This window comes from Hemicordylus capensis, chromosome 2, assembly GCF_027244095.1.
Source record: "Hemicordylus capensis ecotype Gifberg chromosome 2, rHemCap1.1.pri, whole genome shotgun sequence".
In the NCBI taxonomy this organism is placed as follows: domain Eukaryota; kingdom Metazoa; phylum Chordata; class Lepidosauria; order Squamata; family Cordylidae; genus Hemicordylus; species Hemicordylus capensis.
Genome location: NC_069658.1, coordinates 331,981,912 through 332,088,634, shown reverse-complemented (window position 1 = coordinate 332,088,634; position 106,723 = coordinate 331,981,912). Strand labels below are relative to the sequence as shown.

At 43.5% G+C, this 106,723-nt stretch overlaps 7 protein-coding genes across 16 annotated transcripts; 4 read left to right on the top strand and 3 right to left on the bottom strand.

Annotated features, from left to right (window-relative positions):
• Positions 1–859: 859 nt before the first annotated feature.
• Positions 860–13,099, bottom strand: THOC3 (THO complex subunit 3). 2 transcript variants are annotated; one of them, XM_053287812.1, is made up of 6 exons: positions 13,081–13,099; positions 7,260–7,416; positions 6,392–6,596; positions 4,666–4,827; positions 2,100–2,200; positions 860–1,665 (listed from the first exon to the last, which is right to left on the bottom strand). In XM_053287812.1, the coding sequence occupies exons 2-6, from the start codon at positions 7,414–7,416 to the stop codon at positions 1,502–1,504; spliced, it is 789 nt and encodes a 262-aa protein (XP_053143787.1). In that variant the 5' UTR covers positions 13,081–13,099; the 3' UTR covers positions 860–1,501. The 2 variants fall into 2 exon arrangements, with proteins under 2 accessions (XP_053143787.1, XP_053143786.1); XM_053287811.1 differs by lacking the exon at positions 13,081–13,099 and adding an exon at positions 7,615–7,940.
• On the top strand, positions 7,899–11,337 carry LOC128341542 (tigger transposable element-derived protein 1-like). Of its 2 annotated transcripts, none has more exons than XM_053287809.1 (2): positions 7,899–8,044; positions 9,185–11,337. In XM_053287809.1, the coding sequence occupies exon 2, from the start codon at positions 9,230–9,232 to the stop codon at positions 10,376–10,378; it is 1,149 nt and encodes a 382-aa protein (XP_053143784.1). In that variant the 5' UTR covers positions 7,899–8,044; positions 9,185–9,229; the 3' UTR covers positions 10,379–11,337. The 2 variants fall into 2 exon arrangements, with proteins under 2 accessions (XP_053143784.1, XP_053143783.1); XM_053287808.1 differs by having other exon boundaries at positions 7,955–8,376; positions 9,185–11,305.
• Positions 13,100–13,278: 179 nt separating the features above from the next.
• On the top strand, positions 13,279–54,115 carry SIMC1 (SUMO interacting motifs containing 1). Of its 6 annotated transcripts, XM_053287807.1 has the most exons (11): positions 13,340–13,467; positions 15,753–15,877; positions 28,389–29,138; positions 30,697–30,938; positions 36,357–36,426; positions 38,445–38,593; positions 38,856–39,044; positions 40,363–40,491; positions 48,468–48,624; positions 48,876–48,960; positions 53,572–54,115. In XM_053287807.1, the coding sequence occupies exons 3-11, from the start codon at positions 28,482–28,484 to the stop codon at positions 53,805–53,807; spliced, it is 1,914 nt and encodes a 637-aa protein (XP_053143782.1). In that variant the 5' UTR covers positions 13,340–13,467; positions 15,753–15,877; positions 28,389–28,481; the 3' UTR covers positions 53,808–54,115. The 6 variants fall into 6 exon arrangements, with proteins under 6 accessions (XP_053143777.1, XP_053143782.1, XP_053143778.1 ...); XM_053287802.1 differs by lacking the exon at positions 15,753–15,877 and having other exon boundaries at positions 13,279–13,467; XM_053287803.1 differs by lacking the exons at positions 13,340–13,467; positions 15,753–15,877 and adding an exon at positions 16,159–16,412.
• An 88-nt stretch (positions 54,116–54,203) lies between these two features.
• On the bottom strand, positions 54,204–69,708 carry KIAA1191 (KIAA1191 ortholog). 2 transcript variants are annotated; one of them, XM_053287813.1, is made up of 9 exons: positions 69,475–69,708; positions 67,197–67,286; positions 66,866–66,941; positions 65,369–65,559; positions 63,933–64,059; positions 62,253–62,377; positions 61,271–61,377; positions 60,809–60,957; positions 54,204–55,754 (listed from the first exon to the last, which is right to left on the bottom strand). In XM_053287813.1, exons 3-9 carry the CDS (start codon positions 66,891–66,893, stop codon positions 55,546–55,548), a joined length of 936 nt encoding a protein of 311 aa, XP_053143788.1. In that variant the 5' UTR covers positions 66,894–66,941; positions 67,197–67,286; positions 69,475–69,708; the 3' UTR covers positions 54,204–55,545. The 2 variants fall into 2 exon arrangements, with proteins under 2 accessions (XP_053143788.1, XP_053143789.1); XM_053287814.1 differs by lacking the exon at positions 67,197–67,286.
• A 12,807-nt stretch (positions 69,709–82,515) lies between these two features.
• On the top strand, positions 82,516–91,950 carry ARL10 (ADP ribosylation factor like GTPase 10). 2 transcript variants are annotated; one of them, XM_053289845.1, is made up of 4 exons: positions 82,516–83,233; positions 85,537–85,705; positions 89,704–89,807; positions 90,098–91,950. In XM_053289845.1, the coding sequence occupies exons 1-4, from the start codon at positions 83,039–83,041 to the stop codon at positions 90,272–90,274; spliced, it is 645 nt and encodes a 214-aa protein (XP_053145820.1). In that variant the 5' UTR covers positions 82,516–83,038; the 3' UTR covers positions 90,275–91,950. The 2 variants fall into 2 exon arrangements, with proteins under 2 accessions (XP_053145820.1, XP_053145819.1); XM_053289844.1 differs by having other exon boundaries at positions 82,577–83,233; positions 89,632–89,807.
• Positions 91,951–93,020: 1,070 nt separating this feature from the next.
• Positions 93,021–97,853, bottom strand: NOP16 (NOP16 nucleolar protein). The gene is made up of 5 exons (XM_053289848.1): positions 97,621–97,853; positions 96,659–96,773; positions 95,378–95,447; positions 93,836–93,942; positions 93,021–93,427 (listed from the first exon to the last, which is right to left on the bottom strand). Exons 1-5 carry the CDS (start codon positions 97,725–97,727, stop codon positions 93,284–93,286), a joined length of 543 nt encoding a protein of 180 aa, XP_053145823.1. The 5' UTR covers positions 97,728–97,853; the 3' UTR covers positions 93,021–93,283.
• Positions 97,854–97,966: 113 nt separating this feature from the next.
• On the top strand, positions 97,967–101,577 carry HIGD2A (HIG1 hypoxia inducible domain family member 2A). The gene is made up of 2 exons (XM_053289849.1): positions 97,967–98,219; positions 100,423–101,577. Exons 1-2 carry the CDS (start codon positions 98,075–98,077, stop codon positions 100,587–100,589), a joined length of 312 nt encoding a protein of 103 aa, XP_053145824.1. The 5' UTR covers positions 97,967–98,074; the 3' UTR covers positions 100,590–101,577.
• Positions 101,578–106,723: the final 5,146 nt, after the last annotated feature.

Sequence of the window (106,723 nt, the reverse complement as noted above, 5' to 3'; positions counted from 1 at the left end):
CCTGATTCTACCTGAGCGGAATCTAAAATTTACTGAGCAGACATCAAAAAACTTGTGAGTGTGCACACGTGCTCATGCCTTAGAGGGAACACTGGTCATCACGTTCATCATGGCAATGAATCCTGATTGTATTATTCCCAAGGGTGATCTCAGCCAAATAGAATGTATTAACCGGGGGTGGCAGGACATGGAAAGTTAATATTCCATGAAGCAGGACATGGAAAGTTAATACTCACACACTTTTAAAAGCTTTTTAGAAATATTTCTACGAACACCACCCCTCCCTGCTAATATCTGCTTTAGAATAGAAGACTGCTCAGCAGCGTAGTATGCTGGCTCGGGGACAGGGAGATCACCAATGTGATGTGCAGTAGTACAGAGCCACTATGGACCCAGAAGGCAACCCCAAGGCTGCTCTGAATAGACTGTTACCTTGGGAGGAACTGTGACAGTGCTGCTTGTTACAACTATCAGTTCAGAGCAGTTTTGGGGTTGCCCTCCAGGTCCACAACAGCTCCAGGGCAGAGAGCTACAGAGATGCAATACTGTGCATCTTGTAAGCTAATAGTTCTAAATCCCACCTTAATGCTTTCCATAATACAAAGTGTGAAAGGAATCAGACAAGACAGACACCCATTGCCTCCACAAGGGATGTGTCAACTTTCTCCCCAGGGGAATGAGGTCTTTAAATTTGGCTACAGGAAAACCAGCATATCCCTCAGAATCCAATATCATCATCTTACATAGTGGCTAACCAGGTAACTTTTGGGAAACCCATAAGTAAGGCAGACTGATCCCCAAGTGCATGACTTTCTCTGAGCCTTTTACAATTTTATTATGTCATTCCTCAAAGCGAAGATGTGAGAAAGAAGTACACTCTTTATTTTTATAGCAACATTTTATATCTTTTTTCCAGTTCAAGACATAGTCTTTTTCAAGCTACAGTACACAGATGTTTTAGTTGGTTTGTTTTATTGAGTGGAACAAAGTTTTCTACATTACAAAAAGACTGATACAAAAAAATAACCCTATATCCCAACCCAACTCCCTTTATAATACCAAGGTATGAAAGAATTAACACACTCATTCCCTCCGGAATGAATGAGTCAATATTATCCAAGGGAAGAGGGTTGCAAATGCGGCTACAGGAGAGCCATACATCCCTCACAGTGTCGCTATCCTCAAGGGAAGAAAGGAAGGGATGACAACCACATACTCCTCAAGGTCCATAGACACTCAAATGCATTGGCAGCTGTAGTTACTGTCTCTCCTCTTTGCAATACAAAACAGTGTATTGTAGAAATGTAATTGGGATTCGGTGACCCAGCCTCTGGGCCTGCTAGGATAGTTGGTAGTTTACAAGAGCATCAAAGAGGAGGTTTCTTGTGCAGAGAATGCCAAGCTGTGGTACTGCTCCTGTTCTAAAAGGAAGCAAAACAAACATGGCTTGTGAAAAGCTTCCCTGACCCAGGTCACAGGCGTACTTTCCAGCAGACTTTGTTTACGAGTCATTAGGGAGACCAAACAGCTTTACGGTGCCAGCTTCCCTGCTGCTGTCGTATTTGCCGTCTTTATCGTCACAGGCGAAGGCCAGCAAGGGCCGTTTTGGATGCCAAGCCACTGTGAAAGTGGGCGACTCACACTGCACCTCCCACAGCTTCTCCCCTAGAAGTAAAGACAACATTATTAGAGACTCCACTAAAATCAGGACATTCAGTCTTCTGCTTATCTTTACGCCAAAAGCATGCAGTTCCTCTGAAATGAAGTTTAATAGCACATGTTCCTTTTACAGAAAGCTCCAAGAACCAAAAGCCCTTAACCAACACCAGAAAGAAACAACATAGAAGGGATCTTATTTATGCCTTTTGTGATTCCTTTAAGTTAAAAGCACTGTTGCTTAGGGAACCAGAACAACATCATCTACCCTGAAGTCCTTCCTGGAATGTTCTGCCTTTGGCCTTTTTCAGCCATATGCACACAACCTGCCCAAGAATATTTAGGACAAAACCAAGAATCTGATACTCCCAGCAGATGACAATTTTAAAAAATGAAGTGAAACAGGATACTTCATGAAAGGCAGTGAGAAGATAAGCATTTACCTGTTTCTACCTCAGCAATATCAATGAAGTGATCCTCAGATGCTGAAGCCAGCATCTTCCCATCGTGGCTGAAGCTCAGTGTCCTTACAGGCCAATCCAGCCTGCAATACAGAAACAAACATATGGCGGGGAGGGGAAAGAGAGAGAGAGAGCGATCAAGTCACAAGGGCCCTGAAAGAAACCACCTGTTCACTAGTGACCAGTCAGATGCCTCTGGGAAACCCAAAAGCAGTACTAGAAGTTAACAGCCCTCCCCCATTGCTCCTATCATATGATATTTGGAGACAGAAATACTGCCACAGAACACTAAGATTTCAGGTAATTAGCATGGCTAAAATCTAATAGACCTATATCCTCCATGGATTGATCTAGCCTCCTTTTAATGTCATCTAAGCCACTCACCCATTACATCTTGGTGACATATAATACAGCTAGTATAATTATTTGATTAAAAGTGATTGTCCATGTTGTAGTTCTATAGCCTACGTGTATAACCGAATGAAGTATTGATGTTGATAAGGGGAACTGCTCCCACTTCAAGGATTGTTAGCAAACCTAATAGTATTATTTACTTCTGGTTAAACGGATGATAGCCTAACTCTGTGTGTGTGTGTGTGTGTGTGTGTGTGTGTGTGTGTGTGTCTGAAAGAGTGCATGAGTAAGCAAAGAATATACCAGATCCCAAAAATGTTGGGAGAGAAATGCAGATGCCCCAGAAGGACTAAAGAAAACTGGATAAAATGCTGAACACAACAGAAAAGGAGTTGCTCGGAAAACAAGGACTACTTCAAAGGCAGGCAACCCTTTTAAGTCAGGCATCAACAGAGGTTTTCTCCGAGAAGCACAGAAGACCGGGGGCCCCAGCTTCTCCCAACTCCCCATTAAAGACTGATCACCTTTAATTGGGGCTGGTAAGTATGCATGTGTGAGTGAATGAACTATAGTTTAGCTAATACTTAGGATGTTACAATAAACTGATGAACTAAATCCAGCTGGTGTCCGGGATCTGTTTTCTTTTTGGGACTTGTATTAGCCTATCCGAAGCAATACTCCTAATTAAAGGTAACCCCCTTAATAACTGGTCACATTGGGAAAGTAAATTCTGTAAATTACATGGAGTGTAAAGGTACACCCTTATATCTGTCCTGAGTCTACAACCAACGATTTTGTTGGGTTACCCTAAGTTCTAATATTATGAAGAATGTTTTCTCTCTCTATTCTCTCCAGACAATTCGCAACTGTATTAATCACACCACCCCTCTCCCCAATGCCCCTTGCATCTGATGTCAACATGGGGCATGATTGGTGTGCGTGTGCACATGAAACAATAGAAGGGGTAAAAAGGCTGCCGGCAGGAGCTGTCCCCTGGCCAGTGCCAAACTCTCTACGCCCCTGGATGAAACTTTGATTTCAATCTTCTGCAACATTAAATCAAGTTTTTCACTTGGAAAATCATTTATACCTGCACAAACAGGCATATTGTCATGATTGCTTGGGCAATTAAAATGCATTGGCTTACAACTAGTAGAGCCTTTATACAACCTGGGAGCATACTCTCTAATGTTTGCATTTGCAGCCTACAGTCACTACAGACTTGCTTAGGGGCAAGAGCCAGAAGTCTGGTGCTCTCTATGCAAAGATACTAAATAAGATCACTTGCTTGAACGTTCCACAAGCAAGGGCTGGTAGTGGTTAAAATACTATTTGCCAGTGATATGGAAAGTAAATGCCTATGCTCTCTGGCTAGTAGAATCATTACTATTCTTCATGTGAGAGCAGCATACACTGCAGAGCTTTAGTTGGGGGAGATACAAAAGAGGAGTGCAAGATCCCATGTCTGAGCTCTGTAAATAATCCTGGTGTTATACATAGGATATTTGTATACTCCTGCTCCTTCCCAGTTAGTACTTCATTCAAGCTCTGCCTGGGTGCTCCTTTCTCTGCCTTGCTCAGAGTGAGGTAAGCAAGCACCCAGCCTGCATCGAACAAAGCACCAGCTGGTAATTGGACAGGGGGGCATGCCTCACAAGCTCACCAGCTGGGAATGGAAGGGAATGCCCTGGGAGATGGCCGAGGGGGTGCCGTGGGGGCGACCATCCCTAACCCCCGTAACCAGGGATAAACGTCTCCCCTTGTACAATGGTGGCTATGCCTCTGGTTTTATCCACTTTTTGCCACTTCTCCAGGTCAATTTGACCCTACTATCCAGGCAAGGTTTTGAACCAATGATTTGAAATAAGTCTGCCCCAATTTGCCCCATTGTTCTTCGCTGGTAATCCAAGTCACCTTGATCTAAATCAATCCACCCTGCTGCTGTCATTGCATACTGGTTTGACATTTCCATTTCCACTATCAACCACAAATCCAAGGTCTCCTTCCTGGATAACTACAGACAGTTAAAGCCACATCAGTGTATAAGTGAAATTAGGAATTCTGGCCTCAGGATGCATTAGGAGTAAGATTTCATACCCTAGTGTGCATTACTTTCTTATTACTTATTTACATAGATAAGTAAGGTAGACCTATCTACAGCCCCAAGAACGTAGCACTGATGAAGTCAACTTACCTAGAGAAGCATCGGACACACACCAGCTCATCCACATCCCATAGGCTAACCAATGCATCAGCACTGCCTGTTGCAAAATATTTGCCCGTTGGGTCAAATTTGATGCAGATGCAGTTTGATGGATGAGCATTAATTGACTGGATGGGCTTCAGCTCTGGGTAACTGGGGGTGGAAGGCAGAGATGAAGTTAAGAGTGAGGTTGGAAGAAAGTCCCTTTTCTAACTATATAAGCTCTAGAAATACCTTACTTACAAGCCACCAAATGCAAAGTAGAATCCGCTTATATATAATTAGAGGCCTCACAACTTACACAATTTGTTTAATCATCTTTGTAGAAGTTGTCTCCCCAATAATTACAACTTTGATAACAAAGCTCATTCCAATTCCAGCTATGTGGTAAAGAGATCACTGCAGAGAATATGATGTTTAAGGGTATCCAAGTGACAGAACCAGAGGAAAGGGAAAAGCACCTTACAAAAAGCAGGAGAGAGTTGCCCCATTGTTCTTCTATGCAGCAAATAGGAGCAAGTGAAACAGCTTATGCTATACTAATACCAATAAGAGGGGAAAGGCAGTAGGTCTGTAGTCTTGTCTCCAAGCCCTCTGAAGATGTAAGCTAGAGCACAAGGTAAAATCAAGGAGGAACTCATGCTTCTCTTATCAATTGTGTGTTCCTGCAAAGGGATGACTGATTAACATTTTGGAAGTAGGGATGTGCATGGAACCAGAGCAGGGAGGCTCAAAGGCAGCAGGGGGTGTCTAGCTTTAAGAGCGGGGGAGGGTGCACTTACCCCTCCTGCTGCTTTCTCCCCCGCTGGCATCAGTTTTCGTAAAAGCCCATCGGGGCAGCAGCATACATCCCTGCTGCCCCATTTCCCCCATCTTCTGGGTATGACCAGAAGTCTCTGACGCGCCAGCATGGGTGCATGCAGGCGTGTCTGAGACTTCCAGTGATATCCGGAAAACAGGGGCAACGGGGCAGCAGGGAGGTACGCTGCCACCCCGATGGGCTTTTTAAAAACTGATGCCAGTGGCGGGGGGGAAGCAGCAGGAAGAGTAAGTGAACCCTTCCCCACTCTTAAAGCTAGACACCCCCCGCTGAACTGGCAGAACCACCGGTTCTTCGAACCAGTTCAGAAGCCCATAAAGGGCCTCCTAACTAGTTCTATGCACATCCCTATCTATAAGCACAGTCTACCAAGTGCAAGTTTTCTGAGTCAATTAACATGTCAGAGCTTAGTTTTCTCGACAACAATTTACAACTATCACTTCCCAGCACTCTTCCCCGGTTAACTGATATATTGACTTTTTTTTAAAAAAAGGGATACTATCTGATAAAGTTTGGGAGTTTTTAAAGCCTCTGTGACAGAACCTAACAGTTCTCCTCAGGAGTATCTATCCTTAACTGATCTGCAATGTCACTCTGCTTAGAAAATTTTCTGGCAAACATTTCTGAAACAGCAGAAACTCACAGAATAATATTTGTCTTAAATCTGAAAAGCAGAAAATGAAAAAACAAAGATATGGCAGAGGGTCCTGCCAATGCTACCTGGCATACAGGATCAAAAGCAACAGGAGACAAAACAAACAAGAAAATTGAGCTTCAATAATCTGTTGAGGTATGTCAGAGATCTGACAAGTACTTTCCTCCCCGAACCATCTATATCAAAGACAAGGCAGTCAACTCACTTGCTGCCCTTCCTAGTAAAAGCCATGCTGAGGGTACCTGAGGATGTTGATGCATCCGTTGCCATTGGTGAGGAAAAACATGTTGTTGTCATTGTTCCAAGAGATCTCATTCACCTCAAACTTGAATTGTTCCTCAGCTTTGGACCGATGTGTCTTAGCATCGATGAAGGTGACTACGTCATCCTTGTTACCTACAGCAATAGTCTGGCCATCAGGACTCCAGCAGATGTTAATATTCTCCCCTGTAAAGGGAAAGAAGGGAAAACTGAACCAACTGAGCTGCTACCTAGGGCAAAGAGCATTTCAGAGAATATACAGACATCTGCATTTTTAAATCAAGGACTGAAAGTCTGACCAAGTACAGCAAAATAACTGAATAGCAAGTTGTATAGGGTTATGTTAAGCACTTTCTCCTCACACATAAGCCATCAGATCATCTTCACATAGTCATCTGTGATTTTAAAAAACCATATATGGGCCTTTGGAATAGACCAAGATGCATTGTGAAATAAAGTATTACCATAACACACATATACACATCTTAAGAATCCCATTTCACCCCACATTAGGCAGTTTCCTACCATTTGGGTGGTATGAAATTGGCACCTATAACTGATATTCCTAATTAATGCTTTTAAAATACAGCCACATTAAAAGTATATTTTGTTCTCCATTCAGCATATGGGGCAGAGAGAACCTTCAGGCATTTAAAACACAGTAGGTAACAAACAAGAAGGTGCCAGCTAATCACAGCTCTTGCTGCCAATATATTCTATCGCCACATACCCTTTTTGTTCTCAGTTACAGTGCTCCTCTGAGATGGGCAGTTCTAGACCCTATTTGGCTAGCCCCATTTGCAAATGAATTAGAACAGCTTTTCTTCACTGAGTTTCAGCATCACCCACCTTTGGTGTTTACTGTGGCAATGCACTTTGTGGTGCGGACATCCCATATACGGATCGTTTTGTCTCCAGATGCAGTGACAAATAAGTCTGGGTTACTAGGGTGCCAACACAACTGATCCACACTGTCTCCATGACCACGGTAATTGTTTTCTTTCATCTCAGGAAAAAGATACAAGATTAATATGTAAGCACGCTCCCACACCCACCCACCCACAAAATTTTAAGAGTCATCTTCTTCATGCTATGCATCTCAAACACAGTCTAGTCATCACCCAAACACTATTATCCAAAACTAACTGCACAGGAACCCCAGCGAGTAGATGCCTCGCCTCTGCCCTCCTCGCCCGGCAATTACCAGTCGGTCCTTGTCGAGCACGAAGACGCTGGCGGTTTTGTCGAAGGAGCCCGAAGCCAGGCGGCGGCCGCAGCAACTCCAAGCCACCGAGTGCACTTTGGCTCCGTGCGCTGGGAACTCACGGCTGCGCGTGTTGGCTCGGAACAGGTCCTGCATGGCCACCACGTACGGAGAAAGCGCCATGGCAACTGGGCCGGGCTGACGCGAGCCCGCCCCGGCTCGTCGACCGGGTTTTCCCTTCCGGGGGCACTAAGGTTGCATTTCCGTCATGTGGTTTCTATTTGCTCTCTAAGAGATATGGAATACGAGTTCCGCAGAGTACTCACTTCCGGTTCTGATTTGAACGCTCCGCATGCGGGGCAGGAGGGCTAGACATGTTCGCAACCAGTATCGCATAATCTGAACAAATTTAGAGATTCCTCTCATTACGGTGCCTGGAAATAATCCTCCCCTCTGTCCACAAAGTTGTGGGGGGGTTTGCTCACAAGATGAGCCTCCTTAACTGCTTAACTCTGGAGATTTTAAGAGGAAAACTACTTCTAAGTAACATGCATTGCAATTGCTCCGAAAGTGCATGTTTCAGAACGGAAGTGTAGGTTTTATGAAAGGTTTCCGGAGCGATCAAAAGAGAATTTGAATGCTTGTAGCTATTAGGCTTCAACAGGAGAAACTGTTAAGGATACGCCATAGGGGCGTTGGAAAGCTGGAGTAAAGAGAGAGACACGGAGGAGAAAGGGAGAGAGAGGAAGGAGAAATGCGGTGGTGAGATGTGCATAGGGAAACTGTACAATATTGGGGGCTGTACGGTAATGGCTGCTGTGTTTTCACGGCTGCTGGAGGAAGCCTGCATTTCACTGTTTGCTGCTGGGAGGATGTGTTGGGGGGCTGTGTAATGGTTGCTGTGTTTGCACTGTTTGATGCTGGGGGAGCCTAGATGTGCTGGTGATACCAGAGCAGGCTGGTTCTTGTCTGGGTGGTGTAGAAGCCAATTAACACGCAACCAGAGAAAAAGCTTGAACAGTTTATTTCTGCAGAAAATAAGGCTTTCGGGGCCAGACCCAAATCTAGAGCAAAGCCTCTTTGTTACACACAAGTATTTATACACTCAAGATTGCATGGTCATTGCTTGCAATACCTGCGAGATGGCATATGCATCTTGGTCCCTCATTTACATCAGGCAATTAACAAACCTGCATTTTACAATCTTGTTCTGTTCCCCTTTTGTTCTTTTCCTTATCTGCTATCTATGTATTAGCTATGCTACATCTTGCAAGGCAGGGAGGAGCCCCTTGTTTGTTGCTATCTTCAAGGCTAGAAACTTTCCCTTGAAGATGTGTGAAAGGCAACAATTTGCAAGTCAGGACGTTAGAGTGGAAAAGGAAGTTGCAGCGAGAGGCCCAGATGGGGCCCAAGCTGCATTCTGCTTGCTGGAAATTAAGAGTAAAGGTTGCTACAAAAATGGCTTCTCTTTGGTTCATGTTTTAACCATACCAATATCAATATATCAATTGCTACACCAGTATATCACTGGGGGGTCTGTAATGGCTGCTATGTCTTCATTGTGTTTTAGGGCAAGGTGAGGTGAGAGGAGCGGTGGTGAGAGCGAGCTCAGAAAATGGGTCCAAAACGTGCAGGCAAGGGAAAGGAAGATGCTGTGGCCAAGCGGCCAAGGAATGTCATGTCCCTGGAGGACAAATTCAAAGTCCTGGACTGCCTGAAGGAGGGCCAAAGCAACAGTGCAGTTGGAAGATTGTTCAGGGTCAATGAATCGACCATCCGCAGCATCAAGAAGAATGAGGATGCCATCAGAGGCAGTGTTGCCAGTGGGACCCAGTCCTCTCTCAAGGTTTCATTCATGCCACGAGACCCCAACATTGAGAAGATGGAGAAGGCCCTGAACATCTGGATGGAAGATCAGGCACAGAAAAAGGTCCCTCTCAGCACCCGCATGATCTGCGTCAAGGCGCGGAAGATCTACAGGCACCTGGTGGAGAGCTCTGGAGAGGGAGACCCTGAGAAGTTTCAAGCCAGCAAGGGCTGGTTTGAGAACTTCAAGAAGCGCTTCAGCTTGCACAATGTGAAGCTTGTTGGGGAGATTGCCTCTGCAGACCAGGAGGCTGCCACCACTTTTCCTGCCAAGCTGAAGAGGCTGATTGAGGAGGAGGGCTATGTGCCCGACCAGGTCTTCAATGCAGACGAGACTGGACTCTTCTGGAAGAGGATGCCTAACCGCACCTTCATCGCCAAGGAGAAGAGAAGGGCTCCAGGATTCAAGGCTGCAAAGGACAGGCTGATAGTGGCTTCTGCCGGGCGACTTGGCGGCGAGGGCTTTGAAGACATCCAGCCAGCTGAAGTTACTGAGCTTCTGGAGTCACACTCTGAGGAGCTCACAGAGCAAGACCTGGAGGCCCTGATCAAATCCTCCAGTGATCAGGAAGAAGCTGGTGAGGAAGAGGAAGACTGCAGGGCCACAGTCAAGTTGACCCTTGAAAAGATCAACAGGTTCCTCAAACATGCCTCAGAGCTGGCAGATGAGGCAGTGGATATGGACCCCTTTATGCAGCGTAGCCTGACATTCAGGCGGGGACTGAATGAACTGATTCAACCCTACGCAGAGGTCCAAAAGGACCTCGGGAAGAAGATGGCACAGCCAGCCCTCCTGAGATTTTTCAAGAGAGCACAGCCTGGCACTCCAGAGCAACCAGGGCTGTCCCTAACGGGGTGCAGGGCTGGGGATAAATCAGCATGTGCAGGGCCCCCTTAACATTTCAATCTAATATGTATAATATGTAAAACACAGACACAAACATCCATAGTTTAACACAGCTGCATTTCAAAATTGAATTGTCTTACAATAAAAATTTCATTTGAAGGAAGACACTTGGATTCCCAACACTTAACTCAAAGTTGGATGATGGCCACTGAGTGTATGGTTATAATTATATGTTGGATAATTTGTGGAAAATGCAGTCATACTTCCTAATGACCTACAGGTACCAAAATTTGCATGAATAATCCTGCCACTGAAATTAGCTGGATGCACTACTATTTACACCAGAATATGCTGGGGGGGGGGTGAGGTTTAAATATCATTTTGCTTGTATTTTTTTAGAAGAAATCCTCAAGGTAACTATCAGATTTTAAATGTCATTAAACAGATGTTCACCACTCAATAATCATCAGTAATTCCAAAACCACATCATGCCCCAAAGAAGCAGATCTTGCCCCAAAGAAGCAGATTCACATTTACCATATATGGCCATTATTCAATAAAATGAAAAAGATTTGAAGTTGAATCCTACAAATTTCAAACTGTTCTTTTACTTCCCTTTTGCAAGCATGTTAATTTTAAAAAATGAATTACCTATATTTAAATCCTCTATCACTGCAATCTACACAAAATGACTTTGCCCAATCAACAACAGGCCTTGCCTACTAGTTGAATATATTGGACAGAAACCCAGATATGATAGTTGCTCCTGTCTTTAAAATTGATAGTAAAACACTCTGTGAAGCATACAAGTGTATTGCTTTGCTTCTGCCACAAAAGCAGGAATACCGTGAAGAAAAATGGGCACGATTCAGTAAAACTTGTACACTTTATGCACTGAAATTATTTGTGTTTACCATTTTTGTTTGACAGACAAGAATATCAAACTCAGTTATCCCAAAAACTCGATGCAAAAAGTGGACTTTTTTACCTCGGATATAAATTGGTTTGCACTCTAATGCACATTGAAAAAACCAAATTGTGTATGAAGTGCTCCCTGATAGCTTGCAGGGACTTCAGAGTAAATCTGCCCGATTTGTGAACGCACAGCCTCCATTCCAGAGGAGATGTGAGCTAAAGGTAAGGTAAAGTTGTGCCATCGAGACGGTGTCGACTCCTGGCGACAGCAGAGCCTGTGGTTTTCTTTGGTAGAATACAGGAGGGGTTTACTATTGCCATCTCCTGCGCAGTATGAGATGATGCCTTTCAGCATCTTCCTATATTGCGGCTGCCCGATATAGTACCAGTGGGGATTTGAACAGGCAACCTCTTGCTCCCTAGGCAAGTTACTTCCCTGCTGCCTTAAAAGTCCTGTGTGAAGAAATTCCTGGTGGTTTTAAGGGTGATTTTAAAGTGCATTTGAGTGGTTTTGGGGGAGTTCAGAAATTTTCAAGGGGCTCAGTCAGGGGCGTAACAAGGCTGGAGTGGGCCCAGAGACAACATTTTAAAATGGGCCCCTCGCTGATACACACACACACACTTCACAATATATAGTGCACTCACATTCACATATGAATATGGTGGATATTTATATAGTTATAATTATAACTATATCATTATAAATATCAATATAGTTATATAGTTAATTGTATAGAAGAATAGGTCATTAATTCACATGGGGTTATGAAATCTCATGTCTCCTCTCTGTCCCTTACAGATACATTTATACACATGCTACATGGAAGATGCTGAAAGGCATCATCTCATACTGCAGAGACAGAGAGATACTAGACTAGCCAGGTCGAAGGAAAATACGAAGGAAGGATCATAATGAAGGAAGCTCTGTGGGTGTTGGGGAGTCATGTGACTTGCCTCTGGGGGCCCCCTCGAGGCATGGGGGCCCCCTCGAGGCATGGGGGCCCCCAGGCAGCCGCCTCTCCTTGCTTAATAGTAGTTACGCCCCTAGGCTTAGTCTACTCATTCAGCATAGTAACTTGCTGATTCTGTTGATATTTAGGGAGTTTGGGTGATTGAGGGCAGAGTTTGTGCTTGAGCATTTTTTCCTTGATTTTTAGGTGATTTTGTGGTCATGGTTCCCCTAACCCCGTTTTCCATTTATTTCAATGCCACGGATTTGCCAACCGCAGGGTTTTGCAGGAACACAACCCTCGCTGTTGGCGAAGGAGTACGGTTATGTGATTCACACATTCACCATATGTCCTTGTATTGTATCTTGTTTGCTGCATTACATGAATGTTCTTGTGCACTGGGCTGCCTTCAAGAGCTATCTAGCAATCTGTCAACTTGCTGCTAAAAAGCAGTGGGCAAAGTGAGTTCAATCCAGAAGTAGTTCTGGATTGCCAGAAATATGCATGCTCCTACACAAACCTAAATCATTATTTTACATTTATATCCCGCTCTTCCTCCAAGGAGTCCAGAGCGTGTACTACATGCTTAAGTTTCTCCTCACAACAACCCTGTGAAGTAGGTTAGGCTGAGAGAGAAGTGACTGGCCCAGAGTCACCCAGCAAGTCTCATGGCTGAATGGGGATTTGAACGGGGCTCTCCCCAGTCCTAGTCCAGCACTCTAACCACTACACCACGCTGGCTCCACTCATCTGCCATTGACATTTGTCAGGAAAATGGACGTGTGTTTTAAACCTATCCCATAGCAAGATGAGGTAGTAGTAAGTCGCTGTGATCCACGACGGGATATGATGTTATTAAACACATTTTAAAAAAAACAAAAAGAACACCTAGTAATAATTTGGGAAACAGGTACTTAGAGGCTTCTGGGCTCTGATAAGCCCCCTCCTCCGCGTCTAGCCTGACCTGCCAAAGTGGAGTCTTTAGGAATGGATCGTTGACACTGAGCCGAATCTTAAAAATAAGCAAGGAATGAAAACGACTCGCACTCAGCCCTTAAACAGTCAGACTTCCGCGTGGCCACGCCCATTTCATTTGCCCCGCCCACGGTTGGACAGGGCTAGCAAGAAGGCGCTATGGCCGAGGGTGTTGTTGTCCTCATCACGGAATCGAGCTCTGATGGGGAATCCTCAGGAGGAAGTTTTCGGCCTCGCCGGCGGTGCAAGTTCAGGAAGAGAAGGCGATGGCGCCTGCGACGCACTCTTCAAGAGCCCACGGTGAGTTTTCACCGGGTTTGGCATAGTTTGCCAGCAATAAAGATGGAGGGGCTTCCGCTCCTCATCTTGCGCCTAACCGGATCGCGTTGAATGCATCCTCGCCCGTCTCGTTGTTTGGGTCTCTCCACTTGAAGAGCGGGGGTGGTTTATAGCCGGCGGAGGGGAATCTCTATCTATCTTCCGAGCTGCTCTTGCTATCTGTGTGCCCGTCGATGTTGCGAGTACTGAAACCCCTGAAGTGTATTCTGATGACTATGACCCCTTTCGAGTTTTGGCAACGCATCTCGCAAACGGCAAAACTATTGCTGGATTGAAAAGTCCTGAAAAGTGTGTTGTTTGAGAGCTAGATTTATACGACACGGGGAAAGTGTGTGTGTGTATGGAAAGTATATTAAGCTGTCAGTTTCTAACTAGTTCAAAGTGGTATTCCTCAATGATAAGGAAATACATGCTTTGTAGTGAAGCTTTTCCAGTTCTAAATAATTGGAGGCGGGGGACACGTTGGTTCCATGGAAATGGTTCTTTTTACAGCTTGCTTGCTCCCGATCCTACAATGAGTCCCTGTTTCTTTTAACATGGTATAAGATGAGTCTGTCTAGTTTTGGAAAAATTGAAGAGTGTGAGCCTGCTGTGCGCACCCTATCCAGCAACTGTACCCACATTGCTCCCTCTACTTCATATTAACAACAACAGCAAATATTTATATACCGCTTTTCAACAAAAGTTTCCAAAGCCGTTTACGTAGAGAAATAATAAATGAATGAGTAAGATGGCTTCCTGTCCCAAAAGGGCTCCCAATCTAAAAAGAAACATCAGATAGACACACCAGCAACAGTCATTGGAGGTACTATGCTGGGGGTGGATAGGGCCAGTTCCTCTCCCCCTGCTAAATAAAGAGAATCAACATGTTAAAAAGGTGCCTCTTTGCCCAGTTAGCAGGGGTCTTTGTATTCCACAAGGCTTTATACTATCTCAATGCTCTTTATCATCTACATGAAACCACTGGGAGAGATCATCAGGATATTTGGTGCAGGGTGTTATCAATATACCAGGCCTTCAGCCTGGCTTTTAATGATATCTAGTTTTAACCTTAATTTTAATGAGATTTAATCTGGTTTAAATGTTTCTTGATTGTAAGCTCTGTGTGTTTGATTTTAATGTAAACTGCCCTGAGCCACTTCAGGAAGGGGGGGTATATAAATTGAATAAATAAATAAAATAAATAAAACATAAATAATATGCTGGTGACACCCAAATTTTTTTCTCCCTATCAACTTCATCATGTAATGGCATAGTTACCCTAAATGCCTGCCTGGAGATCGATAAGGGATAACAAATTGAAGTTGAGTCCAAATAAGACAGAGGTACTGATTGCGTGGGTAAGGGGGGTCAAGTCAAGATCCGAGAGAGTATTATGATCTGCTTGTTTTGGATGGGGTTACACTCTCCTTGAAAGATCAGGTATGTAGCTTGGGAGTACTCCTGGATCCAAAATTCTCTCTGGTTTCTCAGGTTGAAGCAATGGCCAGGAACACTTGTCATCAGCTTTGGCTGATAGGTCAGCTACACGCATTTCAGAAGGTAAATGATCTTAAAATGGTAGTACATATGCTGGTAACTTCCAGACTTAACTACTGTAATGCACTCTACATAGGGCTGCCTTTGTATGTAGTCCAGACACTAAAACTGGTATAGAATGCAGAGCCAGGTTGTTCTCCAGGACAACCCGAAGGGACCATATAACACAATCTTAAAAGAACTGCACTGGCTGCCAATATGTTTCTGAGCGAAATACAAAGTGCTGGTCATTACCTATAAAGCCTTGAACAGCTTAGGTCTAAGGTCCTTAAGAGAGCACCTTCTTTGTCATGAACCCTGCTGCCTAGCCTATTAAGATCACATGGGGAGGCTTGGTTATAGTTGCCACCGCAGGACCTTCTCTGTGGCTGCCCCAGGGCTTTGGAATACACTCCCTGTCAAAATAAGAGCTTTTCCATCTCTGATTGTTTTTAAAAAGACTCTTAAGACACACCTGTTTTCTCAATATTTTAATTAAAATTAATTTTAAACTGTTTAATTGTTTTACTCTGAATTGTGTTTAATTTTATTATGTGTAACTGTTTTAATGGTTTTTAATATTGTAACTGGATTATGTACACTGCCGAGAGAGAGATCAGGCAGTATATCAATATGACAAATAAATATTGATTTTCCTGTGTGAATTCAATCTGACTTTTCTGATAACTGGCCATGAAGTTGTTGCTGTTCTTTATTCTCTTATGGAGCTGCTTCAGGAAAGCACAAGAAGAGCAGGCAGCAGAAAATGCAAAGGTCAACTGAAAGTAGTAGACACGGAGAAAAACTATAAGATCAAGGCAAAAAAAGGATATTGCACTGTAGAAAGCTAAAAGTAAGGCCACTAAGACTTCCTTATATCCAAGCCCTAAAGGAATAGGGTGGCTGTGGTTGAATGTTTTAGATGTTGGTGCTATGGATCTTAGGTGGGATAAATGTCCAAAGAAAATAGCAGCCCCAGGATGAATAGCAGTTCCTATACCAGCATTTAAAGTGAATGACAGTGAAATGTTCAAAACTGAAATAGAATGAAATTCTTCGGAATGGAATGCTTGTGGAATAACTGCCTATGCAGGTGATGCCACAATAACTGTCCCCCAAATCAGAATTGCACCATTCAGATGGGACTGAAATGATCTTGTATAGAATGATATAGTCATACCAAGAAAAAAAAAACATTCCATATTAGGAATCATTTATTTTACTCTTCTTTTCTATATATTTTTCTGCTTTATCACCACTCTACCCTATCATACTGTCATTTCATTGCCATTCTGGATTTCACAGTTGTAAGCTAGATGGGCAGTGCAATCCTGTGCGTGTGTCTTTGGAAGCGAGTCCCATTTGACCTTAATGAGGGTTACTCTCATGTAAGTATGCATAGTAGGATTTCATCCTTAGACTGCAAACAGACAACAGGGAGTTGAAAGTTGTTTGAGTGAGGTTTTGCTTCCCGTGGTATACACATGGATTAATTTTGTTTTGCTGTTGCTTCTGCTCAGACAATACAACATCCATTGGATTGTTTTGATACAACAATCTATTGAAGACAAAAGGGGGCTGAATATACATACTATGAGCAAGCAGTCTCTTTTTCAAGCCACCTTTGGTAAACTACTATGTGTCTCCAGTTTAGAAATGTTAGTGCTATTAACAGCAGGAAGGCTAGGACTTCAATCACCCTGATGAACAAATAATGGGTGGGCTGTAACTTGCCTAGGGAACAAGAGGTTGCTGGTTCAAATCCCCGCTGGTAGGAAATATCAATATCAGGCAGCAGCAATATAGGAAGATGCTGAAAGGCATCATCTCATTCTGCGCAGGAGATGGCAGTGGTAAACCCTTTCTGAATTCTACCAAAAAGAAAACCACATAGCTCTGTGGTCACCAGGAGTCGACACCGACTCCACGGCACAACTTTCCAAATTTGGTCTGCATAATATTCACACACAGAAGAAGCCTAGCAGGAGGTGTGAAGGTTGGGGGCAGGGGTTTGTGGAAATTCTGTTATCCAGGTGGCACAAGAAATCTGAATAGCTGAAAGGTAACTTCTTGGCAATTTATTTTAAAAAAAAGATTATTTACACTGAACTGTAGAAGCTCTTATGTCTTGCTCAGTAGCTCTCCAGTGGCACAAGCTAGAAGTGTTTTGTTTATAAACACTTCTTGATGGTGGTTATTAACTTCAGTGGAATCTGGCCTCAGCCCAGTTCCTATCCTTTGCATTCTGTTTTCTTTGAAAAAGCTGTTTAGTGATCTAAACCCCAATGTCCTTCCTTAACAGTCTGGTAATGGAGCAGGGCAGAGCAATTGCCACTTTGAGAGTTGCTGTAGCAAATTAGAAAATGCTACAAGACAAGCTGTCAGGCAGATGGAATTTCCAAGCAAGAGTTAGAGTGAGGGGATCTCTCCATGTCACTGTCCCAGAACAGCAAACAGTTTAATTCTGGACACAGATGTTGCACTTTGCCCTTGTACCTTTATTGAGCACACCTCATAAACCTAGGCCTGTACTGTTGACATTGAGCAAATAACAAAATAAATGAGTGTGTTTGAATAGTTGGCAATGGCATAATTACTGGTTTTGTTTTAATCTCATTAGGCTAATGAAATATGCGTATTATACACTGGTAGTTAATAGGAATAAAAAGTTAGGTGTTCTTATCCAGTAAGAAATCTCCCATGAATGCACAGCTGCTTAAGAAATGAGAGGCACTGAAGATTATAAAAGTTGTATATTAAATTGACATGATTCTTTTATGTTTGGCCACAACTTGAGTCTGTACCTCTCAATCAGAATTCTAAGATGTCACATTTTACTTAGTGAACTCTTCTGATAAGCATAGAGCTGATTCTTGACGAAACAATTTGGGAAGTTGGGAGTCAGGGAGTTTGGGGGAATTGTAAAGACTTCTGCAAATTCCAGGTTGCCAACTTGAAATATGAAGTCAGCATTTTAAAATTTCTCTCCAAGGCAAGTTGGTTTGTTTATACTGGTTGGGGGCTAGATGTCAGGTGGGAAATGCTCCTGCTGAAATGGAATTCTGTTTAATTCTGTGGAATCCTTTAATTCTGATGAAGTTTTCAAATATCTAGAGGTTCCAGCAAGGAGAGTTAAAACTGCAAGTAGCTTGAAGGAGTGACAGTTAGGCATTTTCTCTTTGATTTTTCAAGTCAGTATAGGTAGGGATTGCATTTAGGTTAGAGTGCCTTATTCAAAATAGCATCATAGGGATGTTCACAAACCTGTTCGGAGGCCCTTTTACGGGCTTCCGAACAGGTTCGAACACTGGGAGGTTTGAAGGTTCGGAGATGGTGTGGGGTGTTGGACTTTAAGGGCAGGAGAGGGTGCACTCCCCCCCCACCCACCCACCAGCACTTGGTTTTTGTAAAGGTCTTCGGGGCAGCAGCATACCTCCCTGCCATCATGTCCCTTCTTTGGCCGGAAGTGGCCAGCAGTACCTGGTGCACATGTGCGCGTTGGACGGGCTCGCACGCCAGGTACTTCCAGCCAAAGAGGGAATGGGACAGCAGAGAGGTACGCTGCCTCCCCGAAGGACTTTACAAAAACCAAGCACCAGCTGGGGGAAAGCAGAGGGAGGGGTAGGTGCACCCTCCCCCATCCTTAAAGTCTAACACCCCCACCTTCAAACCACCCCCGCCCAGTTCCATGCACATCCCTAATCATAGTCTGATCCTCCTGAGTTGTGGAAAGTGAGTGTGTTACCTTTCACTGTAACCTTACTCGTAAAGTTCAGTTATGCTTATAAATTAGGTGTTGTACATTGTTCACTGTGGAGGATTTACTTTACCATTTTTGTGTGTTTGTGTATAATATCCCTTAGTCTGCAAAATGTTTTATTTTCTGTTGAGGTGTCTCACCTGAGACTTCTGGCTGTGTATCTCCTCTCCAGCTCCATTCAGGAGTCTTTACTATGGAATATGCCATATCAGACTTCAAGATTTGTATTCTGTCTGTGGTTCAGTGCCTACTAACACAAATAAATCCATAGAAAATACCTACATGATAATATAATCAACAGGAGGGACAGTAAGAGACTTGTTTTGTCTTACTGCTGTTGTTTCAGTGACTCTGGTCTAATATCCAAACTGATACCAGTTTTTATATTGTACATACAGTATAATCCTATACATGTTGAAATTAGTAGATCCTAATTTCACTGGGGCTTGCTCCCTAGTACCTGTGTTTAGACTACAGCCTTGGATTTGTAGTATACTCCACTTCCTGCTCATCTGAACGGCAGCTCTACTTGTGTGCCAAGTACTAACCGATGTAGAGGTGCTGTCCAAATGAACAGTGTCCCCATAGAGGGTCGTGCCGGGATGCGTGGACATCCACAGAAGATGCCACAATGGGTGTGCTCTCAGTTTGTCCCCTTTCTCATTTTGTAGGCCAGTAAGCTATTGTACAAACTGACGTGCTCAAGGCCATCCAGCAAGCCCATACCTTGTGTTTAGGAGGGTTTGAAGTTGTCCCCTGTGCTCTAGTTTAATGTATTATTCACAGGAATGAGAGGTATTCTGAGGAGCTAAGGTAAAGACTTAAAATGGCAGAATCTCCTTTAGCTTCAGGAAGCTGTGTACCATTCCTAAAATGTCCAAGCCGCTGCGGGAGAGTATATGAAGCTGCTTCATGCTGAACCAAGCCACTGGTCCGTTTAGCCCAGCCTATGCTGACAGGCAGCAGCTTCCATCTCCTCTTCCCTGCCATAATGCCTGCAATTTATTTATTTATTTAAAGTGGAATCTTCTGCATGCAAAGCAGAAGCCTTGGCTGCTACCCAGATAAATATTTACTGAATGGATTTAACACTCCTGTATAGAAGCCCAGATAGTGAAACCTTGGTATATTTTGTAGGGATGTGCAAATTGATTCAGGTACAAATTGAGTTGTACCCGAATCTAGCTGATTTTGGGCGATTTGAACATAAGAACAGCCCTGCTGGATCAGGCCCAAGGCCCATCTAGTCCAGCATCCTGTTTCTCACAGTGGCCCACCAGATGCCGCTGGAAGCCACAGGCAGGAGTTGAGGCCATGCCCTCTCTCCTGCTGTTACTCCCCTGCAACTGGTAATCAGAGGCATCCTGCCTCTGAGGCTGTAGGTGGCCCACAGCCCTCCGACTAGTAGCCGTTGATAGACCTCTCCTCCATTAAGTAATCCAAACTCCTCTTAAAGCCATCCAGCTTGTTGGCTATCACCACATCTTGTGGCAGAGAATTCCACAAGTTGATTATGTGTTGTGTGAAAAAGTACTTCTGTTTGTTGGTCCTAGATTTCCTGGCAATCAATTTCATGGGATGACCCCTGGTTCTAGTGTTATGGGAGAGGGAGAAGAATTTCTCTTTATCCACTTTCTCCACACCATGCATGATTTTATAGACCTCTATCATGTCTCCCCACAGTAATCTTTTTTTCTAAACTAAAAAGCCCCAGGTGTTGTAGTCTTGCCTAATAAGAAAGGTGCTCTAGGCCCCTGATCATCTTGGTTGCCCTCTTCTGCACCTTTTCCTATTCTACAATGTCCTTTTTTAGATGTGGTGACCAGAATTGTAAGCAGTACTCCAAGTGTGGCTGCACCATAGTTTTGTATAAGGGCATTATAATATTAGCAGTTTTATTTTCAGTCCCCTTCCTAATGATCCCTAGCATGGAATTGGCCTTTTTCACAGCTGCCGCACATTGAGTCGACACTTTCAACGAGCTGTCCATCACAACCCCAAGATCCCTCTCCTGGGCAGTCACCAACAGCTCAAATCCCATCAACCTATACTTGACATTGGGTTTTTTCATCCCAATGTGCATCACCTTACACTTGCCAACATTGAAGTGCATTTGCCACTTTGTCACCCACTCCCCCAGTTTGGAGACATCCTTTTGGAGCTCCTCAAAATCCTTTTTGGATTTCACTACCCGAAAGAGTTTGGTATCATCTGCGAATTTGGCCACTTCGCTGCTTTCTCCTGCTTCTAGATCATTTATGAATACATTAAAAAGCACCGGTCCCAATACAGATCCCTGGGGGACCCCACCTTACTTCCCTCCATTGTGAAAACTCTCCATTTATACCTACCCTCTGTTTCCTGTCTTTCAACCAGTTAGCAATACACACATGTACTTGTCCCCTTATCCCATGACCACTAAGTTTCCTCAGGAATCTTTGATGAAGAACTTTGTCAAAAGCTTTTTGGAAGTCCAGGTATACTATATCAACTGTATCGCTTTTATCCAGTGTAGTTGTTGACACTCTCAAAGAACTCCAAAAGGTTTGTGAGGCAAGATTTACCTCACAAGCAGGTTCACTCCCAGCAGGGCCTGTTCTTCTATGTGCTTTACAATTTTATCCTTGAGGATGCTTTCCATCAATTTGCCTGGAACAGACGTTAAGCTAATCAGCTGGTTATTTCCCAGGTCGGCCCTGGATCCCTTTTGGAAAATTGGTGTTATATTTGCTACTCTTCAGTCCTCTGGTACAGCGTCCAATTTCAGGGATAATTTATATATTTTAGCAAGGCAGTCAGCAATTTCACATTTGAGTTCTTTGAGGACTCTCAAAGTGGAAATTTGGAGAGAAAACAGATCACCCCTGTGGTCCATTGGCTAGATTCAGATCTAAATCGAATTGCACCTGATTCGATTTGAATCTATTCGAGATTTGGATCCATCCTATTAATTTCCCCAGATTCCCAGCTTTCATTTTTAAAAAAAGCTAAGCTCTAGCTCTTGTAGAATTGGAGTTATGGAGCAAAATGTGTGGTCACTATTTTTCAAGTGTTTGGATCCTTTGGTGTATAATTACTTTCCCTCAATGAATCCCTATGAGGATTCATCACACAGCTTCATTTCTTTTATTCATTTTGACTGTCATTTGGACAGTGGAACATAGGAAGCTGCCATATACTGAGTCAGACCCAGGCTTGGACTGACCCACCGGGCAGTAAGGCAAATGCCCGATATGCCCTTTGCGAGACTCTCACTTTGCGCCCTGCTGCCGTGAGGGAAATCTCGGTAGAGCCAGGCAGGCTGCTGCTGCTTTCTGGCTCTGCAAGAGCCAATCGGGGAGGGGATCCTTGTTCACCCTGCTGCTCTGCTCAGTCAGTCTGCTGAGCTTTGTGTAGGATGGTGGGTGGGGTAGGAGGGAGGCCGCCGCTGGTGGAGGCTCCCTTCCCTTTCCCTTCTTTCTACCTGACTACTTCTACCGGATGTGAGTTCTGTTAGTTCAGCTGCAGGGAGAAGAAGCCATCTCCCGCCCTGCTGCTGCTGAACTAACATAGAACTAGAAGTAGACAGTGTGAAATCAGCCGGGGTCTAGTGGACTGTGGATTGAGTGACTGTAGGTCTCACACAGAGCTGGCAGAGGCTTTCTGCTGAGCTCTGTCTGTGCTGGGTGGGGGTGCCGCCGAAGCTCCCATCCCTTTTGGGCTTCCCTTCCTGCACCCTGCCCTGTCTAGTGCACAGACTCGCTCTTCACCTCACATAAGTGGATATCTCAGGTCAGTCAGAGGAGAGAGGACACTGGGAGCAAGAGCACACACACAGTCTCATTTCAAAGAGCAAGCACCATTTTTTAATCATTCAGATTTCAAAAAGTAAGCTAAAATGGAGGGGGTGTATATAGGGGATGTTTTGTGAAATGGGAAGATCATATCAGGCATAATATCACTCTGTGTGACTGTGACTGAGTGGGGAAGAGTGAGGGGGAAAAGAATAATTTATAAAAGTACGCCAAAAAAAAAAGGAAGCACTGCTTTCCTGCCCTTCAAATGTTTCCTTATATTATTAAGTCCTTGTAAGAAATTGGGATGACCTCATATATACCGTTTTGTTGTCTAGTTTGAAATGACATTAGTGGTTGTATATATATTGGCTTGCTAGTTAGTAGGTAACTTCTCCTTCTGTTTGGCATAAAAGGCATTGAATGGGATGCATTTATTGGCCACCTCCAGCCTCAAGGGCAGGGTGCCTCTGAGTACCAGTTGCAGGGGAATAATGGCAGGAGAGAGGGCACGCCCTCAACTCCTGTCTGTGGCTTCCAGAGGCATCTGGTGGGCCACTGTGCGAAACAGGATGCTGGACTAGATGGGCCTTGGGCCTGATCCAGCTGGACTGTTCTTATGAGTCATGGGGCTAAATGTCAGCATAAATATGAATATGTTGTTGTAAGCACATCATGCATATATGTGTTATGACACTTTTATCCTGTCTTTCCTTTAAGAAGCTCAGTGTGCATGATTCTTTCTTCCTACTTTTATTCTTACTACCGTCCTGTGAGGTGGGTTAGGATAAAAACTTTTGATATAAACTGTTGTTGTGGTTGCTTAATTTGTTAAATGACTGCCAATAAACAGTAAACCTGGCCTAATAATTAACAGCCTATAACTTCATAGCTACCTACAGTGTTTCCCAGATGTTGTTGACTACAGCTCCCAGAATCCCCAGCCAAATGCAACTGCAGCTGAAAATGCTGGGAGTTGTAGTGAACAACATCTGGGGAATCCCTATTAGAGGGAGCAGCGCTTGTAGTGTCACTGAGAGGGAAGAAAAGTGAACTCTGAGAATAGTCAGCACTGATGCTGCCCTACTATGAAATGTCAAAGAGCTTCTGGTTTTCTGGAGCATGAACTAAACCTCATCTATAAATATTGCCTTTTTATAGGACATCCATCGTGTTTTAATTTTTTTTGGCGTTGACAGCAAATGTGAAGGCCTTAAGGGATGGCAGTGTATTGAATGCAAAACATCTAGTACCTGTAGAATCCATGGCAAAAATGCAGTACGTTTTAATTCCTTAGTGCAGTATAATATTCAGTTTAATTTTCAGTATGATTATTTTGAGTTAATTGAGTCGAATTTACAGGCATAGGTAGTGACAATTTTTTAAAGGGTGGAAATAAGGAGCAAGGACTACCTGAGTGTTTTGCCTGCTTAATCATGCATGTATGCACAAACAGTACTATAGATATAGTACTATAGTATAGTATAGTATAGATATAAGTATAGTATATTTAGTAGTATATAGTATTAGTATATAAGTATAGTATAGTATAGTATAGTATAGTATAGTATAGTATAGTATAGATATAAGTACTGTAGTACTTATTTAGTCAGCAGGGATAGATTAGAGTAGCTGAGGTACAAATTGTCCAAATCCTGGCCAGTGTAAGATAAAACCCTGGCCAGCATGAGAATTGCCCTGGGGAGAGGCCAATACCAGGCCTTTCTTTCACACATGAAAAAGTTTTCAATTATCAATCAATAAACAAACAAACCAGTATTGAAGTATTTTATGAATTTCCTAACCTAACACATATATCCAAACTAAAACCTTGCGCCCTCCCCACATATATTCCACCGCCCTCCCAGTGCCCCCCGTCCGGCCCTGGTCAGACCATTGGTCTATCTAGCTCAGTATTGTCTTCACAGATTGGCAGTGGCTTCTTCAGGGTTGCAGGCAGGAATCTCTCTTGCATTTAAAAATTTTATTTGCTTTTACAATAGCTTTACAATCCAACTACATTCATTTATTTGATTAAGTAAATATTGACTTCCCGCTTACCTGTCTGCACGGTTCACATTGACTATACATATAAACCATTGCTATAATAATTCAAAACATAGATACTCCACATTGCTACTCGATTTTACCCAAACCAACCTGCTGTTATTACTATATTTCAAACCCTGCTGAAAGGTCCATATTAGAAAAATAGTTCTTTAAGTAAAGTAAAAATGGTTCCTAATCTTCTTTGAAACATTCCAAATTTTCATCCCTTATTAAGTGCTATAAGTTTTGCCATCTCAGCATATTCCAAAATTTTTATCAACCAGTCTTCTTTTGAGGGCATTTTATTGTCTTTCTGTTTCTGTTCATATGCTGTTCTAGCTGCCGTGGTTGCATACATAAAAAATGTTACATTTCTTTTGGAGAAATCTCCTTGAGTTCTTCCCAGCAGGAAGGATTCTGGCCTCTTAGGAAATGTCATTTAGAAATTTTTCTTCAGCTCATTATATATCGTATCCCAAAAAGCCTTTGCCTTCCTGCATGACCACCACATATGAAAAAAAGTTCCTTCACATTTCCAACATTTGTTTGAAACATTTTTATACATTAATCTTAATTTTTTTCGGTGTCAGATACCACCTATACATCATCTTACAATAATTTTCTTTTAAAGTATAACATGCAGTAAACTTTAAATCAGTTTTCCATAATTTTTCCCAAGCAGCCATATCTATATTATGACCCACATCTTGAGCCCACTTTATCATAGTCATTTTAACCACTTCATCTCTTGTCTCCTCCAAAAGCAACAACGTATACATCTTAGAGACTAATCTTTCATAATTTTCACACAACTCCTTCTCGAATCTCAACATTTGATCCTCAAATCCAACTTTAACAGGCAGGAATCTCTCTCAGCCCTATCTTGGAGATGCCAGGGAGGGAACTTGGAACCTTCTGATGCTCTTCCCAGAGCGGCTCCATCTCCAACTGTCAACTGCCATGTGTCACCTACACACCCACCCACCCGCAAGGCAGTGGGGTACTACTTAGTTTATGTTCTAGGATCTTTTTCAAGTGTTTAGGCTCTTTTGTGTCTAATAACCTTTCCTCATAATGAATCCCTATGAGGATTCATTACACACCAAAGAGTAAATACCTCTAAAATTCCTAAAATATAAATGGAGTACCCAGCAGCTTGTGGGTTATGGGGTAGTTGGAACATGGGATGCCACTAATTCCCCACCCCCAGCTGAAAAGCAGTGGGGTCAAAATGAACAGAAGAAATGAAGGTGTGTAATGAAGACACAAAAAAATCAAAACACTTCAAAACAACCCTAAAAAATAAATTGAGTATCCCAGTGTGTTGTGGGGGGGGGGAATAGTTGACACATGGCAGTTGACAGTTGGCAGTGTCCAGTGATAGTCAAAATGAACAGAAGAAATGAAGGCGTATAAGGAATCCTCATAAGGATTCATTATGAGGAAAAGTTATTAGACACCAAAGAATCTAAACATTTCAATATTCCTAAAAATTAAAATGAGTACCCCACTGCCTTGCAGGTAGGGGGGTGGGGTGTAGTTGGCACATGACAGTTGACAGTTGGCAGTGTCCAGTGACAGTCAAAATGAACAGAAGAAATGAAGCTGTGCAATGAATCCTCATAAAGATTCATTATGAGGAAAGTTATTATACAACAAAGAATCTGAACACTTGAAAAATAATAACCGCACATTTTGCTCCATAATTCCACTTCTACAATGGCTAGAGCTTAGCTTTTTTTCCTTTTCTTTTCATGAAAGCTGGAGATCCGTGTTTGGGTTAGGATATGGTGACGTCGAAGCCCCATTATTTCTTATGGCAGAAATGTTTGAAATCAGTAAAAACTAAAATTCATTAAAAATCAACCAAGTGTCCCACTGCCTTGAAATTTGGGTGGTAGGTGGCACCCATGGGGACCTACCCACCACTCAGATTTGGTGCTTCTAGGACCTTGTTAAGTAGTCCAAATCAATCTGGATCTGTATCGAATCAAAGCAAATACAAATCGAATCTGGGGTGATTTGTGGAGGTAGATTTGGACACAAAACAAATCAGGGGTGATTTGTTTGGGGCACAAATAGAATTCAAAAAATCGATTTGTGCACATCCCTAGTATTTTGCAATGATAGAACTATAAAGCATTTTGAAGAAGTAACTTTTCCTTACAACCTGGCACTGCGAAGTGCAACAAACTTCTTTCCTAGCCAAAAGGAGTTTATTGAGGGAACTGCTGGAGGCAGTTTTCATAGCCGATCTCAATGGTTCCCAGCCTTGGGTTCCCATCTGTCATTTGATTACAGCTCCCATAATCCCCAAACACAATGGCCAGAGGCCAACATCTGGGAGCCCTTGGCCTCTCTAGTCTGAGCATAGTGCTCTGGCACCCGCTCAGATTACTAATTGGCCTCTTTGCCTCTGGGATTCTTCCATGAAGATTGCCCCTGGAAATTGTTGGTTCTAGTAGCAGGTGTATGTTCTGTACTTTCTTTTCCTCGGAATGTTACTTTTGCTCTGTATTGCTTGTATTAAAGAGGACTGTATGTGGAATCTCTTCCTTTGGCTGTCCTGGCCTCTCATAGAACAGATTCAAGTGGGTATGTGGCTGTTTTACTTGCTGGCTTAGTGCCGGCAAGGCCCAGCTTCATACAGCAATGGAAATCGTTTTGCACTCATAGTTGTGACTCGCGTACATGATCAGGCTTAGGGCATATTTGCAGTTAGCATAGAGTGTTTCCCTGTTATTCAACTTTTCCAGAAGGGGATACCCATCTCCTTTCTTTCATTCAAGAGATGTGTGCTCATGATCACAGCTGTTTACTGTAGTAGCATTCCTTCTGTTAAACTATTGAATACAAAATGCACAAATATTGTGCATTTGAAGGGTGAGGCACACATTTCAGGCAAATCAGTAAATGCTGAGGGTTTCTGTAGTGGGAGTGATTCTCTAACTGGGCAGCGAAGCACTTTGATCAGCTGAGGTAACCTGGGATGTTTGGGCTATGTGGCAAGTAGATAAATACAAGAAACAAATTCCAGCAGCTGCAAGATGTAAGAACTGTTGAACGGGGTGGGGAGGGGGGCAGGGTGAATCTTGCCTCGCACAGCAGTGAGGGATCAACTCAGCTGTTGGAAGTAATACTGAAAGAAAACAGCTGCACAGCTAGATCTTTATTTCCAATTTATTGTTTTATTGTTAAATTTATACCCCGCTTTTCATTAAGAAAATCCCACAGCGGCTAATCCCAAGAGCCATCCTAACTCTAAAGCTTTTGCAACATTTCCACAAGATGTTGAGGCTCTAGAGAATTTGCAGAGTGTGTGTGTTCAGTAATTGTGTGGAAACTGTTGAGAATACATTTCTCCCTATACTGTCATATGGTGTTAGGAAAATGCTGGTAGGATAGAGAATTATTAATGCATGAGGTTCCAAATCATGCAGAGGTGCACCTAAGTAATTTTAGAGCCTAGACCTTAGACCTAAAGGCCTTTGGAGCGCGCGCCCCCCCCCCACCAAAAATTAAGAATCATCAGGCTCCAATTAAGAATCATCATGCTCCGCTGGGCGACCATACCACCCAGGACAGACTAAAAGGATTTGTGGGGCCCAGGGGCTGTGGAAGCCCTGGACTTTGGCCCAGAAGTCCAGAGGTTAGAGCGCCTCTGAAATCATGTAGAGTGTTTATATGTCCAAGCTAGGCAGATTGGAGATATTTTGTTCAGATACAGTGTTTCTCTCTGGTGAGTTGTGCAGTGACTGTAAATTTTCTTTCTCTCCTTGCAGGAAGTCATTGATCTGACTGGAGATGACCTGGCTGTGATAACAGCAGCAGGCAATGACTTTGACATAATTGATCTGACGGAGGTTGAAGAAACAATGGTTAGCCCTGTTCATGGTAATGGCTATATTGCTCTGGACCTAAAGCATTCTACTCCAGTCAGCATGCAGCCTGCATGCTCTCCTAAAATGTTCAGCACTGTAGACTCTGGAAACAAATTTGATGTGCCAATTAGCCTGTGGAACACAGAATGTGAACAAGCTTTCCCCAAGGAAGATGCTGTGAAGCAGACCTGCTTTCAAAATGGCTTCTCTCTTGTCCCAAACTATGGGGGGGACTCTGAAAGCAACAGCCTTACCTCTTATAACAGTGACATGAGTTCCTTTGGAAGCCCGCTGCTGGGGTCTGATATCTTCTCTTTGTCCTCTCCCAGCAGCAGTGAACATCAAACGGACTGTGTGGAAGAGGCTCCTAGTTGCTGTCCTCCTGAGAGAGGTCCCAACCCTCAACTCTCTCCATCCCATCAGAGATGCTCCCCAAGTCCCATCTCCTGCTATTCTCCTCTGAACATTGCCCCATCTCTTGCAGAAGCTGAACAGCCTCTGCTTGAAGCACATAACCCAACACCAGGAGTTCAGGAACAAACTGAGTGGGGTGACATCAAAGCCTGGGTGAAAACATTGCAGTATTTCCAGGGTGTGCCTGTACATCACCCCTTTCTTCAAAATGCGGTACAGGAAAGAGATGCCAAACAGGTAATTGGTGAGAGAGGCCAGTTTCCCAAGTGCGATTTTGGGCACCTGGGATCTTGAGAAGCAGATGTGTGCTTCTTTCTTATAGGCTGGGGTGGCTAATGCAGCACTGCCTGCCCCATTCAGCCAGTTATTTTTGGAGCTTTTTGCTCTGTTCCATGAATATAAATACAACTAATTGGAAACACATTACAACATACCTTCCCAGTTACAACACCCATTAACAGTACTGATGGTATCCCATTAGCACTGCTTCTTCATCAAATGCGTCTGTGTTTAAATGTTGAATACATCAACACAACATTGTATGCCAATCCGACTGACTGTGACTATTTCAAGAGACTGGGACAGACCAACATAGTTTGGATTGTGGTGCGGAGCTAGCATGCAGCCAAGGAGATAATAAGGCAGGGGTTTCAAACTCTAATCAGTTGGAGGGCCAAATTCCTCAGCAGGTGCCCAGAGCATTTCACATTTTTTCACCAAAAAATGTTGATTCTGCCTCAATTTGGCACCAAACCATCAATTCCAACCCAATTAGATAATTAAAAGTGGGGGGAGGGGTCAGCAGCTCTGGAAGGTTTATCCTAAATAACCTGTAGCATGAATGTTAACAATTTTATGCAGCTATGCATCTGATCTACTGTGGCTTAGGGACCATGCCTCCAAAACCAGCTATGGAAACACAGATGTGAACTCGCTCCCAAACCCCAGAGTTGGCCTGTTCACTGTATTGAACAGGGCATTGGCTTTCTTGCCCTAAACTTGGTTTAATTTGTGGGAAGTAACTGGTTAGTGCTTCACGCCCCTGCTGTAAAGCTTCATGAGAGCTGCTCTCAGCCTTGAGGCCGCTTCTCCCAAATGTAGCCCGCAAAGAGAGAGTTTCTGTTCTCTCCCTTCCATCAGTTCTTGCCATTATTACATTCTGGTTCTTCTGCTCTTTTGTCTCATGTGGCTGGAGCTTAGCTGTTGACTGGCCTCCTCTAGGAGGCACAAGTAGGGAAGACAATTCCTATCTGAGAGAAATAAGACAACCCAGCAAAACAGTGTGACATGGTTAAGATGGCATGAGCCCCTACTGAGCCAGAGTGGTCAGTTCTTCCTCTCTGTGCAGGCTTGCATTGAAACAGGCCTGTTGACTTAGGCCAATGCTTTCCTGGAGAATGAACGGTCCAGTGAAGGGGCTCACTGGAGACTGAAATATGCAGACTGAAGTATTGCCTGCTGCTTGAGCCAAACCAGAAGCTATGTGGAGGCTCAGATGTGCTGAGCAGGGTGGTGGATCTTGCAGTCCACCACAGATTGACAGGCCTGTGAACTGGGTGGGGGCAGACAGGACTCAGGGTTGCTTGTCAAACTGCAGCAAACATTTGTCTTCCTTTCCCATGAAAGCTGCTGACAGGCCTGAGAAAGGCCTCATTTAAGCAGAAAACTCTTGAAGTGACAGAGCTGAATTTCATTCCTTCAGCTTCAGTGCAAACAAGGTAGAGAACCAAAGGAGCAGGCCAGTTGCTGGCAGCCAGTAATTGTATGCCATTTTGACGTCTCACTATGTACACAGAACAAGCCACTGAAACCCCAGCCTATCCCGAACCGGAGACTCCGCATGGTGTCCAGCACTATCGAGGAGAACTTCTTCCAGGGGACCTTGGATTTCCTTACGGGTTATGTGTCCTGTCGGTACTATCCCCCAATGGAGATCACATCCTGTGTGGTCAGGCAGATTCTGCTGGGCCCAGAGCAACAAGAGGGGCAGCAGGAAATACAGAAGGATGCCTACATGCTGCTGATGAAAATCCAGGCGTAAGTATCCCGTATGCTCTGTTTATATTCCATGCTGACTTTTGTAGAACCATGAATCCTTTCTGAAGAGATGTAAATTAAGACCCTGTTTTCGATTTTGTGTGGAAGTGATTGCATAAAGGGTCAGGGAACGAGCAGTACTTTGAGAAAGAGATTCAACTCATGTAATGGTTCAGTCCTTTTTTAAAAAATCCTGTGGGTCAATTGTTCCAAACACAATAGTTGTACAAACAAATGTATTACTGTGGGAACAAATTCTTACTCAAGTTATCCAGACAGTCTGTGAACATGCATATTGGGGTTCAGTAGTAATAAGAACAGCCCTACAGGATCAGGCCCAAGGCCTATCTAGTCCAGCATCCTGTTTCACACAGTGGCCTACCAGATGCCTCTGAGAAGCCCACAGGCAAGAGGTGAGGGTATGCCCTCTCTCTTGCTGTTGCTCCCCTGCAACTGGTGTTGAGAGGCATCTTGTCTCTGAGGCTGACCTATAGCCACCAAATTAGTAGCCATCGATAGACTTGTCTCCATGAATTTGTCCCTTTTAATGCCATCCAAGTTAGTGGCTATCACCACATCCCATGGCAGAAAATTCCATAGATTAATTATGTGCTGTGCGAAAAAGTACTTCCTTCAGTTGGTCCTAAATTTCCCAGCCTTCAAATTCATGGGGTGATCTCTGGTTTTATTGTAGTGAGAGAAAGAGAAAAATTCCTCTCCTCTGCAGAGAGGAGAGCTGGTCTTGTGGTAGCAAGCATGACTTGTCCCCTTAGCTAAGCAGAGTCTGCCCTGGTTGCCTTTGAATGGGAGACTTGATGTGAGAGATTCCTGCCTGCAACCTTGGAGAAGCCACTGCCAGTCTGAAGACAATACTGAGCTAGATAGACCAAGGTCTGACTCAGTATATGGCTGCTTCCTGTGTTCCTTTGTCTACTGTCTCTACTCCATGCATAGTTTTATAGATCATGTCTCCCCTTAATTGCCTCTTTTCCAAAGAGCAGCAGATGCTGTAGCCTAGCCTCATAAGGAAGGTGCTCCAGGCCCCTGATCATCCTGGTTGCCCTCTTCTGAACCTTCCAGTTCTACAATGTCCTTCTTAAGATATGATGACCAGAACTGCATGCAGTACTCCAAATGTGGCCGAATAAGGGCATGATAATATTGTATGTGTATTTGTTTATTTCAGCCCAAGGCCAGCATATGATAATATTAGCAATTTTATTTTTCAGTCCCCTTCCTAATGATCCCAAGCATGGAATTTGCTTTTTTTCACAGCTGCCACACATTGTAGAACTGGAAAAGGTGCAGAAGAGGGCAACCAAGATGATCAGGGGCCTGGAGCACCTTCCTTATGAGGCAAGGCTATAACACCTGGGGCTTTTTAGTTTAGGGGGGGGAAGGCAACTGCGGGGAGACATGATAAAGGTCTATAAAATCATGCATGGTGTGGAGAAAGTGGATCGAGAGAAATTCTTCTCCCTTTCACATAACACTAGAACCAGGGGTCATCCCATGAAATTGATTGCCGGGAAATCTAGGACCAACGAACATAGGTACTTTTTCACACAACACATAATCAACTTGTAGAATTCTCTACCACAAGATGTGGTATCAGCCAACAACCTAGATGTCTTTAAGGGGGTTTGGATAACTTCATGGAGGAAAGGTCTATCAACTGCTACTAGTAGGAGGGCTATGGTCCACCTCCAGCTTCAAAGGCAGGATGCCTCTGAGTACCAGTTGCAGGGGAGTAACAGCAGGAGAGAGGGCATGCCCTCAACTCCTGCCTGTGGCTTCTAGCGCCATCTGGTGGGCCACTGTGTGAAACAGGATGCTGGACTAGATGGGCCTTGGGCCTGATCCAGCAGGGCTCTTCTTATGTTCTTATTGTGTTGACACTTTCGAGCTGTCCACCAAGACCCCAAGATCTCTCTCTTGGTTATTCACTGACAGTTCAGACCCCATCTGTGTATATGTGAAGTTGGGGTTTTCTGCCCCAATATGCATCACTTGATACTTGCCTACGTTGAACCACATCTGCCATTTTGTCACCCACCCACCCAATTTGGAGAGATCCTTTTGGAGCTCCTCACAATCTGTTTTGGATTTCACTTCCCTAAATAGTTTTTAATGTCATCTGCAAACTTGGCCACTTCGCTGGTCACCCCACCTTCTAGATAATTTGTTAACAAGTTAAAGAACACTGGTCCCAGTATGGATCCCTGGGAGATCTGTATGAAAAATCTCTAATCAAATGCAGTAAGTTCACTGCCCAGTTCATATATAACAGAGGGAGGAGCAACCTTGTGCTGGTGGAACAGACAAGCTTCTGTTTGATTTGAACCTTTTAAAAATAAAAAGGCAGAAGGCTCAGAAAATAACAAGGAATCATTGTGAAATATTCTAACCTTGAGAGCCTTTGGGGGTGCTCCATGTAGAATAATACAGTAAACGAATACTCTGTGGTTAACAAAATACTAGCAGCCTCAATGTGACATGAGTGCAAAGGATGGGAATTTGTTGCTCATTGCTAATATACCCTAGACAATATCCCACGACTACCCATGACACTTGCACAATTACAACTCCATAATTAGCGGGGCAGGATCACACTTTCTCAGGTACCTCCAGCCCTGGGAAATTGCAGCCCTCTGAACTATGTGTAGCCAACGAGTCACTGTGCAGCCGATGGGTTAGAGTGTGTGTGCGTGTGCACAGGCGCACCTAGGTAATTTTGGAGCCTGGACGTAAAGGCCTTTTGCCCCCCCCCCCCCCGCTGCAAGATAAGCATCATCCCCCTACTTACACACACACTCTCCATGACACAGTATTTTAACAAGTGGGTTCTTGAGGGCACAAACAGCAACTAAACTCACAAGAATAAGAATATTAAAAAAGTATATTTATGCAAATATTCATTCAGATAAATATTCCAACATGAAACTTTACATATTCCCATCCCACATATTTCTTTCCCCACTTCCTCCTCTGATTCTAAGGAGTCCAATTTTTAACTGATCCAACAGGGTTTTGAATGAAGGGAGAAAACTGTCCAACTTGAAACTCATCCCTTCTGCATCTGCAGAGCTGATCCAGCTATTCTGCTCTGTCAAATACTTTTGCAGTTTTCCAGTAAGGAAAATAAAATTTATCAATGCCAGGTAATTAAATAATACACATTCACTTAATTACTTGCTTGCACCATGCCAATGAATACACACACACACACACAATGCTCAGCTGCTGATGGATTCCTACAGTTAAGCCAAATTCCTGCTTGCATTATCCCAACACATCAAAAGCAACAGGGAATATTAACAACTAGCAGCCATTTTGAGAACTGTTAACAATAACTTGTGGCTCTGTCTGCTAGCTTGCTTTCTTCAATTGACAGAATGGCCAGACTTCTGTCATGGTTGATCTCAGGTAATTCTTTATTAGTGTCAGTTAACTGAAACTTTGTTCACAGGAAGGCACTAATACGGGTAGCATATTGAAAATGTACAAAGCAATGTCAATATAAGAATACATATCTCTCAAATCACATTAGTTAATAATGTTCAGGAGATTTTACTGGGTCTGTTGCCCCTGGGCAAATAAATTTTATGAATGCTTCAAGTTGAGGAGCTCATCACAGAGAATATTTGTGGAGAGGTTGTTTGGATACATTTGAGAAAACATTTTGCACTTTTGCCAAAGCTCTACGTTGCTCATTTTTTCTAAAGTTGCCATTGTTTGCATCAGAAACTTCTTCTCAATAATCTGCTCAGCACAGAAACGACATTCTAGTTCGCTAGCAATATTATCTAACACTCCGTAGAAGTTGTCAACACTGAACCTATTTATTATATATATTTTTATTATTTTATTTATTACATTTATTATTTTTATTTATTACATTTATCCATCCAAAGGCTCTGGGTGGTGCACAACAAATTAAAAAGACAAAAAAACCCCACCTAAAACACACTACTTAAAACAATATAAAAACCATTTTAAAACAATTCAAAACCATTTAAAATACCCAAACACAATTTATCCTCTTCAGACTAAGTCTGCGCTTCCTCATGTGATTTTTCATCCAAAAGAAACCCCTTTTCTTTTTTCTTGTTTCTTCAAAGTTTTCAGTTGCACTCTCAGCCCTTCTAGCTTTTTCTTTTGTGCCTGTCAGTAACTCTTCACATTTTATTGTTCACCTCATTGCTTACACAGTGTCAATTAGCATTTTAATAATATCACATGCAGTTGTTAAAGTGATTTCTTTGGACTGCAGTTTTACATTCACTTTGTCTATTTCTCTCAAAATCTGGTACTAAAGAAAAGAGAGAACAATGAATATTTTTGACATCTGTTTCTTTAGTGAGATGATGCCTCAGCCTTTGACTCACCATTAATTCTAGTGTCATCATTAATTATTTCAGTCAGTGCATTACATATTTCTGGCAGCTGAGTGAAAACAGCTACAATTGTAACACTTGTAACAGCTACAATTCCTGCTGACCACTTTGTTGAGCTATCTTGCTTCACTGAGATGCTCTTTCATGATATCCCAATGATACCCATATGGTCCAAACGGGGTGTGTGTGTGTGGGTGTGGGTGTGTGTGTTTAGCAATGGATTCTGTAGGAGGGATCTTTACACTTTTTCACTGAGCCAATAAAAATAATGATAAATAATAGATTTGGATTTCTTCAACACTAAGTACAGATGGGTATGTAACAGAGTACTCACTGCTGCCCTATTAGCTCTACATGCAATTGCACAATAGAACAAAGAAAGGGATGAGCTCAAGGCTTAGCAGGAGCATTCCCAAATGGTGATTTTATTTTGCTTAACCACAGAAGGGCAAGTGTGCATTCACATACCATCCAGCTTTCAGTTGAAGTCCCTGCGCAAGCTATCGGGGAGCATTCCATACACGATTCGGGTTTTTCATTGCTTATTGGAGCTTAGCCCAATTTATGTCCAGGCTAAAAAAAATCCACTTTTTGCATTGCTTTTGGGGGCAAATTTGAAATATCCGTAACTCACAGTACTTCACCCCTCTTAATCCTGCTGTCTGGGAAAGTTCCAGGAGCCTAAGTTGTGCTGAAGAGGAAAGCAGTTCTGTACCTTCTGGCCCAATCATCACGTGCCCAGACAAAGGTGAAATTCAAAGGTGAAGAGCTTAACTATTGGGAAGTCTGGCCTCATGTGTTAAGAGTTCCAAGGAGAAAGGCATTTTGCTGACCAGAAAGGCTACAGTTGGCAAATAGTTACTAGGCCTGAACCAAGTACTCTGGATATTAATTTTTTCTTTTCAGACATGATAGCCAAGGAATTGGTTGGATATTGTTCACCACATATTTCAAAACAAGCTTGTGAAGGGAAAACCTGCAAGAACTTGATGGTGTAATAGAAATAATTTTAAATTTTCAGGCTTCATCCAGCAAAGACTGACACAGTAGTCTGGGACTGGCAGCTGCTACATGAGGTCATGGAAGAGCAGGTATGTTGATGACACACCACTGTAAGGGGAGAATGGTTTTGAAGGCCATAATTCTGCTGTCTTTTTGCTTTAGAGCTAAGTGTGGGGCTCCTACACCAATCCTTCTGCTAGCAAACCAGTTTAAACCAAGCCACCATCCTGACAGAGACTGATTTAGATTTACAGCAGAAAATGGGTAAAGCAGGCTGACCAGCTGAACTTTCTAATGGGAAGAGCTAGAAGGCTCTTTATTTGTGCTCTCTCTGACTCAGAGTCACCACTTGGTTCTCAATAGATCCAACGTGCTGGGCTTCTGCTCTGCTTGATTTGTAAAATAGTAGGGATGTGCACGAAGATCTTTGGCGCCCGTGGGGGTAGTACTTTAAGGGTGGGGGAGGGTGTACTCACCCCTCCCGCCGCATTTCCCCCGCCAGCACTCTGTTATTTTTAAGCCCCTCGGAACGCTGACGCCCTGTTCCCCCCCATCGGCCGGAAGTGGCCGGAAGTAGCGAGCGCGCATGCAGCTGTTGCGGGGGCACGCTCACGCATGACAGGCAAACGCGCGCTCACTACTTCCAGCCACTTCTGGCCGATGGGGGGAACGGGGCAGCAGGGAGGAACACTGCCACCCCAAGGGGCTTAAAAATAACAGAGCGCCGGCGGGGGAAATGCGGCGGGAGGGGTGAGTACACCCTCCCCCACCCTTAAAGTACTACCGGCGCCGCAACGCTGAAACCACCCCCTACCCCAGCGCTGAAATGTTTCAGAGGCCTTCATAATGGCCTCCAAAACGTTTCGGGCATATGCCTATAAAATTGTGAGAGAAGAATCTCCACCATTCTTGATGCTGGGAGACCAAGCCTGTAGGTATGATTCACATCAGTGTCCTGCTTCCCATACGCTCTGCCAGCACAGGCATATCTAGGAGCTGGGTACTGTGCGGCCTACAAGTTGATAGCCTACCATTGATAGTACCTCTTCCCAGGTGGCAGGTTTTCCGACTGTTTGGATGACTGGCATAGTCACCTCACTGAGAACAGGGCAGCACTGGCATTGGTTGCACAATCTGTGGGCCATGTGGAATCTTGCTTCCTGGTCTTGCTGGGATCTTTGCTGCTGTGAGAGTTGGAGGCGGACAGGGGTCATCTCATGCAGTAGAGCATTTCTATGGGTCTTGCCCTACCACTTGAAAACCTTTTATTTATTTTTGATAGCTTTGTTCTGGCTGCTTGCACAAAACTGCCATGGACTGCAGTCAACTCTTGTTACAGAATGAGACCACTTTCTGGCTGTTTGTGTGTTGATCAAAGATCATTAAGGCCAGCTTGGTCACTGACTCTTTTACGTCTTTGGGCAAATGCCATTATGCCTAATGACTCCCCAATAAATAATCTAGATACAGCAATATATATAGATGGGGCTATTTCAGCATAGCTATGGTCAGGTTTGTTTTGTATTCCACAATTCCATGCAAGTGCAGAATTCAGCATGCTGAATATTTCTGATTTCACTCTAAAGGGAGAAAAAACAAGCTGCTTGTGTTTGTTATTGTCAAGATGGCTTAAAATGTGAAGGCTGTGTCTGGGGGAAATCTCAAAAGCCAATATGGCATCAACTAAGATTTCCATGGTGTCAAATTTGATGGCCAGCATAGCTCCTTCTGCCTGCCCTCTCAATGACAAGCATGGCATATTATGCAAATTTGCATAATATAATATAATAGGTTACAGAATTTGAGTTACTTTGGCTCCAGAATTGGAGAGGGTGAATATTTAAGCACAAAAGAAAAACTGCCATGGCTACCATGTGTAATTGCTGAACTGGTTCCCTATTCATTCTGGGCAAGTGACTCTCACAGGGTAAGGTTTCACTACCTCTCTCACCTTACACACATGTGATTGTCACCTGCAATTTTCATGCTGCCTCGCATCAGTTGGGTTCTGCTTCTGTTGCTTGTATTGGCTGCTCACCAAGTGAAATCCTTTGTACAGAAGGACCACGCACAGTCAGTCATGATTTTTTTTTCTTGGCTCCCTCAGGTAGAAAGGTTTCCTGGACGACTCCTGTTCTTGCAGTATGTGATCCAGACTTTGGAGGACGACTTCCAGAGGACGGTCCGACTAGGCATTTTGCCCAGATCTATTGCCAAGGCTGTGCTTTCCTGTGACCAGTGCTTCAGTAATGTAAAGTAATTAGCACATTATCTCAAATCTTACCTCTGTGGGACAGCCAAGGCCTTGAAACTTAACCTTTTCAAGTGTTCTCTCCCACATGTGCCCAGTTGTATCCCAGGCAACAACACAGCCCTTGATATACTGTGGCATGTGAAGGAGGAGTCAGCTGAAATTATTATAAATACTTTAGTCTCTAAGACTACATATCAAGCTTGAGCATCTGGGGATGGCAAGAGGAGGCACCTCCCCTTACTAATCCTCCTTTTTCTGTCTCAGGGAAGTAACTGAATGGCTAGTAGCTGCCATCACTGCTGGAAAGCTTTCACAGCACAGAAGACCTCTGCAGAAAGCAAGAAGTCCTTTGTTAGAAACCTCCACGGACAAGAGCAGCACCTCTGTACCAAAGCTGCACTTAGACCAAACTGCAGACACAGATGATGCCGCTCTGGGATTGCAGTCTCAAAAGTAAGCAAAAGGAATCCACATGTTTGGCTCTCTGAGGTTTCTGTTGCTGCTTGTCTCCCTCTCCAGGAGACTAGGTTAGTGCACAAGGAAAATGCTGGCTCCCCTCTAAGTTGGGTGCATTTGGTTCTGGGTATGCCTGATGGATATTCTTCAGATTTGACTGTGATGAGTCTGGCAAGCCTCTGCCCTGCTTTGTGAAAGCCAACAGAAAGAAATTGGTATTCGCTGGCAAAGGAATGAGTGCAAGTCCAATGTTCACCCAGTAAAGTGCTGCTGAAATTGCCTACACGGATGGAGCTCCGTTAAGTGCTGTGAATGCATACATCTGCTCCACATCCACCAAATGGATCACTGAGTGCCAGTGTCGAACCTCCTTTGAGGTCAGCAGCATTAGTATATACCATATGATCTGACAGATCTGGGAAGTGGATTTCCACAGCTGTGCAGAGTCCCAACCACATGGAAGCAATCTTGATTGCAGCCTCACAATTAGGCAGCTGTTTGGAACAGGGCTATGTCACATTCATTGACTCTCCATGTGCATATGAGTTCCAGTCAGCTGCAGGTTCAGATTAAAGGTAAAATGTTCCATTGAGTCAGTGTTGACTCCTGGCAACCACGGAGCCCTGTAGTTGTCTTTGGTAGAATACAGGAGGGGTTTACCATTGCCATCTCCTGCGCAGTATGAGATGATGCCTTTCAGCATCTTCCTATATTGCTGCTGCCCAATATAGGTGTTTCCCATAGTCTGGGAAACACCAGCGGGGATTTGAACTGGCAGCTTCTGGCTTGCTAATCAAGTCATTTTCCTGCTGCGCCATAGGTTCAGATTAGCTCAGGCCTATCTTGTGGCAAAAACCCCAGATTTTTTTTCCTATCCCCCAGACAGCCAAATCTGATACCTGGTACCTTGGGCCATAGCCTGTTACTCTGCAGTGGGAGTGGCATGAGCCCCACTGCTTATAAGGCCATCTGGGAAGGTCCACTGGCAGTTGCTGCCAGCTTGTATGGTGGCAACTTAGAATCGGGCCATCTCTGTAGCTGCTCTGAGCTTTGGAATGCACTTCCTGATAGAGTAAGATGTCTAACATCTCTGGTGGCTTTTAGGAAGGCCTTAAAACATACCTGCTTAAATTATTCTTAATGGTTTGATTTTGATGGTTGGTTATTTATTTATAAAATTTGTATGCTGCCCCAAACTTCCATCTCTGGGCAGTTTGTTGTGTTCACTGCCATGAGATTTATATGACTTGGTGATATAGAAATGCAATAAATAAGAGGTAAATGACTCTGTTTCTCGACTCTTGCTCTCTCTAAGGGAGGTGGCACTTCTCCAGAGGATGCTTTTTATAGCAGTAGAAGTGGACAAGTCTCCAAACTGCAGTGCCAGTAAGATGGCAGACATGGTATTTTCTGCTGTGCTGAATATTCCCAAGCGCTGCCAAAGGTAAGAGATGTATAAACACACCTGGAGTTCATTCTGCTGGGAACTGCCCTTTCCTGTGTTGAGCCCACAACTGTCTTCCTTCCTTTAGCAAGAGACTGGCTGCACTTTTACATGTTGAGGTACTTCTGGGCTGTGTCCTAACAAGCTCTTCCGTGGGAGGACCAAATGTACAATATAGAGCTGATAATTCTCCAAGATGGGCCATGCGTGGGGACGTGGTAGAAAGGAGGCGATTGGCTGACAGAGTTTGCAAGCAGAAGCACCTGATTGGGCAGTGGGGATTCCATATGCAGATAGGGAGAAGGAGCCTGTGAGAGCAGAAGCACCATGGTGATTGGGCAGTGGGGATTCCATATGCAGACAGGAAGGAGGAGCCTGTGGCACTGTGGTGATTGGGCAGTGGGGATTCTCTATGCAGATAAGGAGCAGGTGCCTGTGATGGTTAAGGTCAGTTGGAATGCAACTGTTACTGGTCGGAAAATGTTCTTGATTGTAGAGGAGAGGAATCCTATATAATAAAAGGCTAAGTGAGTGGCCGTGGCTTTGGAATGTTGGGGATCTGCGTCCCTGCCTCCCTGGGCTGTTCTGGGCCTGCGCGAAGCGCAGGCCCAGAAGAGCCCAAGGGACACAGGACTGCAGACACCAGTGTCCCACAGCCACGGGCGGCCATTAGCCGGTGTGTGGCGGCGGGGGAAAGTGGCCGAGGCAGCGGCAGAGCCGCCACCTCGGCCATGAGCTGCGGCACGGCGAGAGGAGGCCGAGGCAACCAGAAGCGGCCGCCCTGAAAAAGGCGAGGGCAATGGCGGCGGGGGAAGACCGAGACGGGGGACAGGGAAGCTGGGCGAGGTGGCGGCGAAGCCGCCAACGAGGCCCCCGCCCGCTCACAGCCGTCGCCCCCGCCTGCTCACCCTCCCTCCCAGCTGCCCAAAATCACCTTCCCCGCTCCCCCCCAAAAAAGATTAAGGGCCAAAATGGCCCATGAGAAGGTCGCCGCCCCCGCCTATCGCCCTCCCGCCCACCCAGCTGCCGAAGACCACCTTACCCGCTCCAGCCCGAGGGAAAAGAGAGGAGCTCACGAGCAGAGCTCCTCTCTGTGCTAAGTCACTGCTCAAACTGCCACTATGGACGCAAAGGACGCCTATTGCGTCCATTGCGACAGTATAGGCAGCAGCTTAACACAGAGAATAGCTCTGTTCCCGAGTTCCTCTCTTCTCCTTCGGGCTGGAGCGGGTAAGGTGGGCTCCGGCAGCTGGGTGCGCGGGAGGGCGATAGGCGGGGGCGGCCACCTTCTCATGGGCCATTTTGTCCGTTATTCATCCACACAACCCAAAAAAAGTATAAGCAAAATAAGGAAGAACAAAAACAGAGACAACAACAACAAAAAAAACAAAAAGAGAGAGGGGACAAGGGGGAAAAAAGAGACAGAAAGAGAGAGAGAGAGACAGAAAAGACGGGATAGAAAGCTAGCGCCTGTTATCATAACGGGCTTAAAAATACTAGTATAGATATAAAAGGATAGCAGGCAGGGGTCTGCAAAAAGATGGGTCGTGAGGGAGGAAAGAGCCCCTTCAGGAGAAGGAGGATGCCTGTTGTGTAAATTAAATGAGGAAACAAGATGAACAAGATCTGTTACCTCAGGGAGGGAGGGAGAGAGAGAGAGAAAACATGAAGGGAGGGGGAAGAGCAAGTGGAGGAGAGTGAAAGAGAGAAAAAGGAGGGGAAAGGAAGGGCAAGGGACGGGCCTGAGCCTGTCAGCAGCCTGAAAAGAATGAGCAGCCATGGCAGCACTAGCAGCAGAGGGCCCAGTCAACCACTGCTGCTGTTTGGGGCTACCGAGGCCATTGTCAGAAGGAGGCAGGCAGGCAAGGTATGGGCTTGGGCCTGTCAGCGGCCTGAGGGGGACGAGCGGCCGTCAACCACTGCTGCTGCTTCTGGAGGGAGGAGTAGGAGCAGGGCTCAGGTGAGGTTGAGGAGGTCTCTGCTGATAGGGGTCTGCAGCTTGGCCAATAGGCAGCAGCAATGATGCAGCCACGACCAAGAAGGGTGAGGGGGATGGAGTAAAGGGATGGAGGAGGAGCAGGAGTGCAGCTCAGGTGAGGGTGGGGAGATCTCTGAGGTGAGGGGAGCAATCAAGTACTAACGTGCAGATGCTCTAGAGTAGGCCTGCACAACATGTGGCCCGGGGGCCGGATGCGGCCCGCGAAGCCTTTTTTCCTGGCCCCCGGGGCTATTTCCTCTTCCTCCCCCTGCTGCTTAAAAAACACCCCCCCAAAAAAATTTCCAGCCGCTGCATGGCCGAGGAGATGGCTGCAGGGGTGTGGGTGTTCTTCCTTACCCTCCCCCACGGCAGCAGTGGCGCACAGCAGCAGAAACCAGAGCGACACTCAGGCCTGCCATTTGGCCCAGTGTTGCTTCCCATCTGCGAGGCGCGCCTGCGCAGTTAAGTCTCTTAACTCTCTCTCTCTCTCTCTCTCTCTCTCTCCCACTAAGACTGCTCCATTCTCTCTCTCTCTCACCCACCAAGACTGCTCCATTCTCTCTCTCTCTCACCCACCAAGACTGCTCCATTCTCTCTCTCTCTCACCCACCAAGACTGCTCCATTCTCTCTCTCTCTCTCACCCACCAAGACTGCTCCATTCTCTCTCTCTCTCTCACCCACCAAGACTGCTCCATTCTCTCCCTCTCTCACCCACCAAGACTGCTCCATTCTCTCTCTCTCTCTCCCACCAAGACTGCTCCATTCTCTTTCTCTCTCTCTCTCCCACCAAGACTGCTCCATTCTCTCGCTCTCTCAAGGCAATGTCTCTTAAGTCTCTTAACACACACACACACACACACACACACACACACACACACACTCTCTCTCTCTCTCTCTCTCTCTCTCTCTCTCTCTCTCTCCCCCACCCACTAAGACTGCTCCATTCTCATTCTCTCATTCTCTCTCTCTCTCTCTCTCTCTCTCTCTCTCTCTCTCTCTGGCCAAGCCTCCTGCTGCATCCTTTCCATCTTTCTTTCCCCTTCTCCCTCTTTTCCAAAATTATGAGAAGAGGTTCTCATATTCCCCCCCCCTTAAAAGTGTTCCATGTTTTGTGTGATGATTTGGCAGAGGTGGAAAGGAAGAACAATGCATTTTATTATGTATTTTGTACAGATTGTATAATATTTATATTAGAATGAATTTTAATTCAACTTATTTCATATTAATTTAAATCAGTCTTGGCCTGCCAGAACATCAAAAGTTAAATATTGATTAAATTCATTTTTAATTCATTTCACTTTAATTCAGTTGATTGGTTGATATTAAGTGTTACTCTAATAATCAGCACGCTAGGAATTGACCTCGGCCCCCATGAACCAAGTCACGGTTGGTTTCGGCCCGCCAGGTCATTTGAGTTGTGCAGGCCTGTTCTAGAGCATGCAAGAGTTCCAGCATTGAAGCGGAGAAAAATAATGGTGGCAGTAAGGATGCAGATGTAGAGGGCTGGCAGGCGAAGCCCCTCTGGCCAGAAGAGGTGGGTGGACTGCAGGCAAAGCCCTAGCAGCCGGGAGGAGGAGGTGGGAGGCGGCAGCGGGGTGGCCTGGCTGTGGCCCGCCCAATGGGGAGAGCTGCGGGGGGGGGGCCGAGCCAGCGCGCTGCAGGGGGGGGCCAAGCCAGCGTGCTGCGGGGGGTGCTACAGGCTCAGTGCACAACTGCACAGATGCTCTGTGCGGGGTCAGCTAGTATAGAGCTGAAGCACCAACTGAAAGGCTTTTTTTTTAAAAATGAAGACTATACTTGTCCTGCCTACCCATCCCTAAGCTCATTGGCCATATATTCTCAGTTCCTTATGTTGAAATTAAGCAAAGATTGGGGCAATTTTGTAGCAGGAGCTGCAACTCTTCATGGGCATCTCAACAAACCTACTTGTTGTGGTACCCATGCTGTAAGGTTTTGGAACAGTATGCTGCTGGTATATTCTCTTTGGCATGTGGGTGGGGGGAGGGGAAGAAAGTGGGATTCTGGGTTCTCCAGCTATACTGTGGCTTTAGATATTTAAGCAACAAGCAGTTACAAGAGTGGCATGGTCTGTGCTAGCTTCATTTCATACTGAAGTGAGCCACTGATCCATTTAGCTCAATATTATCTATACTGGGTGGCAGTAGCTCTCCAAACTATGCTTGTGCCCGAAACGTTTCGGAGGCCATTGTAAAGGCCTCCGAAACGTTTCGGAGCTGGGGTGGGATTTGGTGCTTCGGCACCGGCAGGGGTAGCACTTTAAGGGCGGGGGAGGGTGTTCTCACCCCCGGCCGCGAGGCCCAGTCTACCCACCGGGACGAGGCCGGGTAGGCCGGGCCTCCGGGAGATGTGAATCTTGCGCGCGGCGTGCGCAGAAGGCTTGTCAGAGCCTTTTCCATTGAGCAGCAAGAAGGGGCGGCAGGGAGGTATCCTGCCGCCCCAATTTCTACAGTAATTACGAGAGCTGGAGGGGGCAAAGCGGCGGGAGGGGTAAGTAAACCCTCCCCGCCCTTAAAGGAACCCCCTCCACGGTCCGGACCCATCCCTATCAGCCATGGCTGCAAACAGCTGCAGCTAGCAGATTCAGGGAGTGGAGGGAAGATCCCCATAATGCACCACGTACTTGGAGTGGGCCTCGCGGACCCTCAGAGCTGCCAGCAGTAGCTGGTGCTCATCTGGGCGGGCGATCCGCCCACCTAGGAAAGGCGGAATGATCATCTGCAGGGAGGTAAGCTCTTTAGGGCTTCCTCTCCATAAACCTGGTGGCCCTTTCTCACTGCTCATGAGAAAGGGCTCCTAGCCTTTCACCTAATTAAAATTAGGGGATGTTCTTCTAAGTAGTACTACAGAGACTTTAACAAAGCAGTTCCAGCAAGAGCCTGGTTCTTCATTTCAAATGAATGTAGGTGGACACATCTGTCATATAGATAAAACTTAATGCAGAAATTGATTAATGGCCAGACCAGAGCACAACACTTGCCCCAAGTACTTGAGTCTGTTCCACATCAATTCTGCCATAGCGATTTGTTACCTACCAAATATGAGAGCCTAAACTATGGGCTGCAAACCAAGAGCATGACTTCAGGGTCCTGAAATGTAATCTTAATATCAAAATTCTTTTAGTGAATCTTTATAATATAACATGATGCTTATAGGTCTCACAGGGACTAACCTACAGAGTGGCATTTTTACAACCATGAAATAAGGAGTTCTAATCAGCAATAAGGGGAATACCTCAAAGGGGCCATTCACACGGTGGGTAGGAAGGCTGTGCGAAGTTTCTCTCTTCCCCACCCCTCCACCAACGATCCATTAAATGTTGCTGGGAGCACGGACCATTCTCCCAGAAGATCCTGGGTAGCGTGGAGCTCCGGAGGCTGAGATGGAGTCTGGGTATCCCACCATGCACCATGGAGTTTGGGTATCCCACCATGCACCAAGTGCAGTGCATTGGAGGATTCCCCTAGGAGATGGGCACACTAGGCACCCATTTCTGTGTCTCCTCGGGCTGAACTCTTTGGGCTGAACATGATCCTGATCATGAACATGATTAATGGCACATTGGCACCGTTAACCCAAACTAAAAGCTGGGCTAAAAAGCCACTATAGGTGACATTGCCCTCCCAGGATCAGACCCGATCCCAACAGTTTCCGCTGATGAAAAGGTGTGGATGTCACCCATTGTTACTGTGGGACTCTCTTGAGTCTCCCTGAGTAGATCATGGAACCTAGGTCCTGTCTTACTTCTAAGCCATCTCTTAATAGCCTCAAGTTTTAAACTTCTCAATCTTGAAAAGAAACACACACATCCAGTGCTTACTCTGTTCATGCTGACTTCACACCCCACTCCAGAATTGGCATTAAGAGATCAAGTGCTGATTACACCAAGTTGTGGAAGAGCCATACCCTTTTGCTGCTCTTCTGGCAGCTGAGCACAACATAGTAGCCAAGGGCTGCAATTCAGACCAAAGGCATCAACTGTATTTTAACAAAGATAACAGGAGAAGGAACTAGCAGTTGTAGCTAGCATGGCAGCTACAAAGAGGTGCCTGCAACTTCAGTTCTTCCCCCAACCTCAGCTTTCACAAAACAAGGCTGTAGTGATCAGCCTCCCCTCCCTCTAAAGCGTTAACAGGGAATGAACCCTTGTCTAGACTGACAGGCTGGTGAACTCCAGGGCAACTAATCAGTACACCAGGTGGGTGGGACCTGGAGAGCAGTTGCTGGGAATTCTGGGAACAAGAAGAGTGTTCTGTGCTGGAGAAGTGTGTGCGGAAAGGCTTAATGAGGGGCAGGGAGTTTGCTCCCTCATGGCAGGAGCCAGCATGAAGGTTTCTTTCATGAAAGAACTCTGCAGTTCCTCGAGAGACAGGATTACAGGAAGCTTGATTCTCATCAGGTATTGGGTGAGTTTTCAAGGAAAAGGGAATTCAGCATAGGTAACAGTTTAAGTCAGATTTTGCATTAGAAACTTACATTTCTTTGTGTGTGTGCTTTGCATATTCCTGATACTGTTCTATTATTGTTTACCTGCAACGTAATTAAAATAAGCTACACTAGCCTACACTCAATCTACCTAGGGTATTGCAAAAAAAAACCTCTGTAAACCTTCAAGTGCTTAAATGCAACCGGAAACTGAAGCTTAAGACAACCTATTTTTGTAACCTACTAAGTATTTTTAGTGTATTTAAAACCTAAAAGCCTCAGATGGAAGCAGTCTGTAATAATTGAATAAAACTATTTTTTGTTTCTTTTTACAAACCTCTGAGTTGGTTTTTAACTCAGGAAAAATGGGGGAGAAGAAAAGGGGATTTCTCTGGTGCAAAAGCATCCTCAAGCACTCAGCAGCTATCAGTTTTCTCATCACGTGTAGGCCTACACATGGAAGGTTTCTGTATTATCCAATAGCAAAATAAAGAGAGTTTTCCCTGAGATTCCACCCCAAGCCCAGGGAGATTCAAGCTCCGTCGATGAGAGGTGGTGGCGTTAGCATTTTAATTCTACCAGATATGGGTTAGTTTTATGAGAAGCTCAGCCTGCCAGCTCGCCAGGGATGATTCAGCAGTTTCCCCCCTCCCGTGAGCTGCTCTGAGACAGTCTTTAATTCACTACAAAGGCTCTGGGCTGTATTGTTGCAGAACAGTTAAGAAGTGTGGAGTCTCAAAAACCACAGCCTTGTCCTGTTCACCGTTCCATATACTTTGATCCTTCCAGACTCAGCACGATTGTTCCTGTTTAAATTGCTTCCAGGAATTCTACTGGAAGGTGCTTTAAGAGCTAGGAATACTTGAATGCTGTACTAAATGTATGGCTTCGCCCTTTCTTTACCTTGTTCACTAACTTTATATTTGATCACTCAGAAGTCCCACTGAATTCAGCAGATTTCCATCCAAGTAAGCTCCTTTAGAAGTGCAGCCTTCATCTGTCAGGCTGCAACAACTTCACAATTAATATTTGAAGTTTAACTAGCAAAATGTTCTTGTTTGTTGTTCTCTGCATATTTACTTAGAAGTACCACTAAATGAAGAGGACATTGCTTAAAAGTAAACTTCTAGGATGGCATATTTTGTAGCTTGCCAATTTCTGTGTACAGACCTAAGTAAATGCTCTACTAGCTTTTCCAGACTTAGTATTAATCTACTCTGGACAAATATACTTTTATAACTGAGTTTTTCTGTATTTTTTTCTGCCAGTTATCTAGTCCTGTGTCATATTAATCTATGTATGCTTCAACTAGTGAACTGTAAAGGGGCTGTTTCCCAGAGTGAAGTGAAGCAGATAGGTTCAGACACAACCTGTCCTGATCTTGAGCAAATATTATCTAGTTTTTATGCAGTAAACATCTGCATCCCAATAGCATGCTGAGATGAGTAGGCCACCTGCCTGTGTGTGTCATGCCCATGCTGCAGGTAATGGGAACAGCTGTTCTCTTTCCTGGATTCAGAGACCACTTATTTTCCTTTCTCTTCCTTCTCCTAGGGAAGCCTTCCTAAACAGTATGGAATGTCATATCCTACGATGCAAAGTGTTGGAGCTCATTTTCCACCATAGCTGCACAGAACCCACCAACCTACCCTTATCTATGGCGAAGATACTGTATTTTCTTAACAACTTTTCTCTGCTGTTGAAATACCAGGTACTTCAGAGCTCCTTTCCTTCAACCCTCTGACAAAAGAGATGAAAAGCTCTTGTTCTCAAGGCCTGAATAGAAGAAGGGGTAAGCACAAGAGCATACATGCATTGTTCAGGAAAAACAGTACCAGCTCCACCTACTGCAGATCCTTTAAAGGACATGGAACCATCAATGTCATTCAAAGTTGGTTGTTAAGTGTTGTGAGTACAGAGCGGGATATAAATCCAGAAGTAAAATAAACTCTCTGTTCACAGGACAGTGAAGAAACATGGCAGGGATGGGATGAAATGCTTCACCACTTGAATTTACTGTTGCTGAGTTATCGCACGATGGTCCTTGGTAAGGAGCTTGCCTTTGGCTCATTAGCTCATCTTCACAGTACATAGTCTGGTCAAGACATATGATGCTGCAACAGTGTCATCTAGAAAGCTTACTTTGGATCACTGCTACATGTGGTTGGTTATTAAGTATCACCATGGTCTCCATGTAGGAACTAGGCAGTACTTGCATCAATATGCTAGTCCACATATGTTATATGTAACATACAACTTTCTGGTAGGGCTGAGTGTAACAGGCAGCACTCTAGGGTATGTCTCCAGAGTCCACCTAGTCCTACGCAGATTGCCATGACAGTCCCTGTGGCTGAGCTGTGTGAAGCAGGAAGTCTGCAGGTCAAATCTCGGCACCAACACACATTTACTAAGGACCATTATAATCCAAGAGCCCGTGTCAAAATACTTACATCATAAGGTACAAAAGGGTTGTCATCTAGACTTGTTAAACCAGTTGTGGCATTTCCAAAACTGCCAGTCTTTTGAGCAACTGCAGCGGTGTTTAGGGTGGGCAGCACCCGCCCCCGCCCCCCCATCACCACCACCCTTTTGGAGCCATTAGGTAAGTCATAAGGATGAAACAAGCAGTATATGTTGAGAAAGAGTGTACATAATTTCAAGCTGTCCAATCTGACCAACTTTGCAGGAGCAGGTGACAGGGTCCATTAATAATCATAAGGCACACAGCTGAAACCGATACCAGTTGGTAGAGATGACCTTCCTCCATCTTAAAATGTGCAATCTGACTGCTTTACATGGGGCCAGTCTCAAATCATACCATTAATGTGCTCAGGGCCATAATTTCCATTTAACTGAAAATAAGAAATTCACATTTCTGAATTTATGAACTCTTTTGGCAATAATAAAGTCAAATGCCGCTTATATCTGCATATAAAAACCCCATATCTGGGCTTTTAAGTTTAACTTTTAAATTTGGTTTTAACTAGGTTATTCTTTTATTATTTATCTGTTCTAATTTTGTGAGTGTCTCTGAGCAGTATTGCCCTGGAGAGATGGGGTATGTGTGTTTAATAAAGGATTTTTTTGGCTACAGGAATGAAGTTTTGCATCTATTTTTCCTCAGTTATGAAAACAATTAACATAACTCTCAAATCCTCACCACAAGCTGCTTCTTCTACCCTCATACTTCCCCCCCAAAACACTTAGGGGACTTCTAGTTTTCCTCCTCACACTTCCATTATCACTGTGAATGTTTCTGATTCATTATCTTCATGTGATAGCACTGAAGTCTCATGCTCTGCAAACATGAAGATTTAAAGATATGGGGGTGGTTGATCCCCAAAGCACTTCAGTGCGCACTTCTGATTTTCAGTATTCCATCCATGGTCCTGTAGCTTGGAGAACAGACTTCTTTGGTGTAGCTTGGTTCCACAAATAAAGTTTGCTCACAGTATTTTCTGTTGAATATTGGACATGCATGGTGCTTCCCTTTAATCTCATTCATGGAAGAATCACATTTTGATTCGAATAAATCCATGAACTTCTGCAACCTTCCTTCCTTAATTTTTAAGCCCATGTATCTGGCAAATAACTTGATGCTCCATATTGTTGCCTCATTTGTCAACTCAGCATAACCTAAAGAAGGAAATTCAACTTGTGCGTTCTAATTTCTTTCTACAATCTTGAAAGACCAAGTTTCCCCTTTTGAAAAGGCTGCTTTGTGGTCACAACCAGTGATGCAATGAAAGCCAGATAGGATTGGCATGTTGATGATCCCAATGAGGCACCTAGCTTTCCAATATCTATGTAGCTCATAGATTTGCCTACAGGCCTACTTCCATCAATTTGCTTCATTTGTGTAAAATGCTTCCCAGAAGAATGGCCAATACATTTTTATCACTGGGGTGTATGACAACACAATTTGTGGAGGAAAATCAATCTTTCTTTTCATGCATGCATTCCGAGAAGCTCTCTTCATTGCACTGAATTCTCCATACGCAGTTTAGAAAATGTAGCACTTTTTTAGGATTGCATGTTGTACTTTGGAACCAAGAATGTTGAAGTAATCAGATGTCCAAGCCTTCACTAGAAATAGAACCAGAGGCTCTTTGGCATGCACATTTTAAGATATAGGAAGGTCATCTCAATCAAATGGTATCAGTTTCATCCATGTACCTTAGGACATAATAACCCATTATGCCTTTTTGAAGGGGGTCACTCAACACAGATTGGACAGTTTAGAATTATGTACACTCTTCCAACAGTTAACTGCTTGTTTCATCCATGCACCTTGACATAATTAATGGCCCCAAAAGGCATTGGGAGGGAGAGGGCAACCATGCCCTAAATGCCCCAGCAGCCACTTATAAAAGCTGGCAGCAGAACTGGTTTAACAAGTCTAGATAGCCAAACCTTTTGTACCTTATGATGTAAGTATTTTGAGACAGGCTTTTGGACTATTAGGCTTGCCCATCCACCTCCATTGCAATATAGGAATAATACTGCCCGACCTTACATTAGCACTGTATATGAAAGAACATTCAAGTGCTTTAATAAATGCCAATCAGGGGATTCAAATTAGATGTCATTAGGACTACACCTATAGCTAGGAGGTTTCCAGCATGCAGGTTTACCAGTTAAGAATATGTTCTATTGCTAGACATACAGTCTCTGCTCTATAGGGAATGTACTTAACATCTAGTAGTTACTAGATACTAAGAATGCTCCCTACAGTGCAGAGACAGTATGACTAATATTGTCCAAATAGTATGATTGGGACCTAGGGTTCAGCACTGACAGGCTGGTTGCTAAAAGCTGGTCCTTGCGGTGTCAGTGCCTGCCACTACTCATGCCCTCCCTACTCAAAGAGCAGCAGTGTGGTGGGAAAGTGAAGCAAGAGCTAACCAGGAATGGGTGAAACAAGCAATGTTAAGAGTGCCCCAGGACTTTGTACCATGTTAGAATATTTCAGGGTGCCCTCATTTTAGAGTGCAAGCAGCACCAGTCAGGCCAAGAACACCATCTAATAGTCCTGCACTGATGGCCCAGCTAGCTGCTCTGCCTGGGTCATTGCTCCTACAAGGGGCAGGTGAATCCTTGACAGTTAAGTGATTCACAGTAGGCTGCCACCATCCTCTTTATTTTGATGTGGGAAAACCCACTCTCTATATAAGATTTCTGGAGGAGGTGGGTGGGTAAGGTGGTGAAACACTCCCTAGAAGGGCTGGACATTCCTAGGCCTCCAAAGGTATATGACTAAGGCAGACCCAAAATGAAAAGTAGCACACTTCACCAAGGGTTTATTATCAGATTAAAAGAAAACAAGAGTATGCAATAAGTAGGGAAGAGAGCTGGTCTTGTGGTAGAAAGCATGACTTGTCCCCTTAAGCTAAGCAAGATCCACCCTGGTTGCATATGAAAGGGAGACTAGAAGTGTGAGCACTGTAAGATATTCCCCTTAGGGGAGGGAGCCGCTCTGGGAAGAGCATCTAGGCTCCAAGTTCCTTCCCTGGCTTCTCCAAGATAGGGCTGAGAGACACCTGCAACCTTGGAGAAGCTGCTGCCAGTCTGTGTAGACAATACTGAGCGAGATGGACCTATGGTCTGACTCGGTATATGGCAGCTTCCTATGTTCCTGTGTACAGCAGGCTGATTTTACAATGCAAAGCTTGTGACGGACAAAGAACTGAAAGGGAATGATAGCCTCCCTCTCATGTAGCAAAGGGGGTGGGGCTACTGCCAAAAAGCTAGCAGAACTTGGAATGTCCTCGATTGGGCTAACATGTGTGCACAAAACCCAATTTGAGTGAGGTATAGTGCCCACTAAGAACAACAATTACCTTTTCATAGAGCAGATTGTCAGAGAGAGTTTTCATTAACCAGGCAACTCAGATTCAAGCAATACAATAAAGGAAAATGACTTCACTCACATGTCTAATTGAACTGGTCCCTATCTTATTGCTCACAGGCAGGGATCTTCCTGCTGCCTCCAGGCTGTGGCCTTCCCATTTCCCCAGCAGTTTCTCTGCCAGCTGCTTCCCTCAGGGCATTCCTGGGATAGAACAAATTCAAGGAAAAGCTCTCCTTTCTCCAGCTGGTGGCTGTGGGTGTAGTTCCTACCCAACCCTCTGGATTGGTCCTTCTGTTCTAATTTTCCCAGGCTTTTTCCATTTTTAGGGAAGGGCCACCCTCTCAGCCGTTGCTCTAAGTAAGGTCTACCCTCAAATCCTTGCCATCACAACAGCCTGAAATGAGTCTTGAAGTCCTCTGCATTAGAACACACTCCCACTCAATTTGCTGTTTGTCAAGGACAGAGTAGTTGAGTGGCTCAGGAGGATACATTTGCAAGCATATTTGGGAGCAGAGCTCAAGTTGGCTTGCTTGCCTTCTAGCATTCTTCAAAGTGGCTTGGAACCAAAATAGTTGCCAGCTGGGCCAGATCACTAGGTTTTGCCTAAACAGTTCTTTAAAAAGAAACTTTACCGATAAGGAGAACAATTTCAATCTATTTGAAAGGTAATAGGATAGAAATAATTTGATAGGATTTTTCATATAGATTTACTATATTACATACTGCTCTTGAGCCTGACTCTACCATTAAGTACACCCCTCAACTGAAACCACCTTCCTTGACACTTTCATACTTCTTCCTTTATAGGGCACTTAAGAAGCTCAGTGTGTGAACGGATTAATTTAATCAACAAGGCTGCCAAACCCAAACTGCAGCCACATGATTACATTTCCTCCTCGGATGCAGAGTACAACATAAAAAGCTTCCAAGAGAAGCTCTCGGAAACTCTAGGACAGCCACTTCCCTTACCTATCAAGGAAAAGACTGAGCTATTCAAAGTATTGCTTCTTACCTTCATAGATAACAAACCGGAGAACCATTAGGCATTTAAAAGATGTGACTTCTTTCCAGTGGAAACAGCTGAGCAGTGAGATTTCAGATGGAGTTTTAACATGCAATAAGTCTTTTTTGTATTAACCCATGGTTGATAACTTGTTCAAGAAGTTGTATTAATGAATTTTAGACTTCTGTTGTCATATCAGTTTGTTGCTCCCACCTGTGCTTTATATAATTTTTGTAATAAATTATTTTACTAGTTAAAGGGGAGAGGGTTGCATAAGTTTGCACGAAAAATTATGTGGCAGTAATTCTGCCACTGCAATAAAGAACTACTGCAATCATGGCCCCCACACATCTCTATTTGCAAGGTTGGTTTTTTTTTATTTTTTGTGGAATTGTTAGGCACAGTGATACATGAGCATGAAACATCACAAAATAAATTAAACACCAACAAAAAAATTGTTTACTGTGTACAAGCAGTGATGGCAATCACCAACAGAGTAGACAAAGCCAGGATGCTATCAAGCAAACACAGATGTTGCCATTCTAGTGGGGGAATGAGAGATGAAGCTAGGTGAGACATCACTAAGCCACTTTGCTACATCACCACCCACATCTTGTAAAAAGCGTATTTGGATTTAGATAAGATGCAGACCCTCTTTGAGGCATAAGAGAAGTTAGTGAGGAGGTCTCAGTAAAACATGCTATTACACAAAAGTTTAACTGATACACTAAAGTTGCCATCTCACCGCTGTAAAACCAACCAGTGGCTAAGAGTTGACCAAAAAAAGAAAAGATTTGCATCAACTGTTACTAGGAATGTTCACACAAAGTGAGCATCTGAATTCAAAGTTCCCCATGCTATCACAAAATTATCTTCACTTTGGATCCTTCTACCTGCCATGATAGCATAAAAGAGTGGTCAATGTCCCCTTTTCCAAAAACTTTATTCCCATTTTCCATGCTTCTCCCAACTAACGCCACTAGGAATTCCTAAAGCCCCAAGGACAAATTGCCACATTTCCCTTTTTGTTTAGAAAGCAAAGAGATTGTTACTATGCCAGGAATGAAAGGACTTGGTCATGGGGCTATTGCCCAAATATGACAGGCTGTGCTGAATCATCTGAAGTTAAGAATAAAGAATAAAGCACGTACTTCACACCAGACACAGAATAGTCATGTTTCACTATGAAAAATGACCATTTCTTTTTACAATTAAGTATCTCAAAACACTGATCTCTTACAAGTGGAAACAGCCAACCGGTAAGTCCAAGTTTGAAGCAGGCTACTGAATTCATCCAGGAACAACTCTTGATAGAATAGACTTCAGTTAATACTAAATTCCCCTAAAATGTTGAAATTAATTATTTAGACTCAAAGTAATATGCTGTTCCTCAGTAATCTCAGGTGGATAAGCAGATGTCTATGCCATAGCCAACAGCAGCCCAGGTATCAAGCCAAAAAAAATTCCAGATTGATAGTTTCCCTTTGTGTGCGTACACACACAATTTGACTATACAAAGAAGCACAAGGCTTGGATGGCAGAAATTCAGAAGCAGGATGGTTGTGATTTGGTGGTGTATAAAAGACCTCCAAGAAGGAAAAAACCATACGTACAGAAAGTTGCCCAGATCTTGGTTCATCACCATCTACAATGCTGAACTAAGAGCGAGACTTGCCTATATCAATCGTTTATGAAATGAATGGGAAAGACAACCTACGACCATTTAGTCCATTATTAAATATTAACAACATCCTCCTGTCTTTTCAGTTGAGATGTTCCTAGAACCCAGTGGGGGTAAGCACATTCAGGTCCCGTGGTTTGAGGTTATGAGAACGTGGTGATCGTCTTTTTTCTTCCATAACGGGAATGTCCATCTTGGGGGGCTTGAATGCTGTGGAGTCCTCTGCCATCCTGGTGGCCTGGGCACGCATTAGCTCCATGGGGGATGGCTTCTGGGCGCCCTTATAGGCCTGGATGGTAAAGCCCCCTGAAGGAAGAATAGGAAAGAAGAAAGCAAAATCAACAAGCCACCACACAGGTCAACTCTGTATATGTATAGCTGCCTGTTGCACACTCAAGACAAACAACTGGTATTTTACAAGTTCCCAGCCTAACTGCTATCAGTTCTATGCTATGTGACAGCTTTCAACATATTCCTATGACTGCATTCAGATGAACAAGCTACCACTGAAAACTGCAACTGAAGCATCCCTACTGGTATGGTATTTATATTTAATATCTATCTCTCTTACGTATACCTACCCATCGCTAATCCCATGCATGGCAGTTCTCATGAGAGTTCACAAGCAAGCTGCTGGGAGGGGAAGAGGAAAGCGGCGGTGTTGTGCAGGCAGGCAGGCAAAGAGAAAGTGGTGGCAGTGGGCAGGAGGGAGAAAATGCCAGCGGGTGGTTGGGAGGGAGAAGACAGCAGTGGTGGGCGGGCAAAAAGGGAGAAGGCTGCAGGCGGACAAAGAAAACGGCGCTGGCCGGGGGGGGGGCAGCAGTGGCAGGCAGGGAGAACACGGTGATGGTGACAGTCGGGGAGAACTGGAAGTGCAGATGCTCTGCACCCAGCCCAGCTAGTATGCTATGTTTGTGTTATGTAGGATTTAACGATCACCGAAGATTCAGCAGTTCTGGGAAATCAGCATTAAAGGGACAGTGTTTAAGGGAATATTTTTACACACTTCCTGAGCAGAAAAGTGGTTCGAGCACCTTTGTTTATTGCATAAACATTACTGAGCAACAAGGGACATCACAGAACTCAGTAGGTAAGAGCTCAGTAAAATTGTGTTCATTAACTACAGAAATGAGAAAGTTAAGGTAAGGGAGTAGGGAGAAGAATAGTGTGTTTGTCTGTACAAAAGGGACAGGCTGCACTTGAACCAAGATGGAACCAGACTGCTGGCACTTAAAATCAAAAAAGTTGCAGAGCAGCTTTTAAAATGACAACCGGGGAATAGCTGACAGGAGCTGGACAATATCGAGTTCAGCAAATGCCATCCTTTAAAGTGTGTGGGTGCAAAGGATTCAGATAAAAACAGAAGGCAACAGAGCAGAACCACATAAAGAGCAGACAGAACACTGTGACAGCTTGTCTAAGAGTCCAAAGAAAGATAGCATACACCAGGTAAGAGATTCAGCATCTAGGTGCTTATATACCAATGCCAGAAGCCTCCGAGCCAAGATGGGTGAGCTGGAGTGCTTGGTTGCTAATGCAGAAACAGATATAGTGGGCATAACAGAAACATGGTGGAACAGTGAGAACCAGTGGGACACTGTTATCCCTGGATATGAAATCTACAGAAAGAATGGGGAGGGACACCTTGGAGGTGCAGTAGCACTGCATGTTAAAGAAGGGATAGAATCTAACAAGGCAGAAAACTTAGGAGGACCGGAGTCTTCCACATAAACCCTGTGGGTGACAATACAAGGCCTGAAAGGAAATACGATACCAAGGACATGCTATCGCCCTCCAGATCAAAATGCTGAAAGTGACTGGGAATTGCAGGAGGAAATCAGGGAGGCGTCAAGGAGAGGCAGGGCAGTAATAATAGGTGACTTCAATTACCCACACATAGACTGGGTAAATTCAGTCAGGTCATGACAAAGAGGTCAAATTTCTAGATATGCTTAATGACTGTGCCCTAGAACAGTTGGTCTTGGAACCAACCAGAGAGAAGGCGACCTTGGACTTAATCCTGAGTGGCACCCAGGACCTGGTGCATGATGTCAGTGTCATCGACCCTTTAGGGAACATTGACCATAGTGTGTTCAAATTCAGCATACATGCAGGGAGAGAATCACCAAGGACACAGATAATACAGATATTTTGTATTTCAGAAGAAGAAACTTCTCCAAAATGAGGAGTATGATGAAAAGAAAGCTGAAGGAAAAATCAGGAGAGTCACTTCACTCCAGAATGCATAGAGTTTACTCAAAACCACAATATTAGAAGCCTGGTTAGATTGTATACCCAAAAGGAGGGAAGGTACCACTAAGTCCAGGAGGATGCCAGTATGACTAACAGGTAACATCAAGGAAGCCATAAAAGGGAAGAAGACTTCCTTCCAAAATTGGAAGGCCTGTCCAAATAAAGAGAACAGAAAGGAACACAAACTGTGGCAAAATAAATGCAAGGCGACAATAAGGGAGGTGAAAAGAGAGTTTGAGGATCATTTAGCTAAGTATCAAGGGGAATAACAAAAACTTGGGAGGCAGTTGGACCATTAGACAATGAGGGAGTAAAAGGGATTATTAAGGAGGGTATGGAGGTTGCAGAGCTCAATGAGTTCTTTGCGTCTGTCTTCATGGTAGAGGATATTGAACATATACATGTCCCTGAACCAGGCTTTTCGGGGATGGAGGCTAAAGAATCAAGGTAGATAGAAGTGATAAGAGATGATGTCCTAAACTGTCTGGAAAAATGGAAAACTAGCAAATTGCCAGGGCCGGATGGCATCCATCCAAGAGTCCTCAAAGAACTCAAATGTGAAATTGCCGACCTCCTTGCTAAAATATATAACTTATCCCTGCAATCAGGCTCTGTACCGGAGGACTGGAAAGTAGCAAATGTAACACCGATTTTTAAAAAGGGATCCAAGGGCAATCTGGGAAATTACAGGCCAGTTAGCCTAAATTCTGTTCCAGGTAAATTGATGGAAAGCATCCTCAAGGATAAAATCATAAAGAAAATAGAAGAACAGGACCTGCTGTGAGAGAACCAGCATGGCTTCTGCAAAGGGAAATCTTGCCTCACAAACCTTTTGGAGTTCTTTGAGAGTGTCAACAAGTGTGTGGATCAAGGTGATCCAGTTGACATAGTATACCTGGACTTCCAAAAAGCTTTCAACAAAGTTCCTCATCAAAGACTCCTGAGGAAACTTAGCAGTCATAGGATAAGGGGACAAGTACATGTGTGTATTGCTAACTGGTTGAAGGACAAGAAACAGAGGGTAGGTATAAATGGAGAGTTTTCACAATGAAGGGAAGTAAGAAGTGGGGTCCCCCAGGGATCTGTACTGGGACCGGTGCTTTTTAATTTATTCATAAATGATCTAGAAGTAGGTGGCCAATTTTTTTAAAAAAATTATATTTTATATCCCGCTCTTCCTCCAAGGAGCCCAGAGGAGTGTACTATATACTTAGGTTTCTCCTCACAACAACCCTGTGAAGTAGGATACCAAACTCTTTCGGGTAATGAAATCCCAAACGGATTGTGAGGAGCTCCAAAAGGATCTCTCCAAACTGGGTGAGTAGGCAATTAAATGGCAAATTTGGTTCAATGTTGGCAATGATGCACATTGGGACGAAAAAAACCCAGCTTCAAGTATACGCTGATTGGATCTGAGCTGTTGGTGACTGACCAGGAGAGGGATCTTGGGGTCGTGGTAGACAGCTAGTTGAAACTGTCGACCCAATGTGCGGCAGCTGTTAAAAAGACAAATTCCATGCTAGGGATCATTAGGAAAGGCACTGAAAATAAAACTGCTAATATTATAATGCCCTTATACAAAACGATAGTGCGGCCATACCTGGAGTACTGCGTACAATTCTGGTCAGATCTAAAAAAGGACATTGTAGAACTGGAAAAGCTGCAGAAGAGGGCAACCAAGATGATCAGGGGCCTAGAGCACCTTTCTTATAGGTATGTGCATGGACCGGTCCGGAGCCCATTCTAAGGGCCTCCAGACCAGCCCAGACCTGGGACCACTTCAGCAGTTTGACACTGGTGGGGGTGGGTGGGGTGGATCTTTAAGGGTGGGGGAGGGTGTACTCCCCTCCCACCGCTTTTCCCCCTCCAGCTCTCCCCGCTTTGTAAGCATTTGGGTCGGCAGGGTCCGTTCCTGCCGCCCTACCCCCATTCCTCCTCAAAAGGCTTCAAAAGCCTCACTGCGCGTGCACACGCCGCCCGCACACATCACGTCCTGTGTCACGTGCGTTGTCGAGCGTGTGTGCAACATACACATGCACAATGAGGCTTTTGAAGCCTTTTAACAAGGAACACGGGTAGGGGTGGCAGGAAGGTACCCTGCCACCCCAAATGCTTACAAAGCGGGAAGCGCAGGAGGGGTAGGTACACCCTCCCCCGCCCTTAAAGAGCCCCCCTCCCCAGTGCCAGACCAGTTCCATGCACACCACTACTTTCTTATGAGGCAAGGCTACAACACCTGGGGCTATTTAGATTAGAAAAAAGACAACTGCGGGGAGACATGATAGAGGTTATAAAATCATGCATAGTGTGGAGAAAGTGGATAGAGAGACATTCTTCTCCCTCTCACATAACATTAGAACCAGAGGTCATCCCATGAAATTGATTGCCTGGAAATTTAGGACCAGCAAACAGAAGTATTTCTTCACACAATGCATAATCAACTTGTGGAATTCTCTGCCACAAGATGTGGTGACAGCCAACAAGCTGGATGGCTTTAAGAGGGGTTTGGATAACTTCATGAGGAAACGTCTATCAACGGCTACTAGTCGGGAGGGCTATATGCCACCTCCAGCCTCAAAGGCAGGATGCCTCTGATTACCAGTTGCAAGGAAGTAACAGCAGGAGAGAGGGCATGCCCCCAACTCCTGCCTGTAGGCTTCCAGTGGCATCTGGTTGGCCACTGTGTGAAACAGGTTGCTGGACTAGTTGGGCCTTGGGCCTGATCCAGCAGGGCTGGTCTTATGAACTCAATGTTTGATTTTTTGACTGACTTTTGAATGTAGTATTAAAATCTTGTTCCACAAGACTGCAGATAGATGCAAATAGTATCCAGGGAATCTGTATCTAGACTCCCTATTCAAATTTGCTATACATTTTTCCTTCTTACATGTAAGAGTCTTCATAAGCCCAACTCTTCCTTCTTCAAGCCTTTGATCTTTATTGGAATACCACCACAATCCATTCTTAAGCATGCTACTGCAAGCGAATACAAAGCCAAAGCTGTACTCTGGATCTTAATTTCTCTGCTACACTGGTTCTCTGAAGTGCAAGTACATTCAAGCCATCATCTTCTGATGAAGATGGCACTTTCTTAAAAAGTACTATACCTGATTCAGTGGTGGATTTCTGGAGAGCTCTAGGTCCAAACAAGCTCCATTTTTCAGATGGTACTTTATCACTGTCCCCACTGCTGGAATCCATGGAAGGAAAATCTGGACCAGTGATGGAAGTTGAGGTTCCCTGACTAAACCAGCCCCTAAAGTGAAATAATAAATTAAGAATAAGTAACTGGAAGAGCAGTCTTCAGTAGTACTGGACAGCCACAACCAACCAATCCCAAAATAAGAGGTCTCATTCTAGGCAAGTTTATAGCTTCATTAAGGGAAGTCCAAAGGAACTGTATGCAAGGTATTTCACACCAAATCCACCCAGAAGAAAAGGATTGTGGTGCCGTTAGAAACAGATGTGAACAGATGCAAAACCCAAAGGACACAGAGATTCCTAGGCACTACCTGAGACGAGTAAAAACCACCTACTGGGAAGCAAGGTCCCATCTGTGGAAAATATACCTGTATGTGCGCTTGGGAGAGGAATGGGGAGTGCTGCTTGGAGTGGATTGGGCAGAAGAGGCCTGTTTATCTTCTTTTGACATTTCTCCACTTTGCATCTTTAAATTCTGTTAGAAAGGGTAAAGACGTGCAATTGGAAGCATTCTGAATCTAGCAAGTGAACAAAGTTAAACTATTTCTTTCATTAGTTAAGCTTAGTAAAAATTTATTAAAGAGTTTGCATGCAAAGATTAGAGTTTGTTCAGTACAACCTCAAAACCAGTTACCTAGCTTCTCCAAGAGCTTCTAGAGCTAATTGAGAGTTTTCTGCCTTGAGATCATTGGCTACATTCTGAGATTATGCCATCTCTCAAGTCACACTGCTCTCTAATATTGTGGTAAATATTCAACTTAACCTGATGGCCAAACAAGGACAGAATATAGAGGTTTTTAGTTATACATAATTCTGTGCTCCATGGCAGAAAAGTAGGCTATTGTGCAATGAAAACAAATATTTACACAATTAGTTTCATTGCTAATGCCGCATTCGTACTGAATTGAGAATTCACTTCACTGTATTTGGCTTAAACTTGGTTCAAGAGCTCTTAACTGTCTTACATTACAAAGTTACAGAAATGTATTCTTAAACATATGACCCAGACAATCTACTTAAACAGAAAAACAGATAAATCATATTTATATACTGCCCTTCCTAAAGTGGCTCAGGGTAGCTTACATTAAAATTAAACACACAACATAATTTAAAAAAACATTTAAACCAGATTAAAATTAAAAACTATCATTAAAAGCCAGGCTTAAAAAGATGGGTCTTTAAGGCTGTCCGGAAGGCCTCCAAGGAAGATAATCCTCTTATACCCATGGGAGATAACCCTCTTATTATCCAGTGACACCCAAACATCCCATCCCTTGACATCTAGTTCTGTAGAGTAGTAGCTGACTACCTCCACCAGAACTGAAGCACAGATGGACCCAAACACCTTACATGGAGTGACTCAGCCACACGATGGTATTTTGTCTCCTCTGCAGCGAGGCCCTTGTGGGGAGTATATCCGGCATCTCTCAGCCCTGCCTGCTGCTCAAAGCGTTGAATGCTCTCCTGAGTTTGTTCTAGAATGGACAACAGGACACACTCATACAAGCCACAAAACTCTGCTGCCTGCCACAGGTTTCTAAGAGGCAATGTCATACAACCTACATAATTACTAGAAAGGATAAAGTACAGAGGAAGACATTTCTTTAAGCCATCCACCTCAGAGTAACAAAGCTTGTTCTGAAATATTCTGGGGACTTTCATCATTCTAACTAATGAGAACAAGCCGTACTTGTTTATGAGAGACTAAAGAGCAGCAGAGCAAGATAATGTTGAACTATGTCTATTGCCCTGGCTACAACAGATTACATATTTCTTGGCTCCAGAGTCAGATGTGCTAAACTTCTATTGGATCACCTTTTGTCATGTTCTAATGAACTTAACCTGAACAGTCATGTGTACAAAAAACAAATGATTGGCCAAGAGAGAAACAACCAGGTGCAGAGGTGACAAATGACCCTGGAATGCCAAAACATAGTGCTGCTGTCCCCCAAGCTTTCAGGTCAGAAACATTACCCCTAACACTGCTTCACCATTATTTTTAAGCATAGGCCTAATGTACTCCTTAGGTGAATGATGCAGTCAGTATTAACCCCCACCCCACCCCCAGCTACAATACAAGTTTAGAAAAGTCATGTCATTCTTAAGTACTAAAAATATCTCCAGATATTATTTCTTAAATGTAGAGGAAGCACCTTTCACTGCTTTACAGCATGTATGCCAGTGTATTTTAACTAATGTGAGGAAAGCAAACACACCACTCTGCTCAGGATGACAGTGTTTTGAGATTAGCTTGATCTCATGGAATTTGCAGAATTAAGCAGAAGAATAAAACTCCACTGGGCCTCCTACTGTTGCATTTGCTAGACTGCCATCTAACAATGCTCAACCATGCCTGTTCTAGGGATATTTCACACTAGGGGCTTCCAAAGTGGTAAGTAATCACAAACCCAGATAGTGAAAACAATGGTTAGCTGGTAAAGCTTTTGATTATAACCAAGTCATGCTGATTCAACCATATGAGACTATAGCCTACATATGACATCCACCCATTAGCAAGAGAGAGAACATCATGACAAGAGCCTACTGAGTTTCTAGGCTTAACTCATAATTATCTCTAGTAGGGCACGTTTGTGGTTTTCCTCAAAAAACAACAGCTAATACAAGAGTGCCAACAAGCTGCCTTCCACATCTTCAGTTTAGGACCACATTTATTGGATAAATGAAATGAATTTGCAAGCTCACAAGTAAAAGCTGGTAGTACTAGCTCTACCAACCCTGTCACAAAAATCTAGTTAAGTGCTGCAGCACTTGTGGGGAACCAACTTTCAATCCTTTATTCTGTTAGATTGCAACCTCTAGCTTCAGGTACTCAACAGGGTCAAAATCTCAAGGAAAGGAATTTACAATTTGGCCCTTACAGCACTTTGTTTAGAATTTAAAGAACTTGTCCCCTTCCAATAGGACATCTAGTCTCTTGGTAAGGCACTCTAACCACATAACCGGGCAATTGTCTATGTTGCAAAACTCTATGACCAAACTTGCCTACTACAAGGATTCAAGAGCTCTTACTTGTAATGAGAGAATTCATGAGGATGTGGGTGGCCTTGGTCTTCACCACTGGAACCTTGTTCACAGTCTCAGTGGATGATGAGGATATTATGGCAGATGGATACATGTTAGTCTCCCCTTCCTCAACCTGTGCAAAGGAAGCCAGGTAGAGTTTGAGGAGAAAGAGGGAATGTTATCTCAGGAGCACCTCACACTTCTCCTGATCCTCATGGGAATGAGTTTTGGAACTACAACTGCAGTAAGTGAAGCATGCAAACAGACTGAACACAGAGCTCAGAACAAGATTTCTTCACTCACTATTCTTCATTTTCATTTTCTTTAAAGTTATCTCCCCATCTCATTCTCCGGTCCAAGATAACAACTATGACTCTCAAACTACTACCTGGTTCTGAAGAGTCAAAGCACAAATCAGAATGATGATAATTATAATGTTCCGTTACTTCCCCTGCTGCAGCCTTTCAATCCTCATTAAAATGTTCCATATTTTAAAAAGGCACACCATGCTGAAACAGAGTAACTTGCATCAATGGAAGATATTCAAGTTGTTCAAGTTGAACAGATGGTCATATCTGGGGTTCTGAATGGCAGATTCCCAAATTGCCTCATGAGTTACTATTCTTCCTGGATTCCAGGTAATGATGATAAAACATTAACACATCAACTTGAAGAGCTTAAAAATATGCACTCCAAGCTCACACTAAGATGCAGCGGAAGAACCAGTACTGAATCCTTGCTGCAACCTGAACAAAAAATGTATTTATTACTGCCTCGTGGTCAGAATTAGAAAGTAAGTTGTACAGCAAAGCTTTATGTTAACTTTTACAGAATGATTAAATTGGGGATATACTTTTGCCTCTTTTTATTAAAAATATGCAGTACATCTAATCAGTGTTCCCTCTAACAGCGATTCCCAGATATAGTTGACTACAACTTCCATAACCCCAAGCAAAAGTCATTGCAGCTGGGGATACTGGGAGTTGTAGTCAACATCTGGGAATCCTTGTTTGAGGGAACACTGCATCTAATGTTTGCAAACTAGAATATGCAGTCCAAAGCAATACTTTTTTCAGGCTTTCATAGGCAATAATTCACAAAAAATGAAGACTTTACATGTCTTCCTTTAGGGTTACTTTGACCAAGCATCACACTAGCTTTCTGCTGTGGCACATTTTCAGTGAAATTTCACCAAACCTGACCAATTAGGCCAAATAAATTATTTGCAAACAAGTATTTCCTCACAATAATGTTAGCCAAAAGGAAAAAAACACCCTTCAGAGCAACAGATGGACACCAATCTTGATGCCCTCGAACATAATTAATTTTAAGTGGTTAGTTTATACAAGTGGTTGCCCTCTCCTCTCTCAATCCTGGGATAATACAACTGAAATTTATCAGGAACCTCATGCTAGCTTTGCATCACTCTAGAGACAACATACCTTGGAAAGTTCCTCATATTTGCGTTCTGGGATGATTGGCTGTTTCCATAGGATATTGGAGGACATATTTGAAGGAGGAGGAGTCATTGGTGCTGTATCCTCCAGGGCATCATCATAACTAAATGCCCGACGGTAGATTCCAATTGGCTGGGACATCTTTCCCAAAAGCCCTCCAGAGCCATGCTCAATAGCTAAGAACAGAGACAGGAGATTTCACAGTGGATGGCATTTTAGAGCTTTGCACAAAATGTAGTACAGATCACATTAGCTCTCCTCATGATATGAGTATTCCTTTTAGAGGAATTTCCATTTTAAAAACCCTGGGATCACTCCAGTGAGATCTTTCAGTATAATAACTGTCCAAGCAGCAACTATGCAGAAAAACTTTCAGGATCAGCATTACGATCTTTCTAGAAAACATTTTGATGTAGCTCAACAGGGCGTGTCATTCCTCCGAATGAATCAAGAAAAGTTGTGCCACACTAAAATCTAAGTTTGGCCTAATAAAACCCTTTCAACAATTAAGAGAGTTAAGGTTGCCACCAGGGCTGGCAAATTTCTATGCTAAAGTTCCTAGAAAAACTGGTTGACATCCTGACTAAATTTATTCAAGAAAGTACCATTGAAATAAAAATGACACCTGACTAACTTGTCCTTTTAATTTCAATGAGACTTCCTCAAGTAAATTTAGTCAGGATGTCAGCGACTATTTCTTATTCAGTGATACTGCATATTAGCTCAATCACTTATCCAGTCCAGAACTGTTAAAATCCCAAACCCTCAATCTCAAATATCTTGAATGGAGAACCCTCTGACTTCACTGGTATTCTCTTCCACTTAAGACATTTGTGATCAGAGTGAAATAATTAGTTTCCTTTCAAAGATGTGCACATAGTCTAAAACTAAAAATATAATCCAAAAAAATACAAGACTGGAAAAATGTGATTCTGGTACCTATGGAACTGAAGTATTTTCTTGATAAGAGATTATTGTGGCCTGCCCAATTTCCCCAAAATAATGGTAGCCAAAAGTTATTATTCTCATATTCTAAAGCAAACAGCTTAAAAAAATGATTCAAACTTGCCGTTTGACATGAGTTAATTCCATACATGCCAATATCAGAACAATTAAGTATATAACACAATAGCTAGTCTGAAAGTGTCACTCCAGGAACAGAAGATTAGGTCAGAAGAATTCCTCTTATAAGAGCACTGCCACATTTTAGTAGGTTATGCTAGCAGCAACTGATAGCATCACTTAAGAGGGGGAAACTGATAAGATGCTCATTCACCTACACAGTTATATTATTGAAGCAATATACTACTAGCTTCAGAGCAAGAGTCAGACTTTATATGCATTTGTATGCAGCTTGATACAGCTGGACTCTCGAACAACGCTACTAATAAGTTCTTGAGAAATTTCAACCTGAGGCCTCATTTGATGTTTACCACCTTACAGAGTCAAAGAATTCAAATATACTTAGAAAATTAGTTTTACCAGGAACATCAGTTCGTCTTGAAGCCATGACTGCAGCTCCTGGCTATATGGAAATCCAGAACAAGGTTCCCGTTACCTAATAAAAATAGAAGGTATTTTCTATCTGCAAAAGTTACAATAGAACAAAGGACCCTGACCTACTATAAACCGACAGTTTCCTAACTATGCTCTCCATGTGTGTGTGTAAGAATGCAGGAGGACTAACAGACTTATTTAGAAGATTTAAAGCAATTTAAAAGGTATGTATAACCAAACACTAGAAATTCACCTGACTATGAAGAGTCATAATAAAATTCTCTTAAGATTTAAAAAAAAGCTAAACAAATCTTACCACAAGTTATGATGAAACAGATGTCAAAAAAGGATCATTCTGCCGCTGAAGTTGAAACTAGCAAAGCATCTCCACAAGCTTCCATGCAGACTGACAAAAATTCAGAAGCAAGAAATTCTTTACTAAAGTAGTAATAGACACTGTCTACAATTACAGCACAACTGTATATCTTATTTCAACACTATTAGGCATACTAAGGACATTTTAAACTGTTTAAAAATCTTTACACAGTAAATATTTTCATGGAGACAATAATGCACAATCCCAATGAACCTCTATGTGACATATGAAGCTGCCTTAAACTGAGTCCAACCTCTGGTTCATCAAGATTAATACTAGACTGACTGGAAATGGCATTCCAAGGTTTCAGTTCAGAGCCCTATCCAGTGTTTCTTCTAAGTTGTGTGCACGTGTGCGCGCACAAGTTTTTAAGACCACTCAGTGAATTTTAGATCCCACTCAGATTTAATCAGGAAGGTCCCACTCTGAACGCATGTGTGCACACACTGCCTTGATACTGCCGCACAGAACAAAACTCATTCTGCCCACGAATGAATAACATTAGAGAAAACACTGGTCCTACCCAACCTATCAGATTTGGGAATTTTGTAACTTTTGAAGTTACCTTAGTTAGCTACCAGGCCAACTATACCAAAGCAACTTGCACTTGGCTAGGCTGTCAATTACTTGTAAAAACATGGGTTAGCATATTAGTGTTGCAATGACATACAATCTTCATAGGAAGCACACTGCTTCAACACTGAATCTGATACCAATCAGCATCTGTGCAAGAGGAGCTTCATTCACACCTGGTTTCATATTAATCCGAAGAACTTCAACACAAGAAAAAGCATTCAATAATAGTGCTTTGGCCTTGAATTAAACACCACAGACTCAACAAGTAATCTGGTATTTTATACCACACACCAGGATTTAACCTCAAAAAATATGCAACTATAAATCTCATTCTTTTACAACAAGTAGGTTATTTCCATCAGAAAAATTCAGCCTTTTTACAGACAAATTCCCACAATAGTAAAACTAACAGAGAGGGTGTGAGACCCACCGCAAGTGGTGCCCAAGGTTGCGCATTTTACATAAGAACACTTTCCCTTCAAAGATCCCTCTAACTACCTGACTGCAAAGAGGAGTACATCCCCTCATAGCAACATATTTGCAGCCTTGCACACAACTGAAGAAGCTAAGTAGTACTGTAAATGTAGTTACAGGGGAGACTGCAGGTATGGTAGCAATAAAAAGCCACTGAAGTAGTCTTGTTCACCTTCTACACACAGAGCACAGGAATTTGTGAGCCAGCATGGTGTAGTGGTTAAAGTGCTAGACTAGGACCAGGGAGACTCGAGTTCCAATCCCCATTCAGCCATGATACTTGCTGGGCCAGTCACTTCTCTCTCAGCCTAACCTACTTCACAGGGTTGTTGTGAGGAGAAACTTAAGTATGTAGTACACCACTCTGGGCTCCTTGGAAGAAGAGCAGGAAAAATAAAATAAAATAAATTCCAGCACCATGACCAAAGCAAGTCAATTAAATTAAAATGGATGTTTCCTACCAAAATCCTAAGTGAGAGAGGAAGAAGGAAAAGAAAGCTAAGTGTAGATTGTTAACTTGTGGGCAAGACCTTTTCTTTTTTATTGTTACTGTAGAGCACCTAGCTGTTGATGTGCTTTATACATTATTACTACCATTATTACTATTGTTATTAAGCACTATCAGCTTATAACTCCGTTCAGCAAGTACCAGCCTCAAGAAAAAGCATGCTGGAATTTGGCTAGACAGCCTAGCTGGCTCAATCCACCAACACCAACCATTCCTTTTAACAAAGGAGAGAGAAACTGTAAACAAAGACAGGTAAGAGTAGGCAACAGGGGCATGCCTTAGCTATAAAGTACAGAGAGGGAGAGTTTTTTTCGTGCACAAACATGCACCGCGATTCAGATATTGCCCCTTGAATATCATCACAAAAAGCTTCTTCTGTCCAAGACTCAAGCGGTGGGTTTTGTTTTGAATGAGAAGACAAGTGTCACTCCTCCAAGCAAAGAGGGAAAGAAAAACCCCGGGAGAGCCGGACCCTACCAACCTCCAGCCTCGGCCACACCCCCACCACTCAGTGTCCTAACGTCGAAATACTCCGGGGAAAGGAGCAGGCCTTCAGTCCTCGGCCATTCGGCGAACAGCCAACCCCGCCCTCTGCTTGCCGGCCACAGCAAGGCCCCGCGGCGGCATCCCCCACTTGGCTGCCCGGCCTTCTTCCAGTACCTGGCTCGGGCCGCCCGCAGCCCCGGACTGGATCCACCCCAGTACTAACAAGCCCGCTGGGGCCGCGAGTCGGACGAGAGAAGAAGGTGAAGCAGTCCGCCCGCAAGCAGACGCACTAGGTCAGCGAGGCTGGAAGGCGCCATGGCGCAGCCCGAGCCTGGGAAAATAGCGCAGACCGGCCCAATCTGGCTCCGCAATGCCACGGCGGATAACAACAGCGTCAACTAAGAAGCCGCCCGCGGAGGGGGCTCTATAAGTAAACTTGGGATCTCGCGAGAGTTCAACTCAGTAGCCGTTGGTTCTTTCTCTCTCTCTTCCCAGCCCCGCCTTCCCCCCCCCCCCCCCCCGCGCTCTAGTCTGTGCTCCATCTCCTCTCGAGCTCTGTAACTTCGGGTTTTAGAGCCGGGTTAGGGTACTAGTAAATGCTAGGCGCTGTCGTTCTGTGGCTTGGTTTGCGTAACGGGGCTGAATGGTGGGTTGCCGGGCCATTGTCCTTCCTAGATCAGCAGTCTGGAGACTTAGTATGAAATTGGGATCTCGGAAAAATTTGTGTATATGGCAAATGAGCTAGCCATCTTTACACCTGCCTGTGTTATGCCTTAACATGTAGCCCGAATTACAACGCATTTATAACCTGTGTACAGAGTGCACTTGTACAGATTTTCACGTTTTGTTCAACACATATACAGGTTAGGAGTACACCTCCTATCTCCTGTGTTTGAGGGAGACTGTATCCAGGTTCATCTTTAAATGAACACATGTGCAGCTATTCAAGTACACAAATGTACTTGTGTACAGACCCCTGTATGCATATACAATGTCATATATGAATAGAGCCCTTATGTCAAAACCCGACAAGAATCTCTTTTCTTACTGAAGCAGCTGTAAGCTTCTCTGTGTTGAAGTGCCTTCCTTGATTCATATAACCACTGAGAAAAATAACCATCTAAACTTGTGTTGACTTGCCTTGGGCAGGCCAGCTATGTAGACTATAAAAAGGCTGACTAAAAATCAAATGGAGGAGCAGGTGGAGACCTGAAGAAAGAGTTATCACTTTGACAGTTGTTGTCTTGATGCTCAATTAGAAATAAATCAGACGCCATCAAGTAGCCTGATCTGTTGCATATGTGGCCAGAATTTCATACTCAAGGCCAATTGCCAGAATTAAAGGATGAAGTTGTGTTTTCTGTGAATGCACAAAGGCTGCCTTAGTTTCACTCATTTCAAATGCAGTGTACACTATGAATGCAAGTATATGTGCAATATGCTCCCATTTGAAGGTTCATCCAATGAGGCATACAAAGTGACACTACTTTGCAGGATGTATTTGGTAAGACAGCCCATATGTCTGTTCATCTCCCAGGTACTGTACGAACGAGCCAGGCCAGAGCAAAGCCTCTCTTATTCAGTCAAATTACTATTTACCCATCTTGTCTCAGACTGCTTTGCAGCCAATGAAACACCTATCTCCATCCTAAACAGGATACCAGATTCTATACTATGCTTAGAGACTCCCCAGAGAGGAGAGAGCTTTCCCACCATGAAAGAAATCTACCTTGCTCATGCCCAGGATGCATCTTGCCTTTAGGTCCTTTTTTTAAAACTCTCTTTATGAGTTGGATTGCAATCTAAGGAACTAAATGTATTCTCCCTTGGGAATATAATTGTCTACATTGGTTGTTAAATACTTTCCAGACCATTCAATCTCAGTCTTTACATTTCTAAATAAATGCATTTTAATAACAATAGAGAAAGATTCCAATATCTCCTCTGCTTGATGTCAGGAAAACTTTATACAGTAGGAATGGCTAGCCAAACAAACAGGTGTTAAGAGCTTCCATGCACAATAAAATGGCTCCTTTGGGTCACTCTCACAAAATTGATAAGCCTCATGGAGGAAGCATAGGTAATTCTTCAATAATGACTGGTGAAGTTTTAACACAGAGAAAAATTTATCAGAGTTCATAACCAACTTCACAACCATAAATTTTAATAGAGCTAGACTGAAATAAATTGATGGTATATTTCTACCTTCACTTTTCAGCCAGGAAAACAAACAAATGGATCATAGAACAAATCAGTCTAGAATTTTCACTTGAGGCACAAATGACCAGGCTCAAACTATCATACCTCGGACATATTATACGAAGATCCAGCTCCCTTGAGAAGCCCATAACGCTCGGAAAAGTTGAAGGAAAGAGGAGGACAACCAGCAGCAAGGTGGATGGACTCAATTACAACAGCAATGAATGCACCACTGAGAGACCTTACAGGCCAAATTGAAGACAGATCATCCTGGAGACAATCTATCAGGTTGTTTCTCCTCAGATGATTGGCAGGCTATTGGAAGGAAGTAATTCCAGCACTACCAGACAAGTAGCTAAATTTTGTAGTGTGCCCTCCGTTTGCATAAAAGCTTAATAACAGGAAAATAGGTGATGAATTTAAGGCCAGAGCAATTTTTGCAGCTACAGTGTGGCTAACTGCAGGTGGGCACGCAGGTATTGGGATCATTTGTATATCATCAGTAAAGCTAACAACAAAATTTTTCTGAGCTCCTGAATTGTTTAACCCCTCTCAGATTCAGGAGTCAGGAAGGCAACTGTTTAAATTTTGATCTGTATATAATAATCTCATAAGTATGAAATACTGCTGTCTCCTTTTATTCTTAGTTATGTATTTTTAGTAGTACTGGTGGGCCCACTTTTAGTACCTTGATCTATCTTCAGGAGGACTTTTTAAAATTTAATTGGTTTTATTGTTTGTAGTAGAAGTTTGATTGTTTTCTTTTCTACATTTGTTTTAATCTCATGCTGGTCGCTGACTGAAATAAAGAGATTTGATTTGATTTGAATCTATGTGACAGCACTTAATCTATCAATCGAACAATTGATCACTTTGTAACTAAACTTTAGCAACCACAGCCTCAGTGAAAATCTTGAAAATATGTTTAAAATTCATACTATCTATCTATCTTTCTATCTATCTATCTATTTATTTATTTATATTGTTAAATTTATATACCGCCTTTCGTTAAAAACAACCCAAGGTGGTTTACAGCAAAAATTTAAACAAAAGATGGTTAAAAAGACACAATTAAAATATTAAGTGAATAATATTAAACAAATCTGATTAAAAATTTAAAACAAAAGCATAAAAGCAATACAGAGTATAAAGAGCAGCAGCAGCAGGACTTCTGGTTCAGACGCTGACTGAGCAAGATGCTTCTCTTTGAGTCTCCAAGTCTCTGAGAGAAGACCTGCATAAAGTAATGGGGGGGCTCAATAACTACCCCCACCCCACTGGATTAACGTGGGAGGTGTAAAAGACTCGCCAGCCCGGAGAAGTCAGCTCCTGTTGCGAAGGGGCGCGGGGAAGCCGCAGACTCTTCGCACGAGTGGAACGACAGGGCTAGAGTCAAGGAGAGTTCTGCAGTGTGGAGTTCAGGCTGCCTGAAAACCAAGCTCGGAAGTGTTGCAATTTCTACTAAATGCCAATGGGGTAACAAAGGGATTTATTAAGAATCTCATCTAAAAGAACAAGGAAAATAATAACTTGCAAGAGAGCTTTACCCAACAATGTTTTCTAGCTGCCTTTGGATGCCAAGGTACAGTTGGGATACTATAGCTCTATATAGAGAGTGATTAAGACTTTAAAAGTATATCTACAGAGAAGAAGAGCTATATCTTTACAGTATTTTCTGAAGAGGGGGAGGTTTAACGCCCACTCTAACCTTTATGTCTTCAAACGGCTACCATTTCTGCTGAAGTAACTTATAGTGAACTAAATCTTCACAAAACTAGTCAAAGTAGTCTAAGATACCAAATTGTCAGTCTACAATCTCATTTTAAGTGTAAAGATTCGACATTGGACAACATGGAGGTGACTACAGTGAACTCCTGGGCATCTTGTGATGTTTTGAAGAGTGTGAAGTATAGCTTCTACCCTCTTTTTGGTATAGTTGATTCTGGGTGTGAGTCTACAAATACGAACTTGAGGAAACCTGTGTCTATATAACAGAGTGAACAAACGGACACACTTTGAGTAAAGAAGAACTCAAAAGAGTTAAAGGGTGAACTGGATTCAAAGTGGAAACTATACCTCCCCCTTTGAAGTTACAGGAGGGGTATACTGGCTAAAGAGTTAATCTTGTTGTAAATATCCAATTTGTTACTGCAGCCTTATATATCAGAATGTCAAAGAATAATAATACTCCAACTGGAACCCAAACTCATATGGCTAGAAGACTATCAGTGGGAATGATTCCCCAAGTGGAAAGGTCCACTGGTGAAATTTGGGAGCTGCTTCAAGCCATTAATAGTAAATTAGATACAAATAACGAAGTAGTACGGTCTATGGTTAATGATATGCAAACTCTTAAAGAGGATATACAACAGATAAAAGCAGATTCACAGGTCTTAAAGCAAGATATGTTGCAGTTGAATAAGGAGGTACAAGTGATGAAACAAGGGATCATAGACAATTCAAACAAATGTAACAACTTGGAAGAAATAAGTAAGAGAACGGTGGAGGATACTAAGCTAACTTCTAAAAAAGTAGAAGCTGTAAGTCAGGAGATAAAAGAATTGGAAAAGGAAAAGGAAGAGTTAGCCGACCAACTTGCAATGCTGCAAATGGCACAGAGGGAAAGAATGCTCAGAATAAGGGGAATCCCAGAAAGTACAACTCAAAATTTACTAGATGTTCTGACAAATGAATTAGCTAAACTCTTGCAGGTGGACATACCTAATATAGAAGGACTGGTTGAAAATGCCTACAGAGTAAATAACACTTTCGCAGTCTCCCATAAAGTCCCTAGAGATTGTGTAATTCAACTTAATTCCAAATCTACCCGAGATAGTATTATACAAGCCCATTTTCAAGATAAATGGGAAATTAACGGTCAAACTATAATGGTGATGAAAGAAATCCCAAAGAGATTTCTTATGAAACGAAAAGAATACAAAGATTTGACTGACATTCTAAAACAAAACAAAATCCCCTTTAGATGGGAGTTCCCTCAAGGGGTTGCCTTTACCTTTAAAAATAAGAAATATAGACTAACCGAAGACTTAAAAGTAAAACAATTTCTTCGTAGGTATAGGAATGATCTTCAGATTTCAGAGGACGTACAAAAGACACAAGGCGCTAAATAAGGGAGGAATTAGCAATATAAACAAATAGTCACTATGGAAATAAAATTCTTTTCTTTAAATGTAAATGGCTTAAATATAAAAACAAAACGCCAAAAAATATTTCATGATTTGAGAAAAAGGAAATTGGATTTGATTTGCCTACAGGAAGTGCATATAAGAAGGAGAGATAGAAAATATTTACAAAACAAAGCACTAGGTCAGCAATTTGAAACCCTAGATATTAAGAAAAAAGGGGCGTAGTTTTCTATATAAAAGACTTCCTAGAGCCAAAATTGTTATATAAAGATGACTATGGAAGAGTATTGGTGGTAGAGATAAAGGTTGGAGATTTAAAATACATAGTAGTCGGCATATATGCCCCTAATGAGGCAAAAGCAGAATTCTAAAGAAAATTGGAAAGACAACTAACAGAGATAGATAGGCAACGGATTATATTAATGGGAGACTTTAATGGAATTGTCTCAACGCAGGCTGACAGAGATACAACAGACTTGAGGAAAAATGATGGGAAATTACCAAGAGCTTTATTCAATATGGTTGAGCATTTTGGTTTACACGACATATGGAGAATTAAAAACTCAGATACGAGGGAGTATACTTTCTTTTTGGATAGGCACAAGACGCATACGAGAATAGACATGATTTGGGCCAGTGTAGACGTGTTGATAACAATTAAAGATATCGATATATTGCAAAGAATATTTTCTGACCATAATCCTATAGAATTAAAGTGGAAAATTGGAATAAAGAAAAATTATCAATGGAAATTAAATGAGTCCCTTTTGAATCAACCTAAAGTTGTGAAAGTAGGTTTACAAAAACTTAGAGAATATTTTTGAGATAAATTTAAAGGACAATCTACAAATGAAGACAATATGGGACGCAAGTAAGGCGGTGATGAGGGTTTTTTTAATTCAACAAAATGCATATTGGGGGGAAAAGAAACAAGAGAATAAGGATTTAATCCAGATCCAAATCAAAGATTTGGAAGGGAAACTGATTGGGGAAAAAGGTGATCAAACTTTGATTCAACACCTAAAGGTATTAAAACAGAAATACTCCATGTTGACGGTGGAGGAAATGGAAAGAAATCTAAAATTTTAAAAACAGAAATCTTTTGAACAGGCAAATAAACCGGGAAAATATTTGGCTTGGAAACTAAGAGTTGAACAGCAAAAGAACTATATAACAAGTTTGAGCACCTCCAGTGGTATTTTTAACCAACAGTCAATGATTAAAAGAGAATTCCACAAATACTATAAGGACTTTTATCAAAAAAGAAAGATTGAGTTAAATAAAGTAGAGCAATTTTTACAATTAAGAAACTTACCACAATTAAATTCTGAACAACGGGAAAAATTGAACTTTCCAATTTCTAATGAAGAAGTTAAGGATGCTATTAATCAAGCAAAAGGGGGGAAATCGCCAGGGCCAGATGGGCTCCCAATTATATATTATAAAACTTTTAGTGAAGTATTGTCCCAACCACTACAATGGACAATGAATGAAATTATGATGAAGGGTTGGTTTCCTGAGTCATGGAGGCAGGCGACTATTACATTAATACCAAAACCTGGTCAAGATACATCTTTGGTTAAAAATTATAGACAAATTTCCCTGCTTAATAACGATTACAAACTATATGCTTCTATACTTGCTAAAAGAATGGAGGGGGTCTTAGCAGAGTTAATTCATGAAGATCAGGCGGTATTTTTACCTAAAAGGCAAATAAAGGATAATGTACGAACCGTCTAGAATGTACTAGAATATTATGAAAAATATAATGACAAACAATTGGCCATGTTATTTTTGGATGCAGAGAAAGCATTTGATAATATCTCCTGGCAATTCATGTTGAAAACTTTGGAAACTGTAGGGTTTGGAGTTAACTACATAAGGGCGATTGGGTCTATATATTCTGAACAAAAAGCAAATATTAAGGTTAATGGAGAACTTACAGATTATTTCAGTATTCAAAAAGGTACTAGACAAGGTTGTCCCCTATCTCCATTATTGTTTATATTGGTTTTGGAAATCATGTGTAGGATGATAAGGGAAGAAACTAAAATACAAGGATTGACAATAGGGACACAAAGATATAAATTAAGAGCTTTTGCAGATGACATAGTGTTATTTTTACAAGACCCTTTAGAATCAATTGATACACTATTGGAGATATTAGAATCATATGGGAACCTGGCAGGGTTCTATATAAATAAAGACAAGACAAAGGTATTAACTAAAAACATGAACAAAGAAGACACTGAAAGATTTTCTTTGAGATCTAGTTTTAAAGTGGGGAAAAAGGTAAAATATCTAGGTGTGACACTTACCACAAACAATGCATTATTGTTTCAAAATAATTATATTAAAACTTGGAAAGAAATAAAGATGGATTTGAGCAGATGGAATAGACTGAATTTATCATTAAGTGGAAGAATTTCTGTTATTAAAATGAATGTTCTTCCCAAAATGTTATATCTCCTCCAGACGGTACCAATAATAAATTCAATGTCAATTTTCGTCCAATGGCACAAAGATGTAAGGAATTTTGTCTGGCAAGGCAAAAAACCAAGGATAAACTTTAAAAATTTAACAGATGATAGGAAGAGAGGAGGATTTGCACTACCAAATTTTAAGTTGTATTTCGAAGCGATATGCCTAACCTGGATAAAAGAATGGATTACATTAAGAAATCCAAGACTACTGGATTTGGAAGGATTTGATTTAAGATTCGGGTGGCATGCATATTTATTCTATGACAAGGTAAAAGTAAATAAAGAATTTTTAAATCATTATGTTAGAAAAAGTCTATATATGGTATGGATGGAAAATAAATTTTTGTTAGAAGCAAAAATCCTGCTTTGGGTATCCCCATTAGAAGTTATATCTAGAAAACAGAAAAATATGCAACAATCTTGGCCCACGTATCGACAATTGCTCGTCCTTCAAGGTGTAAAAAACGAACTTAAAAAGTTAGAACATGTGCAGGATTGGAATATTTCTTGGTTCCAATACCATCAAATCAATGCTTTATTTAAGCAAGACTGTAAAAGGGGTTTTAACCAACTAAAGTCAGAATTCAAACTACAGTTGTGTGATAAGGAATAAAAACTTGTATCCAGGATGTATGGCCTATTATTATTGGAAGATACAAGAATGGAGGTAGTAAAAACCTCAATGATTAAATGGGCCCAGGACCTTGGTTATAACATTGATTTGGAAAAATGGGAAAAACTTTGGATAAAAGATATAAAATTCACTCCTTGCTCTAATTTAAAGGAAAATATTTTGAAAATGATGTACAGATGGCATCTTACGCCCAAAAAGTTGGCCGTAATCTATAAGAATATGTCAAATAAATGTTGGAAATGTAAGAAAGAAGAGGGTTCTTATATATATTTATGGTGGACATGCAATAAATCGAGAGGTTATTGGGACTTAATATATAACGAACTTAAAAAAGTATTCAAAATGACTTTTCCTAAGAGTCCAGAATCAATACTATTAGGTATTGATAACCATGCTCTACAGAGGAAATATTGGACCCTCTTCATGTACTTAACTGCGGCAGCAAGACTGACATTTGCACGCAAATGGAAAGACAGTCAATGCCCGTCTAAAGAGGATTGGATTCTTAAAGTACTAGAATTGGCAGAAATGGCGAAATTAACATCACTAGTAAGAAATAAGTTGGAAGAATTTAAAAAAGAATGGGACCCTCTTCTTGTCTATTTAAAAATACATCACAAAATGGATTTTCGTCAGGACTTTGAGGGCTAATAACAAATGTCTTTAAAACAGCCTAAAGTTGTTTTTTATATGAATTACTGGGGAGAGAATGTTTAATCTATAGGCAAGATCCGGTTATTGTTAACAACACTTGTTCAAATGATGAGATGGAAGTCTTTATTGTGTGTGTTTATGAGTGTTTGTATCATTTGTGTTTGTCCTTTTGTGTTGTGAAAATCGAATAAAAAGTATAAGAGCAAAAAAGAGCAGCAGCAGAGAATCAAATAAATGCCTAGTCAAAAAGACAAGATTTTACACTCTTTCTAAAAGCTGCGATGGAGACCGAGGAGCGAATAGCCACCGGGAGAGCATTCCAGAGTCTGGGGGCAGCAACAGAGAAGGCCCTGTCCCACGTGCATGACAACCAAGCCTCTCTCATTGTCGGCACCCGAAGCAGGGCACCCGAAGCAGAGCCCCCTCAGATGACCTTGTCAAGCGAGCAGTAACCCTTGGGAGCAGGAGGTCCCTCAGGTATCCCGGGCCCAAACCGTTAAGGGCTTTAAAGGTCAGAAACAGCACCTTGAATTGGACCAGGAAACAAACTGGTAGCCAGTGCAGCTCTTTCAAAATGGGTGTGATGTGCTCCCACCAGGCAGCTCCAGATAAAACCCTAGCTGCCTCATTTTGCACTAGCTGCAGTTTGCAGATATTCTTCAAGGGCAGCCCCACGTAGAGTGCATTACAGTAATCCAGCTGTGACGTGACTAAGGCATAGGTAACTGTGGCCAGATCTGCCTTCTTGAGAAAGGGACGCAGCTGGTGCACTAGCCAAAGCCATGCAAAGGCACCCCTGGCCACCACCTCCACCTGAGCTTCCAAAAGCAGAGCCGGGTCCAGTAATACCCCCAAGCTGCGTACTTGCTCCTTCAAGCGGAGTGCAACCCCATCCAGAACCAGTAAAATCTCCTCATCCCAATTGGCTCGCCTACTGACCAACATTACCTCCGTCTTGTCCGGATTCAATTTCAGTTTATTAGCCCGCATCCAACCCATCACGGCCTCCAGCCCCCGATTCAGGACATCCACCGCCTCCCTAGGATCAGATGACAAGGAGAGATAGAGCTGAGTATTATCCGCTACTACTTACTACTTACTTCCAGCCTGAAAAACCAACAAACTGCAAACATCCTTTCAATCTAATTTTTGTGTTAGGTTCCTCTAAATTAGGGGTTCCAATCTGTGGTACTCCAGATATTGCTGAACTACAACTCCCATCATCTCCAGCCACAATAAATTGTAGCTGGGGATGATGCTCCCATCTGTTTCCTTGTAGTTCAGCAACATCTAGTACCACAGATTGGGAACCCATACTCTAAATCAAGATCTCTAAATATTTGGGAGAGAGGGAGGAGTATTAGGTGCCTGAATGCTCTACAGCCATGAATGTACACAAACACTGCAAAGAAAAGGTGCATCCAGCAAACTGACCCCCTACTTGACTTAGTTTATGACCTTCAGCAAGCAAAGGGCATGCTGGGTGCCTGAATCAGCAAGCCTGGAAAGCTTGTTGTTAAGCACAATATCCGTGTAACTGCAATTCCAGTCAATAGAGCTGCTATTAATGATTTTTGAGAGAAAATAGTTTAGAGAACACTGATAATATTCTGGAGGTGGAGATCTATCCCATCTAGAAAAAGGAAAGTTATACTTTAAACTAGTAATGCAGCCTCTGAGCATTTTAATGTTTTCATCTGTTTCATTGTTTTACAGTTTTATTACTGTTAACTGCCTTGTATTTTGTTTCAATGGAAAGGCAGGACAGAACTGTGTCTACACATATCTATATTAAGAAACATTTTGCCTCCACAATAGCTTGGATAACTATAAAGTACTGTGCTTGCAGTCTTCTGCCTTGTTGCTGGAGTCAAGACACAAGTCAGGAGGCTCCTTCAGATAGTTGCTTGGAGAAGCAATCAAAACTTCTTCCCTTGACCCAGGGATTTAGTCAAGAAGCAAGAAGAGAATGGAAGAGAAGACTTCAATTCACAACTAGCCCAAGTGATATTCTAACTCAAGATTTAGTTTGGTTTCTTCCCATTTAAGAAAAGATCAAATATGGACAATTTTTGAGGTGTAGGTTTGTTTTTAATATAACAGCAGGTTGGTGCTTAGTCTATTTAGTGCTCAGTTTCTCAAATGACATGTGCTGGTGCTAATTCTGTAGAAAATTAAATTATCTTCTCTAGATGCCTCCTCCCAATCCCAGACACATAGAGGTTGGGCATGATTTCTTATTAGAAATGAAAACGTACTCTGCATATGCCCAGAGGCATAATTATCTCATACCCCCTTTCTTTTAGGTTCTCACATTAAAAATTGGTTCCGTGGGCTGAACCCTAGTTCAAGTTAAGCCCAACCATTGTCCACCCCATGTTCTCCACTGTTATTTGCTTAGGCACATTCATATTATCTAGACTCATTTCAAACTGGCTTTTGGGTAGGCTATAGCTGGAGACTGCCTTGGTCGGCCTGATGGACGATCTGCAGTTGGGAATTGACAGAGGAAGTGTGACTCTGTTGGTCCTTTTGGACCTCTCGGTGGCTTTCGATACTATCGACCATAGTATCCTTCTGGAGCATCGGAGAGGGTTGGGAGTGGGAGGCACTGCTTTGCGATGGTTCCGCTCCTACCTCTTGGGCAGGTTCCAGATGGTGTCCCTTGGAGACTGTTGTTCTTCAAAATCTGAACTTTCATACGGTGTCCCTCAGGGCTCTGTATTGTCTCCGATGTTGTTTTAACATCTACATGAAACTGCTGGGAGAAATCGTCAGGAGATTTGGTGCAGGGTGCTATCAGTATGCTGATGACACCCAAATCTACTTCTCCATGTCAACTGGGAGAGGGCATAACCTCTCTAAATGCCTGCCTGGAGGTGATGATGGGCTGGATGAGGGATAACAACCTGGACTGAATCCAAATACGATGGAGGTATTCATTGTGTGGGGTCAGAATTCGGGAGATGAGTTTGATGATGATCTGCCTGTTCTGGATGGGGGTCACACTTCCCCAGAAGGAACAGGTATGTAGTCTGGGGGTGCTTCTGGATCCAAGCCTCTCCCTGGTGTCCCAGGCTGAGGCAGTGGCCAGAAGTGCTTTCTATCAGCTTTGGCTGATATGCCAGCTGCATCTGTTTCTTGAGATAAACGACCTCAGAACAGTGGTACATATGCTGGTAGCCTCCAGACTGGATTACTGCAATGCGCTCCATGAGGGGCTGACCTTGTGTGTAGTCCGGAAACTAAAATTGGTGCAGAATGTGGCAGCCAGGTTGGTCTCTGGGTCATCTCGGAGAGACCATATTACTCCTGTATTGGAAGATCTACGCTGGCTACCCACAAGTTTTCGGGCAAAATACAAGGTGCTCATCATTACCTATAAAGCCCTAAATGGCTTGGGCACTGGGTATTTAAGAGAACGTCTTCTTCGTCATGAACCCCCCCACCCATTGAGATCATCAGGAGAAGTCTGTCTGAGGTTGCCACCTGCCCACCTAGTGGCTACTTGAGGATGGGCCTCCTCTGCTGCTGCCCCAAAGCTTTGGAACACGCTCCCACCTGAAATAAGAACCTCCCCATCTCTGACAACTTTTAAAAAGTCTTTAAAGACTCATCTATTCACCCAGGCTTTTAAATAAATATTGTTTTAACAGTTTTTACATTGTTTTAAAATGTTGTTTTAAAATTGAAATTGTTGTAATGTTTTAACTTTTACTGTAGCGTTTATTTTGTTTTAACTAAGGTTTTGATTTTTCTGTTTGTTTGCTTTGTTGTAAACTGCCCAGAGACGTGAGTTTTGGGCGGTATAAAAATATGTTAAATAAATAAATAAATATCACAAGCCATATTTTAACCTAACTCGGAAGTCCCATACAGTTCAGTTGGATTGACTTCCTAGCAAGTATGCATTGGACTACACCACCTTGATCGTAACCGCATTTACTTGGACATAATGATAAGGCCTATTAGTGGTTAAAAAAAAAAAGGCGGCGAAGCAAGCATGCCTAGGATTGCCTACGAGCAACTAGATCTTGTGCCTGCATGCTTACCCGGAAGTAAGTGTGTGTGTGTGTGTGTCGGAGGGGTGTTGCTCCGCCTAAGAGCAACGGGGGCGGGGGCTTTATTTTGATATCACAACGTGACTATGATTTAGGAAGCGAGTGGACTAATAGAATCATATTTGTACAATTCTACTTGTGGCCCAAGGCAAAAAAAGGAAGCACTGTACTTTTTCCCCTCCATTAAAATATTTCGCCGGGGAAAAACAGAGCGAGGCAGTCTCCTTTAAGACCATGAATGACGTCAGGAAAACTCTACCCGCCCGGTTTGCTGCTCTGGACTCCGGCCGGGAAATTCTCCGGCTGTTGCGATTAGCTCAGACAGAGCGAGCGGGCGGGCAGCTGGACGCCTCTGCCGGCTAGGGAGGATCGTTGCACTTGTTAACAGGCGAACCAACTCCAGCGGGTAGGGCAGGTTGCGAACTTGCGAAGGCAGGAAGGAGGAAAGGGTAGCCACCCAGATTCCGGCAGAGCGCTTATCTCAGCGCGGGTACATCCGAACTGGGGTGCTACTGTTCTGCTTGATCCGGGGTCGCTCGTTTTAGCTTGGTGCCTTCGCCCATGGCTCCTGCTCGCGCCCTCAGACACCTGAGCTTGGTGCTAGGAGCAGCTGTAGCCGCCCTGGGCTCCCTCCTCTTCATCGCCTGGAAAATCTACTTCCGAGACGTCAACGACAGTAGTATCGGCTGGAGGGGACGCTGGGAACAGCAGCTGGAAGCGGAGCTAGGGCGCAGCATTCCTAACGAGGAGGAGAAGGTAATATGGGAGAGCCCCCTACCCCAAGAAGACCGCTCGAATCTGCTCTGAAGCCCGGGTAAACGCTTTAGCTCTAAAATGTGAAGTCTCCCAAATCACGCCCTTTGTCCTCAGGCCCCTCAGGCAATAGATGTGTTACGGAAAGCCACCATTTCGCATATACTCAGAGGCTCGCTTTATTATATGCTGCTTCGTGTTTCACTTTAAGTTGTCCTGGACTGGCATACCTGTACCTGAGCTACTTTTCGGGTAGGGCATCTAAATAACCGAATCTAACTGACAAGAGATGAATTCTAGGGCTAGCTGACAAACTAAACAGTAAGAGGTCACCAGCTACAAATGGCATGAAAGTATGTGCCCCGGAGCACCTCTTATCCTCTTCAGCTGACGAGCTGTGACCCTATTTGACTTTTCCCCATTTTAAGATGGCAGTTCTGAGCTCTATGCATTCTACTACTGAAGCCCCTTCCCCCAACTCCTTGCACCTAGTGTGTTCAGGGAGTTCTTTTTTCTCATCTTTATCTCATTTATGGTAGTCTTATAAACATACATTCACTGAGGTCCTCCACCCCTGCAGCCTGAAATGGTACAGTCCAGGAAAATCTTTACTGTTTGATTCTGCTGATTTTGCAAACAAGCCCTTAGGTTTGGATTTAGCCTAGAGGAAGAGAAATGCTTTGGCCCCCATGAGGATCTCTCTCGTCTACTACACTTCTTTCTCGGTCTACCTTCACACAGCTATTAAGAGACAGACTAACAAACTTTTCCATTCTGCAACTCCATCTGTGTAGATTACTGGCACTCTTTCTTTTCCTTTTTTTTGCATTTTTTTTAAAAAGTCATATACAAACATATGTTAATCTTGGGATGCATATGCATATGTTAATCTTGGGATGTGATCACAGCTCCCCTTATCATAAAGGACCAGCCACAAAGTTTCAAGCTTTGAAGGATGTTTGAACTCAGCATAGGTAGGAGTATGGGCTCACACACTCATATGATCCTGGATCTTGATTTGGTTGGTGTCCCGCTCTTTTGGATGCTTAACCTATGTTTGTTACAATAATCTCAGGCAATTGCAACTACCTCGCTAGTCAGTTCATCTTGGCCGTCATTTTCTAATCTCTAGGATTCCATCATTTCCCTTGTTCATATTTGAAGCAAAAGGCTGTTTGGAAACATTTCATCCACTGGAAGCAAGACTCCTTGGGGCTGCCTGTGCATCCGGATGCTCTTTTATTTATTTATTTAATTTATTTGATTTCTATACCGCCCTTCTAAAAATGGCTCAGGGAGGTATACACAGAGAAATAATAAATGACTAAGATGGATCCCCGTCCCCAAAGGGCTCAAAATTTAAAAAGAAACATAAGATAGACACCAGCAACAGTCACTGGAAGTACTGTGCTGGGGGTGGATAGGGCCAGTTCCTCTCCCCTGCTAAATAAAGAGAATCACCTCGTTAAAAGGTGGCTCTTTGCCAAGTTAGCAGGGGTGAACTTTCCCCCCAGCCTGGCCACTTGTCAACACCAGTGCTACCACATTCGGCCATGCTCACCAAAGGGAGAAGCAGTGACAGAGGCACTTTATTTTAATTTAGCACATTTTTATACCACCCCAAATGTAAGTCTCTGGGTGGCTCTCTTGGCAATTGGCTGTCTTTATTTATCACATTCGTATCCCACTCTTTCTCTAAAGAGCTCTGGGAGTGAATAGGGAATGTCTGTGCAAGCAAATGGGTTTTTTTGTGCTGAATAACTATATCTGGGAGCACTATAATGACTTTTCTTTAGCCTGCTTACAGTGTCTTGTTTGAGTATTTTCCCACTCCCATTTCCTCCCCCTTAATGAGCCAGGGTTGTGAGGGGAGCTTATTTCTGGTCCCACACAATAAACTTGTTTAAAACCTGAAGGAGTCCCCCAGGGTTGTAGTGGGAAAGGTGGGCAGGCCATGGGCTAACAGTGATGGGGCCTCCAAAGGTGACATTGGATGGAAGTGGAACTCTCCAAGGGGCCACTTTACTTCCCTTGCATATATATAGCTCCACGAGAGGGTCATGGTGGATAAGAAAAAATATCCATCTCCCACATTATCCTGGTCGTAACAATGAACACTGACATATGATGTGGAAGAAACTGGCAATACCAAAATTATCTATCCCATCCAGTTTAAGGAGGACCTGAATAAAAGCTCAGATCTCCTGATCATCTTGACAAAGAAATAATCTCTGATGAGCCTGTCAGTCATAAAAGGACCTTTCTACAACTACACTACTAACCCTAATATTTTCTTCTCTTTGCAGCCACACTCCTGTGAGTATCAGGTTTTGGTTCTAGGCTTGGATGGTGCTGGAAAGAGCAGCATTCTTCACTATGTCTCCAGTACGGACACCAATAAGTGCACAGCTCCCACTCAGGGCTTCAACTCAGTGCAGCTATGGGCCAGTGGTTTTCAGATGGACCTCCTGGAGGGTAAGTCCCCCCACTGGCTCCTAGAGATAGCTTACATACTGTAATTATTCAGTTGGGAGCTTTGGAATGGCTTTGCATCATGGTGGGGAGAGAGATGGGTCAGGGACCTCCTTCTGCCCCTGCATGACACCGCATGGTAGCCAGCACTGTCACATGACTAAAGAATTAATCATATGAGCTTTAGCTGGTGTTGGTCAATCTATTAAGTTTGCATATGAGTAAAAAACAACAACAGTTCTGAAGCAAAATAAAAATGTTTCCTTGGTTTTTATATATGCTCATATGTGTCATAGCAGGTATCCTATTAGAAAAGGCATTCCATCCTGTGTGAATTAGAAGGAATGCCTATTTCAAAATGGTGCCTGGCAGCTGATTTTATATTTTATTAATCAGAGGGCTCTTTTCATCTATCAAAAGGGTTTTTTAAATTGATTTGATCTGATCATGCAACAAAACATTGCAGTCCTAGTTGTGGAACATATGCATTGCGACTGCATCTGGAAAGCCTGGGAATGAACTGTCAACTTAGTCCTATGTAAGAAAGAGAATAACACTTACCAGTATCTTGGCCATCAGAGCTTATGATCATTTATGCTTTATCTGCCTGATATTTGTCCAGCTTTGTGGTAGGAGGCCCTTCACTCAGAGGTGGATCTTATATATGGGCAAAGTGGGTGGCACTCACCTTAAATTTCTCAGCCAGCCATGTTTCCTCTGCCTCCATTTTGTCTTCCTACTGCCTCCCTCTTTTGTTCCCTTCTGCTCTTGCCTGCAGCCTGCTGCTGCTTTAAGAGATGTGAGGTGGGCAATGGATCACCAATCTCAAATAACAAATGAAAAGCCCCAGATCTCTTAAAATATTAATATTGACAGGAGCCAATAAGCATGCTCACTTTGTTTTTGCAAAGTGGGTGATCCTAGGACTGCCCTATAAACCAATCAAAGAGGGACTAGGCTGATTGACTCCTCAGGCAGCCAATCAGAGTGCCCAGAGGGTGGGGAAGTCTTTTTCTTTTAGCTACTTGGAAGAATCCAATCACCATTTTGGTTAGAGAGCAGATTGGCTGGCTGGCTGGCGGTAGGTCTGACCTTTTGCTGGCTTCTTTGTGTTTGTTTTGAAGGGGAGCAATGCAGTCTTTGCTTTCTCTCCCTTGTTCACTGATCTGATTTGTATGCAAAGCATTATGGCCCATTCCCAAAATGACATGTCATAAAACATTGGAAGCAGGGGCGTAGCTATAATTGAGCGAAAGCATTCAAAGAACACGGACCCCAAGCTCCTGAGGGCCCTCCAGATCCACCCATCCCTATTTTCTGCATTATCTCCCTCACTCTGGGGGGCCGCCAGAGAGAGTACTGAACACGGGCCCCCTCTCCCCTAGATACACCCCTGACTGGAAGGAACAGCAAACTATAAGACTGGACTGATTAGATTAGAAACTTACATAAGAAGCCAAAAAGTTCTTTTAGGGCATATGCATGGATTTCTGAGTCCAAACTGCTTTTCAAATAATTGCAGAAGTGGCTTTCCATGTGGATATGGTATATTTATTCATTCATTCATTCAATTTCTAGACCGCCATTTCAAAAATGGCTCAGGGTGGTTTACACAGAGAAATAATAAATAAATAAGATGGATCCCTGTCCCCAAAGGGCTCACAATCTAAAAAGAAACATAAAATAGACACCAGCAACAGTCACTGGAGGTACTGTGCTGGGGGTGGCTAGTAGGGATGTGCATGGTCCGGAGCAGTCCGGACCAGCACCAAAGGGGGGGCTTTCGTTTAGGGCGGGGAGGGCTTGCTTACCCCTCCCGCCTCTTTGCCCCTGCCAGAGGCCGTATTGTATCTAATAAATGGGGCGCTGGAAACCAGCCCCCCCCCCCCTCGCGCGAGCGGATTAGGGGCAAAAATTAGTAAGGTACTGCCGCTGTCCCACCCCCCCGAGTGCTCACCGCATTGTTTCTTAGAAAAGAGAGGAGCCCGTCGAACAGAGCTCCTCTCTTGGCAAAGTCTGTGAAGCAACTGAGGACTGGGGCGGGCGCGCGCACGCGATACGACGTCTAAACTTCCGCCGGAGGCCCAGTCTACCCGGCCTCGTCCCACTGGGTAGACCGGGCCTCCGATCGCCGGAGGCCCGGTCTACCCGGCGGGACGAGGCCAGGTAGACCGGGCCTCCGGCGGAAGTTTAGACGTCATATCACGTGCGCGCACGTGCCCCAGTCCTCAGTTGCTTCACAGACTTTGCCAAGAGAGGAGCTCTGTTCGACGGGCTCCTCTCTTTTCTAAGAAACAATGCGGTGAGCACTCGGGGGGGGCGGGATGGCGGCAGGGACAGCGGCAGTACCTTACTAATTTTTGCCCCTAATCCGCTCGCGGGGGGGGCGGCGGGGGCGGCTGGTTTCCAGCGCCCCATTTATTAGATACAATACGGCCTCTGGCGGGGGCAAAGAGGCGGGAGGGGTAAGCAAGCCCTCCCTGCCCTTAAAGGGGGACCCCCCACCCGGACCCGGACCGGCCAAGTCCGAACCTGTCTGGAAGTTCGGAGGCCTTTAGAATGGCCTCCAGACCAGTTCGGACACACCCCTACTGGATAGGGCCAGTTACTCTTCCCCTGCTCAATAAAGAGAATCACCACGTTAAAAGGTGCCTCTTTGCCAAGTTAGCAGGGGTATAGAAAAGGAATGGATCCTGTTGGAAGGAAAATAATTTTAAAAATCCATTTGCTACACAGAGAGCTAACCAGGTTTTTCCTCTGGATTGTGGCCAGTATCTGTAACATTAATATGCCCACTGGGGGGTTATGGTTCATTGGGCAAGGATCACTGGAGGATATGGTTCACTGGGCAAGGATATACACCCAGGGTAAGTGGTGGGCATCCAAGGTGGGCAGAGTGGCACCCAGCTGTGCAGCAGGCATGGAGTAGGAGAGGGGTGTCCCCATGCATCTTTGCTTCCCATGCTGTCCTCTAAGTTACAGGAGATGGTTTATAGCTGCAGCAAACAAACTGTGGTTTTTCTGTTATTTATGTATGCATAAATAAAATACGCAGACAGAGCTTGTAACTTCAGAATGCATTTGTTCTCCACTTTTGTAGCTGGTCTCTGCTTTACCTGTGGGCTATATAGATTTATTTACTTTTACATGTATTCCTCCAAGAAGCCAAAGTGGTACACATTTATCCTCCCAACAGCCCTATGAGGAAGTTTATGCTGAGATATAAGTGACTGTCCCAGAGTCACCCAGTGAGTTTCATGGCTGAATGGGGATTTGAAATTGGATTTCCCCAGTCTAATCCAGCACACCAAACACTGTACTGCTCTGGCTCAGAGTTCATTCTTGTTGTTAGTATTAGTAGTCTTTTTTTTTTTTTTTTTTTAATCGGTCCGAAAGAGCAGCCCTGGTGACTTCAGAATGCATTTACTTTCCACAGAAGCAGCTGGTCTGTATTTACATGTGGCTTGTACAGTTCTTTTCCTGTGTGTGTATGCTTGTGTTTTGATCCTGCCATGTTAGATACAAATCTACACACTACTGTAGTCCTGTTAAGCACTGTAAAGCAATTGATGTTTTCCATATTTCTCTGTATCTCTGCTGATGAGCAAATGAGATGTGTATGTTTGTGTGTTGATATTTTGATTCCGCTTGTTAACTACAAATCTACATGTTGCCAGTTATTGCTAATCACACACTTAGTCCTGGCTCCATCTCCACAGCTGTCCACAATTTGTTCCACCCATCACCTGCTCTGTCTAGTACCCTCCCCCACTCCTGGTCCCAGGAACTACCAGCTGCCACTGCCTTAATTAAAGGAACCCCTGTCCTACATTGAAATCTGCTCCCCATCCCAGGTCTTGTAGGAATGCCCCAAATATGTGATGTATTCAAGTTATCGGAGTTTGGACTTCAATTTCTTTGTATCTCAGTTGGTGGCAGCAAGAATCTACGCTTCTACTGGAACCAGTACTTGAGCAAAGCCCATGTTTTGGTGTTTGTAGTGGATTCTGCAGATGGCCCACGCCTTCCCGCTGCTCGGCAGGAGCTCCACTGCTTGCTAGCCGAGGACCCTCAGCTTCCTTTGATAGTGCTAGCCAACAAACAGGTGCGTTGTCCCCCTATTGGCATCTCGCATCCAGAAGTCTGGCTTTTCTAATCTAGACACCCGTCCTCTGCCCAAGGGTTACTGATCTCACCAGCTATACTCAAGGTTCAGCTGTTGTGGTGGCTTCTTACAATGTCTGGTGCCAATGTGATTGTTTACTTAGCCTAATTTTTCATGCTGAATCTTAGACTGGGAGTGAAAGCAGATATAAACTTGTAGCAAATTCAGGTTCTCTTCAGGAGAAAACACTTGCATGTCATTGCTCACACTATAGTCTGTCCCCATTCCAGGACAAGAGTGATGCACTGAGTGAGGCAGAACTATACAAGGAGCTGGCCTTGCATACCTTGAATGGCCAGAGGGAATTCTTCCTCCTGCCCACAAGTGCTACTTCTGCTGGCCTGGCCACTCCAAACAGCGTTCTCCACCTCAAGAGCCTGCTGATCAAACTCCTCGCACAAATCTGAAGGTTCTTAAACATCGCCAGGATATTCAAGTCAGATGGACCTTCCATGGCTTTAGTCCTTGCAGCAGCTACTTGAGATGTTTTATATGTACAGTTGGGGAATGAGCTGTCGGAGTCCTCAAGCTCCTTCTAGGTGTTACTTGAGCTCCCTTGCTCCAGGGGGCCCTAGTGCCAGTATGGCCTCAGCCTGCTTCAGCTGTTCTGGATAAGGAAGAAGAAAAGAGGCATAGGACATTGTTGACAGGGATAACACCACTGTCTTGGGGGGCTGTTGCTGGGAGCTGCTGCTGTTGTACAGCCCACTAAGAACATCCTAAAACTCTGCAGTATTAATACTCAGACTAGGAAGTATCCCTTTGTCTTACAGGTTCTGCTGCCACCAGATCTATAGTAACAAATAGGAAGAGGTGAAAGCAGTAAATCTGCTGAGAAGGCAGAGCTTCCCTTTCTTTGTGTATGGAAGGACTGAAACACAATCGCTTTGGGGAAGTAACCCCCCACCCCCCAGCTGCCCTATTCAACCTTAGAGTTAATGAAGAGTGGGGGGCAAAGTGAGTCCAAAAGTCTTATTGGCATCTCAGCAGAACACGTGCATGTAACTCTACTGCTGAGTTTGCCCCAGAATATTCGCACTTTTAAAAAAAGGCCTTTATTGCACTCATGTACAGATCTCCCACTTGTAAGCAGCTAAGTTGCTTCTTCTCCAAGACATCAGGTGCCCTTGATCAGTTGTCATTTTCTGCCAGAGTGAGCATTTGGAGCAATGGCCTGATGAGGGGAATGGCCCCTTGAGGCATTTTTACAGCCAATGCTGTAAAATGCTTTGAACTGAAATCAGTTCCCAACAGATGGCTTCCATCTAGTATTCAATACAAGTTTCATTACCTGCTTGTTCTGAAATAATACTGAGCCAAGGCTGCTTAAGGGGGCTGGGAAACCCATGCATTAGTCTAGACTAGGGCTGCACAACTTTGGCCCTGCTGTTGCTGGATTACAACTTCCTTCCTTTCTGACCATTGTGACTAGGGATGAAGGAAGTCGTAATCCAACAGCCGGAGGGCCAAAGTTGTGCAGCCCTAGTCTAGCCAAACATGTTTTCATGTTTGGTGCTTTGTCACTCAACTTAGGATATCCAAGTTGTTCCTAGAGCATCCGTGTACAGTCTGACCTGGAAACAAAGAGGAAGCTGTACAAAGTTTATGGCCAGATAGTGGTGCTTGTAAAATGACACAGGCAGGCCACTCCAATTAGGACACAAACTTGTATAGCATTTTAACCACCTGTGTGGAGTTAAGCTGGCCTTTGTCCAAAAGCCAATCTTGCCCTCAGAGGAAGAAATGCTCAGCCAAACTTATTAAAGCATCTTCCTTAACATGAGACAAAGTCAGCTGATGCACTTTTTCTTACACACATTTGCTGCCTTCCTGGTTTTTCCCTTCCCGCTGGGCAAGAGAATAGTAGTATTTCTTGAGTTTGGGCTAGGCTTGGCTCCTGTAGAACTTGACTACCTCTCTCCCAGTCCCCATTGTTTTTATTTAACTGCTTAACACAGGAAGCTTGTTTTGTGGCAGTAGACCCTGACCTGTATGAAAAGGATAACTTGTGACTAATTGTTTGCACTTTATTTACACTTATTTTCTCTCCTTCTGTACCAATAAACCTTGAATTTTTACCTCATTAACAAGTGGCTCTGTATTTCATACAGCTGGAAAAAGCACAAATCTTCAGAACAGCTGCCAGGAAGGGGAAAACTCATGTTCTATTTAGATCACGATCAATACGGTCCCTGCAGCAGAAACTAACCAAGATTGAAAAGCTGTTCTGTCTCAAGAATGACAGATGGGCATAAGGCTGGACAGCAAATGTGCTGTACAGATGTTTCGGAGAGGGGAAGAGACATCTTCCTCATTTCCCTCTGTACGGGGAAGAACATTATCTTCTTGATGTTGGCCGGAGGACACAGCCCGATTCCCTTTGCCTAGCCAATGGCAGTAATTCAGCAGCATTACCTCCAGTGAGGAATATGAGTCCTTGCTTTAAAGCCCTGACCGGCAAGATCTGGGGAGACAATATAACCTTGTTCTCAATGCCTGTCTGGAAGGTCACCACTCAGACCTGACATGGCCACCTCCCTGGATGGACTATTACTGAGGGTGGCAGCTCTTCCTGGATTCCTTTAGCACTAGCCAGGTAGCCTTTTCTTCTTTCTATGAGAGCAGCTTAACTACTACTAGAGGCAACAGCTTTCTTTCTGGCAAGTCTCCTAACCCTCTACTTAAGATCTTTATTTTCTGTAGATGCAAGTTAGTCATTGGCATTCCTAGTACCAGAATTAGATTTAGTGACTGACATACTACACAGAGATCCATAGGTCAGAGAGATGTGTACATGCTGCTTACACGCCACTCTACAGCCTGCCCACACTGCTTATAGAGGTGAGGCTGCTCCATGCCTACTAAGCACCATGTCATTGCAAGAGCAATGCTACTCCCATTTGAAATGAAGATACAGTTATGATGCATCATTGCAATTGCGATGATGCACTGCTCCGTAGGCACAGAACAACCCCTCCTCCACAAGCATTGCAAGCAAGCTGTAGAATAGCACCTCTCTTCAGATCTGTGTGGTGCATCAGTCGGTGTGTCTTTCACTCTCAAAATGCACACACAAGTACAATTGGGCCTGTCTCAAGGTTGCCTTCCTCAAAACCACCATTCGCTCAACAAGAACAGGAAACATCCTTTAGCTGTGCTTCGGTACTGACAAAAGGCTTAGGAAAGCAGTTTATTTCAAGTAGGATCTCTCCAAAGCTGAGGGAAATGCTGCTTTCCCCCCTCTGGATGGTGAAAAGCAGGGCTCTCCACCCATCAGAGCTCTGGCCAGAAGTCTCATTTGCATAAGCATCTTTCCAAATGACAGATGTTTGTCATCCCAAGTTTCAGTTCACGAGCAAGTCAGTTGTGGCCATGGCACCATCTGAAAGAAAACAGCTTGCAGACACTTCTGCCTGTCATTGCTGATCCATCTTTTCTGGTTGCAGAGAAGAAACAAAAGCCTTGAACTCTTCAGAGTAGAAGCGTTTATACACATTGATCTTCCTCTTTATTTGCTTTGGTGTGTCCTGGTAATAGTTCTTCTCATCACGGGCCATAGCCTGGGAGGTGAAGAGTACAGTTAAGTGCTGAGTGTGCATAGCTATGTCAACCAATAACCTTAGAAGGCCTCCCACAACCAGAAAACAAGCACTATACTGTGCATCAAGTCTTGAGAACATGCAATACACAAAGCAAATGAGAGCTGCAACTACAGGACTGTACTTCTGAACAGATAAATGTATTCAGAGGTAGTGTGCAACCTACTGCAGATCTGATCAAGAAACCATGTTTTCTACCTGGCAGTAAGAAGTACACAAAGTTGCATGGGTGGAGAGAGGAAGCAAGCAGATGGGCAGCGTGTGTGTTATACTGTTTATCATAAGACAGATTAGGAACTTTTGAACATTTGAAATATTACTGCTAGAACGAGTTATTCTACATAGGGCCATATATACAAAAGCACCTACCTTGTAGTTTTCACCATGATTCCGAATCATGTGCTGAACATAGTCAATAAGATCTCTGGAGAGGGTCTCTGACTTCTTCTCTGGGAGACTAGCCTCAAATTCCAACTCTGGGCATTGAGAAAAAGAAGGCAATGAAGCAGATAGAAACTGTTGCATACTGTAGAGGCCTGTTCCAGCAGAAACAGAACAGCTAGACTGCATGAGTGAGATCATGGTGGCCTCCCACACTCTCCCCAGCAGCAGCATTGCCCATATTCTGTAAAATATGAACAATTCTCACAATGGCAGGTGGGATGTATTTGCACAGAGATCTCATCCTAAGAGTGTATTTGAACCTGGAGTTTCAAATCCAGCAGGTATAATGACTACAAATTCAGTGAGAATTGTGGGTAGGGGAAGACATATTGCCATACACTTTTCTAAATCTCAAAAGGCATGCATCATATGTGACAGATATTTTTACTGTGGCCAGCTAGCTTTTGAGTTCTAGAACAAGATGGAAAGCTTTTTAGTTTCTTCAAGAGATGACATACAAGATATGACCTACACAAGAAATTAAAAAACAAAAAACACAGCACACCACTCTTAAGATAGATAGTGCAGATCTCAGTCCTTGGTCATGTAGCCAAAGTTTCCACTCTCACTATCCCATGATAGTGATTAGCACTGTTCCCTCTAAGGTGTGTGCGTACTCACACATTTTTTGATGTCTGCTCAAGTTAATTTTAGATCCCACTCATGTTGAATCTGGAAGGCCGCATTCTGAATGCATGTGCACACACACTGCCTTGATGCCAGAACAAAACTCATTCCACACACAAATGAAAAAAATGAGAGAGCGCACTAGTGATTAGGTACCCAGGTTCTCTAGGTACAATCTGTACGCAATGTGCATCAGTAACCAACTACATGAGGTCTTATGGGGAAGGTGAACCTAGGTCACCTTATCTTTCAGTTTGTCCCTCAACCTGGAACTTGCAACATGGAAGAGAGGAACTCTGCCACTAGTTCTTATCTCAACTGGTAACTTGTAAGGTATTCTGTTCTGAATACTAAGTTCCTGATTCAAGGAATGGACCACCGCAAGGATAGTTTTTCCAGCTCATTCTTCATGAAACAAAACAGCAGCAGGCTTCAGCCCTACCTTTCATAATTACTAGAAGCAGTATACCATAGACAATGATCAAGGCACCAGAATTCAGACACTGCTCTGAGCACTTCAATATAAGTTGTTGCAAAGAGTGCCCCTCTAAAGAGTAAAACATGAAATGCTACTATACATACATATATCAAATACACCGAGATTGTATTTGGAAACTGTGTGCAGAAATAGGCATAATCATTTTGTTGTCCCACGTGACAAAAGTTGTGTTGGATATCTACAATTTTTACCTGACAATAAGATGCTGATGAATTCAAGACAACTCCATCTAATTTGAATTGGGCAACACCAGAGACAACTGTGGTTCTCAGGATCTGCACTGAAGACTACACTGTGAAACAAGATCAGTCCTGTTTTGTCAGTATGAAAGGGATACTAACCATTTAGTACATATGGCTTCCGCACAATTTTCCTCCTTCCCTCTTGTCCATCAATCTCCATTTGCATCACCTGTAGTTTAAAAGATAAGGGGTTAATGTTATACATAGGGACACATACATTGCTTTGGATGCTGTTATTTGATCTTATAAATTTAATAACTAGTGTTATTACTTTGCCTTAATTATTCAGAAGGAGTATCCACTGTTCTTTTTTAATGCTGTTATGCTGATTTACATCAATTGGCCAGATACTCTCACATGAACAGCAAAATTTAATTGTTTCCTGGAAAATGTATATTCTGCCTTTCAAATCTATGGTCTCAACAATGTGGTTTACAGTCAGATAAAAATGAAAATACAATAATTAATATCCAGGTATATGCTTAAGCTAACCTGGATGCAATTGACAACATCCAGGTTAGCCTTCCATGGACATGCTGGGATCTTCCATTGTGCAAATGGGGTGGGGGTAGGCCAATCTCCACAATCTTCCCTCCCCTCTGCAGTCACTTGTGTCTCCTGAAACTATGCCTGAAGAGTTGAGGGACCCTCAAGGAGATAGTTTGGAGAGGCACAGACAGCTCCATAGGGAAGGAGGGATCAACCCTCCCACTTGGTGCAATGGAAAAACCTGGTACATCTGCAGATAGTCTGGTTGTCAGTCGGTGGTACCTCACCATTAAGGTCATTATTTTAGTCTATTATGCAACATAATTCATGATAGCTTCCCTGGAATAAGCTGTCTTCTTGGAACAGTCATTCTGCACTACCACCAGAAATCCTCACCATTTACCTTTCAAAGTAGTTTGGGAATCAATGTCAAATCTATCCCCAAATAAAGAAACAGAGTTACTGGACTAGATATCCAGTTAAAATGATAAAGGAAAGTCCTAAGAGTCTGAATTCACCCAACTTTCCATCCGACTGTCCTTTACCATTCCAGTGTAGTGCAAAGAAAAACATGTACTTTGAAATCCCCATTTTGTATTTTCACAAATAAGTTGGTCTAATAAACTTTAGTGACTATCTCTCTCATGTATACTTTGTCACGGTATAACCCGACACCACACAAGTTCCACTGGATCTTTATTGTCCAGGCATAAAGGACAATATTCTTGTGGGGCTGCTTTATAGTTATGTGTGCAGTTTTCATTTCATACACACTGTCATGTTGAGATTGCATACATCTCCCATGAAGGTGCAAACCTAACAGCCAATTTCCCAACCTATTAATCCTGACCTAAACTGTCCTATTCAATCTATATATGACAGTGCACTCACCCGTTGGATTGTCTTTGGAATGGGAACAGCCTTGTTTGGATCAATCGCCAGGCCCATTTCAGCAAGATTCTGTGATACAGATCTGGTACTATCCCAGGCATGTCTGATTTGGGCACTGAGTAGAAAATAAAGACAAAACTATCAGTTCTTCAAGCTGATTCCCCACTTTTCTAATAAGAGCTGCCACATAGCTTACCTACTACTAGGAAACATTAGCCATTCTGTCTAAACCTGTCAAAAGATCCCCTAGTTTCACATTCTGTCTAAACCTGTTAAAAGATCTCCCAGTTTCACTTTTTTTTTCTTATTTCAAGGTGCAACCTGCATCTGTTTCATTAACACTGTCCTGACTTCATTCATTCACCTTTAAAAAACTATTTATGTCTTTGAATGTTTGTAGCATTTCAACACATGGAAAGCTGCTAAATATGAGGTAGCCATCATAATGTGCTTTCATGGCAGCTTTATTTCCGATTTAGTCATATAATACAACTAGACATGGAAGAATCTCCAATTAGCATGACTCACGTTGTCTAATAGTAGTTCAGTACTGAATCCAATTTAATTAATAAGATCCAGATTCCCAGAGATCCAGGAAAACTAGCATTGAAGAAAGAGCACACAGGACTACTAGATTAAAAACAACAACATATTCTGTCCTTCTCATTGACAGAGAAAATTGGCTAGAATGTCCCTGCAAATACAATATACTGCATTATATGACTGCACTGCAGATTACAGTTTCCATCATTAATTGTAATAAAGGATTAAAACGCTTTTCCAAAATCAGAATTACTTTTATCAGGCTTAATTTCAATGCCAGGATTCAACTAAAACAAAGGTGCTTGCGCAGAGATTGGTTAACGAGGGCTAGAGCCTCGCTGCTTGCTTGCTTGCTTGCTTGCTCCTCCCTTCCTTCCTCGTTAAGCTTCGGTGCCTCCCACCACCTCCCCGACACTCACCATTTTATGCGAGGGTTGGCGCGCCTGCGGGAAGCCTTATTTTGTTTCTTGCGGTTGACGTTATAGCTGTATTTTTGCCGCCGGCTCTTCCCTTTAGCTTTCGGCATCGCGACGACTCTCAAACTCGAAGAAGACAGATACACGCGACTCCGCCGCTACGAGTCCTTGCCTGAGCTCGATAGCTTAGGCCGATGGGAAATGCAGTTCTACTGACATTGCACGTGGTTGAGTTGCCAAAGGAAAGCCCTTTAAATGGACTACATCTCCCAGAAAGCCAAGCGAGAAACAGCTGCTCGCATTGCATGCTGGCCCTTTCCCAGTGCCTTTTCAAGAACACCAGTGGTCCCCAGAGCAGAGCATGTGATCTTGCGTGTACGGTGGCGGAAGAGGGTCAATACAGTTCGAGGGAAGCTATACGTCACCTTTCTCGCTTTAGTTCCTGGTGTGGGTGACCATGGCTCAGAAGACACCACCCCCCTTTGACCCCAGTCGCCCCCCTTTGATTGAAGGCTTCACGCCAACCTCCTTCCAGTATAGCGAAGAGGGAATCGGAGACAAATTCCTTCGCAAGAGCCGCGAGAACCCGCTGGTGCCCATTGGTGAGGATCAACACCAACAGGAGAAGCTTTTCCCCGCGTGGAGAAGGCGGTGGCGAGGAAAGCTCTGCCTGTTGAATTTCTGTCTGTCATACGAGATCTCTGTCTAAGAAAAGAGGGGGAAATATGGCCAAGCATCCTGGGGTCTGGGGCAGATGAAGCTTTGGGCAACAACCACCTTTGTCATAGTCCTTAGTTCCGTGACTTGAACAGCAGCTTGACGCACAAAAGTTTTGTGAGTAAAGCTTTCCTGGCATGAGAAGATGCTGGGAAGATGTTAGGCATCTGGTGGGCCACTGTGGGAAACAGAATGCTGGACTTGATAGGCCTTGGACCTGATCCAGCAGGGCTGTTCTTATTTTCTTAAGGCTGCTAAAGGCATAGGAATAATGTCAGAAATATGGTGGCAAATGTAATGAGGGGGAAAGGGTGGGGAAAACTGGACTCAAAGGTGATAAAAAATGTACTGTGGTCTCGATTTTGAGTTGGGTGAATTATATTCGGATGAAGAGTTGTTGAAGAAGAAAATAAAATCCCCAGGGCTTTGTATATTAGAATGGAGTGAGTTGTTCCAGAATGACAACGTGTGCCTCAAGGACTGGAATTCAGAGATTTTAGGCCTTGCCTAAGTGAACTCCTATTCTACTCAGATAATGGAATTCTACATGGGGAATGAAATTATTTCAACTGACCCTGCAAAGCATTTTATCCATACAATTAGACAGTGATTCCAAAATTTAATGTTTTGAATATTTAAACAATTTTGTTTTATGCATTCACCACCTTTTGCAGAGGTAAGAAGGCTCTATGCAGTTGCTTTCACCACCACTTTTCTGTCAATGTATGTATAGTTATAGTTTCTGACTGGGGCAGTAGCGGCTCTTGAACGCGCCGCTGGGGGTGGGCGGCGGGAGGCATCTTTAAGGGAAAAGAAAGTCGCTTCCTACCTCCTCAATGTGCCACCCAGCAGCCCCTGCAGCGGGGAATCGCCGCCACCACTCACCTGGCCGGTGGCGGGGGCTCCGCTCCGTTTATGCCAGGTGAGTGGCAGCGGCGATTCCCCGCCGCAGGGGCTGCTGGGTGGCACGCTGTGGAGGTAAGCAGTGACTTTCTTTTCCCTTAAAGATGCCCCCCGCCCCGCCAGTGGCACGTTCACGAGCTGCTACTGTTCTGGGGGGCGGGGCTTAGTCTAGGACAGTGATCTTTACTATTTTTTAAGTGGGGGTCACTTTGGCAACAAAAAAACCACCCATGAATTGTGAAGGCCATTTCCCACTGTGCGGACCTCTGCACAATACTGCACTTTTCTCAGTGCTAGGAGAGCCATTTGAGAGAGAGAGAGAGAGAGAGAGAGCGCCCTCTTTTAAGAGCACTGTGGGGAAAGGGCTGGAAAGGACTATGCTCTTCCAAGATATCTGTGCATATCTTCCAAGCTAGTTCAGGAGCACCATTTCCCATAAAGGAGTCCTACTGGTGCTGGGCAAAGTACAGCTCTGCACAATAGGAATAGGAATTGTGGTCTCTTCATGGTGCCAGGGAGACTGTGCAGAGTATTCAGCTTTGGCTGAAGCTTCGCACAGACCCAGTAGTCGGAGGGTGCACTTCTGGCTGATAGGGGCCACCACTGGCTCCCAAGTCCTGCAATGAAGAATAATGAACAGAACAGAAGAACAGCCCTGCTGGATCAGGCCTAAGGCCCATCTAGTCCAGCATCCTGTTTCACACAGTGGCCAACCAGATGCCTCTGGGGAGCCCACAGGTAAAAGGTATGTGCATGCCCCCTCTCCTGCTGTTGCTTCCCTGCAATTGGTATTGAGAGGCACCTCTCAGACTGGAGGTGGCCCACAGACACTGGACTAGTAGCCGTTGATAGACCTGTCCACCATGAATTTGTCTAAGCCCTTTTAAAGCCATCCAAGCTGGTGGCCATCACCACATCCCATGGTAAACATCCCCAGTGGTCTAGGGGAACTTCATCATCCTAATATTTTCAATTGACAACATGTTATACAATCTTTATCTTGGAGCCAGAGTTGTATCCTGTGAGGTGAATCACCATTTTACCAAGGGGGAAATGAGGCTGAAAGGAAGTGATTTTGTTTGAATTTAGATATCCTAGGTCTGTTCACAGGTCCAAACAAGCCACCACGATCAAAATTAATTATCTTCTGCTTGCTGACACTTTTTCTCTTGTCCTTCTCTTTAGGCTGCCTTGGCACAGTAGGAGCCTTGACCTATGGACTCGTTAACTTCAAGAGGGGCAACACCCGCCAATCCCAGATGATGATGCGGGCACGTATTGCAGCTCAAGGCTTCACCATTGCAGCCCTGTTGGTGGGTGTGGTGGTTACAGCACTGAAGCAAAAGAAGTGAAATTACTGCCAGTGTGCAGTAGTATGCAGCTATCCTGTGTCTTGCAGGGTAGGAATGAGTTCTCTTGCCCTGGAGAGCACCTTCACTGCATCTTGCAGGGCAATGAATTGGTGCTACTTTTGGAGTGGCCATCAGATGCCAAAGGGTTCCAGACTTTTTAAATAGCACTGTTAATATATGCAAGTGATTCAACCTTGTCCACTGGTGTATAAGATCCCGCCCCCCTAGTCCATTGATGCAACCTTGTGTTAGGGCCAGCATTACTGACAAAACCAATATATCAGAGTAGCTAGCATTTGTGAAAGCTTATTGGGAGGGGTGATTTTATTACTTTGGTGGCAATTGCATGGTTCCACACACATTGTAAATGCACACGCTAATTATAGGGCCTTTAATGCTAGGGGGACAGTTCCACCAGCTCTTTCTTTCTAAGCTGTATTCACTTCCATGTATAAGAAGATAAACGGCATCTCTTTCTTAATCTATTAACTGTATTCCTGTTTCCACTTGCTGAACTGCAACAAAATTGTAAGCTTTCTCTCTGTTCTTACCAGATTCAGTCTCTGTATATGCTGCCCCTGTACATGCTGGCAGCTGTTTCTTTTTTCTGAACAAATCTGTGCCAGCTTTTAACCAGCTGCAGTGAATTTCTAGGCTGCCGGATTGAAAAGGAGGGGTAGGCAAAAGGAAAGTACTTCCATGCGGTGTCAAAGGGTAATGCAGCTCAAGCTTGCATAAAGTTTGTGTTTGCCCAGTAGTTTGTGGCTGACAAACGGGTTGTGACAGTGAAGTTTTTACGAGGAGATAAAAAAAATCCTGATGCAGATTGCAGGGCGGGGGCATGATGGAAATAAAACGGATGTGCAGCTTAGAATGCATGGTGTAAGTGAAGATGTATGAAGTGGAGTGAGTGGGAAAATGTTATTTCCAAAGCACTGTTTCACAGACAAGTCATATCATGAATTAATTATAATGGTGGCTGTTCATAGATGGCGTTGGAATTCCTTTACTGTGCACCAAGCAGTAATTGCTGCTTTGGAACATTCTGACTTACAAGACATAACATGACTTGCCCTAATCAGCTTCATGGCAGCTTACTCCATTAAATAGGCTGTCAATATATTTTTGGGCTATTATAGGATTAACCATTTTTTAGAGGGGAAAGTGCTGATTATCCATTTGGGTTTTAGAGTATATTACAGGGTTTCTTAGCCTTGAGTCCCCAGATACTGTTGGACTACAATATTCCCATCATCCCCAGCCATGGTTTTTGTGGCTGGGGATGATGGGAGTTGTAGTCCAACAACATCTGGGGACCAAAGGTTAAGAAACCCTGCTCTATTATATTCTGGCTAATATCCTAACTAAACTATTCAACAGAAGTCGCATTGAAATTAATAGGAGTGGAGAAAGTGGATAGAGAGAAATTCTTCTCCCTCTCACCCCATGAAAATGGTTACTAGGAAATTTAGGACCAGCAAATGGAAGTATTTTTCCACACAACGCATAATCAACTTGTGGAATTCTCTGCCACAAAATATGGTGCCAGCCAACAACCTGGAAGGCTTTAAGAGGGGTTTGGATAACTTCGCGGAGGAGAGGTCTATCATTAGCTACTAGTTGGAGGGCTATAGGCCACCTCCAGCCTCAAAGGAAGGATGCCTCTGAGTACCAGTTGAAGGGGAGTAACAGCAGGAGAGAGGGCATGCTCTCAACTCCTGCTTGTAGGCTTGCAGTGGCATCTGGTGGGCCACTGTGTGAAACAGGATGCTGGACTAGATGGGCCTTGGGCCTGATCCAGCAGGGCTGTTCTTATGGCAAATTAGTCATGGCTAACCTGTCCAATTAATTTCACTGCAGCTTTTGTTGAGTAATATAGTCAGGATGTCAGCCCTTAAGTCTGGTAATCAAATGTAAGATTGAGGAAATGTCATCTATTGGGAGGAAAAGTTTAGTATAATTGTCAGGTTTATTGACAACAGATCATTTCCCCCTGTCCTTCCTGTGGAAAAGTATTCTGTGTTATTAATAAGAAAATTAATAAGATGCCACTAAAGTAGTCTGAAATGGTGACCTCTGAATGCAAGAGCTGTGCTTCCACTGAATCACACAGAAGGTCTGCTCTGTTGTTTTGATAAAGGATTATGAGGCACCGGAGAAGAATATACACTATGTTATTCTCGGCACTTAAGAGCAATGAGAGCAAAAACAATTCTACTTGTGTAAGCTGAGAAACTGGATTGTAGCCTTGGGCAAATGACATCTATAAAAAGATCAGGGAAGCAAGCAAATTGAAGAAATGAAGACTTGGTAGGAAAGCTTTCCATGATTTTTCCCATGGCTAGAGCAAATACTTCACACAGTATTAACCTAGCTCTCTTTTTGTCAAGTTGTCACCAAATGTAGTAGTGCCAGAAAGCCTGTTTGGCACTTCTCAGCCTGTCTTAAATTAGGTCTGGATTGAATTGGGCTTACATACCATTGCAGCTTGCTTCATCTGGGCTGGACTATCTTTTTGTACTCCATTTAAAGCTGCCAACAGCAACTAAAGCCTACTCCAAGAAGATTAACATCATGGGGCACATGATGCAGCCCCCTGGCTGAAGCGAAGCAGGTCTAGGTCTCATCAGTGCCTGAATGGGAGACCATCTGGGAACCCTATGGGAACTGCCTTGAGTCTCATAATGGGAGAAAAGAGAGTTATAAATATTTTTAATAATAATAATAATAATAATAAATAATTAATATTCGTATTTACTGAGAAGGAAGTCCCACTAAACTCAGTGGGCCTTGCAGCACAGTCGCATACAATTCTACTCAAAAATAAGTCTCCTTGAGTTCATTGGAATTTGGAACATAAGAAGCTGCCACATACTGTGTCAGACCATAGGTCCATCTAGCTTAGTATTGCCTTCACAGACTGGCAGCAACTTCTTCAAGATTGCAGGCAGGAATTTCTCTCAGCCCTATCTTAGAAATGCCATAGAGGGAACTTGGAACTTTCTGCTCTTCCCAGAGTAGCTTCATCCCCTGATGGGAATATCTTACAGTGCTCCCACTTCTAGTCTCCCATGCATATGCAACCAGGGCAGACCCTGCTTAGCTAAGGGGACAAGTCATGCTTGCTACCACAAAACCAGCTCTCCTCTCCCCAATTTGCCATTTGTGCTTACAATTTCATTACAAGTCCTACATTGGCTAAGCAGTTGCCTATTCTGTCGCCTGAAGGCCTTAGTAAGCTATAAAATGAGCAGATGTTGATAAGGCCAGAACAGAGATGAAAAAGGAACAAAACAGGGCCCATTCTCCTGTCAGAGGCAGCAGTAACCCTGCAGGGGGGGCAGTCCAGAAAATTACAGGCTGGTTAGCTTCTGTGCTTGGTAAATTTATGGAAAGCATACTTAAGGACAAAATTGTTAAACATATAGAAGAACAGGCCTTGTTGAAGGAGAACCAGAATGGCTTCTGCAAGGGCAAGTCTAGCCTCAGTAACCTTTTGGAGTTATTTTGGAGTGTCAACAGGCATGTAGATAAGGGTGATCTGGTTGACATAGTATACTTGGACTTCCAAAAAGCTTTTGACAAAATTCTTCACCAAAGGCTCTTGAGTAGACTTAGCAGTCATGGGATAAGGGGACAGGTTCATGTGTGGATTCATAACTGGTTGAAAGACAGGAAACAGGGAAGGGATAAATGGACAGTTTGCTAAATGGAGGGAAATAAGAAGTGGGGTCCCCCAGGGATCTGTACTGGGACCAGTGCTCTTTAACTTGTTCATAAATGATCTAGAAGTTGGGGTAAACAGTGAAGTGGCCAAATATGCTGATGAGAATAAACTTTAGGGTAGTAAAATCTACAACAGATTGTGAAGGGCTCCAAAAGGATCTCTCCAAACTGGGTGAGTGGGTGACAAAATGGCAAATGCAGTTCAATGTAAGAAACTGTAAAGTGATGCATATTGGGGCAAAATCCCCAACTTCACATATACACTGATGCAGTCTGAGCTGTCAGTGTCTGACCAGGAGAGAGATCTTGGGGTTGTAGTGGACAGCAGTGTTCCCTCTAAGGTGTGCGCGTGCTCACACAGTTTTTGATGTCCACTCAGTTAATTTTAGATCCCACTCAGGTTTTAATCAGGAAAGTCCCACTCTGAATGCATGTGTGCTCACACTGTCTTGATACTGCCGCCCAGAACAAAACTCATTCTGCGCACAGATGAAAAAAATTAGAGAACACTGGTGGACAGCTCATTGAAAGTGTTGACTCAGTGCGTGGCAACTGTGAAAAAGGCAAATTCCATGCTATTCCATGATCGTTAAGAATGGGGCTGAAAATAAAAATGCTAATATTATAATGCCCTTATACAAATTATGGTGCGGCCACATTTGGAGTACTGCGTACAGCTTTGGTTACCATATCTTAAGAAGGATATTGTAGAACTGGGAAAAGTGCAGAAGGCGGCAAACAAGATGATCAGGGGCCTGGAGCACCTTCCTTATGAGGCAAGGCTACAACATCTGGGTCTTTTTAGTTTGGAAAAGACTAAAAAAGGCTATGGAGAGACATGATAGAGGTATATAAAACTATGCAAGGAGTAGAGAGAGTGGACAGAGATAATTTTTTCTCCCTCTCTCACACAGCATTAGAACCAGGAGTCATCCCATGAAACTGAAGGCCAGGAAATTTAGGACCAACAAAAGGAAGTACTTTTTCACACAATGCATAATCAATGTATGGAATTCTCTGCTGCAGGATGTGGTGATAGCCACTAGCTTGGATGACTTTAAAAGGTGCTTAGACAAATTCATGAAGAACACATTTATCAACGGCCACTAGTATGGTGGCTATAGGCCACCTCCAGCCTCAGAGGCAAGATGCCTCTCCATACCATTTGCAGGGGAGCAACAGCAAGAGAGAAGGCATGCCCTCACAGAGGCATCTGATGGGCCACTGTATGAAACAGGATGCTGGACTATAGGCCTTAGGCCTGATCTAGCAGGGCTGTCTTTAAGTTCTTAATCAGCACATGTTTAAATAGCTTTTGGTCACTATCTGTGTCCCTACTTTCCTTTTAGATTTGTTTGCATATTAATGCATCCTCTGAAGAAGTTGTGTCAATTTTACTAGTTACAGTGAGGGTGCAAATACTGCAATAAACTACCTCGTAACTGGATAAATGTAATGATAGCTTTTAATATTCAGCCTAGCTTCTCTGTCACAAAGCCTGCCTGGGCATTAAGAATATCAGATGTTCCTGAAGGCTGGGCTTCTCCTGACATAGCAGAATGCTCCTTATGTGCTGACAGACTAGTGGGACGGGATTGGCAGTTTAACCAAGGAAACATCGGTCTGGAAATCAGAAGCAAGGTGTATGACAGAGCATCTTGCAGATCCTCCTCACCCTACTAATAATTTTATAAGACTGTTTAAAAATTTAAAATGGTGATTGGTTCTTGTAATTACGGTTAAGAACATAAGAAGAGCCCTGCTGGATCAGGCCCAAGGCCCATCTAGTCCAGCATCCTGTTTCACACAGTGGCCCACCAGATGCTGCTGGAAACCTACAGGCAGGAGTTGAGGGCATGCCCTCCCTCCTGCTTTTACTCCTCAGAGGCATCCTGCCTTTGAGGCTGGAGGTATATTAGCATTATTATTTTCAATCCCCTTCCTAATGATCCCTAGCATGGAATATTAGCATATTAGCATTTTTATGAGTCGACAGTTTCAACGAGCTGTCCACCACGACCCCAAGATCCCTCTCCTGGTCAGTCACCGACAGCTCAGATCCCATCAGCATATACTTGAAGTTGGGGTTTTTCGTCCCAATGTGCATCACTTTACACTTGCCAACTTTGAACCACATTTGCCACTTTGTAGCCCATTCACCCAGTTTGGAGAGATCTTTTTGGAGCTCCTCACAATCCGTTCTGGATTTCACTACCCAAAAGAGTTTGGTTGTTACATGATGCTTGGAAACTAAGATGATGTCTTCTCCTTGGCACCTTGCAGCAGGGAATGTAGCATGTTGGATTCATTCATACACAAACCCAAGATACAGCAGGAGATGATACAGCATACCGTGCATCCAGCTGCACATCCAAGAAGAATGTGGTCTTGCTGAGCACTCACCAGCC

Bases quoted from the DNA above. Each gene is read 5' to 3' on its own strand.
- THOC3 (XM_053287811.1), bottom strand. From the start codon at position 7,797: ATGGCGCTTTCTCCGTACGTGGTGGCCATGCAGGACCTGTTCCGAGCC. The intron at 7,417-7,614 runs GTAATTGCCGGG...CTTTTTCCTGAG, and splicing joins TGCTCGACAAGGACCGACTG to ATGAAAGAAAACAATTACCG. The intron at 6,597-7,259 runs GTGGGTGATGCT...TTCCCTTTACAG, and splicing joins TGCCACAGTAAACACCAAAG to GGGAGAATATTAACATCTGC.
- HIGD2A (XM_053289849.1), top strand. From the start codon at position 98,075: ATGGCTCAGAAGACACCACCCCCCTTTGACCCCAGTCGCCCCCCTTTG. The intron at 98,220-100,422 runs GTGAGGATCAAC...CCTTCTCTTTAG, and splicing joins GAACCCGCTGGTGCCCATTG to GCTGCCTTGGCACAGTAGGA.
- ARL10 (XM_053289844.1), top strand. From the start codon at position 83,039: ATGGCTCCTGCTCGCGCCCTCAGACACCTGAGCTTGGTGCTAGGAGCA. The intron at 85,706-89,631 runs GTAAGTCCCCCC...TTTGTATCTCAG, and splicing joins TCAGATGGACCTCCTGGAGG to TTGGTGGCAGCAAGAATCTA. The intron at 89,808-90,097 runs GTGCGTTGTCCC...TCCCCATTCCAG, and splicing joins TAGTGCTAGCCAACAAACAG to GACAAGAGTGATGCACTGAG.
- SIMC1 (XM_053287802.1), top strand. From the start codon at position 13,327: ATGGCCGAGGGTGTTGTTGTCCTCATCACGGAATCGAGCTCTGATGGG. The intron at 48,625-48,875 runs GTACTTCAGAGC...CTCTGTTCACAG, and splicing joins CTCTGCTGTTGAAATACCAG to GACAGTGAAGAAACATGGCA. The intron at 48,961-53,571 runs GTAAGGAGCTTG...CTTCCTTTATAG, and splicing joins TTATCGCACGATGGTCCTTG to GGCACTTAAGAAGCTCAGTG.
- LOC128341542 (XM_053287809.1), top strand. From the start codon at position 9,230: ATGGGTCCAAAACGTGCAGGCAAGGGAAAGGAAGATGCTGTGGCCAAG.
- KIAA1191 (XM_053287813.1), bottom strand. From the start codon at position 66,893: ATGGCTTCAAGACGAACTGATGTTCCTG. The intron at 62,378-63,932 runs GTAAGAGCTCTT...TGTCCATTCTAG, and splicing joins CATGAATTCTCTCATTACAA to AACAAACTCAGGAGAGCATT. The intron at 61,378-62,252 runs GTAAGGTGTTTG...CCTTTCTAACAG, and splicing joins GTGTGGCTGAGTCACTCCAT to AATTTAAAGATGCAAAGTGG.
- NOP16 (XM_053289848.1), bottom strand. From the start codon at position 97,727: ATGCCGAAAGCTAAAGGGAAGAGCCGGCGGCAAAAATACAGCTATAAC. The intron at 96,774-97,620 runs GTGAGTGTCGGG...TTTTCTACTCAG, and splicing joins GCCAACCCTCGCATAAAATG to TGCCCAAATCAGACATGCCT. The intron at 95,448-96,658 runs GTGAGTGCACTG...TTTAAACTACAG, and splicing joins TTCCAAAGACAATCCAACGG to GTGATGCAAATGGAGATTGA.